Source organism: Colius striatus, chromosome 13, assembly GCF_028858725.1.
Source record: "Colius striatus isolate bColStr4 chromosome 13, bColStr4.1.hap1, whole genome shotgun sequence".
In the NCBI taxonomy this organism is placed as follows: domain Eukaryota; kingdom Metazoa; phylum Chordata; class Aves; order Coliiformes; family Coliidae; genus Colius; species Colius striatus.
Window position 1 is genome coordinate 14,078,601 of NC_084771.1, and position 141,436 is coordinate 14,220,036.

Here is a 141,436-nt window from a genome sequence, read left to right on the forward strand (position 1 = left end):
CCTTTGTATAGGGAGGGAATGTAGGCAGCCCTGAGGACACGGGTACTCAGGACAGGCACCCCAGGGGCCTCTCCTCTAGAAGGCAAAAGTGACATTGGGGTGCTGGCAGTCCCATCCCACAGCTCCCCTCATCACAAAGAAGTGACAGCCCTGGGATGATGAGGGGTTACACGGCTCCAAAGCACCAGCCAGGACCTCAGCCCCAGGCTGTCCTCTGCCCAGCTGCTGAATTACTGCCCATAGAGACCCTGGTGCCATCCCATGCTTGCGATTTGGATGCTATATTTAGCAAGACGATGACATGCCCAGGTCAAACTGTGAGTAGATTGCAGAGATGTTTGTGCTTTGTTACCAGTGTTTGCATTTGCAGCTCACAGCACCCTAACCACACAGGACAAGATGTGAGAGAGTGGGTAGATAGCAGGAGCGAACGCCGGACCCCATCCTGCAACGCTCTGAGCCACACTGACACGGCTCTTGGTACCTTCCTCTGAGGCTCCTGGTGAGCAGTGCCCTACTCAGCACCATGCTGCTTCTCACAGGATCCAACCCTTTATTTGCTGCATGCATATCTGATAAGAGTATCGCCTCGAGTGTGCTACTTTCAAAACAACTTTACATGACAGCTTGACGAGTGCCTTCAAACGAGCACCTCAGCCCTCCTCCTCTGCCCCCAGCAGGAACTCAGATTTATCCTCTTTACATGGAGAAAAAGAGGTTTGTCCCCTGTTGCAAGCAATGAGGGCCTCTTTGTATTTACCCTGATTTGTTTTTTCAGTGGTGCATGGCTGCACAAGTGTCTGATGCTTGGAGAGCCTGGGGGTAGCACATTGCCTCTCTGCTGCTGGCTCAAGAGGTGTGAGGGCATAGAAGGTTGTCCAAAGGGGCATGGAGGTCATGCTGGGAGGTCAGCAGCTGGCAGGAGTGCCCAGCATCTCCACCAGCCCTTTGTATGTCTGGATACCCAGATATAGGTGACAGGAGTGAGCAGGCTCAGGGTCTGAGACAGCTTGTGCCCTTGGGTGCAGGGTGAATGGCTCACCAGGGTACCAAGAAAGCTTCTTAAAACTTGTCTCTCCAAAGTGGTGGCCAAGTACCAAGACCCAAAGTCTTACTGTTTGTTGAGGAGCACGAATGCTGTGCCCACACCAGGACTGCAGTGCCCATAGAGATGAGCCTTTCTCCAGGACCATCTAGCCTACCCAGGCAGAGACTTCACCCATGGGGAGCAGAAGGGAAAGCCAGAAACCAGCACAGCCTGCCTGCTTCAGCTAAGTGTCTTCACTGCAAAGTCAACTTTCTTACCAAAAAAAAACCAGAGCAACAGAGAAACAGATGGCTTGCTTTCAGGGGCTTCCTAGCCCCTGGCACTCCATAGTGCTCTGCAGTAGCTCTGTCTGTGCATTCATAGCCTTCATTTCTTTGAAGACAGCTTGCCATGAAACTTTCATCCACAGCAGCAGAAAACCCACCGGGGCTTAGTCTAGAGTGTTTAGAGGGCAAGTATGAATATATGGAATAAGAATCTCTCTCTACTTCTGGTAGAATGGTAGGAAAAAACATGGAAGTACACCAGAGAAGAAAGTCTAAGGCTTTTTTTTTTGTTGTGGGAGATGGCAATGAACAAACCTACCCACTACGAAAGGTTTTTTCCAGGAAGTGTAGGTTGCTGCAGCCCGTATCCCTTGAGCAGCGGGTGCTCACACAACAGTTCTCATGCTACTTGCAAGCAGCGCATTTGAAGGAGCCCCAGCAACGTGCACAGAGGATGAACGAACCTTACAGCCCTGCAACACCTCGACCCATCAGCAGCCCCTTCTCCAGCACCATGAAGATGTTCATGGGCTTCCTCACTGTATTTATTGTAGCGCAGATGATTGGGACTGTACTCTTCTGTTTGTATCTTCACATGAAGATGGATAAGGTAAGTGGAGAAATAAGGTTGTCTCTGCTGGATTGTTAATGATTTGCCTTCAGCCACAGCAAGACGTGGTCCCCAAAAGGATGAACGCGATGCAGAAGATGATGCTGGCCGCTGGATGAGTTCAGGAGTGGCATTTATTACATACCTTGTTCTTATTTCTGCTTTAATTTGCCACTAATATGTGCACTGAGGAAGAGATCTGTTCCCTTGATTAATGAAACAAGAATGGATCGATCAAGAAGAGCCATTAATAGCAAACCTGGCAGCCAATGGCCAGCCCAGGGAGAGGAAAGTGGGGCTTAAACACACAAGTGGGTATTTTAGGCTTGACATTGGTTTCTCTGGTGCCAGAGTCTGTGACTCTAACTGTGAGGATGGAAGGGGACAGAAATGGTTTTTTTTCAGTATTTGCATGTGTGAATTTTACCAAGATCACACTTCAGATGCTGTCTCTCTGTTTAGGGAAGAAGAGAGTGGATCATAGTACTTTGTCATATTTTGAAGAGACACAGTATCTGTGACCCTGTCTCATGCTTGGGACAACATTTACCAAAGAAATCAGAAGCTGAGACGCTGCTTTTGAGGTTTCCAAGACTGCAGCCACCCTGCACGATGCTTAACATCTCCCATCTAAAGCTACTGTCCTCCAAACTAGAAAAGACTACCAGCTAAAGGAATGAAATGTGCCCAACACCCAGAACGGGTTCCCCTTGCCAGGTGCAATGATGAGATGATCATTACTGATTCTTAAACATCTTGTCACAATTTCAATTGACATTTCAGTGGCTGACTTCTGATCTTCAAGGGTGGAAAGCAAATGTGAGCTAGAGGAGCTAAAAGGTCAGGGGAATGGAAAGAGACTTTGCTGCACAGAGGTTGCAGCCTGGGATGAAAGAGCGAGCAGTGGGGCCCCAGCAGAGCACAGACTGACTGCACGGGGTCGTGGCAGAGGATCAGAGGCAGCCAAAATGCAGTCATGGGTGGTAGGAAGATTTCAGCTGCCTTCAGAGCTTGAGGCTGGGCTCCAAAACCAGCCCTCCAGATCCTAGAGCTGCCTGTCCTCACGTCCATCTGCACTTCTTTTCACTGCTTAGCTGAACATTAAGTTTCTACAAAAATCAGGTGTGACTTCAAAAAGCAGTATTCCCACATATACATAGCTTTTTTCTGCTTTCTGGTTTTTTCTTTAATCTGAAGACCTTCAACCTCAACCTACAAGTTGGTTTGATTTCTTGGCAGTTGAAAGAAAGGAAAAGCCCCTTTGCATGGGCAGGGCAGCAGGGGCTGAGCGAGCATCCTAGCTGCAGGGCCACTGCCGCAGCAGCAGCCAGTCCCGAGCCACTTGCTGAGATTTCCACCTGTGAATGCAGGCAGGTGGATATTTGCCATATGCCTTCTCTAAAAGGCAGAGAAATCAAAATTCATTCTCAAAGGGATAGGAAACAGGAAGGGATCCTCAGTGATCCTTGTCTCAGCCAGTGCTGCCAACTGGGGTCAGCCCATGGGTACAGTTCCTAGGGGATCATAGAATTGTTCTGGTTGGAAAAGACCTTTAAGATCATCAAGCCCAACCCCTCCCCTCACACTGCCAAGCTCACCACTAACCCATGGCCCTCAGCACCTCAGCTCCATGGCTTTGCAGTATCTCCAGGGCTGGGACTACCCCACCTCCCTGGGCAGCCTGGGACAGGGGCTGACAACCCACTCAGGAACACGGTTCTTAGCTTCAATCTAAACCTCCCCTGGTGCAACTTGAGGCCATTTCCTCATGTTCTATCATTACTTGGGAGAACAGACTGACCCTCACCTTGCTACAACCTCCTCTCAGGTAGTTGTAGAGTGATCATATCTCCCCTCAACCTCCTCTTCTCCAGATTAAATGACCCCAGATCCCTCAGCTGCTTCTCATATGCAGGTGCTGTGCCAGGCTGCTGTCAGGAGCACTCAGCCCCACGGGTGTCTGCATGGGTCATGCTGATGCCAAACAGCTGACCCTAAGCTCTCCAGGCTGGCATTTACCTGGCAGAAATATAGCCTGGCTCTGCTCACAGCCATTGCAGGTTTTCCCCTAACGTCCCCTTCGCCCTCTCTTCTCTCCCCTCCGGCAGATGGAAGAGGTGTGGAGCTTAAATGAAGATTACATCTTCCTGAGGAAAGTACAGAAATGTCAGATGGCAGAAGGCCAGAAGTCAACATTATTGGACTGTGAAAAGATTTTAAAAGGCTTCCAGGACCTCCAGTGCAAGGTACACTAGTGTTAGGTGGATAAAGACCTCACCGAAGGTTGAGAGGGTCTCCCACAGCTTCATCCCAAGAGTTTTTTAAACCATGGTAGCTGCAGAGCACTTGCCCTTTTTTAAACTGTCATCAACACTCTATATTGATATAATTGAAAGATTTCATCCATTTTTTTTCTGTAAGAGGTCTTGATCAGGGCACACTGAGCCGTGGCAAGCCGAAGGGTGCTCGGGGCTTGTGATAAGAGGGATGGAGCTGCAGCTACCTTGGCTCTGTGCTCTGACTCTGGTCTGAAAAAGTGCTGATTTTGTGCTGCCTGGCACATCAAATGCCTCAGCTAAACCTTTGGGCTTTCATCAGTAGCAAATTAACAAGAGACATTTGTATCTGAGATCGGTCCTGTGCAGCAATCTTGACAACCCCCTCTTGCAGGGGCAGAGAGGTGCCTGGCTTGCTGGGAACTGTCTACAGCCTGGCCCTCCAACATGGCCTGAAATGACAAGGGGATGGGTCTTTTGTCTCTTTATTGGTTTTTTTTTTCAAATAAACTTTCCCCTTGTATCAATTTAATTGCTTAAAACCCAAAATCATAAACCCTATAAACCCTCTGCTGCAGCCAGCTGGCCAGCCCACAGCTGGGGAAGGTACTAGAAGGGCTCTGGTTTTGGGTACTCTGCCAAAAACTGTCAGGGCCAAACAGCACCAGCCCCAGCAGTGACCAGAGTTTCGAAATCATTACTTTGTACATCTCAAAAAAGAAACAATGTCAACTTTTTTCTGCTGTTGTTGCAGGACGGGGGAGCCACCAAGGAGCAGCCCAAGTTTGAAATGCAAAGAGGTGAGTTTCCAGGTGCTGCCAGTGCACTCAGGGCTTGCTAGGGGCAAAAGTATCTTCCCCTGGGAAAAGGTTTCCTTCACCCTGCCACAGCCTGCTGATGCCCCAGGGCATGGCACAGAGGTAGGGGACAGGGTCAGGAGCATCCCCAGGGGGTTAGGACCATGCATGGTGTGGAGCTGGCAGAGGGGGGCACTGGGCATGGCTATCTCACCAGGGCAGGCAGATCTGGGTGCCACATCAAGGAAAATGAACCCAAAATTAAATCCATGGCCTTCTTGCATTGCAGGCCATGAGCAGCATGAGCAGCCCCATTCAGTGCACAAGAATGAGACGTCCATGGCAGGTAAGAGACGGGCACATCCAGGCCCTATTCCCACAGTGGGCAAGGTGGCACGGCCACCTCTGTGGGCTTTATCCCTCAGAGGCTCCACCTTGAAGGCAACGGAGTGTCTTTGCTAAGCAGAGGCCAGATTTTGCCTCACTCAAAGCTGGAGGAGACTTTGGAGACTGTGTCTGGGCTGGATTCAGCCACAGAGGAATATCAAGGGCAGGAGGTGCTGTGGTGGCTGCAGGGGAGCTGTGCTGCCTGGGGTGGCAGCGGGTGCCAGGGCATCCATAACACCCACCTTTCCCTATTGCAGTGGAGAAGAGGAGGCCGATTGCAGCCCACCTGGCAGGTCAGAAGAGTTTCCAGAAAGTCTCAGGTAAGACAGGTCACAGCAGTGCCTGTCCTGCAATCCTGCCCCGTGGCTCTGTGGGGGACAGCACGACTCCAGTAGGAAAGGGAGCAAAGCACAGCAAACCTCCTCGTGGCCATCACCATGTGCTCCTGTGCCAGCTCCCGCACCAGCCAGCCTCAGTAACCTTACATATTCCTTCCTAGGAAGGCACCACACCACAATAGCTTCATCCTTGCAGTGCTCTTCACGGGCAGAAAACTATTTCTCTTTGTTTTTAAGGAAATCAGCCTCTCATTTTTCCTTCAGGCTCAAAATGTGATGCTTTTGCTCTCCTGGTCATGTCTTTGCTGGGCTGACTGCGGTGGCCTATTGTATCTGCTGGTTTAACACCTCCTCACCTGTACTGGTCCTGGCAGCAATATGGGCTGGCTGACAACTTCACAGCCACAACATGGCCACGTGAAGTTAGAAATGCACGAGTCCATTTGCATTTGTCCCTCCCTCTGCACAAACCATGGCTCCTCTCATGGCTCTGTCCCCCAGCGTGGCCTTAGCTAAGGGACACCCTGCAAGAGCTTGCAAGGTCAGGGTCTCAGTCTGGCAAAGATTTCTCAATCTGAGCACGTTCCATTTAATTCTGGAGTAACTACCAGTAATCAGCAACTGCTCTTTCCATCTCTGACGCAGCATTTCACCCAGAGCTCAATCTACCTGTGGAAAGCTTAGTCTTAGATAAGATCAAAGAAGTGAGAAACTCGCTGCATTTTAAAACTCCCTGCTCAGGCACTTGTTGAGCTATAAGATAGGCTGAAATTGCACAGAGAGCAGCAGCTGCCTGGAACTCGGCTCTGCCCCTTGGCAAAGAGCAGAGGAAATATCCCTGTGGGATGTGTGGGCACCAGCCAGGACTGTGTGGCTTTCCCAGGACAACCCGTGCCACGCTGCTGCAGGGACTGGGACTCTGGATTGGGACACTCCAACCCGTTATTTCCCACGGAGCTATGTTGGTCACCCCTGATGTTCTCCTAGGCACAAAAATCCCTCCCAGAGGTTGTAGCTGAGCTCAGCCCCTATGGCCGTAGCTTTCTGGTCTCTGCATTGACTTGTCTGTACAGAATCCAGCAGGAATGTGTTTCTGGGAGCTGCTCTAATGATGTGATAGTGCCCCATAAGCCATGGCAGTAGCAGGTCTCCATGGGCAGTGGTCACAGCAGTGGAAGAAAGCCCTTCTCATGCAAAACTCTTCCAGCTCTGCACCCTGCCAGGAACTGTGGGATGTTTATTTTCATGCTGCTTTGGCCAAATATTGCCTTCTCCAGAGGCCAAGTGGAGGAGGGACTTTGGAGGAGAGGCAGTACCCAGTTTGGAAAAACACTGTGTCCTGGGATGGATGCCTCTGAGGAGAGGAGCTGCAGTGTGTTTTGTCAGTGCTCTGAGGACTCAGGGGCTGTGCCACCAAAAGCTGTGGAGACAGCAATCTCACATGGCGGGGGGTTGGCATGTGGTGGCAACTGGTTGCAATCCTTTACCCTTGGTTGGACGGAGGAAGCAAAATGCTCTTCTGCTCACATCATTGACTCAAGGGTGTCAAGGCCAATGATCAGAAACATGGGTTGAACACGTCCTGGCCTAAGGGAAGGACACTCTTCTTCCCTGGGAGAGGGTTGGTGTCCTGGGGTTGGCAGGACTCCCCCTTGCACCATGCACAGAGTCTGTGATACCAAATATCTGTGGAGTGTTCCCCCCAAAATCAGCCTGCCAAACTGAATGTCTCCTTCTCTCATCTGCCATGCTTTCCCCCTACAGTGCTAGAGTGGAAGACGACAATGTATGGCCCCATGGACAACTCCTCAATATCCTACCAGGAGGGAAAACTGAAAGTGAAGGAAGCAGGGCTCTACTACATCTACTCCCAAGTCAGCTTCTGCACCAAAGCAGCGACTTCAGCACCCTTCACCCTCTATATTTATTTGTATCTGCCCATGGAAGAGGACAGGCTCTTGCTGAAGGGGCTCGACACACACAGCACCTCCACGGCTCACTGTGACCTCCAGTCCATCCGGGAGGGAGGTGTCTTCAGGCTCCGGGAAGGTGACATGGTCTTTGTCAACGTGACAGACTCAACACGAGTGAACTACAGCCATGGCAGCAACTACTTTGGCATCTTCAAACTGTAGTGAGGAGGCGGCTGCCCCGAGCTGGGAGTCAGCCTGACTTTGTTTGGCAAAGTGGCTTTCCCTGTGTCCCGTATTTATGTTCCTCTGCCTCTTTGGTTTTCTTGTTTCTTCATTTGTATATTTTGTTATTTATTAATGAGGGCCAAGGGGCCCTGAGAACACAAATGGAACAAAGTGTGAAGCTGTTGTTGCTTGCACTCGGCTCGTTTCTTTGGCGCCCAAGGGTTTGGTTGGTGCTGGCGCTGTGTGCCCGCGTGCCTGGCGGGGTGGATGTCCCCGTTGTGTCACAAGAGCTTTATTTAGCAAGCTCTACCATCAACGTTTCTTTCCTAGCAGTGTAGGGTGGCTCAGGGTGCTCCAGCCAAGCTGGGTTCATACATATCTCCATACCAATCTGCTTAAAAGGCATCAACGGAAAAACATTAAAAGGCTTAGGAACGTCTCCTCTAAAGGAATCAATCAGTCAAGTGCTGTCCTGACATGATAGCTGCTGCTGATGCATCATTGCCGACTTAACTGTCTCTTTTCTCTAGAACCCCGTTTTTTCCACCCATGCCTATCTACAAAACCCAGCCAGCCTCCTTGCTCAGCGTGACGCTGCCCTGCCCGGGTTTGTGTTCTGCAGCAGAGGGGCGATAGGTGGCTGGGGGAGGCTGATGATTTCAGGGCAGTGAGGGTAAGGTACCAGCAGTGCTCTGCTCCCAGTGACCCAAGTTCACTTGCCAGATCCTCCTCCACTTCTGCAGGTGGAGGACCCTCTGCCTGTGAACCATTTAAGCCCCTTGTGGAAGGGGCATTGGCCACAGCCATAAAATCGGGACCTGCCTTCTCTCCCGAGACCCCTCCTACCCTTGGAGGAGGAGCAGGAAAGCACAGGGGTGGCAGGACCAACTGTTTCTTCCCAAGCTCTCCACGTTGCATCTGCAGAGCACCTTTTGTTATCCTCAGTGAGGACGTGCCCACAGAGAGTTTTCCTGGAGCAGAACTGTGCAGACAGGTGGGACCCCCTCTCAGGCTGGGGGTACCTGGGTGACACTGCACACTGGGGTGTCTTCAACCCTCTTTTCTAGCTTGATCCACAGGGGAGGTGACTTGAACAACAGCAGGACACAAGGATGTTGATGCAGTATATTTTAAAGGTCAAGAGTGGCAAGCCTGGAGCATTTGGTTATACAGGTCACATTTGCCAGAAGGCAAAAGGTTGGAAATACCCCTGGAAGCCAGCAGGTTTGCAAGTGAAAAGAGCTTTCAGCTTTGGACAGCCCTTAGGGACAGTCCTGGCTCCCTGCAGTGCTGGGTGCCCAGCACAGCCTCTTCCCAAAGGCAGCACAGGACACCTCAGAGACTGTCTGGTTTCACTATAATTTAATCTCTATTTGTTGGCTGTTCTCCAAAACTGCCAAACCTTGTCAGGGAATGAACCACTCACTCTTGTCTGACATCATGTTCAAAAACTATATTTAGCTAAGAGCATCTCATGTTCATAAGCAGAGAGGGACTGTGTGCCCAGGGACTGTGTGCCCAGAGAATGCCTGCCCAGGGACTGGGTGCCCAGGGACTGTGTGCCCAGAGAATGCCTGCCCAGGGACTGCCTGCCCAGGGACTGCCTGCCCAGGGACTGTGTGCCAAGGGACTGCCTGCCCAGGGACTGTGTGCCCAGAGACTGTGTGCCAAGGGACTGCCTGCCCAGGGACTGCCTGGCTCTAGCTGTGTTTTACAGCATGTTTCAGCATTCGTGGTTCCTCCTTCCCAAGTGTGGGGTTTCAGCCACTGTCACCCTACAACTGATTTAGGTATTGAGACAGTGTGCTTTGTATGCTATGAATGCTCTTCTCAGCCCTAGGCTGGGATTTTCTGGGGTCCTGTTTGGGGTTTGGGGACTAAGAGGGCAACGAGGTGGCACTGGGGGGCACAGTGGGGACGGCCAGTGCCAAAAGCCTCAGGGGGCAGCCATCCATCACACCGTGCTCCTTGGGACGTGTTGGAGGGCCAGGGCAAGGCAGTGCTTGGGGCATTTTGGCTGTAAGATGGAGCAGGGAACCCCCTGCCATGGGAAAGCAGCAAAGCATGAGGGCTGGAGACAACAGCACAGGTGTGGGGCAGGGAGGTGGGAGTTAATTTCAGTGGATCTGGGACACCTGGTGAGAAGAGAGCTATTCCTGCTTACCCTGAGGTAATGAAACCTGTGGGGATGGTGTTGCTTTGGAGCAGAGTGAATGGATGCTGCACAAGATTGGATCCTCTGGCCACTGCAGGTAGGGTAGCAGGGGCTGGGTGGCTGTCACCTCCTGTGCTGGCATGGATCCCACTACTAGGGGATGTGTGGCTGGAAAGCTGTCCAGGAGAAGAGGGGCTGGTCAAAAGCGGCTGAGCATGAGCCAGCAGTGTGCCCAGGTGGCCAAGGCGGCCAATGGCATCCTGGTTTGTATCAGCACTGGTGTGGCAGCAGGATCAGGGCAGCGATTGTCCTCCTGTAATGGGCACTGGTGAGGCTACATCTTGAGTACTGTGTTGAGTTTTGGGCTCTTCACTACAAGAAGCACATTGGGGTTCTGAAGTGTATCCAGAGACCAGCACTGAAGCTAGGGAAGGGTCTGGTACACTGTTCTGATGAGGAGCACCTGCAGCTTGCCAGCCCCTGTCCCAGGCTGCCCAGGGAGGTGGGGGAGTGCCCATCCCTGGAGCTATTGCAAAGCTGTGGAGCTGAGGTGCTGAGGGTTAGTAGTGGGCTTGGCAGTGTGAGGGGAGGGCTTGGACTTGATCTTAAAGGTCTTTTCCTACCAAAATGACTCTGTGACACCCCTGCAGCCTGGCCATCCCCCAAGGGCCAGGACAGCTGAGGCAGCCTTGGGCTGCAAACCCCCAGACCGCTGCAGGGCTGGGCAGGTGCCTGGCTGTGGTGTGAGTGTGGGTGGGAGCCCCAGGAGAGACAAAGAGCACACACGCAAACCAGTGTGGATGAGAAAGGGGGAAAGCTGTCTGGGAGGGGGAGAGAGCTGTGAGGAGCACCTGTGGGACCTGAGTGCCCAAACCTTCTAAGAGCAGAAATGGTGTTCATCACGTGTATGGGCTGCGATCCCCAGCCCAGCTCACTGAGAAGATCTAGGAGCTGTGAATTGCATGGAGAAATAGACCTTCCCATGCACAATGGAGGGAAGCAATTACAGAGGGGAGAAAAAGATAGGCATAAAACAACTCAATAAATTCTGCATCTGCAGCATCAGATGCCAACTGCCCCCTCCCTGCCTGCTCAGCCCCGTGCCCCCGCCGCTGCATTTCCCAGGGCTTCTGTTTCTTGCCTCTGTTTCTTCTCTTGCCAAAAATAGCCTGTGGGATTCAGCTGTGAGGTAGTGTGTGGGAGGGGACGAGATGTGATTGCCACCATCCAGCTGCAGCCTTCTCCCGAGTGGCTTTGTTCTCCTCCCCGGCCCCTGCCCGGCACCGCCGCAGGCACAGGTTTCCTCTCCTCGTGGAAAGTTTGAAGGTCATCAATACATTGATTTTTCCCTTGACGTGGGGCCTCTCTGTAACTCCTTGGGCTGTGGATTTTACAGTTTCTGTGATGATTTTTGTTCTCCTTTGTGAGTAAAGGGAGAAGGGGATGAGAGGGTGATGCATACGCGGGGCATGGGGTCATGGAAGTGCAGCGGCAGGAGCAAGCAGCAGCATGGTCATGTGCTGGGAGAGGTGCTCAGACAGACAGCACAGGCTGAGCTCACTGGGAAATGTGTGTTTTTCAGTGTTTCAGTTTTGTGTAAGATGTGACATTTTGTTTCGGGTTTATTTTCCTCAAAAAAGGTTGAGTTGCCAGTTTCCCAGTGGGGCCTCTCCAGCCACTGAGCTGCCAGGCAGCAGGGCTGTAGGATGGATGGCCACGTGCTGCTTGGCTGTGCATGGTGGCCACTTGTGTGACAAGCCTGTCCCAGCACCCCTGTGCACTGCTTTGGGGTCGCTGGGTTTTCTGAATCCCCCTCCCCAGTTAGGCACTAGGTGCCAGCCTTACCTCTGCACCCTTTGCTTGGTGACAGCCACAGGGTCCCTGCTGGCAGGGCCTCCATCTCTTCTAGGAGGCCAAACCTGTTACACACACCCCAGCCTGAGGGCACAGAGACTTCTGCCACTTTGGTTTGGGTTTGGGGGCACTTGTGCCGCTGGAGTTGTGCTGTGCTGGGACGGTCAGTGGGAGCAGCCCACCATGAATGGGCACCTCCAGGGCATCCCCAGCCAGGGGTGGTTTGGGCTGCATAGATTAAGCTGTTGGGTTGGGAGGTTGTTTTCTGGTTTTTTCACTTTGATGGTGATGTGGAGCCAAACTGTTGCTTGGAGGATGCTGGTGCTGCCTGTGTTGGAGCTGGGTCAGGCAAGGGGCCAGATGGGAGCTGGCATAAGAAAGAGGGAGAAAGAGACCCTGTGTTCAGTGGGAGAGCAGGATGGTCTCTGGTTAAGGCCTGGATCTGGCCTCCTGGGGACTCAGGAGTGGAGATGCATTGTCCAAAGCCAGCCTGAGAGCTGTCTCCTCGCTCTTGTGCCTGTGCAGGCTCTGGGGCACTCGGCTCTGGATGCAGCCTTGCTCTGCCTCTGCAATAAATCCCCCAGGTGCCCCTCAGGTTCGTGTTAGGCTTCCTTGCAGACTTTGGTGTTTTTCCACCATGTGCCCAAGGCTACTGTTTCTTTTGTAAATTGTTCTTTTTTTCCTGCTGCTGTAGCTACTCCCTCCCTGTCTGGTGAGGAAGAGCAGGGTCTGGCCCTCCTGCCTCCTTCCTTGGCTGGGGACTAAGAGCAAGGCCTGTCTCTACCAAAGAGTTAAAAATACTAGCATGCAGGAGAGGTCTTGTCCAAGTGGTAGACCAAAGGAAATCCTGTCACCACACCTAATCTCCAGGAAAAAAAAAAACAAACCCAGATGCACTAACAAAAACCAACAAAACCCCCAACAGGCAGGAAGTCACTTATCTACAGCACCCACCAGTGCAGCACAGAGCAGCTCCTTCTCCATAAAGCAGAGTGCAAGTGGGGCTTGTGGGATGGAAATGCACCTCCTTCCCCTGGGACCAGGTGCTGGTCTGGGTGATGGTTGGAGCAACAGCCCAAGTGCCAGCATCACCACTTGCATCAGCATCCAGTAAACTGGAGCAGGGATGATGCAGCCATGGGTACTTTGAGCAAAGCAGGAGTGCCCAGAGCAAGGGCTGGCCTTGCTTTTGCAGAGGAAACCAAGGAAGCAGCAGCAAGAGCTAAGAAGTGATTTTTATCCTTTTTTATTTGTGGAAAATGTCAATTAAAAAACTGTTCAAAATAAAAACATGTTAGAAAAGTTGAACTTGCATAAGTAGTTACAGTAAATAAACCTACATGACAAAGATAAGCTGGAAGGCAGCTGACACAACATCCATCTAAAGACAGACCCACTGGAACCTATTTACAAAGCACTGTAAACAAAGTAAATATGAAACATTGCTGTCCATCCGGCATGGCTTCTGTTCCTTTTATTTTCTTGTCTTTTTTGGCTTCTAGCTCTTGACAAATGCTTGATCCACAATGTCCCAGTGTGCTCTCCATCACATGACATCTTACAGACATGCATATGTACACAGCGTGGCTTCCAACTGAACTGGGGGCAGACAGAAAACATTTCTACCCTCGTGCTGGGGTGAATGGCTCTGGGTTTGCTTCCTGGCACAGGCTGGAGGTCATGGGCCCGGTGCCCAAGGGCCAGTCTGTGCTGGGGTGTCTGGGCACGTGTGCACCCAAGGTCCTGATCCTGGAAAATGATTAACCAGCACTGTAGGACCTGACTGCCGCCTAACCCACCCAGCTGCGTGCCTGGGAGGGTAGGTGGGGGGCTGCCATCCAGCTGGGATGCTCTGGAGCTGGCAAATGCAGCCAGAGCAAAAAAAAAGACCTCTGTTTTGTCCTAGAAACAGCTTAGATTTCAAGAGGGTTTTTTTCTTACACTCCTTGTGATGTTTTGGAGTCTAGCTTTCCCCAAACAGTGTTTGCCATGTTCTGGCTAAACTTTAATTGCAAGAAGGGAGTTGTAATTATTGCCTCTATGATGTCCTTCATGACCAACAATGGTATGACTGTAACGAGCTGCGGTGTGTCTGCACACCCTGGGACCAGGCTGCCCTGGAATGGACGTAAGACACATCATTTAACAGAAGGTTATCTTTATAATGCTGCTAAGGAAGGAAAACAGCAGTTCTAACCTAGGGTGTAACACCAACTAAGATGAAGATAGCTGATACATATGCATGTTGCCTGTGTGCTGTGTTTGAGGAGCTGTGCAGGGATCTGACGGGTGTTGCATGTCCTTGCCCCAGGAGCATTTCAGCTCTGGTCAAAGCATAAACATCAAACATCCTTCTCTCCCAAGAGAAAGTTCCTTTTCCCCTAGCTGAAAGCCCCTTTGGGGAGAAGTGGCCGTTGGCTTCATTCCCAGCTCTTGGGAAGGGGCGACGGAGAGCCCAACGTGAGCAGGAGGGAGAAAGGAACCAGCACACTTGGGGGCTGTTGGTTGTTGTCAAGCAGTGTTTACATTTCATACAGAGAAAAGCGTGTGCTGCGAGGGGAAGCACAGCTAAACTATAAACTCATACGATTCCGGGAGACTCGACGTGAAAACAAAGCCGAGGGCAGGAGTTACAGGTCATGCATAAGAAAAGGGACGTGGGGCAGAACAGCAGTTACCTGTTGTGCTGATGACGAGCTGTCAGGAGGCAGTACTGTGCAACATACCTTCCCATGCGCTCTGACAGGTGCTCCAGAACTGACTTCCCCAAGGAGTTCGAGTGTCCTCATGTTAATTGCACATTTTAATCAGTATCAAGGCCACACGGGAACCACAGTATTGCTGGGCTCTAGTTCGCTACAGTCCACTAACGGGGAACAAGCAGGTGGATGGGAGAAGCTTCCCCAGTTGTGACTATCTGACCAGGGGAGCGTGGTGCTTTTTGGTTTCTGCTCAGTGCCGCCTCAGGAACGTTTTCATTCAATAAATAGGTACCGGTGCTTTTGAAAAGAATGAAAGCATCCCAAAGTGCTTCAGAGCTTCCTCTAGGAAACCGCTGCCCAGCCCTCCGCGAGCGGCCGTCGCCAGCAGCGCCTGTCTTTGCTCCCAGTAGCAGGTACGGTGAGGTATCAGTTGCTGCAGATGAGTTGTGAATGATGGATCGTCCGCTTGTGCTCCAGCCGTGAGCCGTTGCTTCTGCTTTATTTCCTTATTGGATGGAAGGAAAAACATTCTCTTGTTTTTAATCTATGACTTTTTTTTTTGGTAACAAAATTCCCCAAACGAACAAAACAAGGAGCAAGAAGAGGCAAAGGATCCAGTTCTGCTTCCCAAAAAACACCTGAGGTCACACCACCACTGCCAGCAGCTTCTCCCCGAATTCAGGCGATGAGGGACGACTTGCGCCCTGTGTCCTCCCGGCCACACTCGTCTGTCTGCTTCAGCAGCCTTCTAACCAGCTTCTCCAAGTCCTTCCTGGATTTAAGCTCTTCCTCCAAACACTGCTTCATCCTTTTGTTCTCCTGCGAGGGTAAAAACAAAGCAGTAAAGATGCAGTGAATGCCCGTGAGCTGTGTGCAGTGAGGTACTTCCATGTGCCTGGCTGCCTCTGAGGGGATGAAATTCCAGGGATTGTGTGACAAGTCACTGTCACTTGTGAGGATGGACAACACAGGTCACTGGTATCCACTCAAGCAGATACTTAACTGCCTTATAGACCTGCATGGAAGCCCCAGTGACTTTGAGCAGGCAGAAGCAACCTCCTAGAAATCCAGTTTTAGCCTGGGTTAGAGGACTCTGTTCTCCTGGAGTGGTTTCTCCCACCTCCAGGCTTAGAGCTTAGGACAGATTTCCTCTGAGTCTCCAACAACTGGTATCCACCAGACCCCTAGAAAATGAACAGTCAATCTGAAAGAGCTTTAGAGTAAGGGGAAAGTTTCATGTTGCTAACAAAGACCAGCTACTCCTTTCCTGCTGGCTCTAGTACTAAAGCAATTGCATAGTGAGCTGATTCAGGGAGCTAGACCAGAAGAAAACTAACGATTCACGGAGCTGCAGGATGGGACCAGCATCAGCAAGACTCTTCTTGTGCATCAATCAGTCAAAGACGATGACCCAACACAGCCTGGCTGGCTTTTACTCAGCTCCCAGCACTAACAATCCCACTCAAATTACCTGCTTCAGTTCTTTGACTTCATCTTTCAGTGCATAAACTGTGTCAACAAGGCTTCTGGAAAAAAAAAAAAAGCAACAAAGGAATAAAAAGATCTGGAGTGCAACAAAACAGCAGCAGCCTGGGAGGTTTTGTGAGCCAGGAGCTGATGTGTGCTTCAAGCTTCCTCTTGGCAAATTTCAGGCTGCTGCCCATAAGGACTGTGCAAATACAGACCAGGAGCATTTATAGACCACTGGTCCAAATTCAGAGTTCTTTTCTCAAATATCAAGACAAATACATTGTTCTGCTATCTGGAAATCATCAACCAAGGTCTGTGGCTTTGGCTTCCTTGTTTATGCTACTGCAACAAATAACAATGACTTTAAAACTGGAAATGCCTGAGCACCTTTTGTAAAATGGCCTTGATTCCTTGAGGTTGTGCTGCAAAGAAATATGAGCATGAAAGGAATGTGCTTTCTGGGTTGAAAAAAGAGCAGGACAACGCAGATAACCACATGCTGAAGCTACATAAGAGGCTGGGAGCACCCCCAGACAGGGCACCAGCAGCCTCCCCAGGGGCAGCAACAGCCCAGGATGGCTGCAGTGAAAAAAACCCAGAGCCTCTTGCTAATGGGGTCAGGGAGGAAAGACCCAAACTACATCCAGAGAAGCTCTAGGACAAGGAGAACTGGCTCTGGGGACCCAGCTCTGTCTCCTAGAGAGTTAGAGTTGCACCAGAGCAGCTGAGGAGGCAGCTCTGCACTTAAAAAGGGACAAAATAGCAACTGAGGTAGCCCAGCAGCTGGTGACACCAGCCCTGATCCTCTGAGGAGAGGCAGAAGGAGAGGGCATTGGTCTGTAATGCCCTCCCAAGAAGTGACAAGGGGCTCCGCATGGGGAGAGCAGATGTGCTTACTTTTCCTCCGTGACGGTCTGGCCGTTGCTTCGTGTTTCCTCTATGATGATTTTCTCTTCCTCAGGAAGGAGGACTTGGGGGATGGAGTCTTTACGGGAGCCTGTGTAAGAGAATTACTCATCAGGAAGACAAAGGGAGACTCTCCCCAATGCCCATGCCACTCCAGGGACAGCCTGGTCAACTCAGCCCTCCTGCTCCCCCACCAGCCTGGGCCAGAGCGGGGGCTCGAGCAGCCACTGGCTACCTGCCACGGCTAAAGATAGGCTTAAATGTGCTGCCAGCTGGGAGCTAAAGCTGCAAGGGCAGAGTTTTCAAGAGTGCTCTGCATCTAGAGCTACATCACGACTCAGAAATGAAATCACTCGATTCGGGTCAAGAGCTCTCACAAGAAACAAGTTCCTCCCTTCTATAAGCCTATTACAATTTGGTAGTTCAGTGATTTAATGTGACACCTCACCAGCAATGATAAATAGTTATATTTCCAGAGTTGAAGACTTTAGATGGGTTCTTATGAAACAGCTTGTTCTTAAACATGCAGCTGATTGAGAGATAATATTCATGCTTCCTTTCTAAAGCTGTATGCAACCCGAGATTACCATCAGGTTTTCAGTGCTGACAGCCACAGGCACTTGACTAGGTTTGCTTAATTCCTAACAAGTGCTGGTGAAATGGCTGTCTCTCATCTGCCCTCCTACCTGCTTCATTCTCTGTGTTTAGAAGAAAAACAATGGTAACTAAACCACCAGGCAGATGAAGCTCCCTTATCTTCAAGATTGAACACCACACAGTTTCCTAGCATGAGTCTCGTTGCTGTATGATGCAACCATCTGGTTTTTCCCAGAGGGGTTATCAATGCTGCAGGCAGGCGAAGAACTAAATAATCTGGTCGTGTGCCCACCTGAGCTGAGAGCTTGCTGGAAGCCTGCCCCGGTACAGTATGCTTCAATCACTTTCAGGATCTGAGCATCTTCCTCTAGTGCAGCAGTACCTGTAAAACATGGCAGGCAACAGCTACCACAAAAAGCAACGTGCTCTGGCTTCCTCTCCCCTTTGCTTCCAAGTCACTTAAGAGAAGAGAGTGTTGTTTCCTTGATTGACACCGTCTCTTGGACTTTGACTAATTCCCTTTTGAGGTACTTTACATTTTCTGCCCTTTGCAATGTCCTGTGGCACTGAGCACCGTGGCTGAATGATATGAAAACACACATACAACTGCTCATCTGGGCAAAACTCGGGGGAGACGCCTGGGGCTGGATGCAGGGAGCATCAGGAGGTGGGCAGGCAGAAACAGCCCTTCTAGGAGGAGTCTGGCACAGCTGCACCAGAGCAGGACTCAGAAAGGTGAAGGCTTTATTTCCAACCTTAGCTCAACTCTGTCTTCTCAAGGGAGACAGCCAGCCTTCAGACTGTACACCACAGCAGATCACCACTGGGTGACCACAGACCCCCAAGAAGTCTCCCAGGTGGACTTCAGAGAGCTGTCAGGACACCCCTCTTTGCAGGTGAACAGCCCTGCAGGGATAGGGTCTTTTTTATTCCCTGCTCCCCTATGGAAACTGTTCCAAGGCATGGCAAGGTAAGGCTTTGTCCCAGCTCTCGGATGAATTTTGATGATCATTGACACACAGTTTTAATGCAGCTTTTATGTACTTGGAAGTAGCTCTTTGGCTTTGTAACCAGAACAAAACCACTCACGAGGCCAGCACTCACGAGGACAGTGGCATGTCTAGCAGTCAGATGAGAGGGGACCTCTGAGGGGCTGGGCAGCAGTGTGCTCCCAGCAGCCTCCCGTGCTTCCTCACAACAGGAGGCTGCTCTCAGTGTCCCTTGGAGATGACTGAGCACACGCAAACCTCCAAAGAGAAGAGAAAAGCACAGCACTTACTTTTTCGAATAACAAACTCTTCATCGGATGGTTTTCTTTCAGTTTTCCTTTTTGGAAGGAATTTCTTCATTGTTTTGGGACTTTTGCTGGAATCCTACAGAGAAAGAGACTCTTGTGTTGAACCAGAACCAAAGGCAGCTCAAACAGCAGAGCAGTGCAGCTGAATGCAGCTATCCACGTTACGCACACCCCGGTAAGAGAACTGCAAAGCAGACAATGACAACGCTGGGGGAAAATTGTGCTTTTTGCCTTTCCCACGTGCTAGTTGTAGCCCACTGCTCCCTGGAACAGCAGTGGGAATTGCACCTGCAGGGCTGGGGCAGGACAAGCTCCTCTAGCAAATTCAACCCTCAGCTAAGATCTCTTAGCCAAAGAATTCAAACGCATTGATAACACTTTCCATCTGCTGACCAGCTCTGGGGTCTCTGCTTGGAAACCCTACAATGCTATTTATGTCGTTGACTTAATTTGACTTCTAATATAAACCAAATGACATTGTTTCTAAACTGAGAGTAAAAATTCCCCCCACACATACACAGAGAACAAACAAATGCACACAAAGTTAGTGTTTGCTATGACTCTATGAGTAAGAAACATAAGCTTTTATCTCCTTCACTGAGTTACAAGACTTGCTGATTTGGAGAGAATTAGTGTATTAGTAGGTTACATGCACTACAGACTTTAAGCAGGAGACAAGGCATGCCAGGAAGTACCATAATACTAAATCCTTAAGAATTGTCTCAAAATATACCTGCCAGTCACCAATATCTCTCACAATAACTCACTGATACAGCCAGGCAAAATTAGGGTCATGCAAGCACGAGAAGAATGAACAGGAACAAGCATTCCTTGCCACAATAAGCCAAAGAGATGTATCTACCCTTACCTTTAAGATATAAGACATCCTCTACAATGAATATGCAAAGAAAGAGAAGATGAGTGTGAGAGATTGATGATTTTATTGACCAAGTCCATTAAATCCACAATTCTAAAACACATTTAAAGGTTAGTCGTGTGATTAATGCGGTAACACCCTCCGTACTGGTTTTAGAGCACTACTGACATGCAAAGGAGCACAGTGCCATGCAAAACTGAAAACATTACGTGTCAAACGCACCGAGTGGGCATTAATGCACTCTGAACACATCACAAGAGAGAACATGCCTCCTCAGTTAGTAGTTGGTTTCTGTTGATTGTCTAAAACGGTGCCTAAAAATGCAGCAGCCCTTGGTGCCATCACTGCAGCTGCCCCGCGCGCCCGGCTCCCACCGAGCCCTGCACTCATTGTCAGTCCTGTGGCCTCCAACAGACAATGGGCAGCTCTGCCCACCTCCGTGACAAGGTCCCACCTCTGGGAAGGGCCCTGCACTCCTCATTGGAAACCTGAGTGTATCAGGCAGCAGGGCAGGAGCACCGCTGCTGTGAGGAAAGGCTGCAGAACCTGAGGCTGTTCAGCTTACAGAAGACAACGGGGGGATCTCATTAACACTTACTGGTATTTAAAAGGTTTATGTCAAGAGGATAGGGCAGCACTTTTCTGTTGTGTCCACCAACAGGACTAGGGGTAATGAACATAAGCTGGAACACAGGAGGTTCCACTTAAACACAAGAGAACAGTTCTCTGCTGCTGAGGTGAGGGAGCCCTGGCACAGGCTGCCCAGGGAGGGTGTGGAGTCTCCTTCTCTGGAGGTTTCCAAACCTGCCTGGACATGGTTCCTGTGCCAACTGATGGAGGGGAACCTGCTTTAGCAGGGGCTTGGGCTGGCTGAGCTCAGGAGGTCCCTTCCAATCCCACCAATCTGGGATTCTATGATTCTGTGATGCTACCGCCTTGCTCCGTGGCAGTACAGGGAGCTGCCTGCCCACCCCAGCGAGGGTCCCATCCTGGGACGCTCAGCACAGGGAACCACATGGCTCTCCTGAAGGCCTGTCCAGCAAAGAGCTGAATGCCAATGTTACAAGCCCCTGACCTAATGCAAAGCAGGCCACTTCAAAAAAAAAAAAAAAAGCACAAGTAGAAGAAATCATCTGCAAATGGGGTTTTTGCTTTGCTAACCTGAATCCGGACACACCACTTTACCCACAGCACCTGCTCTGTCATTTCAAATGATTACTGGAAACAGAACAGGAAAAATGACCCAATTTCAATGGAAATAACAAGAGTGCTGTACGGTACACACGCAGGTTCTGAGGTTTCCTGAGCACAGCTAGGTATGAGGAAATGCACAAGACTGTGCCATCCCATCCTACACTACTAGAAGCCAATTAAAATAACACTGGATGTCTGAAAATCTCCTATCTTTTAATCAAACTCTCCCACTCCCTTCCCTGCAAATAACCTTTGAAATCTGTATTCCTTCATTACACCTCACGATAGGAAGGTGACCTGCACCGAGCCGTCGGCGTCGCCTGCTTTGTGCCCTACTTTAAAATAAAAACCCGGTGAGACGGGAGTTCTGCTGAGTGACTGAGCACCCCAGAGATTGGGTCGAGGCAGATATAGATCTGTTGGGCCAACAACTGAAGTTAGTCGCCATTTGTCATGTCCATGAGTCCCTCCCTAGGCTAAGGCTGGACCTGCCCAGCTCCAGTGGACCCCTTGGCCTTTGAGTTTCCAGCAGCATGGCCAGCACAGCCCATTCCCATGCAAACTGCATTGCTGGTCCTTTGACAGCTCACACGGTACCATCTGGTCTGCAATAGCATTTGGCCCCTTGGGGCTCTGCCCTGCTCAGCCTCTGTGGCTAAAAACCTCTTGCCCAGTTTCCACACAGAGTGTAACTCCTGCTATGAACAAGGGCACAAGGGAGAAACTGCCAAGCAGTGTGGTATTAATGCCATCGCTCAACCTGTGGGTTTGGCCAACCTTATAAACACATATCAGCTTTGCACTTTCACATGGAAAAAATACTCCTCTGCTTCAAGGCTCTTCCTCTATTTTAACTCACCATGCAGGCGAGAAACAGCTTAGTCTACACTGGGGACTTGGGCCATGCAAAGATTAAGGGTCACTTCCAGTCTGCTTGGTGGCTTTTGAACAATTTCATTCCCAAACTGAAATGCATTGTTTTACGTATTTTAAGAAATCAATGTAACAAGATGCCATGAGGCTACCTGAAATGTGCCTGGAGCAGCAGATCCACAGCCCTCCCAGCTGCCCACATCTCCAGCCCTGAGTGCTGTGCTGGGGGGGGGATCCAAGCCCCCCTCCCCATCCCTGCTGCAGCCCGTGCAGCGATGCTCCCAGCGCTGCTGTACCAAGAACAGCGGCTGACTCAGAACCGGAGTGCTCACTCGGTAACAGGAACGTTGCTTGACTTACTGGTGAGTAATCCCAAAAGTTTAAGGTGAGGTAGGGAAGGACAGCACTGCAGTTGCAGTGGGGGGTGAGAATCGGAGCTGGGTTGTATTTTGGGTTTCCCCACACTGCCTCCTACCTCCCATGCTTGGGGTTTCTGCAGGGGAAGCGATCCTGGGTAAAGCACTCGTGGCTGGCAAAGGAGGGTCAAGACCCACAGCTCCTGCAGGGAGCCCTGCTCCAGTCACCAATACACAGGGTGGAAGACTGTAGAGATATCAAGAGGCCTTTTTCCTTTTGGTGCAGCATTGCTGCTCAATCCTGCAGCACTGAGCTGCTGCTACAGCTGGAGCCGGAACACATCTCAGCAAGGAGCTCAGCTCCCACCCACGGTTCAAACCAAGGCAGGAGGAGGAGAGGAGGCAGCTCCAGGGGACACAAGAAGCTGTGGGACACCTTGCTTTAGGACTGGTGGTATCCAACAGCCAACAGCAAACACCGAGCCTGTGAACACACATGCTCAAGCTCCACTGGCAGCACAAAGCCACTGCAGGACTGGGGCAAACCCTCTCAACATCCTCAGAAACTTAGAGCAGCTGTGCCCTCACTATGGGATAAGGATCTGGGCACGAGCATGAGGGATTGCCATGAAACCAGGGTCCTCTGCAGTTACCTCTTTGTAACTCAGCGCTGCCGATGGTCTGAGTGGAGGGGCAGGACGGAGGCAGCTCAGGCTCCAGGGCTTGAGGATTTTGGGGGGTTCCAGAGGCCCACGGATCTGGCCAGTTGAACTAAAAGTCTGAGAAAACAGACGAGAAAGACCATTAGTCACCAGACAATGTAGAGAAGCAGAGGGGGATGGACAAGAGCCCACTGTGAACTCGTTTGAGACACCTAGACTGCAAGGAGGGGCTGGGCCAATTTACCGAATGAGCGCTCCAGGACTGCGTCTTGGTGATGGTGTTGCACGTGCCTTTGGTCAGCCTCTGCAAGTGCTCAAGCCATTCCTGCAAGTCCTGGCTGGTGCTGCAGGACACGGTGATCTTCTCCGTCATGTTCCCTGTGGTTTCAAGAGGGTTAAACAACTGTCTTTAGCAAGAGACTCTTTAGCAGAGACCCGGGAGGAAGCACAGAACGAGCTCAACTCGGCACAGCTGCAAGCTGAGCTTCAGTTTGCAAAGTCCAATGGCTGCAAAAGGGACAGGGCAAGGATGTGACTGCCCATCCTGCTTTGGGCACCCAGTGCCAGTCAGCATGGGAGCTGCACAGAAACTCTTAGGGAACTGACAAGATGAATGAGTGAGGAATTATTTCATGTTAACGGTGGCAAACATATCATTAACAGGACCCTGACACCAGATATCACCTGCACAAACAGCTGCACTGCAGCCATAGAACCATGGAATTGTTTTGGTTGGAAAAGACCTTTAAGATCATGGAGTCCAACCCCTCACACTGCCAAGCCCATCACTACCCCACGGCCCTCAGCACCTCAGCTCCACGGCTTTGCAATAGCTCCAGGGACAGGGACTCCCCCACCTCCCTGGGCAGCCTGGGACAGGGGCTGACAACCCTCTCAGGGAAAAAGTTCTTCCTCAGCTCCAGTCTAAACTTCCCCTAGAGAAACTCTTGTCCTATCACTTGTTACTTGTGAGAAATGATTGACTCTCAGACAAGGCACTGAGCATGAAATGACTGCGTATAGCTACAAGTAATGAGATAAGCAAAAGCGGAAGATTAGGAGGAAAAGGTTCTCTGATGAGCAGAGCCAATAATTTGTTAATAAATGAGGCTCACCACTGCAAGGATGGATTCTGGGGGCAGACAGGGCACACACAGCAGTGCTACTGGGACAGATTTCTCCCACCTGGAACACCGTGGCCTCCAAAAGCAGCCCAGTGCCAGAGACAGAGCTCAAGGGCACTGGGAGGAGGTGACCTCAGCCAGGAGGGAGATGTTCATGAACTCAGAGCACACATGGTAAAAGAGGAAACAATGCAGTGGCTGGGGGCAGGTGGAGGACCAGTGCAGGATGGCCCCAGGCAGGGGCCTCACTGACCTGCAATTTCAAACACGTGCTCGTTCCCTTCAGCATCCTCCAGCTTTGTCAGCGTCATTCCCGTCAGCGGCAGCTTTCCCTGGGAGGAATGAGGAGGAGTCAGTGTCTCTGCCTGTTTCTGCTGATTCCCTTCTCATTGGGAATCACCATTAAAAACTAACTTGTGAAGGCTTCAGACTGCAGGAAGAGTCTCCTTTAATGTATGGATGTAGATTTCCCTGCACAACTAGGTCAAAGCCCGGAGAAGAGGCTCCCGTGACAACTGACTCATCCCCGGCTCATCTACCGCCCTTTCCCTTCACTGGGTGCAAACCCTTTTTACAGCCCAGTCAGGATCAACTTCCTCTGGTTTTTCTGACAGCCTTCTCCGTCTCTCTGTTTTGCATGCTGAACAGCCTGCTCACCTCACTCCTGCTGGTGGGTAAAATGGAAAAAACCAGCCAAATCCTTCCCCAAAATCCCAGTCATCTCCCTGGCCCATGAGAAAAGAAACGTCAGACATAAGAGCATCCTTTTCCTGGGGGGTATTGATGGTTTCAGGCAACTGGAGAAAAGCCAACTTCCCAACAGCTTGATGGCAGCCATTCAAATGGTAAAACACAAGAAATGAAGAGTTTTGAGGTGTCTCATGGAGTGAAAGTTTTGGGCTCTGTACAGTGGGCTTTAGAGCAGTGGAATATTTTCCAGAGACAGCACAACACCAAGCCCCAACCAGTAGGTCGTGTGGGGCAAAACCCCACAGCTGGGTCAGGACACCTTACACCATCCCCACTCTTGAGGATATTATGTAGGATGATATGCTGTGAGAGGGGTATTTTTCTCTAGTTTCACAGCATTCACATTTATCAAATGCTGTTTAACCCCCTGGCAGGACAAAGGCACCAAGTGTCCTGGTAGGCATGGTCACCCCGAGGCCTGGTTCCCAGCCTGGGGGCATTTGCATCACAAAGGAGAGGTTTAAGGAAGCAGAGAATTTGAATTTGATAAGAGCTATCTGATTTCCTCTTTCACAATTAACGCCTTGCAACTTCACATTAAGCATGCCTACCTGATAGATGAACCCACTCATCCGTGGGCTTGCAGACAGCATCAGCAAAACGTTTGAAAACAACAAGAAATATCGCTCTTCCTTCTCCTGTGGGGATAAGAACTGGGGTGAGGCCAGTTTGCAATGTATTCATCACAAGCACTTTCCTCCAGCAAACTGAACCTGTTGCAGCTGAATCTCAGCCTGACAGAGATCACCCCCAAACCAGTTATTTTGCCCTTTTTTCTCCCTTTGCAGCATCTCATTTCTGTACTGGTTTTTCTTGCATATGTTTTTGTCTGCACCCTGCTAAATCTCTTCCAACCATATCAGACTGCCTCAGAAGACCAAGATCTTCTGTCCCCCAGCATCTCAGATCTCACACAAGTCTGGGACTAGACTCTACAGGGCTTTGTTTTACAGGTATTCCCTCCCCAGGGGAAAGTTGCTACAGTAAGAAAGATAACACTTTCCCACTTGAAAAATAAAGCAGCATGCATGGCTTTAACACCACTGGTGAAGGTCTGTGGCAAGCACTGGTGTGATGCTTTAGGACCAGTAGCACAGGGATCCCTCCAGTTATTTCCAAAGCACAGTCAGCTCTGGAATGGGACGTCACAGAAGCCACCACACTGTGCACAGGACATGGCAAAATGCTTATGCTAATGCACACTTGAAAGTCACTCTTGTTTCTCAAAGTAAGTCAGAGGGGAGAAAGAGGGAAATTAATGTGCTGTATGACACGGAGATACTGCTTTTGCTTGAAAAGTGTCTCACCAAAGGCTTGAGGCTAAGCCCCCAGGGTGCCCAGCTCCAAAGATGTGCACAGCCCCATTGCACAGCTCTTCTCCAGGTAAAATTATTGCTTAGCATTTTTCGTCAGCACTTTGCTGGGCTGGAGTGAGAGTGGCTGCCTCCTTGCGTTGCTGAGCTCATGAGCAAGGGGATACTTGGACACAATTCTTTGGCCAGGAGAAGGACCACGGCACTCACCTCACTTCCCCCACACTGCACCATAACCTGGGACATGTAGATGATGTTCCCCATCGTTTTTATGTCCTCTCCCTCCCAGCGCTGGATGGATTCCGAAAGGATCTGCAGTTCAAGCTGTTTTCTCTTCCTTAGCTCCTGGCACTGCAACTGGGAAGGGCAGCAGGGTGTTCTGTCAGCCCAAGCGCAGGGTCCAACCCCAAACCACACCAAAACACAGAGGGTTTCACCAGCAATGCTCCCACAGCCCCGTGGGCTCAGGGTTGGTCACACTGAGGCACCAGGAAAGCCTCTACAGAGTTTGTTATAAAAAATCCGCCCCCCCCAGCGATTTATGAAGTCATGAAGACATTAAAACGTCAAAGAAATCATAAACTGCACCGAGAAAACTTTTCTTTCCAAACCAGTCCTGTCTCTGAGAGTGCAGGGTCACATTTTCCAAACCAACAGCCACAGAGTTAAACGTCTCCAACTCTGCTGCTGCACAGAGAGATTTTCCCGCTTTGCCCTAACAGCAATGAGAGCTATACTTGCAAAGCCCCCACAAATCAGATGGGTGAATATTTTCTAGCCAAAACTTGCAAAACCAAAAAAAGGATTTGGCATAACACTTTGGTGGTGCAGCACAGTAGCACAGAAAGCTTTTGAAGGTGCCATAATTGAGGCACCGATGCTCAGCAGCTCCAGGGAGCAGCCACTCCTTCAGCAGCTTTCAGCAAGCCAAGGACAACGCTGACTGAACAAAGACAGCCCTGCAAATCCAAGCAAAACTGGCTTTAACTGACCCCTCTGCCAACAGGGAAAATAGCTGCAAAGCCAAACCCAGGCTGTTATCACCAGCTGCTTGGTTTTTTCCAAATCCCTGTTTCTGATCTTTTCCTCCTTCCCAGCTCAGTTTCACATGAATTCTTTAACTACCCAGATCTTCAAAGAGAGAGACTGCATTGGGTCAAGCCTCAAAACTCACAAGGTTGAACCAAACTGCAGGGGCTTTCTCTGGTTTTGCAACTGTTATGTGCTTTGGCAGCTCCCCGAGTGCCTGACTCCAGTGGTCCCCGGATGCAAATCCATACAAAATCCACAGCAATCCACTACAGTCTGTGCAGAGGCATCACAGCAGCTATGAGATGCCTGCCCTCCTATCAGGAGCCTCCCTGGTCCCATCCAAGGGTTGTCTCTGCCCATCTAACCTTTAATCCACACTGAACCTCTTTAGTCATATTATAATTAAATTACTGAGTAATTTTAGTACAACTTCAAGTAAAGCCATCCATCCCTTACAAGCATCTCCAAAGATCAGTGGCACCTAGCAATTTAAGTGAATTACTCCCCTATTATCTGCTAGAACAACTGGACTGGGAGCTAAGTTTCTAAGTAAAGGCAACACGATCACCTTTTCCTGTTTTCTATGAACTTTCTCCTCCCCATCTTTTATCTGCACTGCTAAGCACTGAAAACTCGCATCTGCTGTGCTAAGGAAGGAAGTTGGACCACATCTGGAGTGGTTATAGTGAAAGGTGTTCAGTGGCTACGAAGTGAGAGGGACTAGGGAGCCTCTTCAATAACTGAAAGAAGCTTTGCTGGGTAAAACCTCTGAGCACGTGGAGGGAGGGCTTTTCCCCCTCTTTTTCATCTCAGTGCACCAGGACTTTGAGGGGTGCAGGTAACTCAGCTCACAGAAATAGGTTTGTTGTCTCTGACTCATCCCTTTGCTGCCACTCGCTCCACGGCACCTGGAGCCACAAATTACCTGCAGCGTGGTCAAAGCCTCCCGATGCCCGTGGGGAAAACCTCAACAAAACCAAGAGTGGCTCAATGGGCTCCTTCCTGCTGGCACCAGCACTTGAGTCAGAGACCCTTGTTAACCTTTCACAGCTCATCTCAACGAGCAATGAGTGGTCTAGTTTCAGGTGGCAAATTATTAGGGTATGGAGGCAAAAGGAGCTGAAAGGGACCTCGCTGCCACCAAAACCCACACGGCTTTTTGCAGGCAGAGAAGAAAGTCTGAGATCCTCTGTCTCTGCTGCTGAGACCACAGAGCCAGTGTGCAACTGCTGAAACATGCAGCCAGAGGGGCAGCTCTAGGCTTGAAACTTGAAATTAAGATTCTTTATAACCCATCTATTCCATTCCAAAAGATCTTTTTATTTCTTTCCCCTAATGAGGAGACAAATGTCAGGCTTGACTCACTCTGTGTGAAATGCAGCCCTGAAATGGAGCACTCTATTTTAAGAATTGCCACCTACCACGAGGGACTTGAAGGATGCGATGGCTTTCAAAACCTCTTCATGATCTGCATGCGCCTCCTAGTGAAGGGAGAGAAAAAACCCTCAGCCATCATCACCATAGTCATCATCATCACTAGCAGCAGCACCCAATGCCCTAGCACACCCAGGCCTTTCGAGCTTGCAGGAGGGTACAGGCACCATGGGCCCCAAGTGCCCCAGGACCCTTCCTCACCACCTCACCTCACCAAACCAGTGTGACATGGTTTAGAGCAGCTGTGCGATTCACTGATACCAATTTAATGAGTGTCAAGTGGCCAGAGCAAGACCAGGTAGGATGTCACTCAGAGCATATACACCTTGCAAAGAAAATCAGTCAAAGCAGGTGGAGGTGCAGGGGGGATTTCTGTGTCAGCTTCAGGAAGGAAACTCCCATTGGCATGCAAGGTATTCCAGCCATCCTCTGTCAAAGGTGTCATTTCCATGGGCACCAGGGGTAGCTCCACCTCTGGGCTTAAGCAAGGGGATGTCTGCGGGGAGAGCTCTTGAGCCAGGGACGGGAAGGCAGGATGCTGCCTGTTACCTCTAACTGCAACTGCAGGCTAGTACCCTCCTAGCACCTTCTCCTGGATCCAGGGCCCTACATCATAAGCTCCTCACCATCCAGTTCTCATGCCAAGCAAATCCTAAGGTGTCTATGTTGTGATGGAGCTGTCCCTGACGCTGTCAGAGGCTGCCTGGCACAAAAGCTGCCCTGAGCATATGTGCCCCATCTCCAGCTGCACAGCAGTGCCTGGAATGCTGTGGCACACATCCACCCTGCACAGATCACATTGCATACATCCATATGCTTCCCAAGGCATCACAGCTTAAACCTCAACCCTACTGATTCATGCAACAAAACTCCCACACTCAGCTCAGTTTCTAAGAGAAATGGGTGACGTGTGTGTCCCCAAATCCACTGCTGACCCCCACTCAGCATCCAGGGGTTCTGTGGGACAGCCGAGCCCAGCTCCCTCCCTGCAGCTCAGCTAAGCCAGCTCACAGCAGGGCAGCTCAGGTCTGGAGTGCAGGCTCTTATGCCCTCTCCTATGCAGACAAAAAGCCTGGCTCAGGCACAGAGGTTTTAATCCTCTGTCTGAGATGCGGATTGGAATGATCATGGTGTGCTGAGTAATTAACTGGTAATTAATACCGGAAGAGAGAAAAAGCAAACACAGTTAAAAATAGACTATTACTTCTGTTTTCTTGCCCTCCCTGTACCACCTCTGAGGTTTGCATCCCCATGGCTGGAGTGCACTAGAGGCAAACAGCAGAGCTCCAACACGTCTATGGTCCCTGGGGACAGAAATGTCCTAAAGCTGCTCTGCCACTCTCTGAGGAAGTGTCTGTCCCCTCGCTGCTCTCCCTGCTCCCAGGCACTCGTTCCTCCACCCCCATGTCCACACTGGCTGCCAGATCCACATCTGCCTGTGCGTGGGGATGTGCCTGTGAGCTGCAGAAGCAAGTGGCCAGACGTAGGAATCTCATAAAAAAATGAAAACACTGATTTATTTCCTGCTGTGCAAATAAATACCAGCTGTAGCCTGACCCTGAACTCTGCTTTTACTTGTGCTGAAAACAGTCTGTCTTTGAGGAGAAGCTGAGGAGAGGGGCAGGCAGCGCCTTCCCACAGCATCCCCCAGACTCCTCCATTGCTTTCCTACTTTTAATCCAAAGGGTAGGTAAGATCCCACAGAGGTGACACATCTTTGGTGGGGTGGAAAGTACTTTGAGCAAAGGGGTGCTCAAATATGACAGGGCAGAGGTGCCTCTGGCAGCTCAGGGGGCAGCTCTTGCAGCATCCAGGGGCACAGCCTCACATCCCACCTACCTCCATGTGCCGCTCGAGCTCCTGCAGCAGTGTCACGTACTTATCCAGCCTCAGGAAGGGTTTGCTGAGGCTCGTGGTTAAGATGAGAATGCCCGGGTTGGCCGCACCCTGGCTCTCCATGAACTTCTCCAGCTCATCACTATAAATAGAGACAACAACAACAAAGAGGAGGGCTCGCCACTGCTGAGGGCTGTGCTTTGCTGCCTCCCACGCTCTCCTGACAGCAGGGGCTCTGCTCTGAGCTGTGTGTTTCTAAAGGCAGCTCAGCCTCCCCTCCTAGCACCACACACCCAACCCAGCAGGGCAGGTGGGGAGCTGGGAGCTCCCAGCCAAGCTAGACCCTGGGGATGTGGGGGAGAATGCAGCGTGGTGATGGGTGTGCACAGCCTCTGGGGTGCCTCAGCCCTTTGGCACGGTGAGGTGGCACAGGGACAGGCATTTGGAGGACAGCGTGGGCTGGAGGTGCCACAGCAACGTGCCAGGACTCTAATCACAGCTGCCATGCAGCCCTGTGTACGGCCCTATGGAAAGCACGGCTCCTGCGTGCCAGCACATTCACCAAAGCTCATCCTTTGGCTGTTTGAAGAGAAAGGGTGAGACTGAGGAACCACATGACCATTTACAGGAGCAAAAGGTTTTTGTCAGGCTGAGTTAAGGGTGGATTTCAGCAGGGAAGTAAACGTATTGTGAGTTCCTGTTATAGAATGGGAAGACTTCAACGGTCTGGCTGGGGTCTTGGCTTCCCCATCACTGCAGGGAGGACAGCTAAACTGCTTTAGGGCTGACATAGCTCAGGCCTTTTGGCTTGGCACACTCTTTAGTATTACATTACACAATTTCAAGTGCCTACTTGAGTGGGACATGTTGAAGGAAGATGTTACTACTGCAATCTACCAATGACCCTGCAAATCAGCCATTTGGTTGAACAGCAACTTAACTAATGAACTGAGTAACTGTGGGGGACGTAACAACCACCCTCCTTTTGCCACAGTGTGCCTCAGGGGAACACACTCCCATCTGTGAGTGCATGAGTACTTCAGCAGTGGGTCCAAAGCAGCACCTGGGGTCTTTAGCAAGCAGCAATCATAGGAGATGTGCAAGGGATGTGGTTGCCCCTGTTTTACCCAAGGTAAGAGTCCTGTATGTGCAGACATGAGAGGCTACAGTGAAGGGCCCAATGTCCCAGCAGTTTCCCAGCAGCAGGATCTCATGTCATCCCATTACCCTATTGTCAAAATGCAAGTCAAAAGCCATGCCAGGCCAACTACTACTAACAAAAAGCAATCTTGATAGGGGGGATTTCAGTCTGAACCTGCTGCTCCATCACTCACCTGTGTTGTGTGAGGACATTGACAGCAGACGGGTGGTTGGCACAGTAGGTCAGATACAGGGAGCGGAACTGGGGCATCAGGTTCATGAAACAGCCTCCCACACGCTGCTGGTTCTCAGGGAGCCTATGGACACCAACATACCAGCCACAGCATTAAACCTCTTGATCTGCACCTTACAGCTACAGCCCTCTCAGGTACCTGCCCAAGAACATGCCCAGGTCACCGCACAACCACAGCGCTGAGCAAAATGCCTGCAGCTGCCACTCAGGGAGGAGGAACAAAGAGGTGCTCACATGAGGCTGGCTTTCTCTGGCACAGACAGTGGGTACCACAATCCATCACCAGCCTGGGACAAGGTGTGACCTACCAGTCCTGCCCCACCAGCAGAGCTGCAGTGGCAAGGCTGTAGCCCACTGTGGCTGATGAGGATGTGCTAGGAAGAACTGGGTGCAACAGTGGGTATGAGAGAGGAGATGGAGAGAGAAGCCACAGCCTGAAGATATTTCCAACATTTAGTCTTTTCTCTCCTCATCTCTTTTCAGCCCTTCCAAAGGAGAGGCTTGGGCTAAGCTGAACACGTCTGCCAGACTCCCTGCAGGAAATTATCATCTCTAGTAATTTGCTCTTTGCTCCCTGGCAATCTCCATCTTCGTGCCTGACAGATCTCCCAGTCTGCATGTGTCTGCATCTTGGTCTAGGTACACTTTCATGACACGTCTAGTGCCACTCTCATTCAGCACATGTCTTAACAACAGAAATGTCAGAGCTTCTTCCACCTTCTCTCCCGCCAAAGCACTACCTGCTGCCTCTCTTCAATCCTGTTATTGTCTTCTATATTTAACAAGTCTAAGACAGCAGACAGGAGGAATATGTCTTTCTATTATTTCTAGCCGCAGTTTAATATCTTAACAACTTCAGTGCTATGACACCAGCTTACTTTGCAACTTCTTCCAAGGCTTGGTTCAGTGTTTGCTGAAAGGCAGAGATTTCCTCCACGTTTCCCAGCAATGACGCGATGTCCACGGCGCTGAGCCTACGAGGCAAAGCACCAATTAGCATCAGAGATGTTGCTCTCAGGAGCACCCTCATGGCATTTGTGAGTGACCCTTCCACAAAGACCCATGAATTCCTCTTTCCCCAGATACACCAATGGACATGGGGAAACACGAGATCCATGATCTGTGAGCTATAGACCACAGCCTCTAGGAGAAGATGTCTGCTGTCAAGGATTACCTTAATTGGATTTTAATCACTTAATCACATTAATCTTCTCAGATGATTAGCTGTCTAACAGACACAGACAGATGAGATTTCAGCCAGGGGTGGGGAAGGAGATGCATGTGCAGACAGACAGCTTTGCATTCAGGGATCCCTGCTGTGGGTTTCCCTACAGGAGGGTCCTATGGAGTGGCTCCTCGGGTAGGAGTTGCTTTGTTCCTTGACTGAGGTTGGACCTTTCCCAGCCAAAGCTAACATGTCTGCTTCTGTCACCCTCAGAGTCACTCTCGTATCACCCTCATTTAGGCCATGTACTGCCCACGAGGCTGAGAGCATGAGAAATTTTCACATCTGAAAAGAGCCCACATGAAGATCTGGGGAAAGGAGAGATTTAAATGCAAAGGCCTCTAGACACCACTCTCTCATCTCTCTGGACTGGATGATGTCTAAACATCTGCCTTCCACCTGCAATGCCCCGGGGCTGCCCCATCCCCCCCCCAGAGGATCCTGTTCCCAAACACAGCTGCATGGACAGGGTCACCATTTGGAAGACATGACTGTAAAGCTGAAGCAATAAGCAGGAGGTGAAGTTAACTGCACTGGGTAAAAGCATTGATAGGTATCTGCAGCCAGGCACCAGCACACTGCCTGGGCAAGGACAGGATGGCATGTGCTGCCTCTGCACCACACTGGCCAGCACGGGTGGGAAACACCTGGGTTTATTTCTCCAGGGAAGCCCTGACACAGCCCCTCAGTCACCTTAGTGCTGCTCAGGCTGCGAGGGATGGCAGCACCTTCTTCCCCAGCACGGAGCTTCCTAATGCCACAGCTGCAGGGATGGAGAGACAGGGGAGTGACTTCTTGCTGAGCAGTATTTTGGGTTGAGAGAGGCAATCTAACCACAGAGAGCATGTGTTGGCATGCGTGAAATGAAGAGATGACCAGCAGATGCCACATGGGGCTGAGAAGTCACAGCAAGGCCAGTTGCAAGAAGAGAAGCCATGCAAGGCATACCACCAGGGAACACGCATGCTGGGGCAGCACAGATGAGCCTGCAGATGGGATTGATAGCCAGGCCTCGACCAGCTGGAAATGCCCATCTCTAAAACAGCCCAGTGCCTGCATGACCACTGGGGAATAGGAAAGAGCAGAAACGTTTCTCTCTGGTTCACAGAGAAGCTGTGAAGCTTTACAAGAGGAGCAGTTAAGTCCCTAAACATTCAAAAGCGCGAAAGTAATGAGCTGTGGTTGATTTTACAGGGTTTTCTCCACCTCAGTTGCCCTTATATCTTACTTATCATAAGACTGGAGGGGTCTTAAGTAAGTTCCCAGAAGTGACTGTAGTTCCTTCGCATAATCTCGTTCTGTTTCCAGAATATTTTGCAACACCTAGGGTGAGAGACAGAGCACTGAGTAGATCTTTGAACTAGCAACTAGTCAAAGGAACATGACATCAGCTTCCAAGTGTGGAAAAGCATGGAAGTGTTTTTTAAGTCCACAGATAACATTTCTTAATGCAGAACCCAGAATGCTCGGGAAAGCCCTGGGGAGTGGCCCCAACTTGGGGATTTTACTTTGCAAACTGGGGGAGACCTGGAAAGCAGGTGTTAAGGGCTGCTCCTTCTTCAATGGCAAAACATGGAGACAACGACAGTTTCGACCTGAGTTTAGTGTTTGACCCCTGATAGGCTCATGCCTAACCCTGCATGCATAACTGGCTGCCAAGGGATGCAAACAGACCACGTGTCCATGCATCCTGGGAACTCCATTTGCACCAAGGCAGGCAATGATTCCAGTGCACCAGCGGCCAGACCAAGGCTGGCTCCTGCAGCAGCTCAAGCCAGGGCACAGCTCATTTGCCACTCCAAGGTCGTGTCAAGGGTTTGGTCTGGGTTTGGCAGTGGCACAGGGCAGGCAGCTCAGGTGGAACATCTCCAGCCAAATCCAAGAAAGGGATCACGGATCAGAGCCTTAATTTGGCTTGCTTCACACCGTGACATTATCTTTCCATCTTTTTCAACGGGAACTAGCCTGCAGTCAGTGGCAAGGACTGGACCAGACACATCGTGCCTATCCCCCAACACTGCTCTCAAAGCTCCCACTTCTGCTACTTTAGCTCAGATGCCTACTTCAAGTTTCTCCTTTGACATCTTTGCAGCGACTTCCATTTGTAGTTTATTGTCTCGATGGCTTTGGATCAAGGAAATGACAACAGCTGCATTTAAATACAGAGTCATATCCCCAATCCTTACAAATTGTTTCAGTGATTTCTAAGGAGACAGTTCAGAAGATTTATACATGCTACTCTTAAAATGTATGATCAGCGCTTTAAAACTTACCACAGGGTAATAATTCTTTGTCAGCTGAGCGCTTTCAAGTCCTTTTAATGCTTTGGGAGAGAGTGGTTTATCTGCACACAAAAAATACATCAATAAATTACAGTGCAGGGCTCTCATCATTCCAGCAGGAAAAGTCACTACCGCACCATGTCCAGTAAACGTAACTTCATCCCAGTGAACATGAAACTTCAGCTGCAGAGTTTGCTTGCCTGCTTCAGAAAAACTAGGAGCAGACCCAAGGCATGCATGACACTGGAGGCAGCCGAGCCAGTCACACCAGAATCACTGCACAGCCTCTGCCAACTAACTTAGAGGTCTGCTCTGAAATCCCTGGCAACAACCCAGTGTCTGGAATGGTTTGGAGCTACAGTGTAGCTTCACCCAGCCCACAAAATATGTGTTTTAAAATCGGGTGTCTATCAGAAATGCTCGACGCAGCGTTTTGCTCCAGGTGATTCACAAGGCACCTGAAGCCAACACCAATTGATACGCTGAACCCTGATCCCTGTAGTCATTTGGGATGCAAAACCCTTCTCTGAACAAAGGTAGAATTAAACAAAAAGCTCCCACAAACCTGGAAGCCAATTCCCATCTTCTGCATTTGCTAAACCCCTGCAGATGCCTCCAGCACGGCACACACATGCACACACACACACACAGAAGTTCCTGCTCCATTCTCCTTCCCTGGAGAAGCCCCCTCCCCATCAGCAGCTCTTTGCCAGCTCTTCCAGCACTGTTACCCCTCCAGACTGGGAGGGTGACAGGGACAGGTCAGCAGTACAAGGTTGTGCCACTGCCCAGGCCATGCTCTGCACCTTGTACCCAAAAGCCCTGTGCCGTGGTGAGCAGCCAGGCTCTGCTTTCTCCCTGCAGTCGTTCACAGAAGGCAATTACTTTCACACCAATAGCAGTGGAGAAGCTAGAAATTGATAAATTTAGCCCCTGGAAACGGCAGCTTGACGTATTGTCTAATTATTGCCCTCACAGAGTATCCTGTCACTTCCAGCTGGGAGTTCTGTGTCTCATTTAAAGACTCAGAAGAGCTTTGCTGCACGCAGCTAGTTATTTCCACCCAAAGGGCACACTTAGGAAGCAGTGGAGGTACAGAAACTGCTGAAAAACAAGTGACTTCATTTACAGTGACAAGTCTCACAGTTTGGAGGTGAGGACAGGGCTGCTGCTTGGCTCAAAGCAGAGGCTGCAGCCTCCCTGGGGCAGGAGAGAGTTAGCTGGTGGTCCCTGCATCCATCATTCGCAATATGACCACATGTCCTGAGCAAGCAGAGACATAGGGAATGAATCCTCCTCCTATAGGAAATGGGTGCTGGAGGGAGGATCTGCAGGGAAGAGCTCTGCAGCTAAAAAAAATCTGACATACTCCTGCATCAAGATCAATGGGACACTTGTCCTTCGCTTCAATGAGGTGCTGTTACCTCCTGCAGCTCCCATCTGGTTTTCCCCATAGGACTGAAGCTTGATCTCCTTTTTTTAAAACACTTCTCCCCTCATTGACTTAATTAGTGATTCCTAGGCTGTGCCAGACAAGCCTTCCATCTCTGCTGCAATGTCCTGCTCCAGCTCAGACATGGTTTCCCAGAGGGAAACAGTGGGAGATGAAACATCCTAACAATGATTTTTTCATTTAAAATTAAATAAAAATTGGCCTAATTCTGAGCACTCCCTCATTAATTTTGCTCTTCCCTCCATTGCTTGCAAGTGTGGGACTGAGGGTGTCTAACAGGGGTTGTACATTTTGCAGCCATTTTGCAGCCCACTGCTGGTGTCTCACAATATCTGAAGCCAGGGCTGATCCTGAGCCATAAAATCAGCACCCAGTACTCAACAGGTCTCTAAGGTAAGCCCTCAAGGCATATTAAGGAAATAAAAGTTGGATTTTGCAAGAAAACCCAAGTTTATTGTCATACAAAGGCCTCAGAAGCACAAGGGAGTGAGCTGCCTGACTGGATATGTAATGCTACGGGGCAGTTAGCCAGAGGCATGCTTCATATCATCATCACCCCCTCATCTGGTTAAAACCACATCACACAACATGTTAAGGACACTCGAAACAAAGCTCAGTCAAGGCAGAGGTCATCAGATGGATCATCCCCTCCCTCTTCCTTTCTCGATACCACAGCAGAAGATGTGTCTGGAGGAAAATGTACTTTATGCAATCAGCCATCACTAGGGACAAAACCCAGGGCCCGTTCCCTGGAGCCACACAGTTATTGTTGGTTTCCTCCCTGTGATCAACCATGAGTATCCATTCCACCACTGCCAGAAAGGGCAGCATCAACACGAACACACTGCCTGCCTCAGGTCTCTAGTAGAAAGCTGATTCTGTGCTCAGACACTGGAAGCACCTGGCAGCTCCCCAGGGCAAAGAGGACCTGTGCAGCCATCTCTGGCTTCATCCCTGCTCGGGCTCAGGGAGAAAGAGGAATGCACGATGTGCTGGGGAAGAGGGCAAAGCAGCTCTCAAACCACTCATGCAGAAGACCAAGGTTGATTCTTCTGGCCTCATTCTTGTTTCCATTAGCCCTGCTGCTTTAAGGACATAAATGGTCCTTAATGAACAGCAGCAATTTCCCAAAGGCACATGCATCTACGCTGCATTACACTGCTGCTGTTCAGTCAGCCCCAGAAAGCAATTTGCTTACCAGTGGATTTGATTTCTCTGACGTAGTTGCTTGGGAACCAGCCTGTTTTTCCATTCAAGGTTCCTTCCCACCAGCCCCCTTCTTCAACCCGGGTGACATAAATAATGTCTCCTTTGTTAACGGAGAGTTCATCCTCATTGGTCTGTTTAAAATTGAACCTGGCCTTTACCACCAGCTGGTGACTGCCATTCTCAGTCATCTCCTAAGGAAAGAAACATGGAAAAACATCAGTAAATTGTCCAAGAAAGCAGAAGCTGCTAGGACAAGCTATTGTTGTTCTTTGTTGTGACAGCTGTTTTTGCATCATTGCTCTTTATAACAGCAACAACATCTTGCACTCCTGCCAGAGGACCACAAGGTCCCTCCCAAGCATTAACTTAAGTCTCACAGCACAATGGACAGTACATAAGAATCACTCTTCTCATGTCATAGAGAGGAGCACCACGGTTTGGAGAAGCCAAAAGACCCCCCTCCTCTACCCCCAGAGCCATCCACCCCTCAATGAGACATTAAACAGATCATACCACAGGCTTGGACTGCCTCCGTACCAGCCCCGCTGACTGTGAAGCTGTGCCGTTGGAGTCGGTGTGGGCACCTCCTGCCGCAGAGCTAAGGGACAATGGATGTGCACATGGCCCTTGTGACGGCTGATCTGCTGAGGCAAAAACACCACCTGAGTTCTACCCAACTCTCTGCCATCCCTCTGCATCACAGCAAAGAGTAAAACCCATGAGGAAAACAAGAACAAGGCACAAGAGTTACACAAAGAGTATCACAGCAAGATAGCAAGTGCTCTGCATTTCCAGTACGGGTACTCCTGATGAGGATGTTTTTGTCGGGCTGGATTAACTCTTCCAGGATGGAGGAAGCTGAATTGCAGCCACACACTCCAATGCAAGTTTTGGGGTTTTTTAAATCCCTGTTAAACTGTAGAAAACCAGAACAAGCCTCAGCCCAGTGCTGCCCAGCTGGGAACACTTCTGGGACCTGTGTAAGCCCTGTTGAAGGTGTTTCAAAGTTTAGCTCCCGAGTGAGAGTCCTGAGGTCACCTCTGTAGCTGCAGCATGGGCTTCCCTGCCAAAAGGGGAAGAATACTGAACAGCTGCTCAAAACAATTGCTTCTCTATTTAGATAAGTCCTTCTGGGTTCATTATAGAGCTGAAAGAGGCTAGGCACAATTTTGATTACTGTTCATGGACTGCTGCCACTAGCTATCTGAGAGAGGGATTCAGACTGTGCTGAGGAAGGACAGGAGTGTCACCCCCAGGAGACTGGCAGCCCACAGAAAGGCTCAGACCATCCCCATCACCAAGAGCCATCCCAGCTCCTGCAGAGCCTGGCAGCCCTAGAACCTTCCTTAGATGCTGCAGGGCTGGTAAAAATGGGAGAGTCAACCCACCAAGCAATTCTCAGTACTCCTCTGCTGCTATACCTCATACCATACTGTGGGACAACACTCAGATCACTTCCTTTCTATGTGCCATGGTGCTCCAGTGAAGCAACAGCTGACATTAGCATGCCAGTAAATTGTGAAGTACTTTTGAGATTTGCCTTGTAGCTTCTTGATAGATTTGAGAACATTTCTGTATCCCAGAGCTGCTGTTTTCCACCTGTGGTATGGACCTAGCATGCCCACGGATCACAAAAGGAGGACAGAGAAGAGCAGTTTGCAGCCTGCAGACATCACTTTGCTGGACATGCAAGTTCCCTGGATAACGTTTGGAGATCTTCTTTGAAAATGCTGCAAGAGGAGAGAGTGATCAAGCTGCCAAGCACTCACAGGAATCAGAAGCCACAAACTCCCAGACTGCTGTTCCCCATTCTCCTCCAGTCTGAATGTCAACGTGGAAAAATCATTCCAAAGGGGAAGTTTGCTGGGAGTTACAGGAACTCAGCTGGGCTTTTATTCTCCTCAGAGGATCTTTTTTGTTTCAATAGGAAACCACCTCATCCTTAGATTGGATCTGGAGCAACACAAACCGTGAGCTCCTGGAGAAGAGATTTGCTTTGTTTTTCTCCGAGGCTTTGCACAGCGGGGACCAGGTCTGCAACTAGGACTTCCAGGCACTGCTGCCTTACAAACCATCAGCCACACCATACCCAGCCACCACTGTGCCCAGTCCACACTCCAGTGATGGACAACTATTCACAGTCAATCTCCTGTGCTGTCAGTGAGTCACTTTTCTCTCGTTGACTCAACTCCCCGACTGCATAGTGAATTCCCAGCTCCCTGGGCTACAGCAACAGCAAAACCCCAACGCATGGAAAACCCACTTTGCCAACACAGAGTGGGTTTGCAGCTCTGAAGCATCCTGATATTTGAGCAGGAGCTGTTTCAGCTGCTCACAGGCCAGGAGGGGTGGCTGACTGCCAGCAGGAGATGTTCTTCCCCTGACTCCTTCTAGAAAGGGAGGGCACAAACCGCCAGCCCAGAGCTCTCTGCTTGTTCAAGCCATCAGCAACAGCCCCACGGAAATGACTTGGTTACTGCAGATTTTATGCTTCTCCCTGCCCCTCCCAATCTTCCAAAGCTTTTATAAATATCTGCAGCAACCTAGAAACAAATGTAAAACTGACTTTGACAGTTTGGCAGAGAAGAGTATCATTTACATTGCATCATGACAGCGTCCTATTTTATGCCTGGTCCAGCATGGAACACTGCTGCCATATGTTGCTTAAACTATGGTTAAAAAAGCTGGGTTTTCTGCTCACATTCCTACACTATTTTTGGCAGATGAGCCTCGTCTGATCCAGCACAGCTGGCTTTCCTCCCCTGACCCCTCTTTCAGATAAAAGCATCAAGCTCTGTATTGCTGCTCTTTGATGGACAGCTGCTGAACCCTGAATCTACTGCTACAAATGATGCCTCTAGCAATTTGCATAACGAGATCTATGAAGACACAAGGATTTGGACTTCAAATGGATGCTCAGAAACACATTCCCATAGCCATTTCCTTATCTGTCACCCAATTCCCATTGCTCCAGTAAAGGTGTTGGGATGCAGCAGCTCTGTGGGGGCCAGAACCCAGGCCATAGGAGCTACACAGCTGGTACCAGGCATGTCCTGATGCCCCATCCAGCCTCTGGTGAGACAGACAAACCAGACTATCTGCAGTGGCAGTTCGTAGGACACAGGCTCCTGTTTCTCAGGAACTCGGCCAAGCCACAAAAAAGCAAATATTTTAGACATGTATTTATTTTACCCTGTACTTTTCCCAAGGGCGCTCTCTGCCTGAGCAGCTAATTATATCGCAGGCGCTGTGCTTTTTAACATTTAAGCAGAGAAAGCATATGTTGAAGCAGATGTTTGCCATGAAACCAAGAGGATCCCAACTTCCCCATGGCCCTGTCAGGAGTGTGTGACAGAAACTATTCCCCAGCAAAGCCACATCCCAAGCCTTGCCCTTCCATTGCACAGGTGAGCCGGGACACAGGTGGCTGCAAGAAGAGAGCTGGGGCTGTAAATAAGGGGATTGCTGTGACAACAGCGCTGTGGCCTCGTCACTCCATCATACGCACCCCATCACACCCCTCTGGTCCAGCCACAGACCAGCACAGGCACAGGAAAGTTTGTCACTCATCCTGTTTTCAAAATTAAGCAGCTCACATCAATCATTTGCAAAGGCTGCTCCCAAGCTAGACAACCTGCATTTTATGCCCCTCATCATATCAACCTCCAAGAGCTTTCTACGCGGGGTCACTCTCATTTAATGGGGTGGCAAGAGGCTGTAAGGAGATGTGCTGAGGCTGACTCAACTTTTCCTGAGTTCTAGTGAGTGAGCTGATGGCAAGGCTGAATGCTGGCTGCAGAAAGGCAGTTCAAGAACCTAAGAACCTGCACTTCTTCACAGCAGCGTTACACAGACACACACACGTGCTATTATATGCTACTATTATACATTATCTTTATTTCTGCTCTACACTACTTCATTATTTCTGTGCTGTTTATAAAATACATCCATGATAATTTAGACAACAGTTCACATAATGTTTACATATTGTATATAGATATGTGTGATTTCATAAAGCCTGGCATCAGAATAGAATAGAAAAGAGTGAAAAGGGAGGACAGGATTCAGTCCCAGCAATGAGGCTGTTCAGTGAACTGAGCAGCATTTGTGATAGAACAAGTGAACCCAAAAGCAAAAATTCAGTTGAAAGAGAAGTGAAACAACCAAAAAAAACCCCATTGTAGACCCAATCTAGGCAAAACGCTGGTGATGGACTTTGGTGGGTGTGCAGGACTCTCTGTGCAAATCCACTTGTATGACAGGGGGTCATAAACACTTTCCACCCTGCAAACTCTTCCCAGCTCCATCCAGACCCACTCCTCTTGCCCTCAGAAAAGAGACCCTACTCATTTCACCCCTTCCCTGAGCACCACGGCTGTCATTGTCCTCCCCATTGAACCTCCTTCACTGAACTTCTTTCACAGCCTGTGTGAGCAAGTATCAGTTTAAAGCAGACTGGGGGAAAAAGCTACATTTCTGGGATGGAAACAAGGGCACTGCTTTGCTTTGCTTCAGCAGTCTACTCCTGCACCCCAGGGAGGTTTGACTCCCAAATCCAGGAGCCTATTCCACGGACTCAGGGAAAGGAGAGAAAGAGAGAAACATCAATACAATTGATTGAGCATCTGTCAACAGCGTTTGTTTGGACATCCAGTAAAGATATTATGCAGATGGATCTGTTCTTCTCTTTGGCTTTAAAAATGCACCTGGTATTTGCATTTTGGGAGGTGGATGCTCATTTACATCAAGGCTCCTTTATGGTGACCTAATTTGACATCCCTTATTACTGGCAAAACTGAGCAGAGGTCCTTTAATGTAAGGCAATAATAATCAAGCCCTGCAAAGTGCAGGCAGCAACTCTGGAACACTACATTTAAACCTAGAGTCGGGAAAGGTGTGACATGTTGATCCCACCATCCAGCATTGGTGCTGGCAGTACAATTTGCCAAGCCTCCAGAAATCAGCACAAACTAGGAAAGACCAAAAAAAAACCCCGACCTTGCGAGATAGAATTTGAGAAGATGACAGAAAAAAACCCTCCTTTTTTCTTACCTTCAGTAGCTTTATTTACAGCTGTTAATGTACTCAGGACCTTGGAGAACTGTTCTCCGGTGTACAAATCATGTGGCTCAAACACCTGCGAAGGAGGAACTTGGTCAGTTGAGCCCAAAACATCTCACTCTGGCAGCCTGAGCAGCCCACGCAGAGGGTGACAGTGAGGATTAAGGAGCCCGCATGTCTCTGTAGGGGAAGGGTGTTTGTTCAGGGCTGACAAGTCCTGTTGCCTTTATAGCAAGTGAATTCCTGGGGCAGGCAGTGTGGGAAGGGCAGAGGGACCCGGCAGCAATGGGAGCGAAACCCTGGGGAGAAGGAAGGCAGAAGTCGGTGCTGTCTGCAGAGCAGGGGCTCCTCTGAAATCGTGGAGAAGGTTATTGCTTGCCTTGGGGGAAGGAAAGAATCTGCTGCTATTTTTGTTGTCAAAAGCTGTACATATATATACACACACAAGTATTTCCCACAGCAGAAGCAGCAAACACGGACATTTCTGCTGTTGCAATACGGCACAGATAATACATTTACTTTTTACGGGAAGCCAAAACCGGTTATTTGACATGAAAATATTCCACTCTAAAGAACTGTGTGTTGCTAAGCCTCAGTGGCTAAACAGATACACAGTTAGAAAAGGGCTTACTTTCTGCGACTGATAACCTGGACCTTGTACACACAGCCCTTCAGAAATCACCACTAGCACACTGAGGAGCAATCTGAAATTCCAAACCACTACAATCCCCCTCTAACACTGAGAGATGCCTTCAAGTTCATAGAGACTGTACCAATCCTGCAACTAATGAAGCAAAAATAAGCAATACAAGCAGCCTCCATTACTGGTACCACCGAGGCACTGTCTGCTAATCCCCAAATGCACTGTCTTGCAGATGGACACCACAGACCTGCAAATCCAAAGCTCTCCCGGCAGACACCATCTCCTCACAAACATTTCCAGTGCACTGAAAAGCGTATCCTGCTAAATAAGTACACGAGCCTTAATTACCTTTAGGGTAGTACTGCCCTTTAAAATGGCCCGTCCTTGCTTTCCACATATAGCTCCTCGAGTACACTTGGCATATTTCAGTTAGGAAGGAGACTGGCCTCTTCCGCAGCCCTGGCTGCTCGCGGCATCTCTTCCCCTCGACAGACACATCAGTGCAGCGACAAAGTCCAACACAGGCAGTACAAAGGCTGCTCTTTGATGAGAATATATTTAAAAACTGACTCAGTCACTCAACACTGGGCGAAAGGCTTTACCCTAAAGAAATTCAATCCACGCTCAGAGGGCGCACAGCCTGCCGTCATTGCAAATATTAACATCCGTAGCTCCACAGCTCCCATCGCACGTTTTGGGGCCATTCCCACCTACCTCGGGGCTGTTTCCAAGCTGATCTATCGCCTGCGCTCACTTGGGTCACACGGACTCCACCGATCCCCTCTGCCAGCCGGCGCGTGAACTAGTTTGGCTGCTTTGCAATCGCAGGCAGTGCTATCTGAGCATCGCCTCCAGCCCTGCGCAGCGGCCCCGTGGAAAGGGAGCCGATAACGGAGAGCCCGGGCGTGCGCTGACCCCGTTGGCAGCCGCCGGGGGATGCAGCGATCCAGTAGCGATCCAGCAGCGATCCAGCAGCCTTCCAGCAGCGCCCTCACCCTCCTGACAAGCAGAAGAGCGAGGCTGGGATGGCTGCGTGCATCTCCCTAGTGTGTCATTTTCTCAGTCATACCCTTTCTCTTCCACTTCATTAAGTCCAGAAAAACAAGTCCTGACTTGAAAGAATGGCTTTTTTTTTTTAAAGGACCACAGTAGTAAAATACATCCCTGATCCCTCAATGCACTGAGTAGTGCTGTGAGCTCAGAGTCACCAGACTGACAAAGTGCAGAGGAAGACAGTGGCAGGAAGAATATGCAAAAAAATCGAGCAGAAAAGCAAGTAATAAGTTTTAGGACTTTTTCTCATGGAGAGATTGTCTGGAATAGCTACTGTGGAACAACGGGCCATGTGAAAAACTCTTCTGGATCAGTTACTGTAATGTAAATACACTCTGCAGCTTGTTCCAGAATAAATTCATCATACAGAAACGTCCTTATTTGTGAGCTAAAAATTACTTTTTCCAGCATAATCCATCCATAATTCCATTCTTTGCTAAAAGACAAGCTGCAAAGCTATAAAACGTTGGGGAGCTTTTTTATTCCTAGCTCATGAAGATCTGGTGGATGTACCAAAAAACCAGCTTAAATCTATGGCTGTCATCTGGGGATCCCCATTAAAACGGGTTTTTTTCTGCTTTCAGAATCGCAGGCTGCAGCCCCCTCGCTGAAACGCTCCGGCTGCCCCGCCAGGCATCGCCCGGGGAGAGAAAACCTGCACTGCTGCACTGCCCGTCCTCCTCCGACAGACAGCGAGGGGGGGGAGACGCTCGCAGGGCAGTGATCAGAAGAGCACCCAGCTTTTGGGGAAGAGCAAAAAACCAACCCCAGGTGCATCCAGCAAGTTGTCAGCACCCCAAAATGCCAGTAGCGGGATGGGGGGCGCGCGGGGGGTGCAGAAGTGAAAAGGGAAGTCGCGTTGTGCTTCAAGCCCGAGTTCTATGTGCACGAATGATTTTCACAGTTGGACAAAACCGCAGCTCCAGCTGGGCGCAAAGCGCAAAGCTCGGCGCGGCCGCGACGCTCCATCCAAACCGGAGGATGAAGGCTGGAGCCAGGCTGGAGCCAGACCGTCCCCCGGCCGCGCCCCCGCCCGCGACGCCGCCGCTCCCGCAGACGGGCTCCGGCTCGGCGGAGCGGCCGCGGAGCCGGCGGGACGCAGCGGGGCAGACAGCGGGGAGCGCCCGGCCCCTCCGCAGCCCGGCCCCTCGCAGCAGCATCGCGGCACCGCGGTGCCTCCCCCCTCCCCAGCCCAGGACGGCTCTCTGCGCAGCGGCCAGCCGCGTTCCGCCTCTGGCGAGCTCGGCGGGGACACCCGGGGGTGAGGGGTAACCTGGGCGACAGCTCGGCGGGGACGCCGGCGGGGCTGCCGGAAGACGCGGACGCCGGCGAGGCGAGGCCGGGCGCGGCCTGGCCGGTGCCCGCGGTGGGTCGGTACTCACGGCGGAGGGCAGGCGGGAGCGCAGCCCCGGGGCATGGCGGCAGCAGCGGGCGGTGCTGCGGGGCGGCCGCGGCGGCTCTGACCCGGAGCCGGATCGCGGAGCGGGGAAGGGAAGGGAAGGGGAAGTGACAGGCGGTGCCGCCGCCCCGCTCCGCCCCGCCGCCGGCTGCGGGACGTGGGCCCGGCCGGGACGCGCGGCCGCAGCTCCCTCCGGAGGCCCGAGACGGCAGTAGGGGCAGGCGGACGGGAAAGGAGAAAGGGAAGGAGAGAAAGTGAATCAGGGAAGCGGAGGGAAAAGGGGAGAAGGAAAGGAGGAAAAGTAAATGAGGGGAGGAGAGGAGAGGAGAGGAGAGGAGAGGAGAGGAGAGGAGAGGAGAGGAGAGGAGAGGAGAGGAGAGGAGAGGAGAGGAGAGGAGAGGAAGGAAAGCAAAACGAAGAAAGGGAAAATAATAAAAAAAAAAAAAAACAGGGAAAGGGAAAAAACCAAAGGGGAAAAGGAAAGGGAAAACAAAAAAGGAAAGGGAAGGAAAGGGAAAGGATTAGGAAAGGGAAGAACAGGAAAAATGAGAAGCAAGTGATAGGATAAGAAATGAAAATCCAGGCTATTGGGAAGGTAACTACAGTGGGCTTGCACTGTGGGAAATGCTGCAGGACTTGGAGATGAGGCACAGTGTAGCTGAGGCAGTGAATTCCAGAGACAGCATGTCCTCATGGCAGTGATCACAGTGCCTGTGCTGGCTGTGCCCATCTGCTCAGGGAACACTGCTGCAGGGAGCACGAAAATCCCCAGACACTCCAGCACAGCAGCAGGTTGTAGCGTGGAGAGGAGCAGAATGCTGCACATCCAGAGTGAAGCCTGGCTGTAGGTCCCAGCTCCATGCAGGGACACAGGGCTGTCCGAGACACCCAACACGCCCGTGAACTTGAGGTCTCTGGAGCACGGGGTCCATTCCAGTTTGCACACAGCCTTTCCCTAGTGCTGGTGCTGGGCAGGACCTCCTGCTTTTGCTGTTACCTAGCTAGGAAAGGTAACGTTGCTTTGGAGCAAAACCAAAGCAGAGTATCTTTTGGAGGACAAGGATGGAGAGCCAGCAGGGGTGATGATTCTTCTGCTCTCCCACACCCTCACTCCAGGTACAAACAGCTTCAGTTCTGCCCACGATACAATGGCATGCTGCATGCTCTGCAGTCGTTCTGGACAGTCAGGCTTAAGCCAGCTATTGATTTATCTTGCACATACCATTTGTAGTTCACAAAATTCATCCCCTTGCCAGAAGTTTTGTGGTCATATTAGCAATAAAATGCTACTGCTGAATGAAGGTCTTGTGCTGCTTCAGCAGTAAATGATGCTTAGCTATTGAGCAACTGTTATTATATGCACGGTGGTGTCAAAAGCATAAGCATAGAACTAATATTTCTCGATTGTGCCCTCAAGAACAAGCTAGGCCAGGAGACTTCTTCCTATTTTTTCTTTTTCCTCATGATCTTTTCCATGTATCTTCTACACTAGACTCCACCAGGCTATCAGGGCAGAACCTCATGCCTTTCACTTTCCACCTCAACTCGCATGCATCCAGCTGTCACTGCCAGTATTCGCTCACTAAACTGGATCTTGTGTCTTTACACACTGCTCAGAGGCTGAAGGCACAGTGTAAATGAATCACACAATGAGATTATCTGCACTGTTCCTTAGTCCAAACACCGAAGAATCCTCTAAGGACATTTCAGCCTCATCCTATGTCCTCTGTGTCATCCTCTATCTCAGCAGAGCTCGGCTGACAGATGCTCTTAGGACTGGGATCAAATTCTAGCACTGAAAAGCAGTCGGAAAATTTTAGACGTGGTCTCCTTGTTTCACCTCATTAAGCACTTGTCTAGTTAGAAGGTGTTGATTCCCCTGCTTGCCTCCTTTTTTAGGACTAACACATTTGAAGCAGTAAATGTTTGCAGGCTTCAGTCCTGGGCTGAAGCTAAGGAAGAGTTTGGTGAGTTATCCCCTGCTGTGAGATAGACTCTTACAGCTCTCACACTACCAGCCTGTGGAGCTGCTGCAACCGAATGGAGGAACTTCACCTCAAAGCATGAAGGTCCCAGAGTGTTCTTCTCCCTCCCTTCTACTGTCCAAATGTCTCAGTGTTCCTGCAAAACAGGAGAAGGTGCTGTTTGCTTCACTGTCTTTCTTCCACTTCCTAAGACTGAGTTACCAGGACAACAAAGAAGGGTAGGAGGGAAGTGTGTGTGTGTAGCTCTGCAGGAGTAACCTCTTTGCATGCCCTCCCAGGATTGGCAAGCACTGTCCTTTCAGTGGAAAGTAGGACTTGGAAAGCTGTTGGAAATCCTACCTCCCACACTGATCACCTTCCCTACACACCAGCAATGCCCAGTCAGGTGATGTATTCAGCTCCAAATGGCAGCTTTACAAAAGTCTATGACAGGAAAAAAAATGGAAGGCATAACATGAAAGAAACTTTGACAAAGTACAGCAAAGGGATGCTAGGATGGGATGCTAATGCCACGTATGAAGTGTTTCATGCTTGAGATTGCCCAGAATGAGGCCCTTTTGTACAAGTCAGTGTCCAGGGTAGAAGTCATGAGCTCTGAATTTCCTCTGAACATCCTCTTTTGCTCACATCTGCAGCAGGAACAGAATCTCTGACCTTAACATGCACTTGTGAGTCGAGAGAGAGAAGTGGCTCAGACCCAGTCCCAGGCTACTTGTTCATATCTGTGCCACTTGGAGAAGGGCAGAATTTGACAGAACCGTCGGGGGTTTATTTTCAAATCCAAAGTTTGGCTAAGCAGAAGGATGGCTTCTGGGAAGCCAGAAGTCAGGGAATTCAAACCTACTAAGCCAAGAGCTTTCCTGATGTTACTGTTTTATCAGGCTAGGTTACTGGAGCAGAACATCTCTGTTTTCCTTAGACACAACACCTGATCACAGCACTCAGTCTTGATGGACCTTGGAACCAGAAGGTTCCCTTCCTGTTCTGATGCTCCAAACATAGTTTCAGAGTAAACAGGCTGCAGAGAACCCCCCTGAAGGGCAGTGGCCCTTCCCAAGGCAAACTAATCATCAGGCATGAGGGAGGACCACCTATAGGTTTGCTGCTTAGAGTCTCTTTGCCAAGAGGGTCCAAACAGGGCAGCTTTTAGAAGGAACAGATGGTAGAGGGTTTTCATGTCTCCTCTGGCTTTGCCTTCAGAGCACTTTGAAAAGCTGGCAACATGGGAGGAGAAGAGCCAGAAGAAAGCACAGGCATTCTGCCCTGTGCCATGTCTTGCCCACCATCTCAGCTGTCCTACCTTGAGAGTTCCTCTGCCTGAGCCTACAGAGAGGAGTCAGGAAGACGCAAAATTCCTGTCTTGGCATTCTAACGTGACTTAATATTTTAGGAAAATAAAATAATTTTCACTTCACTACAAAATTTAAACTCAAGCTTGAGAGATTTGAGCTTATATTCAGCTTCTGAGGTCTCCTTTCACTGCAAGCAAGACAGAGGCAGCCAAGTGAGCAGCACTAGGGAAGTTACTGAAGGGTCAGAATATTTAAAGATTAAGGGGCTTATAAATCAGAAGAAAAAAGAAGTCAGAAACTTTTTCTTAAATTAAAACCCAGGAAGAAAAGGCACAGGGAGGATCAGAGCAACACCCAAAACTGGACACACCATGTGTGTATCTGAAAATTGTGGAGTGTGGCTGCAGTATTGCAGAACTGGCTTCCAAACCTATGAGATGCTAAAGCACCACAGCTGAGGACTGTTCCTTGTCCTCTCTTTTTAACTGGTTAAGACTCTAATTTTTAATATTTTCCACCACAACCATTATGATTCGTTTTCAAACAGAAAAAGAAACTGTCTGAAAACCAGAGGAAATCACATGGTCAGTACCAGAAGACTGGCAACAACCGATTTCTGATGCGATAGGCCTTCAGTGATTCTATATATATCTGCTCTTAAAACTCTGCTGCTGCTGCTGCTGCAGCAGCCTCTGAGAAACGCATTACTGGGGAAAAAACAGGCTAGTGAAACAGTTCTGGAATGAGCACATTTTCAAGCTGGTTAGCTAAAAAGCTCTGAAGAGAAGAAAAGCTCTTTGCTTGTTTAGACCTTCAAAGGAAAAGTGCAGGAACAGAGCTACCATGGGTTGGACTTTTCTCATTGTGGTGCACAGATATTCAGTGTAATGCCCAAGGATGCTGTCCCTGCTTCTGGCAGAGTTTGTCTTCAGAATATATATTTTCTTTCCACAATGTTGAGCATATTTCAAAGGAGACAGTGACAGCTCTTAGTTACAGGTTTCTTTTGTACTGTAGGAATTTAAGTGTGATACAAAAGTCTTTACATTTGAAGTCCACATGCAGTTACTAAAAATTCTGATGTCAAAATTAGCTGAATTCTTAAGTGATTCAGACTCTGATCTTGCAAATATGGGCTATGGTGAAGCATAAGAATCAGCACATAGATAGGATGAGGAAATGCCACTGGAAAGGTGTCATTTATCTTCATTAGAATTATTTTTATGTGTAAGCATCAATTTAATGTTATGTGTTTGGCAGAACCCCACGCAGCAGTTGCATGGGGATGAAAAACACTGCAGTATTAAGAATATTTCACCTTCCTATTAAAGTGAGGATGAAGCTTGCAATCCCTTCTAATAATGAAAAAAAGTAAAAAGGTCCACGCTGCTTATTTCTGTTTAGACAGATCTCCTGTTAGCACTGCACAGACTTCTACCTGCCCATTTAGATTTGTCTCAAAGGAATCTGTAAAGCTTACAGTCAATACAGTCTGTTTCCAAATTCTCCAGAGAATTAAATTATCCATGCTCCAATTTATATACATAAGATGAGGAATGACTACTGACTGCATCCCTCTGGTATCTGGCATCCTTTCTGAAGGCTGATAAAACAAGCAAGTTACGACAATAAAAGAAAGGATCCAAGTTGCCTTACCTCCACTTTAAGGAGCACGCAGCCTTTCAAGAACTCTTGAATATTACTGATGCAATCAGCTTCATTCTTAGGCTCCAGGCAATACTAAAGAAAGAAAATCCACTGAGATCATTGTGTTACCTTCTGTATAGCCTCTATTCAGAAGGCCTGCATGAATATTGACATGTGGGTTTTATACTGAATTAGGAAAGCTTCGTCTGGGGGTGGGTGGGGGTGGCAGGCAAGCTGTCAAAGCAGGAAGAAAGAGCCACTGGAGGAAGTGATGCACACACTGAAACGGCCGGCATCTTGTTCTGAATGTCAACAGATGCCAGCGCCCGAAGTGACAGTGGGAAAGCAGTGACCTTTAGGAACACACTGCCCAACCAAGGCACTGAAGCAAAAGATAAGGAGCTAGCAAAACTGATTTTTGCTTAAGAAATAAAGGCTCCTGTTTTACAGGGTAGAGAACCTGGTTTTGGTTTTAAATGAAACAGCTTCTCTTCGCTGTTGCCATTTTGTATCTCTCACTGGACTCCTTCCGTTTTTTTCTCCTGCAGTTACTTGCCCCATTTTTGGACTGTCTGAATATACACCTTGCAAAACTGTTTACAGGAGCTACTCACGTGGCTTAACTGGCTTCAGTACCAATGGATTTGCTGGCCTTGGGATGGTGCAAAACAGCACAGATGTAAGGTCTCTTAATTATTCCTAACCTGATCTGCTTCTCTAGTGTTAGTTCCTGACTAGCAAAGTACTTTACAGTAAGAGTTCTGAAAGAGTGAATATACTTAGAGTTGTAATTGATGGTATTTACGTAAATACAGACAAACTGCATAACCTTCTATTCAAACCCAAGATATTTTAATCTCTGGTAGGCCTGGTATTTCCTGCCGCTGAATGAACATGCAGAACTCAGCCAATTGCAACCTTTTGAGGTCTTTTCTGGACTTTAGAGACAAAAAGCGAAGAACTAAAGCTACTATCATATTTTGCCCTCAATTAGTAACTGAAATGGAAAACATTTTTCTCTCTCTGATGATTCTTGCTCATGTTACCCAAGAAAACCATGCCTCAAAATGCCCAGGGCAGTCTTTTCCTGCTCAGATGTGGGCTAGCAAAACACATCCCAGAGTTACCTTTTCTGCAGATCCTGGAAGAAGGCGATTCATGAGTTTACAAAGCACGGTTCCATCTTTCAGCGAAGCTTTCAGGAACTCCTCTGGATCATCTACGATTTTCTTCGGGGAATTTAAAACCCCTAATGAAATAAGCCACGTTACAATTTGTTCTTCTGGATTCATGACGGAGGGTTCTGCCGCCAGCGCGGTTCTTCTGTGCAGCAGCTTACTGGAACCCACATCCGTGATTACATCTTCCTGCCTCTGCTGCTGCTGCTTGCAGAGCTCAAGTGTGAAACTACTTTTTTTTTTCCCCCTGCTCAGCACAAAAAGTCACCGAATCTTAAGAACCAGAAGTACCAGTAGTCCAATGTGAGGTTATTTCTTCTTTTTTACAAAGTAGTTTCTAGCATCCTACTTTGGTCAGTGAAAGCTGATCTTTAATTACACATTTCCAACATTATCAAAAAGAGTTTTAGGTGGGTTTTTTCCACCAGGATCTTACCTAGTGACTTCCACCTTGTGGCAGCTGGCATCCTATCATCTGGTAAACTCAATCCTAACTGGTGGCTGATGCCCAAAGAAGCGAATGTACAATTGTCTTAAATGAGGTATCTGTAGCATTAAAATTGAACTTCACACTGAAAATGACTTGGGGGAAACACGACCATAACTTGAAGTAAAAACCAAAATAATTAGCCTTCTACGTCAAAGCTAGTTATTAGAACTGCCTTTTTTAAGAGTTTTCTCTTTTCAAGGTCTCATTTTTGAAAAGGAAATATGATGATGCACCTTACATAGAAAAAAATCGTGTTTTAAACAATTTTATATGAGAAGTGCACATATAATCCAAACCAGTCTCTTAGAAGATGACATCTCAAAAGAAACATCTGAGTAACACAAAGTTGGTGAATTTAAGTCAACCAAAGGCCAGAATTCCCAACTCTTGCCTTGCGCTATTAAAACATCCCTTTGCCACCAGCTCTCAGAGATCCACTATACGGAGCAGGATCATTTTTTTCACTCAGGTCTGGGACGTGAACCATCCCTCTTGACTCTGTCAATTTCAGAAAGTCCAGTCACCTTGACATTTTTAAAGCTTTCCTTTTGTCAGAACAGATGGCAAGTGAAGCAATTCTCTGTTCTTGATGCCAAAGAAGTTGGAGCATCATGGATTGAAGCAATGCAACGGGAACAAATTATCCCAGACGAGAACTTCTTGGTGACAACATTCTGTGCCAATTCCTAACCTTGTTAATCGAAGCAACTGTTTGAAGACATCAGCACTCCCAAACTGCCTAGGCTAGTAATTTAGAGAAACAGAACAGCTAAATTATGTTCAAAACATTGGTATCATTGTGTGTCTTCACTTTCCAGGTCTTATGACAGGAAATGGGACATATGTAAAGATCATTTAAGAAATCAGAATTGCCATTTTAGAGTTAGACAGACTTTTGACCTTGCTGAGGAGATGGGAACGAGTTCCAGTTCCCTGTCGTGGGTTAACACTCGTAACACATAGCTGCAGTCAGTGTGAATGACAAAGCTGGCTGAAGCTACGTCACAAAACTTCCTGCCATCTGGTCAAGTACATCTACAACTACCCATATGCATGCTAAAGATTTCAAATTTATGACTAATTACAATAACATGGGTTTTTTTCTTTTTCCAGTTCTCATGAGCACTACTGTTTTGTAGAAGCACTTGCAGTCTCCACTCCTGTAGCTTGTTCTTTTCTCCCATCTGTAGCAGGAAGACAAGTGCTGATGCTCATCCATCTCCTGGGGACAATCATCTGTGTGTGGAAGCCATTCACTGCAGGCATCTATCAGAAAATTCCAGTGTCTGATGTAAAGAGCAAGAGAAGCACTTCAACACAGGGAAAATGCACACCTGCTTTATTAAACTCAGCATTACAAACCTGAATGCAGATGTGTACTTCACCCACTCCTTCCACTACAGCAAACCTTTTTGGGTAGACAGGCAGGTTTGGTCTATTTCACATGCAACTGTTGCACCCAGAGATGGTTGCAACTGCAATTAAATGCAAGTATTTCCTACCTCTTTAACACTTACCAACTGCTTGAAAGACCTGGAAATACATGCATACTCAGAAAACCAGAAACTGTAAGGCCTTTTCTGATTAGCTACCCAAGGCCAACCTAGTATCTTTCAGAAAGGACCCATCTACTAATATTCCAGGTTCTTTGCTCACCTCTCCACTCAAATTAATTGTGTGGCAAACACAGGGTACGGAGGCAGAGCCACCAAACAAGGAGCAGTTCCAGTCTGGTCTGTTAAAAGACTTCAACTTACAGGGACAAATCAAATGAATTGTTAATTATCTCTTGCAGGGTCAACCTCCAACCCTAGTTACAAATACACTTATTGTAGCCTGATTTATAGACTATATAGCACAGTATCATTTAAAAAATAAAAGGGAGAGGGAGGATTATCTGTATCCATTTATCAAAGGGCTCTGATGGAATGTACACCAGTATCAGCATGAGGAGCCAGTCAGAACAATGGAGGTGTTCAGGAAACATTCTACACTGATTTTCCTCAAAGCCACTCCCTTTTATGTAAACCTGTGTATTTTTTTTCCAGCATAGAGAGAAAACACCCAACAGAAAGAACGAACATTGGAGCATTCTTCTGCCTTACACTAGTGGCTTCCTGTGAAGTTTGAGTCAGCATGTGGCCTGTTTACACTGGTGGTACCTTCTCATTATTTAGCAGTTTAGGCAGGTATCCATGTGTTTTTGGCATTACATTTTAGTTAGAATGATCTGATTCAGCCTGAACAGCAGGACCCAGACCACCAGCTGCTGCTGAAAATGGACTCTTCTAATATTATAGCTTATTGTTCTTGCAGAAGACACACCCTCTGAGACTTCAGAACAGTAAGCCTCCATCACTGTGTCATACTTCTCATCTCTTCCACCACACAAGTGTCACTAAGGAACAGGTATTTATTTCATTTTAAAAAAAGAAACCCATCCATAATGCTTTTGTTTAAAGGTACATTTATTAGCGCTGGGAAATACTGCAATTCTACCCATCTGCTACATGCAGGCAGACTTACTCATACAACCTGCAGCCCATAACTGAAGTTTGAAGTGATACTCTTACCCCCAACACCAAAAATAGTTTTAAATCCCTAGTCAAGCATGCTTTTTCTCTCCTTTAGCTACTCATTATAAACTGAATGTTAGTTCTTTAAATGAGATCGGTTTATGTCTACCACAGAAGTCAGGATGAACTTTATTAGCCATGACTGTTTAAGTACTGCAGTCAATCTAAAGTTAGTTTTCTACAAGAAATACTGGTGCCTAAGGATTCCTTTTCATATGGACTGGCACATCAGCATATATGTAGAATAAAAATACATCAAAACCAAGGCAAACTTCTGAGGGAAGCATCGTATTGCTCTTGCAGTGATAGTGATGTCTGGAGTTTTGCAGGAAGCTAACACATACAGAAACACTAATTATTCTGGAGATTTACCCGTAATACCATCTCAGTACACCAACACTTCCTTCTGGACAATTATAAAACTGTTCATGTAAGACTACAGTAAAACTTTATCGTTTCTCGGGGAAGACCCAAGATAAATTTCTAACAATTTAGTGCTCTGTATTTTAGAGGACTAAAACTCACATTTATGTAACTTGCTCCCTTTTTTTCAGCATACAGAAAGTACCTTACATAAAGGGCAGCCCCAGAGTACTTTTCTGCTGCAAAACCTGCTGATGCACGTATACTGACCAAAAAAAAAAGGCTCACTCCTGGAAGACATTTGCTATGATATAGAGTAGTTGACTTCCATCTGAGAATTTTCTTCATATCCAAGAGATTGGTAGTGCTACTTTCAAAGGCAACTCCTGAACAATAACACAACTCTCTAAAACAAATGATGGTAACCCCACACTCAAAAGCCAAGCTCCATCAGTCAGGTTGTTATCCTTCATTTTCCCAACGCATATCCACTGCTGCACTGCTGTCTTGTAGTCACTGTAACTGAAAAGAGGAAACACAAGTTAGTACTCTCTCAGAAATCAAAAGACAAAAAACCTCTAACTCATGTTCCAGTTCATTGGTTTTATAAAGAGAATGCATACATCTGGATTATAGTAATTTGTCTCCAAACTAAAAAACCCATCAACAGGTAAGTACAATACTCAAAGCGATCTGAGGATTATTTGCATTAAAACACACTCCTACAACATTGTTTCTGGAGCAGGTATTAAGTAAGGCCTCTGCAATTCCTCTGCCTACCACTATCTCTTGACGACTCCACCATGATACTCAAGGAGTCCTGTAATAAACTGGTATACAAACACTGATACCAACCTATAAATGATGATGTGTTAGTAAATGAAAATTTGTGATCAAGACAAGGTGGAACAGCTTACTGAACTAGTAGAACTGCAACCTTACTGTTTACAAAGTTAGCAGTACCTTTCCTGCCATGAGTTAACTTCTATATACTGGTCCCTAAACTAACACTGGCACCAAGCCTATTACGAGTTTGGAAATGTTATGAGATGCAGAGAAAACTGAGAAAGCATGCTCTCTTCATCCATTACAACACAGCCCACTACCACCACTAAGTGACAAAACAGATTGAGGAAAAAAATACTTTTTTTTTCCCTAAAGAGAGAAACTTTTTCACATGCCAAGAGTAATTAACCTTCAGCTTCCCAGGTAATACACAGAATCAAAGCAGATACATTTAGAAAGGCTGAAAACATTCTGACACAATGTATACAATGATTTAGCAAAGCCTTTTAAAGTTACCCAAGGTGCTGCATATTAAAGATGGTATTCCATCTCTTTCATCAGAGGACTAATGATCTGGATCAGCCTCAAACTGTACATTTAAAATTGACTCCCGTTGATGTTTTGCAGGTTGGTGGGAAAGCAAGGGAAAAGAACTTAATTCTAGACCTACCTCCCTAATCTACTGTGGTGCCATCGCTACTGCCGTCAGTGATTTTTGAACAAAAAAAGGTTAGGTGATCTAATCTTTACAAAGAGACAGTATCCCCTCTAGTAGGATTTCTGACCCTAAATATTTCAACAGTCATATTTAAGAGGATCACAAAGATAAGCAAAGTAACACTTTTTGTTTGTTGAAATTTTATCAACTGACAGAAACAAAATAAGTTGGTCAGGTAGCAGCCTTTATTTTATTTAACTATATGCTTCCTTTCACTCAGAACAGGATACTCATGATGATTCTGTATTTGATCTGAAATACAATCCAGTACGTGAAATAAAAGCATTCTTTCTTCTTTTTGATCAAGGTAACAGCAACAAATCATCAGGATTATTTACAAAATGTTACTGGCACGTTCTGACAAAGGCACTGCTGTTGCTGACTCTAAACAGAGTAAACTACGTCAAGTAAGACTATGAAAGTCAAGACTATGCAACAAAACCCTTCCTTATACAATGAAGAAATTCCCTTGAAATCCAGCTGAACATCACTGTACCAACTAGCTTTTCTTTTCAGCACTTTAAAGTTGGTTCTCAAAACCAGTATTTGAAACCAAGAGTAAAATATGTTCTTATGCTTAGTCAAGTACTTCAAAGATTAATTGAAAAGTTACATAAAATGTACACATCCTTCTTAGCCTTCACTATAGATTTTAACAGATGTTGTGTGCATTAAAAAGTTACTTTTTGGGTTTTTTTGGTAACAATTTAGTAGAAAGGCTTTCTGAAAAGCTCTATTAGCATCACTACCACTTTCTTTTTCCCTCAGTGAGTTATCAGAGAAACAGAAAAGAAAGTCACTCTTCTGTGTAAAGTCTAAGAGAATTGCTCCTACATCTACTTGAAAAATTATTTCAATAGAGTTGGTTTCAAATTCACAGAATACAGTTGATCTACAAAGTTTTAAACCATTCTGGAATGCGTGGAAGTTTTCAATTTAATCCAAGGGCTCCTGCAGAGATTAATTCATCATCGAAGACTGTCTACAGTATAATCATTAAACTCTATGTTCTGCGTATTTAACAAGACTGATTAGATGTCTGTACTGGCATTTATTACTCCAGTGCAGACTTTTATTGTCGATTCTTAGAGAGTTTCCTTGGGTAAGCACTCTCTGCACCGTAACTTACTGTGTTTGTAATCATATTTTATGTTCAGTTGTACCCCATTTCTGCACATGAGAAATCTCTAACATTCCAAACTTTGTAAGCTTAAGAAGCCCACTTAAACCTCCCCAACAACTAAAACAGGAAGTCGAAAATACTACTTAGGCATAAATGCAGAAACACAAAAAATCTTCCTTCTAGCTGCATTAATGTAATATTCACCTTATGTATAGGTACAGGCACCACTCATCTCAGCCATCAACCCATATGAACCAGCACAACTTCAGTGTTCTAGAAGTTATCACCCTGCAATCAAGAGAAGACACAAAAAATTGAGGAAAATACATTTTACAGCATGAGCCAATCTACAGCACCCCCCCCCCCCCCATTTCGGTAAGTCACAAGCTTGGGTTTGCAGATTATTCTGTCGCAAGTTTTACTACTTCTCTTTAAAGTGGTGGAGGATTCACTGGCTTGGAATGGACTGGAATGGCTTAGTGAAAAGTTGCATGGCTTATGGATTCTCATTCCTTCTCAATGATGCACTGCCATGTTAAATCCATAAGTTGAATGACAAAATTTACTGAGGATTAGAGTAGTACAAAGCTTTTGGTTTTGTGGTTTGGTTTTTTTTAGTTGGAGGTCTTCATGTCTACTATAGTCAAGAGCATCTTTTGAACTTCACGGCTTTAAGTCATAACAACTTGCCACAGGTTCTGCCACATGTACTAGATATCCCTGTAACGCAGTGTCAGACTAAACAGTCAGGCATCCAACTAAACATCAAGTTTGCAATGGCTTGCTTTTAACTCTCCCTAGTCAAGCTGATCAATCTAAAATAAAATCCTAATTTCACAACACTTTAATTTTGCTAAAAAACTAGCATATGCAGCCTCTTTTAAGCATCCTCACTGAAACACACTGGGCACAAAATACCCCCCCAACCCTACTTTGCAATACTTTAAAAGTGAGCTGCATTATGTCATTAAATTGGAGCCATAAGTGCTTTTTATCCAAGAAAAGTTGAATTTGAAGGACTCCTAATGCATTGAAGTTTTCCTCTTTTTTTTTTTTTAAATCTAGACAGCACTTCCATTGCCATGACGTGCAGCTTGTCTTACTGTACTAGAGGAAGACAACTTGGCTCAATTTTGACTTAGACTGAAAAACTAGTTTGCTTTGCTTACCATCTTTGCTGTTTCACAGGCATTTGATGCTTTAAATCAGCTGTGGAATGCTGAAAGATTCACTTGTTTTTATGAAGCCATAAGCCTTTGAGAAGTTGGAGAGAAAGACTTCTTTGCTTATCTTATTTTCTCCTTTGGAATCAAAGATGTTCCTTTAAAAGTGAAACACTACAGAGTTGCAAAAATTTGAAACAGTATGAGTAAGCATCGTTTTGCAGCTTCTTTGATGAAGTGGGTCATTTTTTAATTTTTACAGTATTCTGTAGCTGATTTACATGTACATGAGTTATTTGGAGGGGAGATCTTTTTAAACTCCCCATGAAACAGTAGGAAGGCAGAAAATAGTATTATCCACTTGCTTTTTTGATTAAGTGAATGATATCCTCTATTTCTCTTTACACAAGGTTCTGAAGGCATTTTGTACTGGGAATACTGTGACTTCAAATTCTAGGCACAACTGAACTTTGTGTGGAATATCCCCACCACCCTCCAAATCACAAGTAATACTTTTGCTTAAAAATGAGATGCTGAACATGTAGAACAATCCATCTCCATGTTAGATGGCTGGATGTTGTGTGGAAGATCTTAAGGACTGCTTGCTCCATTCATGAGGAAAATCAGATGGGAAGTGTGGCATTTCAGGGAAACTTTACTTTGAAAATTACAACACTAGTACACAGCTCAAGTTCTATACATTTAACATCTGCTTTTTGAAAGAAATGTTAACAATTTTGAAATGAAATTAAACATTGGTTTAACTTTTCCTCACAAAAGCATGGAGGGGAAAACTTAACAGGCAACAATAAAAAAAGGTAAAAACAACTTTTCCTTTTAGTAGTCCTCTGGTAGTAAAGATAGAACAACTTCCACTTTTTCTTTTGTTTTTTGAGAAGTAATGTGTCTTGGTCCAAAAGTTTAAGAGTTTTTTTAGTATCTGCTTCTGCCTCCACCTCTATCAGATCTGCTTCCGCCACGGCCACCACCTCTGGGTGCTCCACGGCTTGAACTACTGTAAGAATCACGAGGAGGTGGATAGCCCCTTTCCATGGATGGGGGAAGACCCCTGTCTTGTCTTCCAACACGATCACGGCCACTTGAGTAGACATCACTTCTGCTGCTTGAGTAACTTTCTCGGCTTCCATATCCATCTCGTGTGCTGCCGTAATCATCATAGCGACTGCTTCCACCATAAGATGGCGGGGGCCCTCGTGCAGGTGGAGCACTACGTGAGTTACCTGCAGGGTCAATGGTCAGGTAATATGGCAACACCATAAGTTATATATAACAATTTCAATCTGAATTTACAGAATTGCTGTATTTAAATGTTTACTGCTACTCTTTTATATGTATTGAGATGGTCTTAATATAATCTGCCACATTAATGGTATTTAAAGTGGGGATTGCATATCAGGCAGTGAGTGGATTTAAAGACTCTGAAGGAATGAAGACGGTGCTTATTCAGGCAGGCTCTTTACTGGGTATTCCAGAACAGCTTGTTATTTTAGAGAAGGAACTCAGCCACATTTTCCAGTGATAGTTGCAATTCTCAACTGTAGACTTTGCTTCTTTAGCTTATAGCTTATTTAACAAGATGATCAAATGATAACCAACAAATGCACTTTCACTGTAGGGGAAAAAAAAACCCATGTGCCACTTCCCCCTAAAACATGAGCAACCTAGTACAAGTCAGATTTGATGACACCCATACAGATTACTACATGATCCTCAAAATGGATTCTTACCATAACTGTCGTACGAATCTCTGTAGGAGCCTCCACTTGGATGATCTGAGTAGTCTCTGTCACGTCCGCCACCGTATCCATCACGATCACTATAGGAGGAAAGGCTACTAAGGCTTAGTACAAATTTGTGAGGATCACAAAAAGATTAGAAGGACAAGGAGAAAAATCTAACAGTAGGTACCTATATCCCCTGGAGGGGTACTCATCACGTGAGCTGGAATGACCATAGTCACGATACGCGTAGTCTCGTGGAGGTGGCGCATAGTCCCGTGTATCCCTGGAACTGGGATAATCTCTGCTTGAATAGCTACAAAGAGCAAGAATTGAGATGTTAGCCAAAACAAAAGATCAGGGATCAAAATCCTTGACTGAACAAGAAGTCAAACTGAACTAGTAAAAGAACTCACCCATCTTTAGTGCTATAACCATCATCTCTTGGAGACATATAGACATCTCTTCGTGACGGCATTGGTTCTCTGCGGGGAGGACCACCGTAACTGTCTCTTCCACGTGACACAGGAGCTTAAGAGAAATAGTCCAAGTTTAACTTAATCAGCATGTAACTACACGCAAGACTCCAAGGCAAGTATTAGCAGACTGTTCATAGCTATTTAAAAGTATCTCTGCAAATTACATTGATAGTATGTCACAGTTATGCTTGCATAATTTTAAAGCGGCTTCAGAAAGACCAAACTAATCAAATCACACCAAACTGTCCTAAACAGATACAAAATTACATTGGTATGAAGACAACTGACAAATTAGAAAAGCCACACCCTATCCTGCAGTAGATTTCAGTTAGAAGCAATGATTTGCAATGGTTCCTGAATGAAGACTAACATGCTACATAGCTGTCTAATTGAGAAGTCCTTACCTCTTCCTCCCATACTACTGCTACGCACCGGTCCTGAAGGTGCAGATCTTTTAGGTGGAGGACCTCCACTCCGTGGAGGTGGACCTCTCTTCATGGGAAGTGGCCCTCGAGAAGATCCTAGAAGGGTAAGTCAGTCATGAACCAACTTGTTATTTCTGCGATATTCACCTGTATGCCCCTAAAGCCTGAACTACAGTAACTTAGGCATTGTTAATACTACTATGCAATCAACAATAAACCCCTAAAGTTACATCTCAAAGCCTTCTCTTGTATTCTGGCTACTACTAGATGCTACTGGCAGATCTGAGAGCCAACCAAGTAAACTTTCCACAGCTTGAACTCCTGTCAAGAACTTAGCAAAAGCCACAGAGTGTGACACAAGGGAGAAACAGAGCTGATACTTGGTATCAGCCACAGCTTAAATACTCAACAAGTTACTGTTCTCAGAAGACAAGAGTCACTTGGGAAGATGCACTACAGAAGATTCTATATAGAGAACAGATGCACTACAGAGTCTGTAGAACCTACTACACAGACTCTTCAAGGCAGGAGTTGGTGTCACTGTTTCCAGGGACTTTTTTTTCTGCATTACAGCTTCCACTGTAACATCTCAGGTGCTGCTTTTTTTTTTTAAAACCAGTTTTGTTTTGATACTGAAGTCTTTATCTTAAGATGTACTTAAGTTATGCAAAGAATATCCAGTATCAAGTAATGTACTATCCTCACACTTCAGAAAGCTTCAACTCAGCACACTACTATTTTCTAACACAGAACGAGGCTTAGCTTCTCTAACTCCCACTATGATCTGGAAGGAGCAGTCCTAGAATTTACTAAGTTAAAACCTCTTGCTAACAAGAATGAAAGGCAGTTCCCTTTCCCTGGTGGAAGAGAATGGCATTTTCAACTTGAATACCAGAAAGCTTCCTTTCTCACGTGCAGGGTAGGAGTTTTGCTTTTCTTTCAACAGCCAAAAGTCAAGTGGAGTGTTAGTTGTAGAAGGGAATCTTCAGATTTGAAAGCCTTTTCTTAAGGTGCACTTGTCTAATCAAAAATTTGACTAAACTGCTGAGGTCATATTTCACCATTTTAATAAAGAACAAGGAGTGCACTATTCAGCTGTTTTGACTTTTTTTTTCCCAGTAGGATTATTGTCATCTTCCAATGAGATTGTCTTGTATGTTGTCCAAGTATATAATGAGAGGTAAATACATACCCAAGTGACTCCCTCTTGAAGGTGGTCCTCTCGCGCCACTTCCGCCTCTTCCACCTCTGAGGCCCCTGGGAGGACCTCTGCTTCGTGGAGGGGGTGGCGGCCCACGCCTACCACCACTTTCAAAGGATGGCTTGGTTGCTTGTTCCACTTTAATTGCTTTCCCATCTAATGACTAAAGAAGAAGCTGCTTTACTTACTGCTCAGTCATGTTTGTATTTCTTAAATTAAGCCCCTCTTGCTTCACTATTACAGGGCTTCCATTTTACAAAGTTAGAGCAACTCTAGAACTGATTTGAGTCTTCAGTATTAGTCCCCATGTACTCAGCAGCACGTTGGGCCTAATTTTTAAAGTACTTCATTCTTGTGGTATTGATGAAAAAAAAAAAAATACAGAGCAGCATCAGAAAGGACTTTCAGTGAAAACACAAGTGTCCAATGATTACGGCAGCCCCATGTCATTTATTCTGTAAACGAAACACGATTTATGATCTCCAATTTACTTTCAATTGCCACGGGCTTTTGTACCAAACTAGGACTGCGCCAGTAGTTACAGGATTAAGCTGAAGGTATCTTAGCTTCAGTTGGGATTTCTGGCAATGGGGAGGCCGTTTAGTACATTTTCTTGATGTTGTGATAAAACGGTGATCACTGAAGTATTTAGGAGTAATTTCAGCATCTACAAAGCAGACTGAGCACAGTAATTCACCCCTCCTCTTTCCTACTGTTTCAAGTTGGCTTTTCAAAAAGGTGACCGTCACAATTTACTCAATTACTTGCTTTTCCAGACTGGAGGTGCTTTGTTGGTTGGGGTTTTTTGTGGGTTTGGGGTTTTGTGGGTTTGGTTGTTTTTAAACCAAGTGGAAGCCTTTTCTGGAATACAGACGTGCAATAACAGTAACTCTTCACCCAACTGTGTTACCTCAAATGGGACCAGGTGGTAAGACACATTGAATAGGTCAATCTAATTAATCCAGTTTCTGTAGTCTTTCAGACACCATACATTTAGTAATTACAGCAGAGCCAAGATCACAAGCTCTGCTCAAGGTCAGTTACTGCATATTTATCCTGGCAAACATGGTGGTTTATGTGCCTTTTTTGCAGTTACTTAACTCTGCTATGGTAATTAATTATGCAGGCAGGAAGTGTTGTTTATTGCACTTCTTTGCTGCAATAAATTAACAAGATACGAATGATAGCAATGTCTTACTCTGAACTGCTAATAAGTGTTTTATTGAGGTTCTGAATCTTTTTGCTCTCCACTATAATTTATCCCTCTCTGAAGTAATTTACTTTAGAAAATACTTTAGTAGGTCAAGTATTTTGCCACTGTATGTAGTTACAGTTTGAAAAACCTATCTGTATATCCAGAGATTCAACTTGATCCATTGCAAGGAAAAACAATTAAATACTAGCAAAACCGTACTGGTCTTGGCTTTGGCATTTCAATTATGGAAGGTTCCTCAAAAAGATAAGCTGAAACGTTCCAGGAGCAAGCTTTAGTACTGCTGGTCACTGGAATTCTCAAGTTTATATCATATTATTTTGCCATCATCACTAATCTGTCTCAATCATCCTTCCCAAAACAGAACAGTGGGCTTGAAGCCTTAAGCTCTGCAGTCATGACCACTGCTGTCCTTAATTTCATGGTGGATTTCTTTCAGCTTGTTTAAAGTCTGGAAATCAAACACCTGCTGTTAGCATATATTCCAAAAACCTGGACACTAGGTCCAAGTTCTTTCCTTTTCCATGTAGGAGGTACAGTTTTCCTCATTTCTCCTCCTATTTTCTTTGCCTTGTATCTTATCAAGGCAAAAGATAGGTTTCTTTTGAAATTGCTTTATACAAGCATCTTAAAAGCTATGCCTAAGATCCAAAAGGACCTTTCATAGGTCCAAGATTATTTTCCTTTTTTTGCTACCCAGAAGATATTAGTCAAATTTTAAAATTTTAAGGCACAGGGACTTGATTTTATAGGTTCTTAGCTCAAAGAAGAAAGGTCTTACCTCACTGAACAGATAAAGCTTACACAAGCCGTCTCAGAATTTTTTTTCAGTGAGCCCATAGCACCAGTTGGCAACATAAACACTCATTGGTTGGTGTTTATAACCTTGATTTAGAGTGTATAATATGGGCACCATGAATTAGTCACTTTGATATTAAAAAGAAAGAAAGCAATTTCAGATATGAGTAACTTTAGGATAACAGATTGGCAATCATAAAAACTCCCATATGTGAAATGAGTAATCTATACAGCTTTGTAAAGTGAGCCTGGAACTTTAGTCATACACAATGAGAGAACTGTCCTGCAAAAGTGTTCTACGTTCCAACAGAAAAGATCAATGAAATTTGGCAAGTTTTGGCAGCAGGGCAGAAATCAAGTATTCCAAAGAAACTGTTACAGTAGAAACTTGCATGAAACTGCAATTAATGCTGCACAAGCCTTTCCCCTCCAATGGATCATTTTACTGTTAATGCTGTAGTGACTCCACTTCTGCATGTTCCTTGATGGCACATCAAGTGGGCTTCCTTTACCAATATATTCAATAGTCAAAGATCATTTCTTATCAGGCTGAGCTTCTGCATATCGCATCGCTTCTTCACCAAAAGAACTGCAAACGCTTTCCACTGGTTAGAGGAAGACAACCTTCTGTAGCACTCAGTATGGTTTAGACTATTGTTTTCATTAAGTATTTGATTCCAACCTCTTAACACAAGGTGGCTTGGCAGATCTACATTGGAATTCCGACCTTGACTTGTCCTGGATGTTTCCTCTAATGCCATATTCTCCATCTTGTTTGTCTTCAGGACTTAAAATGACAAGATCACGGGAACAGCACACTGCATAGAATGAACATTGCAGACTTGCAGTAGTCACATTTGCGTCCAGATAAGTATGTGCACTTCATGACATCAGGATGGAAACTTGACTAACATGAATTACAGTGCTTCTTAAAGAAGAGCAGCAATTGCTACGTTCTTGTAACATTTCTTCTGTGCTGCTCAGACATGCTAGCACTGATTCAATTCTGCACAGAAAGTCACTTAAGTGAAAAATCTCTCACTCCAAAATCATTATCTCCTGACCTCCTTCTGCAGGGTTTAAGTTATTTTCTGATAAGCAAGCTTAGACTGGTATATACTTGTCCCATTTTAGAATGAAATATAGTTAATCCCCTTTGTTCCCTCCAACCAGAAAGGAGAAAAACACTAGATCCAAGTTCTTCATGGGTATTTGCAAAACAAGAAAATCAAATGTCACTTGCAAAAATCACTTGCAAAACCAAAGTTGGCCTCTTTTACTGTCTGCAACTTTGAGTTCCTTTAGAATGACAGAATAAGCAATACACTGGCAATGCAGAACTTCTTTCTCCTGGACAGACAAGTCAAATAACTCCCTACAGCCTGCTTGAAGTATCATCTGTGCAGCACTTCTGCTCCTTCTTCCTAAGTGCCTGAAATTCTCATGAGCACTCCAGTACATCACCCCCATATGGACAGAAAAGCATCAAGTTCTGACTTCTTAAAATGATCTCTTCCCACAGCACACCTCAACAGCAGTCCTCCTCAGATCTAGAATAGTCTTTTTGAGGTACAAACAGTACTTAGTTGTCCAGAAGGCTTTCTGGAGAGGATGAAAGGCTACCTCATGAACATCCTCCACGTCTTTCATGTCCATGGTTGAACCAAGCTAGACCAGTACAACACTGGAACTATACACAGCAGCACCTGAAGGTTTGTTAAAAAAGTCATTCTAAGCCAAATTCCAAGTGATGATATTCTTTTCATACACTATTTGTTGTTCAAATTTTAAAGCAGATGCATGTAGTTTTGAATTTGCAGTGTTGCAGACAGAAACCTTAAGATGATCCACAAGGCAGTACACTGTAGCACTTCTTGACAGTGATGCGGAGGGTGCATTCCAGAATATGTAGACATTCCTTCAGCCACAATCATTCAGTCTCATTTAGCCACTTGACTAAGCTTTACTTTCTGAAAGTTTCCAGCATGACCCAACAAACACATGCCACAACATTCAAGATTTAGAACACTTGGTGAGTAGTCTCAGAGGGATTGTCACTTGAAAGCTGCACTCCACAAGCACTTAGAATTAGCACCTGACCTTTCAGCCTTGATAATTAGTTGCTGGTGCTTGAATTTACCTTACTTGAAGGTTCAGTCTAATGACTACTTCAGACGAAATCACTGCTTAAGAACTGCAGTGAACAAGTCTTCAGGACTGTAGAAAACTATGTAACAGAGAAATGAACTCAATAAAAAGATAACCTTTGAGGATAATTAGATAACTCTCTGCCTTGATAAAAACTACTAACTTGTTTAAAAAGGAGGCAAGTCTTCAAAGAAAGTAACATCAATTGTCATGGTTGGCCTGAAGCACCCAGACACTAAGTACCAAAAGCTTGCCACAAGCCAAAGCAAGCTTTAAGATTTGTGCTCACCATGAACACTACAGCAAGCTCGTTTTCTTATTCCCAAAGCACAAATATCCATTCTGCTTTACTTACTGACTGCAATGACTGACATTCTCCTTTTACCTCAGTATCTCATGCCACCAAGAGAAACCACTACCTAAATCCCAAGTGTTAACTAACATCGGAATCAGTAGAGATTTCTTCACCTTACATGGATGGCATCTCAAACGCTCCTGAGGAGGCAGTCAATGCAGCATGACCTTAACACCACTGTTCAGATTATGCGTGGAAGGCCAGAGTCTGAAATTCAAGTTAACTGAGTAGATGGCTTTTATTGCCTGAAGAGAGAGAACCTCAATGAAGGTAAGCAGCTGTCAACCACTAGGTTGCAAACTTGCACCTAGCTTTTCAAACACATGCCAGAACAGACAGATCAAGGTAGTCTACAATCCTTTGACCAATCACCCTGGTATTTACCTTACATTTGTTCAAAATGTCTTCTTAAAAGATACTACATATGCATTAGGTATTTATTTCCCCTTAAAGTCATACCCTTGCATTGTTAGGCAAGCAAATCCACTTGTTGGTTAACGGCAAAGCTATCTCACATTAGCTAGCAAGATGCTCCTCGTGCATGATCGATTTACTTGGCATGTTAACGTAGGAGGTTATCTACACATTACCAAATAGGGCATCAATGCTCCAATACAGCAGGGAATGCACATTATCATTATGCACACTATCGTTAATAGTTTTCAGGTAAGCCACTTTCCTAGGGTGTAATTTGCACAGCACTGCATTCAAGTATGATAAAATAAAAATATTATAGGACGCAGACAGGAATAAAGAGCCAAGCTCTCCATCATTCATTAAAAGATGAAAAAGGAAAGTGTAACTGACTGACAGCCAGACTCCACTTTCTACTCGGGAGAAAGTGATTCCAGCTTTAAGGAAACAGATATTTTGCCAAATTTAAAGTTAGGACTTCTCAACAATCTTCTAAACCCATTCTCTTCCCAATTTTTATTACCCCAAAGATCAATACTGCTGGTCAGTAGCAACAGCAGCATCTAATTGCTCTTAATTCCTACCTTTCCATTCATATCTCTGGCAGCATCTTTTGCATCTGCTGGACTCTCAAATGTGACGAACGCAAATCCTCTGGACTTGTTGGTTTCACGGTCTTTCATCAAAAGGACTGCAGAAATAAAGTCAAATTACCCTTTCCTGCAATTAGCAGCAACACTTAACCTTTATTAAATCTTTTAAGCTCAGGACTTCTTAGAGGACATAAAAGAATCATCATTTCAGATGATCAACAAAAAGAAAGTCATCACAGCTTTTTATTTTTTAGTAACTTAAAGCAGATGTTTTTCTTTTTACCTTCCACTATGCGTCCATATTTGCCGAATACAGCCTCGAGGGCTTTTTCATTCGTTTCTGTGTTCAGGCCCCCAATGAACAGTTTCCCAGGACGATCCGCTTCAACCATTTTGACTCTGTGAATGGCCTAGTAAATGCAGATGGCTGTTACTAACAAAACATCAAGACTTCCACAGACTTCTTCCCTGCCTCGTGGAATATAAATTAGTTCTTTCCTCAAAAGTAAAAGCTATTTTTTTTCAGCAAGAGGTCAATCAAAAAGAAGCAAAAGAACATGACAAATTATTTTACATTAAAACCACTACATTAATGACTTCAGTTACTTTTTCACGGTATATATTCTATTTCAATTAGTTAAAGTTAACTTTAAAGAGTGGAACAAAGCACTGATAAGAATTCTTTCAAGATTTGGTATACTGATGAACGTGAAAGTCTTCCAAGGTTACTGTCCCTTGGCTCTCAACGGTAACCCTATATGTCCTTGAAGTTTCAAGAAACATACTTAATATGCCAAATATCAAAACATTAAACTTTTAAGTCATATTGTGCCAATAGTACAAACCAAGCTCGTTCTTTAAGCTATTTAAAGTAATATGACTTTGAGAGACACTGTGCCAAAGTCCTGGCCTGCACAACGTCTGAGGCTGAACAGACACCAGACCACCCATCGCCGCAGTTCTGCACAGGGTGGCCACGGCTTAGACGAGGGGCGGGGGGGGAGCCTTAAAAAAAAAAGTGCCGAAGTAACACCTCAAAGCGCCTGCGGACAAGCGCTGCCCGCTCGCCTCCAGCCCCATGGCGGGAAAGCCCGCGCCAGCACACACGGGGAGCACGGACCAGGCGGCTGCGGGGAGCGGGAGCCGAGCCGCGCGGGAGGCCGCGGAGCCCCCGCTCCACCTCGCTAAGGCGCGCGCCGGGCCGGGCAATGGCGGGAACGAAAAGGGGGAGGGGGCGTCAGACCCTCCGCAGTCTCCAGGCACCTCCACAAAATGGCGGCCGCCTTGGGCAGGGACTCTTCTTCTCAGCAACATTACGGCCTCAGCGACAACCCCACCGAGCAGCCCAAGCCCGCTTTGAGCCATCCGCTCAGCCCTCTAGGCGCGCCTGCCGCTGTTCCTTCGCCCTCCTCGGGGATGCCACAGCCCACGCGGCGGGACCCCTTGAACCTAAAATGGCGGCCACATCGCCTCACGCGGTTGGGACCCCTCTCCCATCTCCCCACAAGCACGCTGCTGCCCGCACTCCCTCGGGCCAGACGGACAGGGAGGCAGGCCTGGCCCCGCCGCGCCTCGGGCCCCCGGCGGCGGCCGTGTAGAACACAGCTCCCTCACCCATAGACCGGGCCCTCTGCCGCGCCGCTCCCCTCTGCGGCCCGCTCCTGCCCCGCTGGGATCCGCTTTCCCCCTCCCCAGCCCTCCTGGGCCTGCTCGGCGCACCCGGCCACACTCACCTCCGCTCGGACCAACCTACAACTGCGCAATGAGGGCGAACAAAGGCGCTCCTGGTCTTTATAGCGCTGACGTCAGCAGCCGACCGGAGCCCCGGATGAGCGCGGCGGCGAGCTCGGCAGGGGGAGGCCGTAACCCACCGCGGCGCCGGGGTTCCTTAGGGCCGGTGCGGCCCGGGCTCCTCAGAGAGTCTGCAACGGCCCGGCCCGCCTGCAGACGGGGCGTGAGGCCACCATCAAGGTACGCGACTCGATGCTGCAGGCTCAGAAAGGCGAGACAGCGCGGGCAGCGCTTCTCTGTCCATCTCGTCCCGCTCCTCACCCGGCTACACAAAGATGCGATTGGGTTACCTCTTCAGAAACAAAACCGCCATACGCTCAGTCAGGTTAACTGTGGGGAAGTGTCTGCGGGAGGTGAGCCCCGTGCAGCTAACACAGTCGTAACGGCGGTTTTAGTCTAATTAATATGTGTGTATATCCCTCCCCAGTCCTCAGAGACCTGCAGTAAATTCAAATAAATGTGTTTTAAAGTGAAATGCGTCGTTGACAGGACAGAGTTTTGGACTGGTTCAACTAACTCCATTTTTTAATTACACCTAGAAGTTCAATTGTGGCCATTTAATTTTTTTTTTCTGTCTAAACTGGATGGCTGAAAAGATGAAGCTTGTACGTTGAAAAAAATGGCAAGATCTCATCATTGGAATTTGTAGTTTATTTAAATTGGTGTTCATTACCTTGCTTAAGAGTCACTCAGAGTCACACTGCCTTAATTTAAAAACAAAAATAGATTTTTCTCTTACCTTCTTGAAAACTATGTGACCAAAAAAAAAAAGGGAAACTGTCTGATCATGTACTCTGTGTGATTTTTTTAAACAGGACAGCTATTTACTACAGACTTGTGCTGCAGCCTCACCAGTGCCCAGTACAGGGGACAATCACTGCTCTGGTCCTGCTGCCACACCAGTGCTGATACAAGCCAGGATGCCATTGGCCTTGGCCATGCAAGCTCATGTTCAGCTGCTGTCAGTCAATAGCGCCAGGGCCTTTCCCTCTGGGCAGCTTTCCTGGCAGCACTGCAACATAACACAGAATGGCACAGCATGGCACATCACAGGGCACTGCTTTCCCCAGTAAGAGTTGCAGGCAGGAGCAAGCAGGCAAGTGGAGAGCAGCCTGCCCTGTCCTATGGCTTCTGTCAGTTGATAGGTATTTATAAAAATTTAGCATTTTTCCTTTTTAAAACTTAAAGTGGGTGAGAGCAGCACAAAATAATTGTTTCCAGCACTGACTTTGTCAGCCATTTATAAACTGGAATTCCCTAATGTGTGTCTCCTAAAACACTTGTTTGGGATCTAATTTGAGCCCTTTCAGTTTAGCAATACAAGGTGGATCACAGGTCCCTAAGACATAACTGCCTTAAATGACAACTCAAATTTTCCAGGCTCAGCTGAGAATACACAAGCCATTATTATGCACCTTTTATTCTTTCTGCTTTTGCCTGGTGCTGTCCTACAGTAAGGGAGACTCACTACTGCTTGATGAGTTCTGTAGAGTTATTGGACATGGAGATTTCCCAGGGATAATGCAAATGTAATGTCACAGGTTGTAAACCAGAGTGGCAACAGCTTGCCTAAATGGGAAATACAGAGAGGAAGATGGAGGTGTTGTCTAGCTGGTATTGACAAGCAATCCCTTTAATGCAATGTCTTAGCCAACAGTAAATACTTGTCTTGCCATGGTATCATTGAGCTCAGCTTGCAGCCATCACTTGTACTCATCCTTCTTAGGTTTTGCAGCTGTCCCTGAATGTTGCTCCTGCCATTGCCAGCAAGGAACCACAGGACACCATGACCTGGCCTGCATCCCATGGTCTGCAAACATTACAAACTGCTGAACCAGACATTAAAAAAATCACCAAATGTAAATCTAAAAAGCTGCAAGATTACAGTTAAAGGTTGAAATACAAAATCTTGGATTTTCATGCCTCCTTTCTGAGCTAATAAAATCCAATATTAGTCTTTTTCTGCTGTGCTGGGGGCTAAAACCTGAAGAGAGGTCTCATAGGTGCCATCACAGGTGACTTTGGGAAAAACGACTGAGGGAAGCCTGAAAGGCAAGAATAAGGGAAATCACCTCACCACCAGGAGAGAGGCAACAGCCCGCCCAAACGTGCCGGAGCCAACGGCAGTCTCCGGGAAGCGAACCGGTGCCGTACCTCAGGGTGCCCTGCCTCAAGATGGCGCCCGGCTCCTCACCGCCGCACCGCGCAGGCGCCGCGCCCCCAGTGCGATTGCGACGCCGCCGCCACCACCGGCCTCCGCCTCGGTCGAGGCCGCCTCCGCAAGGCGCTGGCCGGAGGAGTCGGGGCTGCAGCTTGAGCTCATGGTACCTTCGCCTCTTCAGGCTGGAAGATGAGGCTGCTGGCGGCCGGACTCGTGCTGGTGGCACCTCTCTGCGCCGCCTTCTACCTGCCCGGCTTGGCGCCCGTCAGCTTCTGTGAGGAAGGCGAGGAGAGCGAGGGCTGCAAGGTGAGAGCCCTCACGGACGGGTCCCACACGGGCGGTCCGTCCCTCTCCGCGGCGGGCCCTGCTCGGGGTGTCCGCAGGAGCGGGGGGGGCCGCCGAGTATCCCCCTCCACACTGCGTGCGGGCCCCGGGCGTCTTCCCTCAGGTGGCAACCTTTGCCGGGGAGCCAGCAGCCCGCAGCTCCCTTTTCCTTGGCTCACCTAGTGTTTTTTACGGTGAAAACCTCCCATTTTCCCGCTGAACTTGCTCGTGAGTGCTGGTAGAGCCCTTCGCCGGTGTTTCGTGCCTTGTTGCAGCCTCCCGGGGCGGCGGCGCGACTGAGGGCGCTTGGTTCTGCCGTGGCCCAGCACCGCGGTTGCAGTCGGGGCCTGTCAGAAGTCTGTGGTAACTCCGCCGTGGGATGGCGAGCTCTGAAACTTCTAAGGGTGCTTGCCAGCCAACCTTGTGTTCCGTGTCGGCAGCACGTTTGGGGTTTTCGGGTCTCTGTTTTCATACTGTTTCTCCTTCTGCTCTTCCTTGTTTCAGTCACTAATCGAGCTCTTCGTGAACAGACTGGACTCGGTTGAATCGGTTCTGCCATATGAGTATGATGCGTAAGTACATTGCAACAAACTTCCAGAAGCGTTTGCGAAGCCTGTTTTCACTTCTCAGTGCAGTGATGCATTTCCTGATATAGTATGTATGTTTCTTGTACGCAGTGTTTTGGATATAGGAATGGAGGAGTAAATCCAGTGCCCAGTGGCAGGAATGAAATACAGCGGGTGGAAAGGATGAGTGCCACACCTGTGCCTCCCGCCCATCTTCTGTTATTGTTAAAGATAAAGGTGCATTTTTTTCGAGCTGAGTACTATATTGATGGTATTTTTGAAAGTTCTTCCTGTTACTCAAATCTAGGAAGTGCAGAAGCTTTGTCTTCCCTGTTTATCGCAACTAGAAGACAGTGGAAGAAGCAATATTGTTAGTTTTCCTTTTTCCATCAAAGTTCTGCATCTAATTGTTGTGGGTTTTGATTCTTATCTGTGAAAACTATTACCTGCTTTTGCAGATATTTGTAGGCATGTAAAGCAATAATACACAATATGATTTGCAGTCTTGCTGTTGGGCATACAGAAGTGAGAAACTTACAGGTGTTTAGGTCTTGCCTTCTGCAGTATGACAGTTGCAGTAAGACAAGAGACTAGCTTGAAAAGCCCAGGATGTCTCCATTTGCATTAAACTTTATGAAAGCCAATGAAGTTACAATGACTTCTTGAGGAAAAGTACTTAAGTCACCAAAAATAAGTGACTTTTGGGTTTTATTTCATAACCTAATACTACCCTTGTTTAAATAATGAAGATCCAGAATGGTTACATTAGTAAATAAAAATATAAAGGTAATATTTTCCACTTTTTTTCCAGTTTTGACTTCTGTCAAGATACGGAGGAGAAAAGACCCTCGGAAAATCTTGGACAAGTGCTATTTGGGGAGAGAATAGCATCATCTCCATATAAGGTTATCCCTTGAAGTTGATCCTATTTAAATGTGATAACTGTCATTTTGATGACTGTAACCCATAGACACAGCTGAAGATTTGATGGTTGTGTGATTCTTTTGGTTTTTTTCAATGCAGGCTTTATAGTGTTCATATAATAAAAACCAAAATCTCTCCCACCCCAAAGGCATCATAGGGTGGCTAATTAAAGTTAGGAAGCTGAGCCTGTAATCACTCATCTTTCATGTTTCTCAGTGATATAAATGTCCATAAACTGTATCTTAAGCAGCTCTTTAACAGTTGGGTGTACAACAATCTGAAAATATTAGTTTTTTAATGTAATATTGGAGCCTGTAAACTGGTGGTTCAGGAACTGTTTCATGTACTATTGGGCAACTTCTAGAGTGGGAAGGGAAAGTTATATTGGGATGTACTCACAGCTTTCCCCTGCTTGTACACACTTAGCATCTGTTGCCTAAAACCAGTTTTTTCATTGTTGATACATGTCACTTGCAACCTGCTGTAAAATAAATGTCTGGAAGTATTTTGTAGATGAGGTATGTAATATTTTTCTTTCTTATGCCCTGCATTAGTAATGACCAAGTGTAGTATCTTTATCAAGTTGTATTATCAACTTGGGAAAATTATTAGCAGTAATACAGCTATGGTCAAACACTGGCTCTTAATGCTTGAAAGCTGTATGCTGTTGAAGTACAGTGTCCAGCCTGGGATTTTCTGGTGAAGTTGGTCTGTGTTTATATGTGAGGGTTCCGAGATAATCCAAATCTCCGTCAGAACAGTAAGTGGCAGTTTGAGTCTACTACTGCTCAGTCAGTCGGGACCTTGTCACATCTGTTCATAGGACTGTCAAGGACACAATGTCTCCTCCCTTGTGTAAATTACTCCTGCAAGCCTCATTTTCTTTGATTATGAGCTAATGTAATTTTAAATCTAATGACTGCTGGCCACAAGAAGCTTTTAAATGTGTAGCATGATGGGTCATTTGGATACCCGTTGAAGGGATTAAGTATTGTGCCTGTTACTTGTTTAGATGCACACAACAATAATTAAAAATGCTGTTATTAGTTAGCACTTAGGCCTTGATAATGTTCACATTTTAAGTATGTTAGCTCAGTAACAGGTAAATTCTAACTGAAGTAGAACAGAAGTTTGACATACAAATACGAGCATGTTTGTATTACGCGGTGTCTGCACTCGAAACTTAGATGTTGTGCAACTTATTGCAATTTTGGCAGCCTCGTGTAAAACTTAGTCATCATGGGGAATAGCAGCTAAAATTAACGGGAAACATTCAAAAAGGGTGTAGTTAAAAGTCTAGTTTAGTAGATGATGAAATTACCAAAATAAAACAGGTAAAAAGTAAAGAAGCAGTATGCTTTCTACTAATTTTAAAATTGAAGTCCTTAAGGTTTATCTGGAGGTATTTTGTCTGGGGTATTGAAGAGGTTTTTAGCAGTGTGAAAGGTTGGTTGTGCTGCATATACATAAATTTTGACATTTAAGTTAAAGCTGTTGTATGGGGAATTCTGTCTTTACAAACTTTTATAGCAAGGAAGTGAAGTATCTCAAAAAAAAATCAGCTTTACCTGAAAAAAATATATAGAAGATTTTTGAAGGAAAACAAATTCTTCTTTTTTGTGCTTTTTGAACAGTTCACTTTTAAAAAGCAAGAAACGTGCAAGAAGGTTTGTACAAGATCATATGACCCAGGAAACAGTGCTGATAAAAGCAAACTGGCTTTTTTGAAGAAAGGAATGCAGTTGAATTATCAACATCACTGGTAAGCTGAGATGTGTGCTTGAGCTTAGAGTGTTTTTCTTCTGCTTTTTGTTTTTTACGTTTTTATCTATGTTCTTAGTGGTTGTTTTCTTCCTTCTATGTGATAGTTGTCCTCAACTGTTCATCTTGTGGGTACTACTGAAAACTCTGTGCATTACATGAATGTTGAACGTCGATGTGAAATAAGATGTATCTTTTTCTGAACATATGTTCTTTGCTGTTTTCTGTCTAGGATTATTGATAACATGCCTGTAACGTGGTGCTATGATGTGGAAGATGGCCAAAAGTACTGTAATCCAGGGTTTCCAATAGGATGTTTTGTTACTCCAGATGGCAGAGTTAAAGATGCTTGTGTTATAAATGTAAGTGGTGGAACACTTTTTTCTTAGTACAGCAGATGTAATTTCATTTACAGTTGTATTTTTAAGCTTTCTTTTCCTAAGAAGGAACACATACTTTTGTAAACATGGTTAATGTTCAGAATGTGGGTATTGCCAAAGCTGAATGCTACTTCTACATGCAGTGTTTCACTAATACAACTCTCCAAAAAAAAATTTCCCATAAATCTTTTGGACAGTACAGATAAACAACTCTGTTGATGTCTAAAAGACTTAGAAAATCAAGTTTTTTTCTGAAAGTTTATATCTGTTCATTCTTAAACCTATTGATTCTTTCTTCACTCTGTATCTGTGTACAACATCATCTTTTATTGATCTCAGATAGAAACTTTCTAGTCAAGACCTAGAAATGAGCACTGTGTTCTAGTTGCAAAAGTTACGTCTAGCACAGTTTACAAGTTAAATGTGTCAGGGTTTTCCCAGATGGCTGGAAGATAACAAACACAGCTGTGACAGAGAAAGAGTTATATTGACAGCAATTTTAAATGTGTCAGCCATCCTGGGAGTTCCATGTTGAACTAGTACAGTTACAGATAATAGTGATATGGTTTTCTCTCTCCTGGGATGAGAGACATGCTCATTTTGCTAAGAAGAGAGCTCTCTGCTATGACTGTTCTGCCAGGTCACTTACTGCTTGTATGCAGTGCAGTCAATTTATTTGTATTCAACAGGTCTGATGCTTCTTGCAATGATACATGTGTCATGCACGTTCAGTTTATTGTCTACAGTCACCTTCCAACTCAGTTACTCCTCTGACTTCCTATACTATTGAAAATGGTCTGTGAATTGAATAGCCTGTTTGAGTTAGGTGTTGGACTTTCTTACTTTGTATAGGAGATTGTTTTTGTGCTAAATTGATACTGGTATATGTTGCATTGGAAGCTATGTGGTACGTGGGAAACAGTTGTAGCAAAGTCAGCAACTTCAATGAAAAGTTGTTTTTTATTATAGAGAGGCCTTCACACATAGGCATCCATGCTTGAATTTCCTAGTGAGTGCTTAGGGAGTGTTTACTGTGTATCCATGAAGTGCTGTGCAAACTGTGTGTGCTAGCTGTGGTGTGGATGCTCTGCCAGTGTGCCAGTGTGACTCAGTTTCAGTTTTGATCTGAGAATTCTAATTGTGATGAGATTGTTGTATGGTATAGTGCTAGAAGGATGTACTCCCTACCTGGAGAACTGTGTTCTGCTTTGTGGCCTCTAATGTAAGAAGGACATGGGCCTGTTGGACTGAGTCCAGGGGAGGACCATACAAATGATCAGCACCTCTCCTTTGGAGACAGGCTGAGAGAGTTGGGGTTGTCTATCCTGGAGAAGTCTCTAGGGAGACCTTCCAGTACTGAAAGGGGCCAACAAGAAAGCCAGAGAGGGACTTTTACAAGGGTGTATAGTAACAGTACAAGGGTAACGGCTTGAAACTGAGATTTAGATTACATATTAGGAGGAAGCTCTTACCTGTGAGGTTGGTGAGACACTGATACAAGGTGCCTGGAGAGGTAGTGGCTGCCCTGTTTCTGGAAGTGCTGAAGGTCAGATTGGATGGGACTTTGAACAGCCTGGTGTAGTGGCAGGTGCCCTTGCCCATGGCAGGGGAATTGGCACTAGATGATCTTCTAAGGGCTCTTCCAGCCCAGATGTATGATAGTGACTGTAATCTCTGCACTGAGTTGTGGAATGTCATTGTCTTTTGGAAGTATACCCAAACTCCAGCAGATGTAATTACCTCTTCAAAAATGGGTTCAGGAAAGAATTTGTTACCATACAAAGGCACGGCTACAGGTCATCCTTCCATTTATGCATCTGGTGAGCTATTTTGTCCCTTTAACTGGTGCTTTGGAAATGAAAAAATAAGTACCTAAAGATGAGATTAGTGGTAGAACACAGGCATAATTCTTGTCTTTTCCCAGTGTGAATATTAGTCATAGTGAAAGAAGAGGAATGTAGATAAATTTAGTGCAAGACGTCTTCTTATTTTGCAGGGAGGAGACAAGGGACAGAAACACATAGCAATTGGAAAATGGCTAGTATACACAAAGGAATTTTTGTGCTTGAATGCTCAACTAACAGTCTGTCATGATTACGCCCTAGTTCAAATTAAGGTTTTTTAGACAGTGTCAGTGTTGAGGTAAATCATAGTAAACTTAATTGACTGTGTTACCACCTGAGCTTTGTGTAGTTTTTCATATTTCCAAATTCTGGAAGGATGGAGTTAACAAAGCAGGATAGCTCTGAGGGTGAAAGATTAGTTTTTTGAAGCAGAACCAGGTTTGTGAGCTTTGCTAGCTGGACTATGTACCAGGAAGGTGCGAGAGAGATGGTGAACCTGAATTGCTTGTACCTTGAATAAATGTGTCTTTGAACTTGTTTTGGCAGCTTTTTGTGGTATATACAAAAATGATGTCAAATAAACTTAAATTTTACTAGTAACACAGATGTGATACTTTATGTGGATTTATATAACACAATATAATCTATAGAAAAAACATTTTATATATGTATATAAAAAATAAATCAATGCTGAAGGATTTCCCCCTTCTTTCTTGTACCTTCCTTGGACAGTAGTCTCAATTTAAAGTTCTTGACTGCTTGCGCCCTCTCCTGTTGGAGAAGTTTCTCAATCTCTTTGATGCTATTTTGTGCAGTCAGAGTTTAACAAGAAGAACACTTTCTACCTCTTCAACCACGTTGACATAACAATCATGTACCATAGTGGGAAGGATGAAAACTGGCCTGGTGCAAGACTGGTGATGGCAAGACTGAGACCACAAAGGTAATTGTGCATTAAAGCAGCAAATTCGAGTGCTAGGGAATCCTAACAGTAGTTGCAAGCTTAGAAATGATAAATGTTGTCAGTATGTTCTGAGGAACTGGTTATTCTGACTTCGGATAAAGCTTTCTATATGCTGGTTCATGGCTGGAACTGTATTTACAAAGATCAGTTCCATGACTGTGTCATTTAGCTTTGCTTTTAAGATGTTCCCCAAAGGCCTTCCCGATGTAAAAATGACTTAGCAGACTCTTGCAACCTGAGACAAACAACAGAAGCTTTCTCATGTTTCTATTGATTGCTATCTGGATGTGCATTACTTTCTTTTAAAAGACATGTTTTCAGATACGTTGAGAAACATTCTTTAACTGTGCAGCAGTTTCCTGTGTCATCTCTCTTCTTATTGATGCACTGTCTCCCAAATGGACTTTGTGTGTATGTACACTATTTGTAGAGGTGAATGGACTTTTTCCTATGTTAATTTGAGTGCTGTGGTATAGGTGAAATACCAAGTTAATACTGGTATTCAGAACAGCAGGTGATCAGGACTCATTTCCTAGGAAGACTAAAATTTTCTTAAACAGTAGCTTCCTAGCTTCTGTGTTTACCAGAGAGGAGATGCAACAATTCAGAGGTCAGAAACAATTACTTCAGTCTATTGTCAGTCTGTTCATGCACAGTTCATACTTACATTTAAAAACTGCAATCCACTTATAACATTTCAAAATACGTTGCTTTGTTTTTAGTTAAACTCTTCCCTGTTTTCTGCAAGAGTAAAGTACATTCTTATATCACCATAGCTTCAGGTGTACTTCTTTCCTGTTGCAACAGCATAGTGTGTTTTTAGTGTATTAGACTTGCTATGCAAGTGTATTTCTTCCACTTACATCTGCTCTGAGATGGTGGCAAGAAGATTCTACCAAGTGTCTCCATTTTTGATCTATGCTTTGTCAGTTGCATCCTGAATGGTTAAAAAATGAGACTTTGCCTTTTCCCTAGTAGTGCAGACCACGAGGGGGCATGATTGGGTTGCACATAACCTTTATTTTGTCTTTCTGGCCTGGTGCTTGGCATCAACCTAAAAACTCTCCTGATGGGAAATATATGTGATTAGAGCACCCTAGGCCTTTCATCAGAGTTCTTATCTTGCAGCTTGACTTCCCTGTTGATGTGTAATAATGGATGTAAAGTACAATTGTTTCTCTAAATTAGGTAAATACTACTTGCCCATGAGAGTATGAGAAGGAGGCTATTTTCCAGTGTTAGAGGAGGTTCAGAAGAGCGAAATCAATCAAACCTTAAGGTTTCTTTGATTTCATGCTTTTGTAGCTGCAGTACTAAGGTACTACAGAGACTGATGAGAGGTGAAATTAGACCTTGTATAGGAGTGGAAAATGAAAAGCTTCCCTTAAAATTTCTTTTGCTCCTGTATAAAAAATAATAGTAATAAATAAATAAAACCATACCTAAATCCACCAAAATAAAATCAGCACTCTTCTCCCTAAGAAACTGCAGGTAAAGTGAGAACTTGTGAGAGATTCCTCAGAAATTGTCTTCGTTACTGATGAGCACACACTGAGGTTAAGTCCCTCACCAATAATGCAGTCGTGTTAAAATGTGGAAGAGAAGTCCGATGGCAGAGAAGGGGTGTTTTGTGTTAAAACTTACTGTCTTATAGGGTGAAGATATCCAGATTTTGCAGCTCAGTTGACCAAGTGACATTTTAACTTGGGACTAGGGCTTCATTCTAATCATGGCAGAAAAGTAGGTAGAGTGAAACTGCATCTCCTGACCTTCAGAGCCTGCAATTTTTGTCTCCTACATGCTTAGCAAACAACTTTACCTGTAATGTTCTCAAATGCCTGGAAGTGTGAACAGGTGTTAACTGAATGTAGGATAGTGATCCAAGCTCCAGATCCCTCAAATGCTTTCTGTGGAGTTTTTAGCTCTCGGCACAAGTGCTTTTGAGAACTAATGTTTGTTCTGGTGTGGCTTTAAGGCTGTTACAGAAATTCTGAATAATGATACCTTAGGATTTTATTTTTCTCATCTCTGGCTATTAACATATGTATTAATAAAAATACATAAAGATCTTTGACCTTTGTTGGTAGAAGAAGAGAAAAGTAGGTTATCAAAGATGTTGAAGAGCTGCTACAAAACGATACACACAGCTGTCCTTGTTTGGGTTTTTTTTTTTTACTAAATAGAAACTTGCTTTAATTATTTTAGAAAAGAGTTTGTGAACATTCATCCTGCAGAGCATATGCAACTTTTAACTTTTTTTTTTTTTTTCCTTAGCTACAAACATACGGATGAGAACAACTTAAGTTGTGAAGGTCCACCTATGGAGATTCCTGGAGACTTCAACAGTAAACTGAATTTGATCTACACTTACTCTGTGACATTTGAAGTAAGTATTGAATCTGTTATGTGGATATGTAATTCCCCAAAAGAATGAAATAGAAACAACTGGATAATTTACTAATAGCCATAACTGGATTACAGCAGTCTAAATTCCATAAGGATGGTCTTGTAAAGCAGTTTTCCCAAGACCTGTTACTTTTCTATTACTGTAGTTCAAGTGACACTTGGAATGTATAAATTAAGGCTCTTTTTTGTCCGATTTTATTACTGACAGAAGGGTAGTAGATTGAATAACTGCAAGAATGGTCTTCCTTGAGGTATGCACTGTGCTTTCAGAGTTCAGTCAGGGTTCTGAGGGCTTCATGTTGAATAAATGTTTACATCATATTTGAAGACACTTTTGTGCTAAATGCAGCTTTTTGGCATGTTGTAAGCTGGCTTTTTTTTTTTTTAGTGAAAGTTGCAGTTTTTATCTCCGTTTGTATTGCTTTTATTCACTAGTCTTTTTTTTTAGTAGATGACCATTAATCTCTTAGAGTTTATATGCTAATGTTTACCATACTCTTAATGCTTTATTCAGCCTGTTACGACTTAGGTGGGAAAAAGTTAGGCTTTCTTGCTACTAGGTCTTTACCCCAGCGTGGAAAGTGAGCCTCTTGTGAGAGTGAGAATAATTTGATTCAAGCTGCTTCAGACCACGGTACCTTGGTTCCAGTCTGTCCCAAAAGCATGACTGTTTTTTGCACATAAGACACCAATCTTACAGCATTTGGCTGGAGACCACCAGCTTGTTTTGTACAGGCAGTTGAGCAGCCGTCACACGGTAACAGCTTTCATTCTACCAAATTGAATTTGATTTGAACCAATGACCTTGAGGTGCAAGGCTCTATATCTTGTTACTTTTCCCTCGAGGCATTCAGTCCTCCTTAGATGCTCTAATTTTAGTACATGAACAAGCCTCCAGTCTATTAACATTTGTGTTTAAATCTTTATGATAAATTGCAGTTCAGAATTGCAATGTGAACTCTGCATGACTAACCAGGCAATGTGTTATATGTTTGGGCTACCTACTCCCTTCTTCTAGGCGTAGAGGAGGTGAGGCTTAGCTGCCCTGGATTCAGGCACTTCCTCCAGATGGCACTCAGCATACCTGAGTCACCAGGCGCTTCCAAACTGTGTGTTTTCTCTGTTATCCATTAGCCTTGAAATAATAGCTGATACATTTTACTTTTTAGTTGTGGTTTCAAAATAACTTTAAAGGGGAGTACATGTTAATGAAAAGTATTTTTAAATATAACACTTGTTTCAGTAATCCTGAGTACATAAAGCAGTAAAATACATCACTTGTTTTATGGTCCTTGCTAATATGACAGCTATCTTCTGATGAGAAAGCTATGATGTCTGCTTTAATTCATTGAAATAAGCAAGGTGCTTATTTCTGTGTATGTGAAATGTAGGTGTGATTGTGCCTGTAATGTTTAGTACACAAGTGTACAAGAACATAAGGGTGTGAGCAGTTTGATACAAAGTAACAAACTTGAAAAAAATCACACTTCTGAAAGTCTTTCCTAACTAGCTATGAACTACTAATCAACTGCTGATAGTGCTGGTAAAGTGCAAGTTATGGCAATTTTAGCCACCTTGTTGTGCTGATGCAGTTCTTCATTGTTCTATGCTCTTGATCCAGAAGAGGAATCAGTTCTTAAAAATTCTAGGATGGTGACAGTCTACATTTTGAGAATCAGCTGTACAGACTTAACACCTGGTGCATAAATGAGGAAGTACAGCAGAACTTTGTGCCAGTCAGGAGATGGAATTTGGTAGCAGGGCAACAGGCGTACATTCCATGAGATAAGCTGTAGAGGATAATGTTTGGGGCTCAGGAAGAATCATCACCTGTATGGCTCTCACATGAAGTGTTTAGAGGAGGACATAGAAGAAAATGGAGGCATCTTTCAAAGGTGAAAGTTGCTGAATGATTTATTTTTCTTACATCCTTCACGGCCGTATTAGGAAATGAAAGTTGTCTGCCAGGAGTCAGAGTGGAAAACAGTCTGTATCAGACAACATTATGGCAGGGAACAAGGAAGCCTGTGCTAAATGCATTAAAGATGATGCAACAGAAGAATTCCAAGGGAAACTAGAAACATATTCATTGAGTATGTTTAACAAAGTTGAAGTTTCAAGATGAGTGTGCTATGCTGGGAGTATCTTGTGGTTATGACATGATTGTTTTTCAGCATGCATTTGGGAGCTGCAGGCAGCTACATACCGAATTATGGAAAGATGAGGCTTAGTGAAGCCTCATTTGAAGGTAGAAGATGTGGATAGGAGATTTCAATAAACAAGATACTGTGTGGGAGGCTCAAGAGATGAATTAATGCAAGAGGGAGGTCTAACATCCAGGGTTGATACCAAGCTTGGATATTAATGCCTGAATGGAAGGTTTGTGGAAGAGATTTGGTGTGCTTATTCCTTCTCAGATGCTACAACAAACTTACTTGTTTCTGTTAATTGCCATTTAATTTCTTTATAGGAAAAGAATAATATTAAGTGGGCTTCCAGATGGGACTATATTTTGGAGTCCATGCCACATACAAACATCCAGTGGTTTAGGTAAGATTTGCATTTAGTCGGTGAATGATGTTACAGGGGAGTACAAAGATTTCTTGTTTGTGCTTCTGGAGTATGTATTTCTGCTATGGTAGAACAAAGTCTATTAGTTTTTAGGCAAGAAGACTTTATCATTTCCATATATGAAGTAACTTTTATCAATCTGTTTCTTGGGAGCAACTGTAGTATTGTATTTCAGCAGAGGAATGCACCAGTAGTGTCCAAAAGGAAAGCAGTTTTACTTTATCATCTCTATTCTGTAGAACTTTTGAGACGTTGCTGCTCTGCAATGTGTTGTTCTTATTACCGTCTGGCTTCCTCTAGCTGCCAAGTGAGAGGTACATATGTGTACTGTGTGTTGTACTCAGCAGCTGCTTACAGTAAAAAAATAACTTTTTTATGAGTAAAAGATGTATATGAAAAGCTTATTTCCCCTCTGTACCACACAGTAGATAATTTTAGGTTAAAATGTTAAAGTTTTGCAATATAAAGTGTTTGAAAAGGCTAACCTGATTAAATGCCTCTCCACAAAAGATTAAATGTCGTGCTGTAGATTTCATTGGTTGATAGACAAAGTCTGCTTTAAGAGCTGTAGCCGTTTCTAGGGAAATTACATCTGAGCCACCTAAGGAGGAAAATAAAGAACAGCAAAATGTAACTGTCTTGAGAATGAAAAATATGTCATGAAATACTCACTTCTGTCTCCTAAATCATAAAGGTACACAACTTAAAACAGTTCATCTTCTCTGAATGACTTCAGCAAAGTCTGAACATCTAAGGCTGTTCCTCTGACTTGAATTGTATATATGACATGAATTGTAGTACATCTCCTGAAACATGAAGCAGTGGATTGAAAGCTTAACTTTTTCTTTTTCAACAGCATAATGAATTCCCTCGTAATTGTTCTCTTCTTGTCTGGCATGGTGGCTATGATCATTCTGAGGACTCTTCATAAAGACATTGCGAGATACAACCAGATTGATTCTTCTGTGAGTAAGACTTACACCTTTTACATGAGCATGTTTTTCTGGCAATGATATCTGTCAATTAGTTTTGGATATAACCTTATGATACTCTCTTGATTCTCCTCCCCATCCTGCTAAGGAGGGAGGAATGAGTAACTGTGTGATTTGGTTATTGTTCAGCCAGGACTAAACCACCACCCTTCCAGTATCATTTGATGAACTTGTAGTAAGCAAGGCTTCAGGTTTTAGAAGCGTGTGGAGGGATTCACAGAAGCTTTTTGATGCTGAAGAAATTCATAGTTGAAATGTCTCTTTTGTTGCAAGGTCTAAATCAAGGAAAGCCTCTTTTTAATAAATATTTTCACAGTGTACCAAACAGGCACAAGACACAGTGCAGGCATTTAAGTGTTCTGGCATTGGTTCACCATCATGATGTGGCTGTTGCTTCTGAGTTCTATGGTTGCATTATGGAGTCATTCTGGATGTGTAGCTGCTGATATGACACTGACCTGAGCAGCCAGTGTATTATTTATCCTTAGAGATACTGAAAAGGCATCTGGACATGGTTCTGGATAACCTGCTTTTGGTGCCCCTGTTTGAGAAGGGGGTTGGACAAGATAACCTCCAAGAGGTCCCTTCCAGCATTGAGTGGTTCTGAGACTGGCAACCTGAGATGATACACGGTTTCATAAAGCAACATATTTTAAAAAGAAAGTATACCAGGTGATTATTACAAAAAAGATGAAAAATTAAACTAATGGGCAATATTGGAGCGAAGCTGGTGTGAAGATCAGTAGTTGTCTTGCTAAATGTTACAAGAGAGATTCTGATTAACACAGACTAATACAAATTGATGGTGTCTGTTTTTCTGTAGTTGGAAAGTGTAGAGGAGTCACATAGTTTGTCTCAGCTTCTTATATCTGTGCTTGAACTGCTTGGAGTGTGTAAATGGTAAATTTTTTTAAAAAAATAAAATTCTGGTGGTCACTGTCTCAAACTGAGTCTGGTTTGTCTGACCCAATGTAGTGCCTGAAGCTTATTGCTCTGGGACTGAACCTGTTGTGAGTTCTTCAGGAATTTGTGACCTTAAAATGTGAAAGGGACAGGTCCCTGTCTATGATGGCTTGCTGCCTTGGTGAAAGACAACTGATGTTGAGTTAGAGACTCGACCAGTTGACCAGGTGACTGTCTGAGTCAAAATTCCTCTTCCTCATTGGTAAAAGTGCTATCTGTGAGCCAGAGATGGGCAATAATGTCAGATACTACAAAGGTTTGAATTTTCATTGTTGTTACTGTCTATCTGCATAAAGAAATACTTTAAAATGCACAAAAATGTTTCATATTGAAACTAAAACATCTGAAAGCACTTTTGTTCTTCTTTGTGGTTTTGATATTTATTATCTTTTGGTAGTGCAAAGCCAGACAGTAATTAAAGTGGAAGAATTTTTCCACGTCCTTTAACTGATTGTTCTTGTGAAGCTCCTGTTTGATCTCTCAATTAAATTATGTTCAATATCTTATACTGTGTTATCTTTATTAGTTGGTCATTCCTAATGTGATAAAGAGCAAGACTTGTAGAAGCTTGATTAGTTTTTATGGATAACAGCAGTGATAGGTGTGACTTTCAAAAAAACCCACGCTTTTTTTTTTTTTGCCAGTTTTAAGAGATTTAAAGATCTGTTGCAGTTCAAGGAGATGATTTTAAAAGGTGTGAAATAATTGTGCAAAAGAGAACCTGGGCTGAGGAAGCTGCAGTGAAGCAAATTAGTGTCTCATGCTTAGGGAATGCTGGTGACTAGTTGAAAAGAGATCAATGCACAAACCAGTGATTGTGCTCATAGGGTGTACATTTAACATCCAGCTAAAACCAACTGGCTTCTAGTGTGATGTAGATTTAGTGAGACATACCTTAATGAAGTGTTTAGAAATAATTAGATTACTCTTAGGGTCTTACCACTAAGGAAAGATTCCTGAACCAAACTTAAGAAAATTCATGTCAATATCTTTTCAACAGTGAGAGGTAAAACCCTTGTCATTTTTTAAAGTCTCTTTCATCATGGCTACTTGAGTGGAGACTTAAATCTTTGTTAGACTATTTTGAGAACTACACTAAATTAATGAAGAAGGTGAGAGTTGCTGCAGTTGTTTAAAGTGTAGGTAATTTTTAGTATGTTGGCCAAGATTCAAAAGTATCATTTTAGCCTTTTCCTCATTTTTTTTTTAACTATGAAATGTAGCTGCCTACTTGGATTAGTTGCACAATTCTTACCTTTGAATTGTAAAGGTCAGCAATATAAAATACTGTTGAACTCTTTAACCAAAGCCTGGGAAATCCTGACTTACAGCTAGTTGGCCTGTAATGGAAGAGTTTTATTAAAAATAGAGCTTTAAGATGAACACTCTGGCCCATAGACCCATGCGAGATAAATCAGAGGACTCAATGTGTCATGTTTGGTTTCTCTTAATTTTTCTTAAACCAAGATATTTGCCATGTAGTTATGTTTTAAAGTTTCTATTGGCACCAGAATATATTTGCCAGATGACGTTTAGACGAGAAATCTAACACCAGCCATTCCAAACTTGGACAACATTTTGCTTGTTCTGCCAGGAACTAAGTGTTTCTTTTAGCTTAGTGTACACCATTTTCAAAACAGGTAAAGATTTTCTTCAGGTGGTAATCTTTTAATCCTTTCATTCCTTACTTACAGCTACCTGGGAAAAGTCTTCTGTCTTGCCTCCACAACTTTTTCATTATAATCACAATCAGTTTAAGATCAGACTTAGAGGACAATGTGATCTTTATTCTTTAGCCCAACACACCTTTCTTTACTGGAAGAGAACTGATGTGTTGGAATTATACCTAGATATCTGATACAATTTTCTTTGCAAGCATAGTTTTTGTTGTTTTTTATCAAAGTGTTATCTTGTGTTTAGTAATTTTCAATTTTTGTATTAGTATGCCAGACTTCTGAGAGTAATTTCTAGCAAACAAATGCAAGCAGAGCTATCAATATGGGAACGGGAAAAACAATTCTGTAGCAAAAAAGGAAAAGGCATGATCTGACACAAGTGTCAGTAGCTCTGTGTCAGTTACCTGTTTGGGCTGTAGCCTTACCCTGGGTTTTTTTGTGTACTATTGAACTAAACCCAGTACTCCTAGGGTGAATAAAACCTGTAGCTTTTAACTTTGTGAGGAAGAGAGTGATCTTCCTGAGGAGTTGGGTACTTGTGGTCTTGTGTTTGAGGTGTTTGTTATGAGGGGAGGTGTGTGTTTTGAGCGACTTTATGAAAAAGTTTTATTCTTCAGCAGTGGTTCCTTAGAACTGCTGGACTGAGGATTCCCCCACCTTGTGCCATCCATCCATTCCCCTCTGGCAGTGTGACAGAGGGTGTTGGTACTTGCCCCTGGTGATTCTAGGGAGCAGACTTTCTTCTGGAGTAAACGGGCCATTTCATTCTTTTCTAATATTGTCATTAGACTGACGTGCTTTGTAATGGAAGCAAAAAAAGAGAAATGCTTCAACTAGATTGAAATGCTGTAATCCCAGTTAAATGGAACGCTTTGTTTTAGTTTTAAATCTAGAATGATGTTACATGGTTTGGCTAATTACATTTTTTTCATGGTTGAAGAGATGAGGATTTTCTTGATAAATCCTGGCTTTTTCTTTCCCTGAACCATTAGGGGGTTTTTAAAATCAATGAATGATGAATCACATGCAATTAGTCTGTCTTTGGATCTAAACTGGAAGTTAATCAAACTTTAAATATGTATTTTGCATCTTGGTTGTGTTAATTCACTGCTGCATTATGTATGTTTGCTAAAGACGTTATTGATTTTATACAGGAAGATGCCCAAGAGGAATTTGGCTGGAAGCTGGTTCATGGAGATGTGTTTCGGCCTCCAAGGAAAGGAATGTTACTGTCTGTCTTTTTGGGCCAAGGAACACAGATTTTCATAATGACATTTATTACTTTATGTGAGTAACTCTATTAAGATGATGTATTTGGAGTGTAATAGTGTCAGAAAGATGCAATGTTGTGAAGCAAATAATAGAAGCTTTCTTTTGGAAACTTAAGTCCTTTCTTTAGTAAAATAGTAATGCAGCTTCATAACAATAATCTAGATAGCTTTAGTAATGCTATCTGGGCTAATTCAGATTCTTCCTGATGGTAGAAATGAAGCTTCTTTGTTACAAGTGCCTTTTTAAAAAACAAAAGCAGTTTGTCATGGTGTAAATTATCCAAGGATCCAGTAATGCAAGTTCAAAGACATATCATCAGAGCTTTAATGTTCTCAGAACACTTTCTGTGTAATACGTTTGACACAACAGCCTGCAGCCATGCAGAACTGAGAGCAAGAATGTGTGCCAGTTGAAGAAACAACACTGAGATATGAGCACCTCTATGAATTGCTATATATATGTGTGAGGATGTAATCTGTCACAAGTTGATGTTTTACTAGATGTTACCTATAAAGTATATGACAATTCCTTTTCTTGCTGTACAGCAGAATTGGGAAGTGTAGAGATACTTACTACAACACAATTTATCAAACTGCTTTCCAAATTTTATTCTTTTTTTTTTTGGTCTTTCATCGAGGAGCTGCTTTTTTCCTACTCTTTATATGATTCTGTAAGATTACTAGAATTCTCTTGCTGGGCTTTCAGTGTTGATCATGCCTCCTTGTACCTCAGTGCAGTAGTTTCCTGTGCAACTCGTGTCATATAGAAAGAAATTGGGGTGGGGGAGGAAACTCTTTTTCTGTTTGAAAACAAAACTCCCCTCTGAAAATCACTGACAGACTCCTGTTCTGGGAATGTCTCTGGGCATCTAGATCTTTCTTCTAATCAAGCAGCTTATTTTCGGGATACCACATTCTTGACTCCAGTGTTGTCTATCATGGTGGCCAAGAGCCATTGTGGAATTTCAGGCAAGGTCTTCTATCTTCACACTTAGTTCTACCTTTAAAAACATTCCTCCGCCCCCAACCTTAAAAAGCCCCAACAACTTCCTCTCCCAGCAAAAACCCCCTAAATTCTGTCAAAACCCTGCTTGTTCACAGTTGACCTTTTATGCCACATAAACTTCTCTTGTTACTTAACGTGTGTAAGTGTTGACCATGGGTATTTAAAGGATGACTGTAGGATTTTTCAACGCAGATTTTTTCAAGCTGAAATTTGGTTCAGGTTTATTGTTCACCTTTGTGTGGCATTTTATTGTTCAGTCTTTTGGGTACAAGAAGCTTTTACTATTTAAAAGATGAGGTGGAAATAATGCTTTATTAGGAACGAATTCAAGTCAATTCAATACCTGATCATGAAAGGTATAAGCCTTTACTGTGATATATATTATAGGACAATTTTGACGCGTGTCTCCAGATGACTAAATCTTTTTGTCTCTTAAGTCCTAGCTTGCCTTGGATTTCTTTCTCCTGCAAACCGTGGTGCTCTGATGACCTGTGCAGTTGTATTGTGGGTTTTATTGGGAACTCCAGCTGGTTACGTGTCTGCCAGAATGTACAAGAGTAAGTATGCGTGTGTGTTTGTGACACAGCAGGTTAAGTTCAGTATTTCTCAGCTTAATATAAACCTCAGGCTGGAACAAGTGTCTCAGACAGCAAACTTACTTCTTGCTGCTGTATTTATAAAACCTTTGGAAGAAGTTTTGAACTTGAAATTGTTTTTACTTTTTCCCTCAGCGTTTAGAGGCGAGAAGTGGAAGACAAACGTTTTGCTTACAGCACTGCTTTGCCCTGGGTTAGTATTGTTTCCCCTGATCCTTTCCTTTATTATTAAGTATAAATGAATCTCAGCTGGGAAGAAGGGAGAGGGGGAAGTAAGTTAGGATGCTTATTTGTGTGATTATTTTCCTTCTTGTTCTACAAGTTGCCGTTCTTTTTGTATATTGTCTGTGATATAAAGAAAAGTGAATTCTGAGAAGCTGGAGCCTAGCACTCTAGACCTAATTCTTCACTCTAGTTCTTCAGCTGTGTAAGTACTGTGTTCAGCTGTGGAGGTAGGAGGACTCTCGCAAGGTGGAATCACTGTAGCAGTACAGTATGTATAGCGATGGGTAATTCCAGTTTGATACCACGGCACTAGGTATGTTCCAGGTAATCCTGTCCTTAACTGGTAACAGGTGTGGTCACTTTGAGGCAGTACATGGTTTTGTGGTAACTTTGGAGTGTCTGTAGTGCTCTTCTGTAAATAGGGAGACAGCCCTTTAGGCAGAACCTCTTAATACTGTAGTTATAGTATCAGTGTTTTCTTGTAACCATGTTACTGGAAGAGACATGGGAAATATTCTGTAGGATTTTTAAAAGTAAATAATGAGATACAGCTGTACTACACAGCAGATGTTTACCATGCTTCTGGATCAGAGTGATGCAGGGACTCTCAAGTTGGTTGTAACCTTCTGCTATAAATGTAGATGATGTCCTGTTTTCAGATATGACTTTAGCATGTGTCATACTGTGGCCAACAGCATTGTGCTTGGGAAAGGCAATAGCTCTCCCACTTTTTGTTTTCTCATGCCTCTCGAGATCTTTCATGAGACTTAGGTCAGTGAAGAAAGGTAACAGAAACTAATATCTTTTCCACGTTTCCCTAGTTCTGTGTTGCAATTTTGAGTACAGGAAGCTATCTCTTGACTAAGGTCCTTGACAAAAGTTGAGGAAAAGTTTATAAATAATTTCTTAAGGTATTTTCCCCCCCTCAAAAAACCCCAAAATGAATAAACCATAACTTGCTTTCTAGTAAAGCAGAATTTCATCAAATGAAATGTAATGCATTCGATAACAATTGAGCATAGTAATTCTATGAGAAAATCCTATTTCTAACCAAAATGTGCTTCAGTCTCCCTGCTGTCATTTAGATATTATCTTGAGAGAGAAGAAAATATTTATTGGTGGAAGGAATATCTTGCTGATCATTTAAACTCCCAAATAAATTAAGTTTCACAGAGGAAGTAGAATGATTGGGGATGGTAGAATAGGAACAGATGTCTTGATTATGCTATGCTAGTTCAGTGAATTTGCATAATATCATAAACAGCCTAAGGCCTTTAGAGTCCCAGTAGACTGATGGGAATTCATATTTGCAGTTGTCTTTTTTTTCTAACTTTGGAGAGGGTAAGTAAGGTCTGTGTTATGAGCTTGGGCAGATGATAAAGATTAGAAGGATTTCTAAAATGGATTTGCTTTTCATTTTTTGTTCAACAAGATGCTTACACCAGGGGTCGCTTGGGTGTGCTTATTGAACAAGTCTCTTTCCCCCAGACAGTTTTGGCAAGTGTAAGGCCTCTCTTAGCAAGAAAGGAGCCTGTCTATTGCTCTAATCCTCCCTGCTTCCTTTTTGAATTAAGTACAGTAGAGGATGCGAGTTCACTTCAGGGTGGTTTAAATTCTGCCTCAGGAGCACAAACCCTAGACAGTGCTGCATTTCGCAAGGGCCCTTCCTGAATTTCCTATGTTATATCTAAGTCCATGGATAATAACAATTTGAGCAGGCTTTTAGATGGGGTTCTGTTGCAGTATGTTTTGCTTTGTTTTCACAATGTTATATTTGAAATCTTTATTATACTACTTGAGCTGTTTCCTATTGTGTTCCCAGGGTATTTAGCTGTACTTAACTGAGGAGAGAAGAACAGGTCTGGAGACATGTCATGACTGATGCAGTCTTTAAGTTCTCCAGAGGTGTGATAACACACACTTAACTGTGTAACTCCATGAGGTGTTGATAACAAAGATTCTGTGGTAGGGAAGAGTCCTTTTTAATCCACCCTTCTCCTACCATGTTGCTGTGCCAGATGCTGCAGCAGGCTATATATTTGTTGTGAGAGTGATGTGTGGCTTCCTAAATGTCAAGTTTTGCAGTCAGTGTTTGTTTCAGAGGGAATTTACTGGTCAGAAAGGACCTGATAAAAGGAATTAAATGACTGGCAATAATAAGAAAGCTGATTCAGACAGGACGTTTTAAACTTTAGTTTCTCTTTTAGCATACTTTGGAGTCTTTTCTCTGTTACTTTTTAGTTTTACATGCAGTGTTTATTTAAGTAGTGCCTTTCCCATAGATGCTTGCATTATAGGCATTGGGTGTTGCAGGCTTTTTACATTAACTGCACTATTGCTGGAGGTAATTGGGACTCTTAGTGAATGAGATTGCAAGAAGCTATTTTTTTTCTGATGCAGACATACCTTAATAGATATTTATTCTTTACTGAATATTTAAATACCTTTTCTGATCTTTTTTCCAGGATTGTCTTTGCTGATTTCTTCATTATGAATCTCATTCTATGGGTGAAAGGATCCTCAGCTGCCATCCCTTTTGGCACTTTGGTCGCTATCCTAGCTATGTGGTTTGGAATTTCAGTCCCACTAACCTTTGTTGGTGCCTATTTTGGCTTCAAAGAGAAGGTAGGGCTCTTTGAATACAGTTTTGAAATATACCTCTCTTCTGCAGTTGAGTTGTTGAATCCCTAAGTGTACAGGAACTGCTTAGATTGAAATTCAGACATCTGTGGCCTTTTGAGTGTAAATGATATTTTACTTTTTCATGATTTTGATATTGAGTACATGCTTGTAATGTCACACTATACTTACTCTTTTTTCTGTCTGTTCATTAGAATCAGATTTTAACAGTGATCTTGGAGGTCTCACTTTCTGTACTTGAGTAATACCTCAGCAGCTTCATTTTTTTAAGTAATACTTCAGTTTGTAGCTCTCTAGTTTGAGATATTTTGAGCCAGACAACTTTTTATTAAGGACTGAACAGCTTGCTTTCCTTGTGTTCTGCCTTGCTTACTGACCAGTAGCTGGAATATCTAAAACATACATGTTTTTTTTCCCAATGATGGATGTCAAGTCTGTAGTTTTCTTGATTTGGTAATTTGTGATGGCTTATGCATGAAAATAAAGTTCTATTCATGAAATCTTTAGGTGTTATATTAGGGAAAAGCTGTCTTATTGATGATGTAACAATTTCTTTTCATTTCTTCCCAAGCCAATTGAACATCCAGTTCGTACAAACCAGATTCCTCGTCAAATACCAGAACAGTCCTTTTTCACAAAACCATTGCCTGGTATCATAATGGGTGGCATCTTGCCCTTTGGCTGTATTTTTATTCAACTTTTTTTCATTCTGAATAGCATTTGGTGAGTATTTTTGTTTCTGCTGTTGTAATTATTCTGGTTTGCAAACAGATAGTTGAGTTTGAGTATCTCAAACCAACGAATGTGAGGAATAAAGCGGTTCTTAAATTTTTTGATCTTGCAGAATTTTGTGGCATTTCCAGAATTTGCATGTTTATTCCCATGCTTAGAAATTATAAAACTAATTCTTACTGACAACTGCAAAGTATGAGATTCAAGTCCAGTTTCCTTGTTTTATCTTTCTAGCTCTCAACAGCACAAGCCTCATTTCATGCTGTTGTGGTTAGGTGGAGCCTAACCTCTTCTGTAACTGTATTATGGTTTATGAAACTAGTATGATCCGGTTCCATCTGTTAATTCAGAGGCAGATCAAGAATGTGGGAGTCCATGTTCTGTAAGGCAAAGCCTCCACTGCCTGTGAAACATCCACACAACTCCTAAATCTTTTCAAAAATTAGTCAAGCAAGTGCATGGAAAATTAAACCAGTGGAGTCTTTAATAACTTTCACAATCTAAATATGAAATGTTTAATACATTGTTCAATTGAAAAAAATAACCTGAAGTTGACATGTTTTTGAGGTGTCCTTTGTTTATGCTGATATTTATTATGGAACTGTTTTCTAAATCAGTTCTTTAAATGCAAATCTATTAGATAATTGCTTTACTTACAGAGTACATTTGGGTACAGGAAAAAAACTCCGTGTTTCTTTTTCATTAGCTTAGCATCTGGGCAGGGAACACAGTGAATTAACTCAGAGACCTTCAGCAAAAAATTAGACTCTTGTTTTTATGTATTTTTTATTTTAGGTCTCATCAGATGTACTACATGTTTGGTTTCCTGTTCCTAGTTTTTATAATTCTCCTAATTACGTGTTCTGAGGCTACAGTTTTGCTGTGCTACTTCCATCTGTGTGCAGAGGTAAAAAGTACAGTTTTGATCTAGATACCACTTGTAGCTGGAAGATGTTAATGGTGGATTTGAGGTATTCACATGTACTGGGATGTGCTGAATGCTGTGAATAGATTGTATTGTCAGCCCTTGACATGCTTTTCTTGGCCACTCTTCTGAAATGTGCCTTTTGCTTCAAAATCCATCGTTTGCAGCACATGAGCAGAAGTAAAATGCTTTGATCTTAGAATAACATCCTGTTCATAGTGGAAAACAATACAACCGACTTGGAGAAATTAAAGAGTAGCTACATGCTATGCTGGAATGTTTCTTTTTTTTTTTGAGATAAACTTGGAAGACAATATATCTCATAAAACAGTGCTATTTTTCAGCCACCATACTTATATTCTGTTTTCTGTGTGATGTCTCTCACTGAATGGTTTCTTGTTTCTTGCAGGATTATCATTGGTGGTGGCGATCATTCTTGACGAGCAGCTTTACAGCAGTTTATCTCTTTATCTATGCAGTTCATTACTTCTTCTCAAAACTCCAGATCACAGGAACTGCCAGCACCATTTTATACTTTGGTTACACAATGATCATGGTCTTGATTTTTTTCCTTTTCACAGGTAAGTACATTTAGTTCAAACTAAAATAAAAAATGAATGCAGGCGTTTCAGTTTTTTGAAATGAAAAACATGAAACTTGGACTGTCTGAAACATTAAATACAATTTTTAGCTCTTTTGTCAGTGTTACTTTTGTGGTTTGTGACACCACATCACAGGAAGATATTCTTTAGAAGGTTTGGGTTTTTTCCTAACTTGAAATTACATTTATTTATAGTATAATTAATTTTTCTTTATTGCAGGTTATATTAGCAGTGAATTCAAACCATTATACTTTCAAAGTGCTATTCTTGTTCACTTTGATATCAGGAGTGTCTAACTTGATTCTGGATTTCATATGTGGTTTCAGAAGCTCTATAGCTGGAGATGTTGCATTCCTCATATGGAGAATAAAAGCTGTTTTCAGCTTTTACTATGAGCAAGTGAAGCAGTTTCATGTTGGGAAAGATGTGAATGTTGATGATAGAGAGTTCTAGTGGTGTTAGAGATAGTCTTACTGGCTCATTAAGCACTACACCTTAATGATAGGAGCATACCTCAGCTAGAGGAACCTATTTGAAATAGGGGCCTCCTTTAAGAGTTCAACTTTTCTGATATTATTCATGCAGACTAAATATCATTTATAGAATTACTCTAATAGTCATAGTTACTTGGCTGAAACTGGAATTTCAAGGTTGATCTCATGTGAAATCTGAGCCTGAATTACCATGTGTGAGATGAAATTAGAAGGTCTTTGATAGATATGGATCCTTTCAAAATAGCCAGGGACATTTTGTATTGGTGTTCATCATACTGCTGCTATTGTGTAGTTTTAACACATTAAGTCAAATCTTTTCTATATCACTCTACTTAGCACTACTGCAATGATAGAACTAGAGAAAATGCTGGTTGGCATGGATTGGTCATAAAACAAACCCTAGACAATCTCTCTGTGTAGGACATCATGGTTTGGATTGTTATTGAAACCTGTTGAAATTACTGTGTGATGGCTTTAGGAAATACATCATGTAACTCCCTTGATGCAGTTAACAAAGAGTGGCTAAAATAAGTAATGAAAATAAGTTAGCGTCAGATTTCAAGTTTGTCAGTTCAGCAGTGATAAGGACCTCTTTCATCTTTACTGCTTCTAATAGTGGTTGATATGAGGCAAAAAAGCACTTTTCATAATAAAACATGGAAGAAAATTACCATATGTTTGAACAAACCTATTACTCTTTAAAAATTACATTTAGTAACAATAACTGGCACTTACTGCTAGATTTTTATTGTTGTTTGCTATTTAGACTCGTGTTTCTTCAAAAGAATGTAAAAATAAACATTTTTTAAAAGAAGTGGGGGGAGAAAGCAAAGAGCATTTAATTCTCCTAATTTTTAATTATTAGAAGGCAAACACAGCAGTTGGCATATTGCCAGTAAAGCCCCTGCTTAAATCTTGGCAAAACAGGCAAGCTCCAGATGTCTTTTATAATATGTTACATATCCTTAAAAAAACCCTCCAAACTGTAGTCTAAAATGTTTTAATTACTTTTAAACTGAAGCAATACGTTAATACATGTCTAGCTTTTAGCAGAGGTTAGTTGCTATTCTGCCAAGTTCAATTTCACTTACCAGATGCAAACTGATAGAATTAAAAATATCTCTTTCGTATATAAAATGATAATTGAAACTGTCATGGCAGCTGCTGAAATGGCCTTAAAAGCTTCAGATGTGCTGATCCTTGAGTTCTTGACCTGGAGGCCAGTGAGGCCCCAGAAGTACAATAACAAACTGCTACTGTTACTTCTGCAGTGTCTTTTTTTTTTTTTTGAACAGAACCACAATGATGACTGTTGCATTTATAGTTCATGAGGAAAACTACTACATGATCTTGTGTTTTTTTTCTAAATGTAATAGAAGCGCTAGTCACTAGAAAGGTAGTGGGTATAATAGTCCCATGGAGTGTGTAATAAACCCCTGGTAGTGTAAAATGCTATGATGAATTTTCTATGTTTAGTTTGATTGGGGGGGGTGACTGAAATGTAAGCTTTTCTAGATAGCTGACTAGCAGAAGACACCTAACTTTGCTTTGTTTTGTAAAACGTTCCTTGATAGCACTTGTTTGGAAAATAAGAGTTCAGCCCTTCACAAGTTTGTGGAAGGGAGGGAGTTTGCTGAGGTAACTTTACACCCTGTTTGCATTAATAGCATTCTTCCTCTATGTATATTCCCAAAAAGGAACCTTGATCTGTTCCACTTAAGTTAGCACTTGGTATTTTGGATTTGTCTATTCTTGCCTGTTAGGTCTCAGCAACTCTGACAGAAATATAAAGGGCAGTGTTAATACCTCCTCTGTGGTGGTGTGGTGTGTTACTGTGGACATTGCAAAAGAGATCATAACGAATAAGTAAATACGAGCTGAATGCTTGTAAGGCAACATGGACAATAATGTAATCTGACCAGTAAAATCTAACAATTAATGTGCACATCCAAACAAGCCAATTTTATTGGAATGTACAAAGTGCAGCTAATCTCTCAAGAAATAATAAGTGTGGTTGAATGAGGATAGCTACATGATGACATGTGTTTTATGGTAGGAGACGAAAAAATGCTGAACATAGTCAAAGCGTGTTGCTGTAGAGTGACCTCTATTTTTGAACATCATTTTCACTTGTGAGTTAATGCCATTTTCAAAATTGAGTTTTGATCTTCTGTGTAGATTGTGTTTAGAATCCGAGATTCTGAAGCACCCACCACTGTGCAGTGATTGAAACCAGTATGATACAGAGAGCTTCTAAGGTACATAAGAAGTATCAGCCAAGTGCAGAGTGCTTTTCTATTTGCTTTCTTACAATCTGTTCGTGCTTTGAATTCTTTTTTCTTCATTAAACAGTAAAGCTAGAAGAAATGAATAGAGCAGAATAGTCTGCTTAATGCAGTTTAGCATTGTTCTGTCCAACAATCCTTGGTTTTAATTTTGAATTTAAACCAGTTTACTAATAACTTTCCCTTGCCCAGTTAGATGCTAGCTTTCTGTGTATAAGGTCTTCTTCCTGGGTATAAGAAAACTCTCTTGCAAAGTGGTAGCACTACATTCCAGACCAGAGTATTCAGCAGCATATAAACTGGAGGATGACAAGATCTAAAACAAGTGAGGTGTCAGTGTCTCCCTACTAAGTAGAAATGGATGTATTGGATGCATTTTACCTCTTGGCTAGGGAAATGACTTGAGATATCTTCATAGCTAGACTCTGGAATTTTAAATAGCTCTTGCAAAAATGATCTTTTAGCTGTACCTTCCTAGGATGATCAGTGACATACAGGGGGCTGCAGCACATGGGGATGGCATCAGTTTCCTGGACTAGTAGGGGTCATTCAGAGAGGCAGAATCTTAAAACATGAAGGTCATTCACTTAGGGAGGACTAAAGGTTTACCTCAAAAAAATAGATTCTTAACTGCATGCCATTCAGATGCTTTTTCACTTAATCTAAGAGGATGAATGCTTAGGATTGGTTAAAGTAAAAATTATCCATGAAAGTGGATTGCAATTTTAGATGAAATGTAGTAAACAGATTTTACAGACAGACTGGAGGAATTGGCATCAGACCTTGTATCTTTGTGCTGTGTTGTTTCATAGAGAGGTAGGAATGTTGTAGAAACCTTCATTGGAAAGGAGTTGAGACCAACTGGAAAATAATTTTGCAGGTATTAACTCATTGAACTAGTGGAGGGGTTGTTTGTTTAGGGCTTTTGAGTTTTCTGGGGTTTTCTTGGTTGTTGTTCTTTTCTTCTTAGTACTTACTGTTAGAATTTAATGGCTTTGTAAAAACCACCTTTGGGAGTCTGTTTTCTGTCATGTGTTCATTGATGTCTGTCAGCAAAGCAGGAAGCTGAAGAGCTATGCTTCTTGTTGATAGTGCTTCAAAACTGGTTTCAGTCTGAATGTGTTCCGAAAGAAACAAATAACAAGCTAGATCCTTGGGTGGTCTTATCTACAGCTTTCCTAACTAGTCCTACTGTTCTAATGAGACATACTTTAAGTAAGGGGTGAGTGCAATTTTGGTACAAGATGTGCTTAGGAAAATGCTCAAGATTGAAGAGCTGTGCATGCTCCTCAAGAAAATGTGTTTCAAGCCATGGCAGTTAAGATGGCAGGTTGTAATTTAACTAGAGCAACTAATGATAGCAACTTTCCTGGGTAGAGCTGTAGGAAATTGATCTTACCTACCTGTATTTTAAGATTAGTCGTAGTCAAAATAGTTAAAAGGAGAATCTGAGAGCTTGTTATACTAGTCAGCACTGGCCTAAAGATCCAGTGTGGTCATGCTTTTTTGTATGAAGTGCCAGAATTTGTAACAACTGTCAAACTTGTGAAATGGGCTAAAATGTAGAAAGCATATTCTAGCTAGAATTTTGAAATAATAAGTTTAGAGTTATTCTTCTTCCCCAATCATTATTTATTTGCATGTTCCTTTCTGTTTGGGGTATTTAGTCCTATATAGAAAAGTGATAACTTTTTGACTTGACATGTGGACCTCAACAGTTCATGGAATCACAAACATCCTCAGATCGGAGGTGGAAAACCCTCTGAATTTCAATGAAACCAGGCACTGAGCTGCTTATGATCTTCAAAAGTTAAGCATTTAGCTGCAGTACCATAAGCAATCCTTGTACATAGAGCAGCTGTACAGCTGAAGGACACACTACTTTATTAGCTGCTTTAACTTATATTAATTTCTTATTTCATACTATCAGCACAACTCTGCTGACCTCAGCTTTTAGAAGTTCCCAATCTGAGTGTTTGGCCCATGTTACTTTTCAAAAAAGGAAAAAACAGCACTAAAGCCACGGAGTTAATTTGCTGTGATTAATTCTCACTTACAGATCTGCAGTTTGATTCTTGAGGTAGATTTTCAAAATAGTTGTGATTCTGCCAGCACCTTTAAACCCATCTGATCTTTGAGTGTCAAGTACACTATTTAGGAGAGGTAGTTTTGACAGATGATGGGGTCCTTAGGTTGATGCTCTTTTAAGAAGTTTCTCATCTATACAACTGTCCACATCTAGAATTTGTAGGGTGAATTTGTTTGTGGGAGGGAAGAAGAAGTTACGGTACTGGTAAGCCCTAATTATTAGTGTTGGAATAAAGCACTGTGGAAGTAACAGCAGAGGGAAACTCTACTGCCCAGGGAAAGTACTGACTACATAAGGCTGTATCTTGGTGAATCTCCTGCAAATTTGGTGTCTGACAAACAATACTACTTAGTGCTTGTGTTACAACCTATAGTTCCAGTGCACTGGCAAAATTTCTGATAAAGTTCAGAAAAGGAGTAGGAGGTACTTGGTCTTTGATTTGCTAAACAGACTTTTTTTTAGGAGGGAAGTTAAAAATCAATATTACTGAGATCTGTGAAAATCTGTTTATAGATGAAATACTTGTTCACAGTGTGAGGTCTTCAGATTCTGCTATGATTGAGGCCATGTTTTATAGAAAGCTGGTATATCAGAGAGATCAGAGTGAGAAGGATTGGAGGAAAATACTGTGGATTTGGAGTATATTCCCATATAAAGTAATGGCACAGTCAGAAAAATGTGGAAAAATCTCACCTTTGTGTTGAGGTTATTAATTTTTATTATGGTACCATTTTGTTCTAGAACAGCAGATGAATTTTTAAGATACTTCATTGCTTAAGCATTTGGAAGAAATGTTGCTTTCAAAGCCATAAAAGGCTCAAAAGTTGGCTATATTATGAAAACAACTAGAAAGCAGGTGCTGAGAACCATTGCTAGGAAAAAAACCATGAGAGTAAAGCTTAGAGTAACAATGCTGATATTGGAGTATTGGACACAGTAGGAAAGAGTGAGAATTGACCATAAACTGTAAAGACTTAGTGATGTCAAACCTCCAAAGGAATTAAATTCCTTCTGTGGCTGGTGTCTGATCTCCTATCAACAGCAGCAAATCTGTCATCTCCTACTGTTTCAGAAGATGATAACTGCAAACTTGGAGGAAAAGGGTAATCTGTGGCATATAATACTAGGCTGTCAAAAAGCCTTTAACTGCAAATATACATGGTAGCACAAAGAATACAAGAACTGGCATATAGATAATAAGCATTCAAAGATAAGTTCCTCACTTATCAAGTGCATAGATGTGGTCTGAAAGACAGAAATGTAATGGATGTAGAAAAGATAAGTGCTTACTAAAGAACTTTCTAGTTGGTAAACCAGTCCCAATGAAATAGTGGAAAAAATAATTGGAGCTGATGTTAAACAAGGACTATACAGACAGAAAAGGATGAGTGTAGAACTGGAAGAACTGAGTGCATGATCTTGCAAGTGCCTCTAGTGTAGCTGCTAAGGGCTGGCGTGTAGTTGTGTCTTGAATAATGAATTCAGCTGAAACCAAGACCTTCCCGTTTTTTAGTTGGTGAGGCTTAACATCTGTGTGGCAGTTTGCCCCTAGGTAAAAGCATGAGGAATAATGCATCACTTCCCTTAGAGGCTTAAGACTTAATGAATTGTATGGTACTCAATGTCTCCTTGCATACTAAGTTCTTAAAGTAATTTAAAAATAAATGTGATGGACAATGTCTTTGCAGTTGCCCCATAATAGTCACTGTGGGGTGCAAGTTGCAGTCTTGTTCTTCATCTTAAAAGTAGAAAATTGGTATGGACTGATCTCATTCGGTGTCACCTCCTCTCTCCATCATCTAAGTCTGCACTGTGCTGCCTCAAACCACAGGATTTGACATGCAGCCCAAAGTGCCTCCAGAAGGTAGTTGTGATTTTTCTCTCCTGCTGTTGAGTTGGATGAATAAAGAATGGATTGGTAAGAAATCAAGGCAGGCCTTACCAAACCAGAGCCCAGATCTGCCACCCAGACACCCTCACAGCAGTACTGCCAAGGAGTATGAGAACAGGACAGACATGCACTGGTACTTTCTCCCAGCCTCCCATCAACTGTGACTTTTTTAGAGCTTGAAATGGTGTCTCTGTAATTAATAGCCTTTGGATTCCTTTGTGTTGGAATTTGTTCAGTTGCCCAAACTCGTGTATGTTTTTATTATCTACAGTGACCTGTGACAAGAAAATCAGCAGCTTGACTACACGTTTACACAAAATTATGTGGTTTGGTTTGTGCCACTGCTAATCTCATTTGTTGCTTGCTCCCATTGCTATAGCACTCAGAGCACTGCTTTAGCAAAAGGAGGTAACAGGATATCCAAAGAAAGAAGTTCCCTGTTCTTGAGTGTAAATAAAGCACAATGAACAGAAAACCAGGCCAGGTGACTTTTCCCAAGGCCTTGTTTTGTGTCGTAATTCATAGGTGACTGTGAACTATTGTAGACCTAAAAAACCCAGGTAGATATTGACTTTGTGTGTGTATAAAAGGCAGTTACTTAAAGGATGCTGTGTGCCTGCTAGAGGTGATAGTAGCATCTCCTTCAGTGGTTTAAATGTACGTCAAGCAGCACCGTCCTAAAAGTCATCTTTGATCTAAATCAATAACTTAGCCTAGGGATGAATGTGTGTTGTTAAATTTAACAAGTGCTGTTATTCTGGGTAGTTAGCTGGATCACAATGTTGTATTCTGTCCTGCTGGGAAGTACTTGTTAGATTTTTCTCTCAGAACAAACTGGAAGATAAACTAACCATTTTCCCTTTCTCATTTCAGGGACTATTGGATTTTTTGCCTGCTTCTGGTTTGTAAGTAAGATTTACAGTGTTGTGAAAGTGGACTGAAAAGCTTCAAAGTGTCTTTTGAACATATCTCCCTTGCTGTTTGATCATTTTTACCATGTATTGAAAAACATCCTGTGTAATTATTCCAATTTGAGAACGCTGAAGAGCAGAGTACAGCATAAAATACAGATTTGTATGGAAGGCGATGGCACCACTAGAAAAATGTTTACATTGCTCATTGAATATGTTAATTCTAATAATTCTAAAAATTGTACCCAGAATTGGATTTAGGACAAATAAAAGTTCAGTGAACCTATTTCATTTGGAAAATGAGTGCATTATACAGTTCTCCAGCTGATATTCCATGTGAGTCTTTTTTTTTTTTTACCTCTTGGTTCCCATTTATACACCACAAAAGCATAGGACTCTCAAGTAAATCTATGTAAAATGTGAATTTTTTTTAACTTAACTATGATTGTACATACTATCCTGCACCTTCTTTACAAGTAGGTATCTTCTTACAAATGTACATGCATTTAGTGTAATGTAGACTTTATTAAAACTCTCGACATTGGTTTTTGGTTCAAATAAAACTGCACAACTCTGACTTGTTTGCTTTCTTGTTAATTAGGCCTTGACTACTTGGGCACAGATTACATGAGTGTGACCAGTTGGTAGCTCTTGAGGTTTTTTTGTTGTTTACAAGCAGTTTGGCTGTGACTTTGGCTGCAAATTGATGCCAGCAGAAGGACTGAGAGGTCATTGAATCCACAGCTGCTGCTGCCATTACCTGTGCCTTGGCTGTGAACTTTCTCTGACTTCCCCCAAAATACATTTTGCAGAGCAAACTGTTACTTTCTACCAAAGATTGAAAATCCTTTTCCTTCTTTTAGCCCTCTGAAACACACATCTCGTTCTCCATCCTGTGAAGGCTCTGCAGCCTGTTGGGATGTTAGCTGTGAATCCAGTGGGTGATTCTTAAAGGTGAAGCTGTTCTTCCTGCTCTGCAGACCCTGTGCTTAAATGCTGGCTTATGTAAGATGACTGTCTGAATAGGCTCTTCAGTTATAAGTATTCTCAGGAATGTCAGAGTTGTGAAGAGGCTCCCCAAAATCTTGAATTGCACTTGAAGCTGAGCAGACACTCACCTCAGACACATAATTCCAATGGCCACGTTTCTGACCCCGCTGGAGATGAGTGAGGGGCTGTTCTCTCAGATTAATGGGTGAAATACTCAAAGCTTATTAACTGGCATATGGAAACATTCATCACTGGAAGCTGCTTTTCAATGTCTAAGCCCACAATTTAACGAGACCCAAAATGACTCTCTATCTTTTTCGAGTCGTACAAATACCAGGTAATTGTAGTTTGTGTTTAATGTGCTTTACAAAGTGTAATCTTTGGTATTAGGATTTCAAGTTTCACCTCTAGCTGTAGTTGTCACTTCCAGGTTTCTGAAGAGTGGGACAGATAACCTGGCTAAGGTGGGATGAGTTCCAGGGTATGTCTTTTCAACAGAGCCTGTGACATGAAAACGAGGCTTTGGATGTCTCAGTAAGAAGGCCCAAGCAGTAGTACACCAGAAGGAGCTGGCTACAATAACTTGTTTAAAGCAAGGTTCAGGTATGCTCTTGATGGCAACTTGGCCTCCCAGATGTTTTCCCCCTCTTATTCCTAAACCATTTCTTTTCTGTTCCCTTCCAGAGCTGAAGAACTACTAAGTTGCCATGAGAGAAATACTGAAATTGGTGCTCCTCTGTTTAAAAAGATCCCTCCTATTAAGCTGGATATTTAGAGTTTGGGATGGAGGTTTATTGGCTACTTTAAAAAAACCCCAGAACTCCGCAATTCTTGGCTGAAGCTGCTTTTGGATTTTACGTGTTCAAAGGGAAATGAATTCATGAGAGAATTTGGATCTACAGTTGGCATAAAATCCCAGCAGGAACAATTGCCAGATTAATAAATGTGTTTCGTAAGAGTCAAAGTAAAATGAGTTGTAAAATTGTATTTATGGTGCTTTCTCTGCTTTGACAGTGACTACTGGTGAGCTAAAAGGAAGAAACTGGATTAAGCAAGTTTCTGAAGCTTGCCCCATAATCTAGAGCCAAAGCCATAAAAGTGAAATCAGTTGTTCTCCCACAGTTATCATCAGAGAACTCTGTAATGGGCCCCGTCCATGCAAATCTGGCATAATTCATAACAGTCTTTGGAGACAAAATGCTGTGGAGCAACAGACTGTCTAAAACCATCAGACAAAGTCTTGAGTTTTGGGCTCATTTCTTCAAAATAGATGGATGCTGTAATGGCAGCAGCAGTTGTTCTGCTGTAATGGTCTGTCAGGGGCTGTATGGGTACCATTAAGTTGAATTTTAAGGATGATCTTTATTTACATGCTACATGGATGAACTGGGGCAGGCAGTGTACTGACTCACTAATACCCGAGTGGTTACATGTTTTAAAGTAGTTTGTCCCTCTTAGTTTTCCCATCTGTGCACACCTGTGAGTGAGATTTGCTGCTGTGTTCCCCCTGCCCAAGAGACCACTACCCATCTTGCCCCTTCATTTCCTCTACATCTCAGTATTTTTGCTGTCCCCAGATCTGGGGTTTGTGCTATTTGCAAAGATCTAGATGTAAGCCCTCAGAAAGCATTTTCTCCCATCTTTGTTTTTGGCTAAGGAAAAGCTGCAAGCTGTCATTTGACTTTGCACTTCCAGAGAAAGCCACCAGGTTGTAAGTTAAATACCAATTGCTATGAGCATGGGTCAACTGTTAGCCACAAAGTAGGCAAACTTTGTAGTTTTATTGAATGCAGAATGGGTTGTAATAATGTGGTTTTCCAGTGATTGTAAGCATTCTTTAGGAGTTTTTAAACTGAGTAAAAGGTCTTGTCCACTGTACGTTGAACTGGCCATGGATTTTGAAGATGAAATGGTTAGTATTTGGGTGAGGGAGCCCTGGCACAGCTGGCTAGGTAAAGTGTGGAGGCTCCTTCGTGGGAGGTTTCCAAACCTGCCTGGACACGTTCCTGTGCCTCCTCATCGAGGGGAACCTACCTTAGCAGGGGTTTGGGCTGGATGTGCTCTGGAGGGCCCTGCCCAACCCCACCATTCCATGATTCTGGGACACAGATGTTTAAAGTACTTAGATTACCAGTAACTGGTGTCTGATCTCTAGCTCATTTCAATTTAACTTATGAATCATAGCTGTCATGTGGAGTAACCCTTATTAATCTGCTTTCATTAGAGCAACGGGCTTAGTAAAGCATTGACTGTCCTGCTGCAGATACCAGAGCCTTCCTGCCCTCTTTAAAAATAGAGAAAAAAATCAGGCTAAATTTCAGCTTTCCTGAAGTGTGTGTACAGGCACCTGCATTGTTCTTCTGTGATGCTGGGACTTGCACCAGACAAAGTAAAGCATCTCCCGTGTAAGACTCTTCTTGTAATAACCATCCAAATCCAGCAGACTCTGTAAAATGTCATGTTTGTCATATTTTAAGTAAAGCTTGACAAGCTACAATAGAACCTCAAAGGAAGGAGGGATTTCAGTGCTGATGTTTTACATTTCATTCCCCTTGCTTGAGCAGTGTTGAACAAACCCAGCCTCCTCTTCCTTCCTGAATGTAAATACCAAGAAGGAGGCTGTGCTGCTGTACGGCAAGGGGGGAGGCAGGTGCAGTATGTGGGTGGGATTCATACCCACACCTCCATAAACCTTCCTGAGCATTGTAACTGGTGCTGCTGAGGGGAGCTGGGAGCATGTGGCATAGTCACTAACAACATGGTTAGTTGTGATGGAAAGGTGTTTGATGAACAGCGGTAAACTTGTCTTCAGTGACTTGCTTCATGTGCCTTATGCCTGTTGTGCATCTGGATTTGATAGCACATTCCAAGTTCACATTTAAAGCTTGTCTTGGAATGAAGTCTGCTCTGCTAGCAGCTAGAATGTTTACTGAGATCTGTTTCAAAGGGCTGAGGGAGAAGAAACTTAAACCAAGCTCTGCCTGCAGTTAAATGTGAATATAGACGTGGGATCTCTTCTGGAACCTCTGAGTGAGATGTTTAACAAGTCGCTACAGGAAGAGCCAGCTGTGAAAACCAGGCATAAAAGATTGTTGGGTGTTTTGCATCATGAAGATTGAGGCCCAGGCAAATGGTGGCTGAAGTGGATGGAAAAAGCTTAGGTCATGCTGGTCAGAAACTGTAAGGGGAAGGTGATTCTTAGATGTGATTTCCTGACAGAGATCTGTGCTCCATAGCCTTACACCAGATGTCTAGTCCCATTCCTGTGAGCTGTATCACTAAGTCAGGAGAAATAGTGGAGCCTGGCACAGGCATCAGTGGTCTCTGACCACTCTTACGTGGCATTTCCACTCACACACAGGAAGGAGATCGCTGCCTGTCTACAGAACGGCCGCTGGGACTTCAGGCAGAAGAGCAGAAAGAGGAAGCTGCTGTGCAATTCACCGGCAACTACAACTTGTTTAATACTCATGTCATGCAGCAGAGTGATTTCAACAGTAATTATGAACTGTGTGCACTAACCATTGTTTTGTAGAAGAGGCCAGGTGGGTGGCTTTGGGTTAGGTAGCCTTCATTTTCTCTTTCACTTCTGGGGACATCATTTTGCCCTGAGGAGGAGAACTGCTGCCAGAGGAATGTGAACAAGAGGGTCTGACCCCATTTCCCAGAGCTTTCCAGTGCACTCCTGCAGCAGCTGAGCCCAGGAGGGGGTCCTGGAGAGCAAAGCCCTTGCAGCAAGCACTGGAGTGCCAAAAGACACAAGAAGAGATCAAACTGGTTTAGCCTCTTTGGGATTTGCTTGTGCAGAATGGCCTTTTTAGGGCAAAGCGTGGGTGGGAATGGGCTTAACAGCAGCCTGGGCTTTCCCCATGGATAATAACCAGTGATGCAACTCTCCTGGAGTCATGGTGCTTCCTTCTTAGTATGGTTTCTTCACACTCATGTGGAATGTCTTTGACTTTGCTGGGATAAAAGCAGGGATGGATGTCTTTCATGTTCTGTTGGGGTGCTGCAAGCCTGTATCCAAACCTTCAGCTCAAGTCACTGCCTATTTTGATATCCAAAGTAACCACAGTTGAGGAGTTCACAGTATGGTACTTTATCTTCCTGATTTAAATGCCTCTTCATTACAGGCTACACACACTAACTAGCTTTTCTCCTACGAACTGGGAAGCCCTTAGACTTTCTGTGAAGTTATTAGCGCCAGGATCTTTATAGATAACATTAGCATCTGCAGAGTTTACCCAAGGTCATTTATGTTCTATTTGCAACTCAGGGAAAACTCTTAGATGTTTGACATCATAAAAAAGTAAAACTGGGAGATTTATTAGAGGGGCAGAGAGAACAGGCCCCTTGAGCTGCTTTGTTTATCATAAAGTGTCGGGTTAATCAGATGTGCACATATGCCTCCCATATTTTCTGGTTTGTTTCCCTCCTGTGCTGCTCCTTGACAGACTTTGCTGTAGATGAAACGGCACAGGAACCATGGCAAAAGTTCTTTAGGCTCTACAGGATGAGGATTATATTTGTACACCCAGAGGGTTGTCAGGGGCCAATGTGTAGGTTGCCCTGGGTGTTAGCACGGAGTAGGTACTCTTTCCAACAAATTTCTTACTGATTATATCCCAGGATGATCCCCATCCTGCCTGCTTCAGCTTTTGATCTTCACTGGCTGGCCTTCTCTTTGCCATGGGTGTGTGAAGTGCATCAAGTAGATGTTTTCTGGTGCTCCTGAGCAGCATCAGGAGGGATGCTCTGGGTTCCTCAGTGGTGTTGGTCTGTGAGTGCAAAGTGTTAGCATCAGGTGTGTCTTGTGTTGTTTGAGAAGGGTGAAAGAGCTGACCTTGGTCAGGCATCCCTCTGGGAGTGGTGCAAATGGAGCAGCTGCACAGACCTCCCAGCCAGGCAGCTGCCAGTCCTCATGCTCCACAGAGGCTCAGATGGCTTCCAGCTTTCTCCTGTCTGTCTTCTCCAAACACCTCCTTTTGAGGTTGCACCAGTAGGGAAGCTTTGGTTAAGAATGAGGGGGCAGGGGGGAAAGGCAGATACTTCAGCCAAAGCACCTGCCCATCATCCTTCAAGCATTGCAGGGTGAGCCTGTGCTGCAGGAAAAAGTCCCGTGGGAATTAGGGAAGCCAAAGCAGAGGTAGAAGAAAACCAGGTAAAATCATCTAGCTTGTGTCCCAGGGAGCTGTGTGAACAGCTTCATGCAGGGCAGGCCAGGGCTAGCTGAGCTAGCTATGGCATCAAAGAGGGAAAGGAGTGGACTGGTGTTAATTGTGCAGCTGAGAGTGGTTAAGCAGCAAAGCTGTAAGACCCTGGGGCTTTTTGAAGCTGTTAGGGCTTTCAGGTGTGGAGCAGGAGCTGGAGTTGGGACTGCTGGCTGGAGCTTCTGCTGGTCCTCTATCCCAAGCAGCAGAAAAACGTGAGTTAAGACCTAGTTGTTGAACTTCCCCTCTCTGAAGGGAGTGGTGGGGAGAGGGTGTTTGTGGCAGTAGCTATGGTGATGCCTTTGAGTAGGAGTTTCCTGGGCAGAAGGGGGAGTAGGGAGCTGAGAAGCTGGGGGTGTCTCTGGGCAGGATGGTGTCTGTGCTGTGGCGTGTCCCAGCAGCGTGTTCCCAGGCAGCAATGCCACTGCCACAGCAGTTGTGGGGATGCTCAGGGTGGATACTTCCTCAGGAGGTGGCCAACACATGCTTTCTGGAAAACAGCATAATTGTGGTGCTGCAGGATCTCAAGGTGGGGGAATGGCTTGTCCTGGGATTAACTGAGACCAAATGGCTTCATAGAGAAGCATCCAAAAGGACAAGTTGAAACAGGGAATGAAACCCTCTAGGTTTCCCCTGTTAGCTGGGATGTCTCTGTGCCTTGGGTGTAAAATCAGGAGGATGGTACTTGTCCCCATGATTGTAATGGGAGAAGGTGCTTGACCCTCAGAGATGACAGGACAGGCATATGTCTGCCTTGGGTGGCTAGATGTTGCCAGTGGCACCAGCCTTTGGTTGTCTAGGAGGGGCCCTCAGGGCATGTGTCATGCTTAGCTGCTGTCCTGCCACCCTGTGGTCTCTGCTGTGGCTGAGAGAGACGTATCTGTAGCATGTTTAGAGCGTGCCCTTTGTGAAAGGGCTGGCCAGGGTGGCTGTGGGCATGGAGAACTCCTGCAGCCCTTGTAGGACAGCGTTGTGTTGAGTGATGAAGGGAGGAGGATGACTTTTGCCCTCTACACTTCCAGCTCAACCCCAAACCAGCCTGAAAGAAGGTCCCTTTGAGGGCCCTGGATGGGATGGTGGCCTGTGAATCAAGCAATGGGTGGCTGTCGTCTCCATCTCCCTCTTGGTGTGGCAGATGCTGTGGCATGTGCTCTGTAGGACCAGCCATTCTTTCCTGGCCCAATGCAGGTATCCCTGGGGAAGTGCAGGGTGCCTTCTCATGTACCACATCACTACTAACTTTAAGACACCCTCCTGTATACTAGATATGAATCTCTACACACTGACTAGAGATGTGCAGGCTTCAGAAACATGCAGGCCAGTCATCTAATTAGCTGACTCCTGGGGATCTTGCTATGGGGAGTATGGGACTGGGACTCTTTTATTTCCCTCTCTTCCAGCTCTGAATGGCTCCCAACTTTCCTCCTGCTTTTTCCCTTAATGAGTTGTGCCGTGCTGGGACAGACCTATTGGCTGAAAGAGTCTAATTGCTGGAGTAAGGTTCAAATAGCCATTACAGTGTTTGCAACTGGTTATTGCTTGTCACTGCTCAGAAGTGGAGGAGTACAATTGCAACGTAACGGGTTTACTGGTGTTAAAAGTAACTTCAGTTTAAAGCTACGGGGAGCTGAAGGCTGATGATTACTTGCTGGTTGTAGTGCTGGTCTTCTGGGGACATGGGGAAGGCCGAGGCCTCTGTCTGTGTCTGTGCTTTTTTCTCCCCTCCCCCCCCAAAGTTTTGTGGTTTCTTCCTCATCCTGAGTGGTTTTAGTTGGCTTAAAATGGATGGTGTCTCCCTTTCCAGTCAAACATTGCACTCTAGGAAACATCAAAGAACTAATTAACCTGCCAGGCTGCTGAACAACATTACAAAAAGATTTCTTGTAACTAAATACAGGACATATCTGCTGTCGACTCTTTGCTCATTTTCAATCTGGAAAAGATGGAAAGCTGGTGGGGGGAAGAGGAGAAATCTGCACATCCACCTGAAGGACTGATGGTTGACAACTGAGCGGGGGTGATTTACGGCTGGGTAATTTCCCAGCTGCCATAGTTTGTGTTAGCACAAATGAGAATTGATGGCAGTTTGAGTTAATAGCCGATGCAGCGAGGAGCTGGCACATGGTAGCTTTGATCTGCTCTGCCACAGGAGCAGCGGCTTCTCAAACCATCCAGGCTCATCTGCCAAAACCTGGAGGAGTGGGTGGGTGTCTGGGAGAAAGGGGGGAAGGTGTGAATGAGTCCAGGCTGTGCATGAGGCAGTACTGTGGGAGCAGAGCCCAGGATGGCTGGGAGGAAATTCGAATTTCTGTCTTTGCTCCTCTGCTGTTGAGGGCACCCCAAGCCCTGTCTGCATTGTTCCCTTCCTTAAGCATCTCGTGCTGCTCTTCCAAGCACGGACAAACCAGCCGAGGATGTTACTGGTCTACCAGGGCACAACAGGCTGTGCTATCAAGCACCACATTGATGCCAAGACTGCTAAGCAAGGAGCTGGGCTGTGTGAGGATGACTGAGAAAACCATAAAGCTTCCTCTTCTCTCTACTTGCTAAAGCCCTGGGGATATTTAGAGGCTTTCTAGCCAGCCCTATCTCCATCCTGTCCCACTCTGGAGGGATGTAGAGGCTGGGGCAGGTGCCTTGTGCCTGTGGAGCTGGATTGGGCCTAGGCCCGAGGTGTGGGGAGCAGGAAAAGAGCAGGGTGCCAGTGTCTGGGCAGGGGCAGGATGGTGCTGGCACCATGGCAGTGCCCACCCTGAATGCACAGGGCTCGCCTGGCCTCAGGGAATGCCATTGGAGCAATGGAGAGGTGTTTAGTGGAGAAGCAGCAAAGTGCATGGAGGGAGCGTTCACCAAACGTGAAGGCCCACAGGGTGACCCTGTGAGCATCCCATGGCAGCAGCCTGGCCCTGAGCTGATGTGAACCTGTGTGTGATCCCCAAACCAGGCCTCACACTCTATAAAGTGCTGTCAATTTTTCACTGAGTTATTTTTCTTAGCTTTAGAGTGAAAGACACTTTTATTCCACTGTGGTTGATTTTTCAATAATTAAATGGGATAATAAGACAATTGCTGGCAAAGAACATTGCTTATAGCATAAATAGTCTTTGTTTTAAGGTTTTCCCCAGTGTCAAAGTTCTTCAGTGGCTCTCATTAGGAAATACAACACACGCCAGTCTTTGACAGGTGGCAGTGAGAGGAGCACAGCCTAACGGGAAGAGCCTAAAACATTGAAATATCAATTATTTACCTCAGAAGTTGGCTCTCTGAATGTTTCCTGCCACAGTACCTGGCTAATTAGCATGTTATCAAAGGAGTGTGCAAACCTGTAAGCCCTCGGTGTTGGGAGTGGTTTGACAGATAAGCTTTTCTGACAGAAACGGGTGTAACTTTGCTATTACCACTCTGGTTCACTTTGGAATTTAGAATGACTTCTTTTTTTTCTTTCTTTCTTAAACTAATAGTCTGTTTTATGTAAACCTCTTGGAGATTAGCAGTTGATTTCAAAGATCATCCTCTGTAAAGTCTCTTGATCATATTTTATGGTTCCTGTGACTTGTGAGTGTAATCTTGTATCCCTGGGATATTCATGACATGTTTGCCTAATTCCCCCCGATAGCTAATCTCACTTCTGTACCTTAAAAATATATTAAAATGTCTTTAAAGCAGGACTGGTAAAAAGGCAACTTTTACAGCCAATCTTCAGCTCCAATCGCCCCTGCTGGGGAAGTCATAATGATGAATTTGTGACATAATTTCTGTGGCAACACGCTGGGATTTCATAAATGGGAATGGTGATTATAGAGCAGGATCAGGTGAAGCTGGATTGTGATGGAAAAAGCCCTGATTCAAATGCAAATTGTTCAATAATGGCATAGGGGATACCAGAAATTACTGGCAATTTATTTTATTTGGGTTAAGCTCCTCATTCAGTCTTCTACAGTTGGAAAGTCACTCTTTTAAGGACGTGAGCAAAAGAAGTGGCTGGAAAACATATCTTTCTTCTCTCAGGAGAACAAAATTGTCCTAATTTAATAATAATTAATCACTTAGTGTAATTAATAATGTTCTGTATTTCTATGGTTCCTCCTGTTCAAGACTCTCAAAGTGCTTCACAAACCCTAATTGATTCTACCTTACCGCTCCTTGTAGCAGGACCACATAATTTACCTCATTTTCTGGAGAGGAGAGGTGTGTGAGCCAGGCAGATCATTTTAACCAGGTTAAATAGTTTGCCTCAGACGAAAAGCTGAAGTTAGGACAGATCCACATTTCAAAGATCAGTCTCTTCCCAGTTGGGTTTTGGCCATGGGGCAGCGCGTGTAGCTATTGCCCAGCCACGAGAGTGGTGGTCACCCAGTTGCCACCTCAGAATAAACCTGGCGGATTTCTGGTGCCCTGCAGGTGGAGGTGGGAACAGGAACGAGCCCCGTGGGCATGGACTGATGGTGAAACCAACAGGATTGGCTTTTTTTTGGTAGTTCTTCCCACTGAAATTGGAAGCAGGTTGGTTTGGTTTGGGGTTTTTATTTTCCTTTTTTTCCCCTCCAGATCACTTGGAATTTAAACTGTTTAGCTGAGGATTAAGCTAATTGCTTCTGTAGAATGCTGTTCCCACACCATCTAGTGTACATCTGTTAACTGGGGAGGGATAACTGAACCAGTTGCCAGATGGTCTCTTGGATTTGGGTGGCCAGGAGCCAAGGAGCTGCCAGTTGGTGGTTTGTGGGGTTCTAGCAAAGAAGTCACGCTACGTGCACATTCCCCTCGGTTACTCTTCTCTGCCTTAATGAAGATACTGCCTAATGCAATAAAGCAGCAGTTAGCCCCCTCCTGGCACTCCCCCCTCCCCAAAAGGCATGAGTTTCTAAGTCTGATTTGTCTGACTGAAGCAGGCTTTTCCAGGAGCTCGGGTTCTCCGCACGCTATGTGTGCAAAGGCACTTTCCCAAGTGCATGAGTTACTCAATCCCGTGCCTGCCAGCTGCCTCTTGCCAGGCTGCAGTGGAAAGATGCTGTTGCGATAAAACTGCTCTATGAAAGTGTTTTGGTTTGGTTTTTTTACCTTTATAGTTAGCAAGTCAAACTTCACTGAGTGACATGTCATTAATTCATTTTGGGTCACTTCACACTGTACTGTTTTAAAAACTTCAACCTGGGGGTTAAATGCTGTGTTTTCTATTTAAAAAACATATAACATTTACCTGTGCTTGGAGGAGGGCATGGTTCTGCTCTGCTGGAAAGAAGTGTTGTATCAAGCTCTGAAGAGACTGTCCATAGGTGCCCTTGACCAAAACCCAGAACATCTCTCCCAGTACTGGACCAGAGCTTGGGAATCTCAGAGGTGGTAACTAGTGATGTGTTTTGTATGGGACAGCTGCTGGTGGACAGCTGTGGCATCCACAACTCAACCTTGGTGTGGATGGACCTTGCTCTATTTCTGACCATGCAGTGCTAGACATGGATGGGAATTGCATCTGGTATGTGGTGTAGGACAGCCACAGTCTGGCATGGCTGGGAGTGAGAAGGGCCACGCCATGCTGCAGGTACAGTACAGAGGAGGCTGAGAGCAGTACTTGAGCTGGTGGCCAGCTTGGACTGTGTTCCCACTTAGATTTGTGCTGGTGAGGTTTCCTTTGATGGCTATGAAAAGCCAAAGCTGCCTGCTGGGGTAGGAAAGGACAGAGCTGAGAGCAAATCCAGCTTTACAGCAATGTTTTCTTTTTGGCAGAGAGTGTATTTACTGAGAAATATTAGGCTTATGTGACTTGGAATGCTGCAGGGTAAATACTCAGTTTGATCCCCTGCAGTTTAAGTACTTCCTAAGCCATGATGCCATTGCTCTCTTGCCTGGCCTGGAGCTGGCAAACAGTGATGTGCAATGTGTCTGTCCAGGTGAAGCACTGCTCAGTAAAAATAACTAATAAAGCCAATGTATGCATTTGGAGGTGACCATACAATCAAATCCATTCCTTCTAGCAGGCAGAGCCTCATCCAGAGCCTGCTGCAGTCTGTGGGAAGGTTCCTACTCAAGTAGGGATTTTGTAGGCAGAACTCTTCATCATCTGGGAGGTTCATCTGCATAGGCTGTGGTGCCCATAGCTGTCACGGTGGATTGTGGAGTAGAAAACAGCCACCTAGTGAGGACTTAATTAGACAGCCCTTAAATTAGGGCTGTCTTCTACTTGAGGAGAGGCAATGTGGAACTCTTTCCTCCTCCTCCTGCCTTAAACTAACAAACCCTTTCCTGCCCTGACTTGGTGGCGCCGCTGGCTTGAGTGTTGCAGCTCATGCAGAACTTTCCTTGGAGACAGGTCCCACAACAGCATGAGGGAAATGCAGAGGAGGGGGAAATACATGGCTTCACTGTTAACAAAAGAGCAGAACACTGTAGCAACTGAAAATTCAGTGTTTGGATTACTGTCAGAAAGGTGGTGGACGTGTACAAGTCCCAACCAATCCCGTTTGTCAGGGGGAAGTCAAGTCAGAAATGGTTTCATCTCCACTCTGAAAGTGAGATGGAGTGCCAGCACCTCTGAACCCCTCAATGCTGGGATCAGGCCCTGAGGCTGCACCCCCTACCACACTGGCTGGGCAGCTCCTGCAACCTCAACCAGCAGCAGACCCTTGCTCTCCTGGCTGTGTGAGGGGAAGTTCAGCTCGATGAGGACATTGGAGAGTTAGGCTTTGGGGGATGACTAGTCAGATTGCAGGAGCCTGTGCCTGTAGGCTTTTTGGGCTTTCCCTCTTGGCCTGAGCATCAGTGACACCTTCCCACACTTGTGGCAGGCACCAGAGGCTTTCTCTGATGGCAGAGCAGTGTGGAGGGAGGGGATGGTTGCATTTCTGCATCACTCAAAGGGTAACAGAGCCTTCTTCCATTCATTTCTGGGAGTATTTTTTTAATCTTAATTGTTAGAGTTAACAAGTACTTTCTGTAGTCAATGACTACCAACTTATTGAGTTTTTTTGCTGTGCAATGCAGAGAAAATAACAAAGGCCTCTGCCATATCCTGTGCACTTGTCTGCCCAGGGCAGACTGAACCATTTGGCTCCATTAATGAGGGTGTTAAATGCACTGCCTCGTGACTGCTGTTGCTTTGACAAGTGTGTTGGTTTTTTTCTTAAAAGGAGGAGTTTGGCAAGGGGCAGCAGTGGTGTGTGCCTCCAGTGCTGGTCTCTCGGAGCTTGTAAAGCTCCCCAGGGTGGGTTGTGCTGGTGAGCAAACGTCCTGGCATTGCAAAGCGACAGATGTTTCTAGATGTGATCTGTGCTGAAGGGGAGATCTGAGGCTCTGTCTGCAGGAGCCTGGAGCTGCCCTGGGCATGGAGACGTCAGAGCCCTTTGGTCTGTGCCTGGAAAGATTCTTGGTCAAGTTGGGCCCAACTTTTGATGGGGCAAGGTCCATGTGGGTGCTTGCTACACAGATGGCATCACTTGGTAAATGTTTGCATGGCTCCTGGTGGAAGCAGGGCTGGGATCTGTCAGGCACCCTGCATAGGCACAGGAAACACCCCGTGTGGCTTTCTCTGGGCTCGCCGTGGTGCTCCTGGCTGCGCTTCTCATGCAGCACATGAGCACGGGTCAGGCAGAAGCTCCCCTGGACAGGGGCTGCGTGTGGTGAGAGCAGCACACAGCTATATACGGAGATGTCTGTGCTGCTGCTCAAACCCAAACGTTCCTCTGGAGGAACATCACGTTCTCTGCCAAAGGCCCGTTCCCTGGAGGAATGATACCCTGTGCCAGCAGCAGGCAGCTGCCTGGGCTGTTGTCCTGCCAGGCCCCAGGAGATCTGGGGCACCTATGCCTTTATCTTTTGCTCCAGCTTTAGCGTGAAAAGCCTTTTAGAAAGATATGCCTGAACACTTGGGGTTGAGCAGGGCCTGGGCAGGAGCAGAGTGGTCTCTCATGGATATTTGTTATCACCTGGAGGTGTTCCTGCTCCTTTCAAGTTCCTTCATCTGCCCCAGCCCCAGGAGTGCCATGACGCTGGCTTATAGATGCAACCACCACCATTGTCCATGTGTTGCAAGCTTTCATCTCCAGCAGCCAGTGCTGGATCTGTCCCTGAACCTCTTATCAGGTCATGGTTTATGCAAGCAGGGATATAGCTTGACGGTGAGGAAGTCCAAAAGAGACATTTCTGATCCTGTCAGTGGTTGCTGGTGGTTGGAGCCCTGTTTTGGGTGAACTTTTTAGACTTCACAGTGAGGAAGGGTGTTGGGTGGGTGAGGAATAGTGTGAGGGACAAATGGTTTGAATTGATTTTCTTTCTCCACTGGCTGTGAATCTCTGGCAGCGGATTGGGGCTGGCCTGCAGCAGGAGTTGCCAGATCATACCCATTGCTGCATGATGGCTCTCTCTGGACTATGCTCTGTCAGCCGGATTGCAGCCCTCCTGCTGAGCCCAACATTCAGGTCAAGGTACATGGATGTACAAACTTCACCACACTCCCTGGCTGTCCCCAGGAGGGAGGAAGTGCGCCTCTGTCCTTGGAAGGCACCTCTGAGGAACAGAGGATGAAACGTAAAGCAAGCCTTTTTTGGCTGTTTTTAAGGATGAATCAAACAGATAAAGGTAAACTGAGATGGTGAGAAGATGCACATATGGAAGAAGCTCCTTTATTGAAATTACTGGCACACAAATCCAGCAAAGCCTTGTGGGTTGGGTCTAAGAAGCTTACCAAAATCAGCACCTAATCAGCATCATCCCTCCTTGCCCGGGCTATGGGGAAACTGACCTTCAGAGACCTGGGTCCAGGATGATCATGACAATCCTGAGACTGTGTGGTAGCACGCAAGGGCCCTCGGCTCCATGGGGCTGTGGTATGGGGCAGAAGAGTGAAGGAAATGGTCAAAGGCAGAGGATAAACCTCAGCTCCTCAGAGTCCCAATTTCCAAAGGCAATGCTGAGCTGCAGTGCTTAGTGGGAGTCGTTTGGAAATGACTGACGGTGGAATGTTGGCTTTGCTTTCTGTACCCAGCTGTTGCATTTTGAGGAGGGCTGCTTTTTTTCCGCACCTGGTTTAGAAGCTCAGGTTTATTGTAGGCCTTGAGCAATGAGGATCCTTGGAGGCTGCAAAAGCCATGGGCAGCTTGTAAGCACCAGCCTGGCTCTAGGACAGCGCGTGGCTCTCCAGGGAGCCATCCTGCTGTGCAGAGCTGCGTCACTCCTTCGCACATCCAGGCTGTTAACATGCAAGGAAATCTGGGAGAGCATCATTCAAAACTCGATGTCTTCTATATAACGGCCCTCCTTCCTCTGAGCTCATTGAGAACGTGTCTGGGGGTTGGATGAGAAATGAAGCATGATCAGAGTTAGCCTGAGGGAAGCTCCATTTTCGTGCGTTTCTCTCTGTCCAAAAAAGAGGTCTCCGACGTGTGCATGTGTAGCAGAAAGTGGTCTGGGCAAAGAATGTGCCCTCAAAGCAGTTCCAGCTCTGCCTTGGGGATGTGCCTTGCGTTCAGCTGAACACGGTCCAATGTGCTCTGCATGTTAGATTATGGCTCCGTGAGCACGTTCCAATGTGAGACTAGTATTAGTAGGCACTCGTGCTCCAATTTATGCTAAAAGCCAACAGATGGGGAAAGTAAATGCCAGGAAACCAGGCCCCGATCAGGTGGTTTGAGCTGTGCTCATACTGTATTTAGACAATAGACTGTATTGCATATTTGGAGGCTGATCTTGTGAAAATGAAACCCTGCTGGTGCTAACCCACAGAGGCTTTGCACACTGGGAAAATGGCCAAATTCCTCTGGAAAATGGTGAACCTCCAGCTGGGGGAATTAATGAAAATTCACTTTTGCCAAAAAGCAGAATTTCATCTTTTTGCATGACAAGGATTGGCTCTCGTTGATGGAGATTCCGTCTCTCCTGCCACCCCGTCTCGCGCACACGCGGGATGAAACGTGGCAGTCGGATAACCCAGACTGCTGCAGGGAGCACGAGTGGTTTGTTCCCTGTATCTGCTAAGGCTGAGACCAGAAGTCAGGGCTTTGGGTTGCCCTGGGAATAGGTAGGCTTCATGATCAGAAACCCTTCCCAGATGCAAGGAGTCACCAGGGATGAGGTTGCCCAGGGCATCTGTGGCAGTGGAGGGTTTGAGAACAACCTGGCAGCTATGTTTGCAGACATGTAGGCTTATACAATCTGTCTTGAAGTAGGGGAGCAGCCTAGGACACTAGCTCCATTTGCTGTGAAATGTGAACTGCTCCTCAGGCTAGCTATTGGGCAACTTGGGCTCAGCTGCTGGAGGTGGTGGCTGGCTGCACAGCTCCAGCATGGACCGTATCCTGGAGTTTCCTTGTTCTCTGGGAAGCTTTGGAGTGGTTTGACTGTTTATTGATTGAATCTGGCTTCACTGGGATGTTTCCCTAACTCTTGCTCTCCATCCAAAGTGGGGCTAATCTTTTGCTCTTTGTACCAGCTGCGTAAGTGAGCTGCAAAAAATCCCTTGCTCTGTCCTATCCCCTTGCCCAGGCTGACTCCTGAGGAGAACAAATTCACAAGGATCACCTGTGTTAAGGCAAGGTCTCTAGAGGGCAACAGCTCCTCAGTCCTCTGTGAGTCAAGCTTTGCAGAGAATTTTGACCTCAATAACTTTCCCAGACCAGTTTTATCAAGATTTTCTCTCTAATTTCCAATACCTGGCTTCTGAGGTGACTGTGCAGTTCCATTAGCTGAGCTCCTTCCCTTCCCTTCCCTGGCATGTACTTCAGGATCTCTGGTGGTAGCACAGGTGAGATAACCCAGCATTTCAGATGGACACCAATGCAGACAGTATTTTAAAGTACAGTAAAAAGCATTTCAAGGGTTTTGCTCTTCTGGCAGAGTTGTCTGCCTGCTTCTGAGCACAAACACCTGATCAAGTGCTCTTGTAAGGCCTCATGCTATTTTCTTCAGTAGCTCAGTGGTTAAGTCCCTTGAGTATAACCTGCAGAAGGATTTCTTTCTTTGGGGAAAGGCACATCACAGTGCTGTTGTAGCCAGGGATATATGAATTCATTGCTTCTAGTCGGGGGTATGTATCCAGCACCCACACCTTGCATATCTCCAGCAGGTGAGTTTGTCCAGCTACATGTGTTTTGCTCACTTTCATGGGAATTTGTGTGCTTATCTTAAAAGCCAAAGGCTGGGGACTTATGGCAAGTTATGGAGAGAGAGAAATGGAGGGTGGCTGCAATGCTTTTGGAGGATCAGGGTGGACAGGTAGGATCTCCCTTCATTTTGTCCCTCTGTGTGGAAGAAGCTTCCCTGCTGCTGGCTGGGTGGCCTGAGTGGATGAACAGCACCTTGCCCTGGGGCTCCCTCACAGCTCCCTGCCCACCCAGGGCTTTGGGGCATGAGCCCAGCTGCAACCCTGGCTCCTGCTGCCTGCTCCCTGGGGCCTGGCACCCCTCTTTACAGCTGTGTTTAACAAATATGGGCTGCAGGCAGAGATGAGAACTTATTTAACCACCCCAGAGAGATTTGGGTCGTGCTTATGACTTGAATGTTTACTTGATGAAGAGTGAATTGACACAGTCCCCTGTGTCCCCTCGCAGCTCTTGGGAACCACTTGTGAAATGAATAGCAATTGTTCTCTGCTCAATTAGTCATATAGAAGTGAATGCCTCATGGTGGCCATCCCCAGAACGGTGGGTAATTGAGGCATTTCACTGGTGGTTGCACCAAAGGGATCTCACTTTTTTTTTTTGCATGGCAAAGGATAAGGAAAAGATATAATGACCTGTGGAGTTGTGCTGGGCCTCTGCAGAGGAAGGGGCCAGTTGCTATATGGGATGTTATTGAGCCCAGCACAGTGCTCTGGAGACATATTGAGCTTATTAGAAGGGCGTGTTGACTCTGGGACTTCAGTCTGACTGCGTGGCAAAACAGTTTAGGCCAACGAATATGTGATAATGTTTTTTATAAATGTGATAATTAGATAAAAGAAGGGGGAGTTGGAGTTTAGACTCGAAGACACTAATTAAATTCACATTGACAAATCAACATATTGGTCTCATATGGATTAAAGCAGCCCTGAAATGCTTCCTTTGTTTAGATTATACTAATTAAATTCACACTTTTTGCCAATCCACAACAGTTACCTTGAATTGCAGGAGGCTGAAACTAAACCCTCCAAATGTCCATGCCGAAGCTGGAGCGTTTTTGCCAGGCAAACAACTAGGAATCTTAAGAAATGTTGGGTCTAACATTTGTGCAATGCTTCTGCCCTCGCAACCAAAGGCTGTCAGAATGATGCATGCTTTTACTTAAACGCTGAGTGCTTAACTGCAGCTTTAAATTATGCTCAGTGATGAGGTAATAAAGTATTTCAGTAAATATGTCTCAGAGGAGAACTTGGGAAGGAGAAAAAAAACACATGTATTCCCAGTAGCCAGTGTGTTCAGGTCAGTATTTAAAAACCATAGGTCACGCGTCAGAGAATTATGGCCTGCTCCTGGCAATATTTTTGGAAGTTAGGACTTCATAAATATATCAACTACTCGGCACAGGGCTGCCCCACAGCAGCTGCCACTGAGCAAAAGGCAGCAGCTTCTTTCTTTTTTTAACAATTAAAATTAAGCTAATGTTTGTGTTCAGCAGTGAATTTCTATTGGGTTAAAAAACCCCTCAGCTCATTATATGCCTGTCACTCAGAAATGGGGGAAGTGATGGCAAACTGGGAGCCTTTGGTGACCCTGTACCTGCAAAGCAGGTAGATGCTTTGGGGAAGATGCTTTTTAGGGTTGCAGGCTGCCTTTCTACATTCTCCAGCTGGAGAGGAGCATGGCAGGGCTGTGCTCTGTGCTGTACAGTCCAGACAAAGAGCATTTTTCCTCTTTAAGGACAAAAATCCCAGCTCAAGGCTCCAAAGCCTTAGGTGTGAGGCAATAATTCTGAGTCATCACCAGCTAGTCATTAGTGAATATTCTATTTTCTGTCAGTAAACACAATTTAGGCACTTAGTAGTTAAGCTTCTTAAGATTCATAGCTGATGAGGGAGCAATTAGGACAGGATTTTAATGGATACACACAAACTGGGGGGTTCCTGCTGGGGGAAAGAAGAGGTTCGAGCTTGGTGGAGGAAAGTGTTCAGACACACGGCAGTAAAATGCACTTCAAGGAGAACTTGTTACTTTGGGGCTAATGATGCTAACCTTTGCCACGTTATCTGTTTAAAATCTGGCTGTCAAGCCGGCAGCTGGCCCTGTAGCTGTCTGAGTTGGGGGAGGGAGGTGTGTTTCTACTGCAATCAGTGTTACATTAGCACAATAACTTACTAAATTTACTTGATTAGAGGAACATTTCTTGTCTGTGTTCCTCCTGGGGTTGATAGTTACAGGGTTTAACCACCGGTACAGGGAGAGATTTGGGGCTTTATTTTGATACAGGCTGCACTTTAAAACTGCAGTGTTTGCAGCTGCATGTGGAAGGTGAGGCTGTGTGGGACAGTGGAGTCCAACACACAGCAGCCAGAATTCCTTGTCATTTTCAACCTCCTTTACAGATATTAATTCATAGAATCACAGAATGGTCAGAGTTGGAAGGTACCTCTAGGGATCATCCAGCCCTAAAACAGGCTTCCCTCGCTCAGGGGGCACAGGAACGTGTCCAGGTGGGTTTGGAAACCTCTCGAGAAGGAGCCTCCACACCCTCCCTGTGCAGCCTGGGCCAGGACTCCCTCACCTCAACAGTATATTAGTTTTTTCCTTGTGTTTAAGTGGAACTTTTTGTGTTCTAGCTCATATCCATTACCCCTTGTCCTGTCACTGGACACTACAGAAAAAAGTGTTGCCCCATCCTGCTGGCACCCACCCTTTAGGTACTGATAAGTGTTAATGGGGTCTCCCCTTCGTCTCCTCCAGACTAAACAGCCCCAGTTCCCACAGCCTTTCCTTATAAGAAAGATGGTCCAGGCTCCTGATTATCTTGGTGGCCCCGTGCTGGACTCTCTCTAGAAGTTCCCTGCAATTAATTATTCCTGTTCCTGTAATTAATTAATCTGATCACCAGACATGTTGAGGAGCATTTGGCTGCTGCTGCATGTGCAAGGTGAAGGCCAGCAGCAGCAAGGGCTGGTGGCTGGACAATGTCTGAGAGCAGAACCTCGTTTTAGGGAGAAACAGTGGTTTGTTGCAGTACAGGGCTTCTGTCGCTGCTCCTGCCCTGCACTTGGGATGCCAGGCTGGCAGGGAGCCCGACAGGGATGTGGCACCGAGCGTCAGTCCCCATACGAGGAACTGTGGGGGGTGAAAGTTTCTGTGGGAGCACCTAGAGCTCCTTAAAAGCCTCTGGCTTTGTCTGGACGCCTGGCGGTGGTGGCTGCTGCCGAGGCTGCAGTTCTTGCTCGGCTCTGCTGGTGACAGTGTCGCCTGAGTAAAAAGCCACAGCGGCTGCTGTGCAGGGTGGCAGAGTGCTGAGCGGTCTGTCCCAGCCGCGCTGGGATGCGGGGCTGCAGCTGCGTCCCTGGGACGCTGCCTGTGGACAGGCGGGTGGCAAGGCAAGGCCTGGGTTGTGAGGTGGGAAAGGAGCTTGAGTTGGGATGGGAGGAGGAGGAATAAATTGTATGAGGGTCAGCTAAGTTTTAGCCAATTATCCAGGTGCCAGACTTGCCCAAGCTAGCCAAAGCTTACACTAACACTAGTGCAACTGGTTTAAGAATGCCTATTGCCTTGGTCCTTAGCCCATATCCAGTGAGGTCCCCAGGAAGCTGGATTAGTTCAGACCTCTGACTGCAGGGATTTTTGTGGGGTGCACCAAACAACCACACTCAGATGGTCATATGGGAACTGGAGGTGGCAACTGGCCAAGGCAGCTGCAGACCTGCAGCCATCCAAACTCTGTACAACACAAACACGTTGGGTTTTTCTGTTGTGCTGGGACCAGGGTGATGTGCTGAAACACACTAAAACCCCCTCAGGATTGCTGAAGGGGGAGCATTGCCATGAGCAAGTGCTGCCCTGCTTTATGCAAGCCCCCAGTTTATTGTCAAAGTTGCATAATATCTGTTTTAGCTTTCACATCCTGCTGACCTTCAGGCTTTGTCTGTTTTCCACTCTCAGGCTGCTGCTTCTCACACTCCCAGCCAGGCATTCTCTAACATTACCTCGTTCACCAGCAATCAGTCTCATACTCTGAAGGTTGGTTTATGTGTTTTTGCCAGTTACCAGTTCTTTATTCCCACATTTTGTATCTCAGCAGGTATAGAGCCCTGTACAAAGCAAGGTGCTTGGATGAGGCTTCAGCACCATGCCCACATACCTCAGCTATGTCCTTAAAGCGTTCCAGGCCAGGTTGGATGGGGCTTTGAGCAATCTGGTCTGGTGGAAGATGTCCCTCCTCATGGCAGGGAGAGTGAAACTAGATAATATTTAAGGTCTCTTCTAACCCAAACCATTCCATTTGATGAGGATTCTCTGTGTAATTGCATCTTGCAGAGGTTTTATCAACTGCCATGTTCCCAGCCTGTAGTCAGTCTGCTATGGGAGAAACGAGCTGTGCTTCCAGGTCACTGCTGAGCAGTGTCCTTGGGAGAGGAAATGCTCAGCTGTGTACAAGGTGCATCAGAAAATTGCACAATAAATGAAACCATGTGGAAACTTGAATGGGAAGGGATTAGTTGATGTTAGAAACTAAATAATTGCACACTGCCAGACTCCCTTCATGTGAGTGTAATGAGTGTGTAATTCAGGTAATGAGCAGGGACCAAGGGCCCACCCTGCCTACTGGTGGGCTGCAAGAGCAGAGGGGTCCTCGGGTCTCATCTGACCCTGGTGTAATTCAGATCGTTGATGTCACCTGCTGCTTCCAGTCCTCTGGAAAATGAGCCACTCTGAATTGTAACCTGCCCCATCCCATGGCAAATGCCCCCTCCTGCTGATAACCCTCTCATTTTAAAAATAAAGAGCACCCCCTTTGATGTTTGATGGGAAGACGATGGGCCTTGTTGCACCTCCAACCTCAGCTCGCAGCTTGTGGGGCCGGGCAGCTATGATGTCCCCTGGCTGTGTGGGTGCCAGGGATGCCACTTCCTGCACAAGTTATTGGTGGTGGAGAGGAGCTGACGTGCTTGCTTGCAAAACTCATTTTTTTCTGGGGCTTTTTAGCTGCAATGTGGCTCTAAAGATAAGTTTTCGCTCCCTGAAGGAGCCCGGCAGGTATCTCAGATGTCTTTTGGGGGGCACAGCAACTCTATTTTTTTGGCTTCTTGCAATCTCCCAATCCCAAAGCTGTCCTTTCTTTTTCAGAACAAGCTATTTTCTAGGGGGAAAAAAAAAAGAGACCAACAGAATAATTTGCTTAAGACTCAGATTCACAGCAGCAAGTAAGATATAATTGCACCCTTTGATCTTCAAAGATCTCATCCAGTGTCTGCTGAAGTCAGTGAAAGCCACTCTGTTCGACTTCAATGAACATTTATAATATACAACTTGGAAATATCCTTCCATTTTATCTGTACATGTCTGATGCCTCTCTGGTGAAAATAAACTTCAGTGTGTAAGTTTGGGCGTTTTAACATAATTTTATGTAGCATGAAAGTGTTTCATATTTGAAGATGAAAGGAATAAAATTTGTTTGCCCAAAAAACCCCACAACTGCTATTAAAGAAGCATGTGGCATCAAGCCCAGATCACCTAATAGGAGCTTATGCAACGCTCGTAGCTGCATCAGCATCACTGAAACAAGTGCTCAGTTGCTAATGAGCTGCCAGCCAAGCAGCAAGGCTGCCATCTGAAAACTGTTCTGCTCCTTGGCATCTGCCTGTAAAAGAGATGTGTGATATATAAACCCAGAAAATTATCTTCATTATGTCAGATTAATTCTGCACAGAGTCCAGCATTTCAGCCTCCTGTAAAACTGGAACTATCTCTATGTAAATGCACTAAATAATTATCTGAGATTTGCCGCTGCGGGGGGGCTTGGTGTTTTCCATCCTCATCTCCATCCCTATGTACATCCTCAGCAGCAAATGTTCCAGGCTAGTCTGGAGGGGAAGGTTTTAGCAGCGTGAGGAATTTGTAATAGAAATCAAATATTAGTACAAGCAAGATGATATCTTGCCCAAATGAGATTTGATTACATTATTAATCTTGATAGTTATACATGATTTTGTGTGCGTGTGGTTTGAATATTGGATTAAAGAGCCGGGAGATGAGTCACTGCTATGACTTGGTTTCTTGGGAAATCCGGGCAAAAAGGTGGATCTACCACCCAGCAAAATTTCCGTGGGCTCTGGGATCAGTTTGCAGGTTTTATCCCACTTGGATGCTGGCACAGGCCTTTCCCTGCAGGAATCCCAGGCCAGAGCCATCCATCCTACCGGTCCCATGCAGTGAAGCAGTTCTGTGAGTGCTCAAGCACCCTGACCATCAAGGGCAGATAAGCCCTTTTACACTGAAGCATGTATCATGCTGTTGACAAAGAGGAATGGTTTGGATGATACACTCATGATTACCAGCATCGTGGCCTTGCTACATTTTCTTCAACCATGTCATGGCCTAATGTGGCATCTCTTGCTGTGCACAGCCATTGCTCTGGTACCTCACCCCTCATCTCTTCTTCATCCCAGCCTAGCTTCTGTCTCCTTTTTTTTTTTATCCCCTACCATTATTGCTTTGTACAGCTTTGTACATCTCTCTCCATGACATTTTTGGTCAAGGGGAGCACCAGACCGTGATCCTGCTCCTGGGCTGATGCACCCCCTGGGGTAGCTGTTGTGGGAACATATTCTTATCAACACTAGGCTCTGTAAACTCAGCCAGGCAGTGAAACCAGGAGCATCTCTGATTAGCCTGGAGAAGAGAAGACTGAGGGCAGACCTTATCAACATACTGAAAGTGTCTGTGTTGAGAGGATAGGGCCAGTCTTTTTTCTGTGGTTTCCAGTGACAGGATAAGGGGTAACAAGCATAAGCTGGAACACAAGAATTTCCACTGGAACATAAGAAAAAGTTTGCTGTTCAGGTGAGGGAGCCCTGGCACAGACTGCCCAGGGAGGGTCTGGAGGCTTCTGCTCTGAACATGTTCCTGTGCCCTGAAATCGAATGGAACCTGCTTTAGCAAGAGATTGGACTGGATGATCTCTGGATGTCCTTTCCAATCCAACCCCCCCATCCCAACCCCATTCTGTAATTCTCTGTGATCTCCAGCAGCTGAGAGGGCTGCAAATATGAGTGTATTAATGAGCTGTCAAAACTAGATCCCAGACTTTTCAAAGACCAACTATCTCATGCTGGAAGTGTTCAACGTCTGATATCTTTTCTAAAAAAAAATAAATCCTTTTTATTCCCTGTAATTTTATATGGATCAGCTGTAATCTGTGTGGGGGGAATTCTCAGTGTTTGGTCCTTATATTCACTTTTCAGTGGGATTACTCTAGTACTCCCACCTGCTTTTTGAAGGCTGCTTGTAGGGCATGAGGTTCAGCAAAGCAGAACATTGCAAGAAAAGATAACTTCTGTAAAAATCACTGAAGCCTCATTTTGCAAGCTGATTTTTGTTGTTACTCCTTGAGTCCCTTAGAGTCTCTTAGGAATCTGGTATGAATGGAGAAAAAGTCCCTAGAGAGTCTGAAAAGCTAAATGCAGGCCTGTGTTCAGTGCATACGAGTACAGTGAGATGGAGCAGAATCATAGAAAAATAGAATGATTTGGGCTGGAAGGGACCTTGTGAATGTCATCTAGTTCAACCCCCTGCAATGAGCAGGGACATCTTCCATTACATCAGGTTGCTCAGAGCCTCCTCCAACCTGACCTGGACTAGATGATCTCTAAAGGTCCCTTCCAACCCTACCATTCTATATTTGGGGCATCTCCATCACTCTGGACAACCTGTGCCAGTTTCACCACACTCAATCTGCCATTGAAGTTGGAATGACTTTGGACCATGCAGAGGGAATAAGGAGTCTTAATCATTATCATCACCTTTGAATTTTGCTACTTAGGTACTTGCTAACTGTTGGTTTTGTTGTAGAAATGGTATGTAGAGAACCATTTCCCTGTATGGGATGTGATGGGACCAAAGCATGACTGCAAGCAATTCTTTTGTTTCAAATCCCTGAGAGTTATTCCAATCTTCCCCTACACTTTAAAACCCAAGCCCATCTTGGTGCAGCCCACAGGGATGCTGACTCTCTGACAGCTCTCACCTCAGTGACAGATGCTGGACATGTGATTTCCCCACCAGAAAGATGCAGGCAAGAGAGAGGATGTGGAAGGGTTCAGAATATATAGAAAGCTCGTGAGAAACTGTGAGCACAGGTACTACAGGCAACAATGATGGGTTATGCACGGCTGAGTGGGCTGGATTTGGTACTTACAGATGGTTTTGTGATTGTCATTTCAGTCTTGCTGATTTTGGAGGAATTATTCTGGATGAGAGATAGTTATTGCCTGAGCCGGGGTCAGAGCAAGGGGAGAGAGAAGAGGATCGAACAGCAGGCATGGAAGGGAAAGTGCTTCCCACAGTGTTGGAGATGAATGCAGCAGAGAGAGGAGCCGGTGTGGATGGGGTACCTTGCGAAGTTTAGGTGGCACCACTGTGTAACTTCTGTAAAGCTTGCTGTTGCCACCATGCAAAGGAGATTTTCTTATGAGAAACCTTAGAAACCAGGATGAGAGATGGACACTGTGATGGAGGCTGTGCCCATTGGTGCCTGGTGTTGCATATTAGGATCAGTGTAAGATGCAGAAACCTAATCCAGCATCACAACCAAAGAGTGCAATTGCCACCATGTTCCCAGGATATGTTTTTGAGCTCTAGCCATTAAAGATTACTTTATGTGTAGCCGGGATCAGGTGGCCATAGCTCAATTTTAATGGTGCAACAGTGACAACCAGTGGCCAGCTGGGCTGATCTGGGGTGAGTGCCACCCCTCCAAACTCAGGCTGGGCACCCAGAGGGGGCTGGAGACTGGCAGAGCTCTGCACGCGGGCTAGGAGATACCCCACTGGAGAGGCTCCTGAGAGCAGCAGGCTCTGATGGTTTCCTTCTGAAGGGTCATGATCCCATGCTGCTAAGGAGTGAAATGTAAGTGTAGTGGTTTTGGGCTGGATTTCTGATACCAAATACTCAACTGCTGTAACACAGTTAAAGGACAATGTTTGGTGTAGGTGGTCGTATTGGACAGAGCTTGCCCTCCATACTTCAGGAAGAGGGGCTCTGGTTAAGGCTCTGATGTAGCCAAATTCTTTTTGGAGAGGTGCTTACCTCCAAAGCCTGTATTTCCTTATTGCATCCTCAGATGCTGTGAACAGATGTGGCCTCACAGTGTATGGCTGAACATCTCCTGTAAAAAAGGAGCTCCAGAAGCTCAGTTTTCACTTGAACATCCCCTTTTCTGTTGGTTCTGGAGTGAGGTGTTCTTAGGCAGGGGTGACACAGCTGCCGTCCCTCCCGTGCTGTGGCTTGGAGCAGCTTCTCTGCAGCTTTGGTTTGCTCTTTTATTTTTTGTTTCATTTTGTTTTTCCCTTCCTCCAACCTCAAAGAAGTCATTTAGACCTCAAAGTTCTTGTCTTGTTCTTTGTGTGCAGAGGACCCTGCCGTTGGCCAAACACTTTTATCCCAGGAAAAGCAGAAATCCCACCACCTGCATTCACCTGGGCATTGCTGCATCCTGCTTGCAGCATCCCCAAGAACTCAGTGCTGTGTCAAACACACCCTCTTCCTTCAGGCTTTCCTGACCTGGGACAAGTTCAGGGCTGCAGGGGAGCTGTCGGGGCTTGAGGTCCTCCTGCTCCACGTTTGCCATCTGTTTTGGGCAGGCCTTGGTCCCTTTCCCAAGGAGGTGGCAGCATCGGTCCCCGGGGCCACCGCAGGGGAAGGGCAGCCTTTACTTTTCCCTTGCATGTCTGGCGGTTCAAAGGCTGCTGATCTCCTCGTTGCTGCTCACAAATCAGTAGGTGACACAGATATGCCGATCTGGTTGTGTTGCAAAGGAAACTGCTGTTTCGATAAGCGAGGGTTTGGACAGCTCGAGGTATCCAGCCAAGGCACGGGATTCCCTGTAAGATGCCATTTGCAAGATCTGGATCGGTTTTTGAGCATTTGAGAGCAAGGTAAGCCCCTTGAAAGCTGGCACACGCAGCCCAAGGGTATTGACTCCTCTTGTATGGTGGCTGGTGCCAGACTGAGTTTCTTAGGTGAGCTGCAGCTCCCAGTGAAGCGGTGCCAACTTCCAACCGCAGCACCGGTCAACTTAACTAAGATTAACTCATTTGATTGAAGTTTGCACTTCATAAGATCTTAGATTCTTGTCCCATTAGCTGCTTTGACCTTTGGGGCCATTCAAAACAATTCTGGGGGTGTGGGGATGTGTGTGTGTGGTGGCTTTTTAAAAATGTAATAATTGATGTAAGAGTTTAAGAGATTGAGGTACAAGAGCAGCCAAGCATGAGGCTGAGCTGCTCCTCGGCAGGAGAGGCCAGGCAGAGCCCTGGGGCTGGAGAGCCGGGACGGAGGCAGATTGCAGCCCCTCTGCTTCGGGATGCCCTGGGTTAGGACCCGCTCTCCTCCAGCGCCTTGTTTCCCTGACCAGATTGGGCTAAAAGTAAAAAGTAAAACAGGAGGTGAAACCCTTTACTTCTGTTTGTTAATCTTTCTTCTTCCATCTTTCTTTCTCCTTCCCCCCTCCCCTTTCTTTCTTTCTTTCTTTTTTCTTTTTTTTATTAGCAGGGCTCCTTTTTTCTCTCTCTTTCGCCTCAATAGAAAGAAAAAAAGTTTTGTCAGCACTCCTGTTTCTTTTGTTGTTTTCTTTTTCTCAGAAGTCTTTTCTGCTTTTATCCTAATCCCAGGCATGCATGAGGGAACAGTTGTGCTCTGTTGTTTGTCTGTTCTGCTAGTTTTGAACCAGTAGGGCTCCCGCTTTGTTCTCTTTATTTTCTGAACACAGAAAGGTAAAAGAGTAGGAATAGCGATTGAAACTCTTAAGAAGAGAAACCTTCGATATTTATTTAGATTTAATTCATTTTTTGCCTTGTTGATAATAATTAAGGGATGCTGGCAAATAAAAAAAACCCAAAACCCCAAAAGAGGGGTTGACAAAAAGAGGGAAAAGGAAATAAACCTCTTTTCCCCCCTCCAAGATCAGAGTTTTGCTACCCAGAACATTTTTAACTTGTACCCCTCAAGACGCTGCGTTTTTAAGCACGTTGCCTAATTTACCCACTCTCTCGAAGCAGACAACAATCTAACACGAGCTGAGGTTGAGGTGTTTTTCCCTTGCACATGGAATTGCTGCTTTGTAGAGATAGTTTTATAATCGAAGAGCGTGTATGAAAAGCAATGTTAGGCTGGTGTACCTGATGCGACATCAGCCTGATGTTTCAAGTCAGGTCTGGAGTTTAAACCTTATGTTTATGACTTTAAATCCACTCTGCTGCTTCTCAGGTTTTTGTGGGGGGAAATATTGCAGAACTGATGGAAAAGCTTGTGCAGGCTTTATGATGCCTTTCTTAGGTATTTCTTTAAGAGTTGGGCATACCGACCGATAAAGTGCCTGAAACATTTTAACAAATTAAACCAAAACTAAGCGCGGATCCATCTGTTTCTGTTTCATCCCTGCAAAACAAACCTTTTATGATTTTGGTATCCAACATGTGCTTGTTCTCTGTTGCCATGGAGATGCTGTAGGCCCGAAATTTATTTATTTATTTTCCCCCCAGGCTTTTACAACGAAGTGGGGGTTTTGTTGGGGGGGTTTTGTTGGGGGGGTTTTGTTGGGGGGGTTTTGTTGGGGAGGTTTTGTTGGGGAGGTTTTGTTGGGGAGGTTTTGTTGGGGAGTTTTGTTGGGGGGTTTTGTTTTGAGGTTGGGTTTTTTTCTCTTTTTTTTGGAAACTGTTTTGATTAATTTTTCCTCCACTTCAACTTCTCTCTCACTTAAACTGTTTTCCCCTTTTGTTTCCTGCTTGATTTATGGCAGGTTGCTGTCATTTAAATAGATGCGCGTTTTGAAATTCCTTCTTTCTGTTCGAATGCAAAGGAAAAAGAAGAAGGAGAAAAAAAAATAACCCATGCAAGTCATGCTCAAAGACTTGGTTATTGTTGCTTGTTGGATTTCTGCTCTCTGTGGTTGTCGGGCCTAATTCAAAGTAATTCAGGCTACTCAGTGGGGGCAGTGCATAGCTCCACAGGAAATTATGATAGCAAAAGTCTTCCTGTAGAGCTCTACACTTGGCACTACAAAGTGCCTCGGGCTGCAGTTACCTGAATAGGGTTGAATTAGACCAGACAACCGCATCATCCCACTTCTTAATCTATTAGAGCGATATACAAGTGGCAATTGTTGATTGCAAAAATGGGATTAAGAGGCTCTTCAAGTGAATTGATTTTCTTGTGAGAACAAAAAGAGGAAAGAGAAGGCTCGTTTGAATCACACAGCCAGAAAGTTTCGTGAATGGGTTCCACTCCAAATGTTAGAATTAAAGCAACCAGTGTTTCCCCATGGAGCATGCAGGTGAGAGGAATAAACTGCTGAGAAATAGAAAATTATGTCTCAAACTCTAAAGTTTGTGGTACTCTCGTGAAATTGCGGCTCTCCCCTGCCAGCCCTCCCTCTCTCCCCCGCTCTCTGCTCCTTGCAGCAACAACAAATCCATGTTTCAGCTGAAGACTTTGTTGCTCTTCACCAGCCTCTGCTTATTATTCTTTAATCTTTATTTTTACCGACACGTTTCACTTGTTTATTTTGCTTTAACTCGGAGAAGAAAAGGAGAGAAAAGTTGCTTTGACAACTCCTGGTCTTCCCTGAACCTTTCCTGTTATTCTTTTCCCCACCGAGATCAAAGCAGTGTCGTGTCTCACCCAAGGGACCTCTAAAACATGCTTCTTGCACCAATCTTTTGGGGGTTTCACCCAGCCCTGCCAGTGCTTGCATTTGTTTTTTCCCTCAGGCCTACTATTTTTGCTGCAACCACAAGTTTTGTGTAGTGCAGGGTCATAAATCTCCCATTAACTTCAGTGCATCATCCGTTAGGAAGAGCAAAGCCTGGCATTCGAGCCTTGCTGGGATGGGTCGTGCTGTTTATTTTTTGATGGCTCTTGGTCGTGCTGGAAATCATTTTGCTGAAGACAAAGCACTGAACATACATGAGGTGGATATTGAGCTGCATGGGAAGGTAGTGGTGTCCTGTGCCAGGAATAGCAGAGGATGGTGCTTGGACAGGGCTAGCTGTTGACAGTGTGGAGAATAGAAATGACACCCAATGAGAAAAAGGAGCTGCTGGATCTGATGGAGAGAGCCTGGTGCTAGTGTTGGTGGTGGGACTGGCTGGGAGGAGAGAAGGTCCCCTCTCAGACACAGTAATGAGAAACCTCCCCTCCCACCATAAAAGCACGAGAGCTTGACTCAGGAGCTGGTGCAGGGGCAGGGCTACCAGGGGTGAGCCCCTTTCAAGTAGCTTCAGAGATTCTGAAAAGGGGAAGAAGAAGCTGAACGAGACCCTCCTCTATGTGTTGGAGAAGATGCGTCCGTCTTCATCATGTCATCATCAGTGTGGCTGCTTGGGGCTTTTCCTGGGGTTTGTTTGCCCTTCTGTACATTTGTTGTTGTGAGCTTGTTTTCTCATCTGGCCTCTGCTTGGCAAGCGGCTTGATGAGAAACATCCTGGAGCAGAAGGGGCTGATGGAGCCGTTGCTGTGAACTGAGGAGACACAGCCACCAGTGAGGCTCTCACCCCGCCACTTTGGGAAGGGGCAGAAGCAAACTGGAGCAAAAGCACCATCTTGGTACTTTACTTGACAATTCTTGGTTTTAGAAGACAGGTTCTTGCAAAGCCTTTCCTTTTGGGTAAGTGGTGGTAGGAGAAGGCTGGGTTTCTTACAGCACCAGAGACCCTTCTTTCAGTCACAGCACCCTCTGTGCACATTCACAAAGAGCGAGACAAAATGTGGCTCTGCTTCCCTGAAGCCTTCACCATGAACAGCCACTTTAAGTCCCTTCCCAGGACATTCCAGCCTTCTTGCTCAGCCCTAACACTTTTACAGGGTGTAATTTCCAAAGACACAAGGCTTCCCCTTATCATCTTTTTTTTCCCTCTCGTGGAAGGATTTTTCCCCGTGTCTCAGCTGCAGGCTGCTGGGAGCACCCACCAGGTGCCGGCATCCACAGACAGCAAGACAGGCACAAATCCCCCCTTTGCAACAGCATTACTGTCTCTAATTGCTCCGTATTTAATTACCCAAGATTGCATCAGGTCCGTGCAGCGTATTTGCATGCATGCTATCAATTATGTCATAATAAATGAATTTCCTTTTCAGGATTCCCTGCAGCCGATGGCCGGGCTTCTGTTCCTCCTTGACTGTTCTGACTTTGAACAGGTTTATTCAGCTGTTGTCTGCTAAGCCCTACAGAAAAGAACAATAGCTTCTGATCTGCCTTTTATGGGTTATTGGGAACTGGTGGTCCGCACTACAGCTTTGGTCAGTGATTAACCAGAGTGAAAACAAACTACACAAGGCTAAGTTGATGTTGGAGGAGGAATGAACCCACTTCATTAAGGCTTTAAGAGGAAACCTTTTCTTCTTCAATGCTTGTTCACAACTTTTCAGGTCTCTATTTAATCACGTAATTCTCTCTAAGTAGGAAGAGAAGCTTGCCTCACAGCGAGAGGTCTTTTGCCACATGACAACTTAGAAAGATAAATTATATATAAATATCTTCATGGTTTTGTGGAGAGGGAACCAAACTCAGTTTTACTGCATGCAGCTAATTTACCAGTTTCTTAGGTGCCGTGGGCTTCCCAAACACTCGTTGCAGGAGGGGAAATCTTTGCTGCAATTGCCTTAAGTTTCAGCGTGTGTGTGTGTGTGTGTGTAGGGTGAGCAAATCATGTCTGACCAGTGCCAGACACAGGCAGCCAACGGGGGCTGAGGATGGATGAAGAGGCAGCAATAACAGCAACCCTCCTTTACAACACCACTGAGCCAAAATGCAAGTGCTCCTTAGATGGGGGGTAGAGTGTGTGTTATTCCATTGCCTGGCAAAATCGCACCCTCCTATGTCCCCCAGGTCTCTTTGGCATCCTTGGGAGCTAAAACAAAAGGCAAGAGCTTTGGGGTGGATGAACTTGGTGCCGGTGGACGTGGCGAGTGGATGTGTGTGGCCCGTGAGGTCGGGCCTTCGCGCTGCACTGGGTGCCAGCGCACAGTGTGTCGTGTTGGGGCAGCCCACGTGCTTTTGTGCACAGTAATTTATTAGTACTGTTATTATTTTTGAGCATGGCAGTTATTATCTGGGGAGCATATGGCTTCAGCCCAAAGCACAGCAGTAATAAATCAACCCACTGACTCTTGTGGGGGTATCTGACAGCAGCAACGCTGCTGTTCCCACGGGCCCTGCGCTTCCAGGGGTGCAGGCAGTAGCCTCTCCTAGCTATCAGTGTGGTGGGAAGGAAGAGGGAGCTGCTTGCTGGGCAGCTTTGGCATTTCTGCTGAGCTCTGGACAGCAGAGGCTCTACCCACCTGGGTACAGCAGCCTGCTTTCACTGCAGTTCAATCACCCCCCTGATAGTGCCCGCTCAACACCTCAAATTCAGCATGAGCCCAAGGGACTCTTCCCAAGAGCAGGACACACCTGGTATAGGGTGAGTCCTTGCATGCACTCCAACCCCTGCAGCTTTTCCAGTGCTGCTCCCCTCTTGCCGCTCCTGAGCTGTAGCCCTAAACACCCTTCCCAGCTACCAGGATTGGACACAGCATTCCCTTCTCTACCTGCCCCAAGTGATGCACATTGCTCCTTTGCACCCATCTGTTAACCTTTGTGGGGAAAGCACAGGCCATGAAGGACATTTGAGGAGGAGCACTTTCTAGTCGAAAGACAGAAGTGGAACAAGAAAGTGAGCCTCTCCTGGGGCACCCTTCCCACTGCAGAAGCCATGGATAAAGCATGGCCCTGCTCTTGGTGCAGTGTTGCATCCAGGAGGGATGGATCCACTAGGGGTAGGACCAAAAGAACTCATCAGTCCCCTCTTGGGGAACAGTGGCTGCAGCTAAACAGGTTGGGAGATACAGAGCAAAGAGGGTAAAGCATCTGCAGAGGAGATCTCCCACTTCTCATAAAGGCAAGGAAAGTAATAAGTGGTGTTTTCCTCCTTAAACTGAACAGAAAGGGCACACTCTTCCCTCCAGTGATGCACTGTAAGTGTGACTTTGCATAAAACTACCGTTTTGTTTCCTCCAGGTGTTTTGTAAATTGATTGATTTTGGGTACAAAACTGTTTAAATACTTCATTAGCTGAATTCTTTGAACCTGAATTAGAGGAGCTTGTTGAAATAATTTAATGGAGTGCTTTGGTGGGAGTGGAGGGCAGAGGAGGAGGTGGGCTGGGGTGCTGGGACGGGAGCAGTGTGGGCTTGCAGCAGGCCCAGTGCAGGGTTTGGCTATTAAATGACAGCACTAAGCTGCCTCAATTAATTATTAAAATGTATGTTTAAATAATGCATCAAAGGAAATTGCTTAAACTGCAAACTTGAGATTTTTGGGGTAAGTTCATGTTCAGACTCCGGCTTCAAATGTGGGAGGAATTCAGATTTCTAATGTACCAACATGAAACAGGGATTTCAAAAGCTTTAGCTTTTGTGTTAAAATGATGAAAAGAGGGGTAGGAAAGAGACTGCCGAGCTCCTCAGAGTGTTTGTGAACAAAATAGCACCTTTTGGGGGAAACAAAAGCAACCCTTCAGAGTCTATCAAACAGTTTATGCCCCAACTGCTGCAAAAATTAGGCAGCAAAATGTGTGAGAGATCCTTTAGATGATTCCTCCGGAGGGAAGGCTAAGCTACAGATTGAACAGAGAAAACAAAAGGCAGATGTTCCTTGGAATAAATAATTATCAGAGTAGTGTCCATTTAGGAGTCTGCAGCTGAGTGAGGAGAAGAAACTGAAGTCAAGTGAGACTTCCCACAATGTTTCATATCTGGAGCAGAGTTTTTCTTGAACAGAGCGGTGTGTTATGCTATCAGCTCAGGGTATGCCATGTACATGGAGACGGGGGAGATTTGTACATCCCTTCCCATCATGAGGTGTTCTGTGTCACTATGCCAGGGAAGGGAAGCTGCCATTTGCATTCTGGTGGATGCAGCCACACTCCTAGGTCAGAGTCTTGGGCTGGGAATGATAAACTGCACCACAGGAGGCCAGTGCTTCTACCTTTCTGGACCTTACAGAGTGGAGAGGATTGTACCATCCCAGAGAAAATGGGCTGGTTTGGATCTACCCTAAGAGAAGGTGGCACTGGATCTACATGCTCCTGGGCATTTCTGTCTTGGCATCAGACTATGTCTAGGTTTGGTTTGGGGATCAGAAATTGCGCAGTGCTGGATAGTTTGTGCTATCAGCCATCTCAACTGTGCCATGGCAGTAGCAGAGATGCCTTGAGCAGGCACAGCCTTTGCTTTGGCTGGAGAAGCAGCAAGGATGGGCTTTCCCAGCACCTCTTCCCATTATCGGGGATGGCACAGCCCAGTTTCACCCATCCTGCATGAGTCTGCTTGGACTCCTTTCTCTCTGGATGCTTGCAGAGAGGCAAATCTGCCTTCTGCTGCAAAACCCCAAGTCCTTCTCTCCTCATATCCCCTGGAGATGGGTCTGGGTGGCAGCAGCATGTCCGGGCTGGTTGTCACCATTGTTTCACTCCCATGGCCGTGGGGTTTGGCTACATTGACGTCTGTCTGGTTTGACTCCAAACATAAACCTCTCCCAGGCTGAATAGAGGGGATTCCTTGGTGCAAAAAGCTGGCTTTCCCTTCACACATGAGGGGTTTGCTCCATTATGCTTTGACGTCCTGCAAAGAAGCTGCCTCGGCATCAATGGCCTCTAACACGCTGACACATGTAGGGCCCGAGGGCTCCGGGAGCACATTTAAATAGGACCATTGAATCTGTCTGCCCGTGGGCACGTGACTGTCCATGGCAGGAGCCCAGCTATCGATTGAGCTGTCAATGTGTGCCCATGGACCCAGTTTTGGGCTTTCTGCCCTGTGCAAATGACTAATCTCAGTGCATCAGGTCCGATCCAAGCCTTGGAACAATATTTGGCTGCTCAGGGAGTGACCAGGGGTACAGAATCTGTCCAGTGTGTGTAAATAGTGCACCACGGCTTTCTCAGACTTATTGAAAGGGAATCATTTAAATGGCAAATTGTTTCTCTCCCTAGCTGAGTGCTGCATAAAGGAAAAAGTCTCTGTTCAGGGTTATTATTAAACCCTGAGTCTCTGGAGAAGTTGTACCCAACGGAGAGGGAAGTAGGTGGTGTTTAACCAACAGAGGAAATAGTGTTTAGCCATAAGCATGTCTGTCTAATTTCTGCTTACAGTCCTAATCATGAGTGATTCTGAGCATCAAAGGCAATTTGCTGATTCCAACACCACAGGGATTTCATCCTTTTTACCAGGGGGCAGGAAAAGGACATGATTTCTAAGGATGGGTTCTCCCCCAAATTGCTGCTGCTGCTCCAGACTTTTGCATCTGGAGATGGCTTTGGAGGCTGTGGTCTGGCACTGGAGCTGAGGGCTGTGATCAGGCACCTCTCCCTCCAGCCTGCACCCACCACTGATCTCTCCAGCAGCTGCCCAGTGCCATCATAACCTTTTCATACAGTGAGTATCTGAGGAGGCCTGGCGGGTCCAAAAGTGTCTTCTGCAAACAGGAATGTGAATTTGTGTACAAAACAACAACGATGCTGATGCTTTTTCTTGTGTGTGCTGTTGTTTGCCCATCTATGAGCTCCCCATCAGCACTTTTGGAAGCACACAGATGTGATGTTCAGACAACCAGATGCATGCACTTGACCTGTGGAACGATGCCCAAGTAGAAGCAGGCTCTGCAGGGGATGACGTTATGACCCAGATTTATGAAGGTCATTAGGTGTCTATTGATTTTGGCTGTTCTTTGTGGCCTCGGGGCCTCACTTTTCACCTGGAAATAGCTGGATGAAGCTCAAGTTGGACTAGGATGTTTTGCAGCAAGCAGCAATTCGTATCTCTGTGGAAAGCATATGCTGTGACATGATGCTGGGACATCATGACTCTCTCTGGGATGGAGAGGAAAGTGTGTATGTCATGAACAGTCAATGAGGTAATCTGCAAGCTCTGTTTCCTTGTGCATAGGGGCACTTTTTATTAAAAATCTGCTTTTACAGAACCTTGTTAGCAGATGTATGCAGTTTGGAAAGGGTTTGGGTGATGCTTGTCTGATGGGTGATGCTGGGCTTCCCTCACCCTTTTGGAGAGCCTTGAATCTTGCTGAGATGCTGCTGAGGCGAGACCTGGAGAGTGATGCCAGGATCTGTGGGACCTCCATAGTCCCTGACCATGGGGTCAGCATGCCAGGGAGCCTCAGGACAGAAGAGCAGAGCAGCTCTGGCAGTGCAAGTCCTCCATGTTCACCTAGTTGCAACCCCTGCAGCAAATCAGCTCCCTGCTCAGTGGGTGGCGGCCTCAGGCTGATTCTGTCTCTCTGCATGGCCAAGGAGAGCTGGCTCGGAGTGTCAGCACTCCAAGGATGGCCTTGTCCATGTGGTAGTAGATACCCATCAAAAGCTGCTGCCTGCACAGAGATTCACGGCTCTGATGGCAGGGACACTGCGGGGAGACCCTGCCCAGAGCCAGATTAACTTCAAATCCAAAAAGGGGGGGTGGGGGGAATTCACTTCTCTGGCCATGCAAGGCAAGTCTCTGGCTCTGGTAACTCAGGATTAGTGCTCCACAAAGGGAGGGTGGGAGCATTATAGTGAAATGTAGACTCTCCATAGGAGGCACCCATACATCCCGGCAGTGTGGGCAGGGAAGGGAGGGGGGAGAGGCATCTGTGGCCTGGCCAAGTTTGTGGAGAGAGCCAGATCACCCTCGCCACGGCCCAGACGCACGTGTCAAACCCGACTAGAGAGGGTGGAAAGCGCAGCCTGGGTACCTGCAGGGAACATCCCTCCCAGCTGCATCCCAGGGGTGCCAGCCCTGGTACCCCACGGCACGGAGGAAAGGATTGCAAAGAGAGGACTTGTGAGAGGTGGGAAAGGAAACTGTGTTTGTATGTGTGTCAGTGTATGGGGTAATGTCTACTGGGGACTGTAGTTTGCGAATGCACGGTCAAGTAGGAAACAAGACGTGAGGTTAATGCTGCAGAGAAACTGGCACATGCCGTGTGTATGTGCAGAGTGACATAGGCTGGTCCCATGGGCACAAAGCAGGAACCCACTGCACCCTCCATGTGGGTTAGGGAAGAGGACTTGGGGAAGAGTTTGTCGTGAGAGAGTGTTTTTCCCCTTGTTCTCAGCGTTGAATTTCATCATGAGAGCACTTAAAAAGCAAATGGGGAACTTTCTCCTGCTGGATCGAACTCTGTTGCTCCACTGCTGGCACTCCTTGCAGGTTAAGTTTCCATCAGCCTCTGATATCAACAGGCGATGCACAATGTTCCCTAAAGAGATGCTCTGTGCTGCTAGTGCCTTGCTCTGGGAGCTGGCTCCTAAATAAATTCTCCAGCTTTCTGAAGGATGCTAAGGGGATGAGGGCTCTGGAGTGATGGGGACACGTAGGGTGCACAGCTTTGCAGCTGGGATGGGAGGAAAACGCTTA

General features: G+C 45.3%; 4 protein-coding genes and 1 non-coding gene across 10 annotated transcripts; 2 read left to right on the forward strand and 3 right to left on the reverse strand.

Annotated features, from left to right (window-relative positions):
- Window positions 1-1,722: 1,722 nt before the first annotated feature.
- Window positions 1,723-7,962, forward strand: CD40LG (CD40 ligand). Its single transcript, XM_010207022.2, has 6 exons — window positions 1,723-1,924; window positions 4,033-4,170; window positions 4,955-5,000; window positions 5,287-5,343; window positions 5,642-5,704; window positions 7,487-7,962. The coding sequence occupies exons 1-6, from the start codon at window positions 1,769-1,771 to the stop codon at window positions 7,855-7,857; spliced, it is 831 nt and encodes a 276-aa protein (XP_010205324.2). The 5' UTR covers window positions 1,723-1,768; the 3' UTR covers window positions 7,858-7,962.
- Window positions 7,963-13,099: 5,137 nt separating this feature from the next.
- Window positions 13,100-52,263, reverse strand: ARHGEF6 (Rac/Cdc42 guanine nucleotide exchange factor 6). Of its 4 annotated transcripts, none has more exons than XM_062006533.1 (22): window positions 52,062-52,263; window positions 50,944-51,027; window positions 42,907-42,991; window positions 38,368-38,495; window positions 37,844-38,045; window positions 35,184-35,254; window positions 34,139-34,233; window positions 32,564-32,659; window positions 31,627-31,749; window positions 30,296-30,434; window positions 28,444-28,503; window positions 26,201-26,347; window positions 25,229-25,315; window positions 24,181-24,259; window positions 23,048-23,181; window positions 22,795-22,920; window positions 19,710-19,730; window positions 18,824-18,917; window positions 17,837-17,926; window positions 16,939-17,038; window positions 16,043-16,097; window positions 13,100-15,390 (listed from the first exon to the last, which is right to left on the reverse strand). In XM_062006533.1, the coding sequence occupies exons 1-22, from the start codon at window positions 52,224-52,226 to the stop codon at window positions 15,250-15,252; spliced, it is 2,322 nt and encodes a 773-aa protein (XP_061862517.1). In that variant the 5' UTR covers window positions 52,227-52,263; the 3' UTR covers window positions 13,100-15,249. The 4 variants fall into 4 exon arrangements, with proteins under 4 accessions (XP_061862517.1, XP_061862516.1, XP_061862518.1 ...); XM_062006532.1 differs by having other exon boundaries at window positions 38,368-38,498; XM_062006534.1 differs by lacking the exon at window positions 19,710-19,730 and having other exon boundaries at window positions 38,368-38,498.
- A 2,789-nt stretch (window positions 52,264-55,052) lies between these two features.
- RBMX (RNA binding motif protein X-linked) lies at window positions 55,053-70,532 on the reverse strand. 3 transcript variants are annotated; one of them, XM_062006697.1, is made up of 11 exons: window positions 70,430-70,532; window positions 68,980-69,106; window positions 68,688-68,794; window positions 63,167-63,338; window positions 61,954-62,070; window positions 61,487-61,601; window positions 61,261-61,386; window positions 61,080-61,168; window positions 59,338-60,572; window positions 58,373-58,456; window positions 55,053-56,063 (listed from the first exon to the last, which is right to left on the reverse strand). In XM_062006697.1, exons 2-9 carry the CDS (start codon window positions 69,086-69,088, stop codon window positions 60,265-60,267), a joined length of 1,143 nt encoding a protein of 380 aa, XP_061862681.1. In that variant the 5' UTR covers window positions 69,089-69,106; window positions 70,430-70,532; the 3' UTR covers window positions 55,053-56,063; window positions 58,373-58,456; window positions 59,338-60,264. The 3 variants fall into 3 exon arrangements, with proteins under 3 accessions (XP_061862681.1, XP_061862679.1, XP_061862680.1); XM_062006695.1 differs by having other exon boundaries at window positions 61,080-61,183; XM_062006696.1 differs by lacking the exon at window positions 70,430-70,532 and adding an exon at window positions 70,311-70,332 and having other exon boundaries at window positions 61,080-61,183.
- On the reverse strand, window positions 68,864-68,936 carry LOC133626659 (small nucleolar RNA SNORD61). Its single transcript, XR_009819710.1, has one exon. It is a non-coding gene; the product is annotated as a small nucleolar RNA SNORD61 (small nucleolar RNA).
- A 2,168-nt stretch (window positions 70,533-72,700) lies between the features above and the next one.
- Window positions 72,701-104,263, forward strand: LOC104558373 (transmembrane 9 superfamily member 2). Its single transcript, XM_062006694.1, has 17 exons — window positions 72,701-72,954; window positions 73,477-73,544; window positions 74,350-74,443; window positions 76,097-76,224; window positions 76,456-76,585; window positions 79,263-79,390; window positions 81,686-81,797; window positions 84,288-84,367; window positions 85,245-85,353; window positions 89,174-89,306; window positions 90,734-90,853; window positions 91,028-91,085; window positions 93,583-93,742; window positions 94,329-94,480; window positions 95,285-95,396; window positions 95,824-95,995; window positions 103,649-104,263. Exons 1-17 carry the CDS (start codon window positions 72,838-72,840, stop codon window positions 103,714-103,716), a joined length of 1,941 nt encoding a protein of 646 aa, XP_061862678.1. The 5' UTR covers window positions 72,701-72,837; the 3' UTR covers window positions 103,717-104,263.
- The last annotated feature ends 37,173 nt before the right edge of the window (window positions 104,264-141,436 follow it).

What these genes read in the sequence shown, in the direction of transcription:
- ARHGEF6 (XM_062006532.1), bottom strand. Translation starts at nt 52,226, where the DNA reads ATGAATCCAGAAGAACAAATTGTAACGTGGCTTATTTCATTAGGGGTT. An exon ending in CCCCTCCAGTCTTATGATAA is followed by an intron (nt 32,660 to 34,138) that starts GTAAGATATAAG and finishes TTTGCCTCGTAG; the next exon opens with GCTCAGCGCCGTGGACATCG. An exon ending in TGCAGTGTGGGGGAAGTGAG is followed by an intron (nt 25,316 to 26,200) that starts GTGAGTGCCGTG and finishes TTATCCCCACAG; the next exon opens with GAGAAGGAAGAGCGATATTT.
- RBMX (XM_062006695.1), bottom strand. Translation starts at nt 69,088, where the DNA reads ATGGTTGAAGCGGATCGTCCTGGGAAACTGTTCATTGGGGGCCTGAAC. An exon ending in ATATGGACGCATAGTGGAAG is followed by an intron (nt 68,795 to 68,979) that starts GTAAAAAGAAAA and finishes TTATTTCTGCAG; the next exon opens with TCCTTTTGATGAAAGACCGT. An exon ending in AGATTCGTACGACAGTTATG is followed by an intron (nt 60,573 to 61,079) that starts GTAAGAATCCAT and finishes TTGACCCTGCAG; the next exon opens with GTAACTCACGTAGTGCTCCA.
- CD40LG (XM_010207022.2), top strand. Translation starts at nt 1,769, where the DNA reads ATGAACGAACCTTACAGCCCTGCAACACCTCGACCCATCAGCAGCCCC. An exon ending in TTCACATGAAGATGGATAAG is followed by an intron (nt 1,925 to 4,032) that starts GTAAGTGGAGAA and finishes CCCCTCCGGCAG; the next exon opens with ATGGAAGAGGTGTGGAGCTT. An exon ending in GAATGAGACGTCCATGGCAG is followed by an intron (nt 5,344 to 5,641) that starts GTAAGAGACGGG and finishes TCCCTATTGCAG; the next exon opens with TGGAGAAGAGGAGGCCGATT.
- LOC104558373 (XM_062006694.1), top strand. Translation starts at nt 72,838, where the DNA reads ATGAGGCTGCTGGCGGCCGGACTCGTGCTGGTGGCACCTCTCTGCGCC. An exon ending in AGGAGAGCGAGGGCTGCAAG is followed by an intron (nt 72,955 to 73,476) that starts GTGAGAGCCCTC and finishes TCCTTGTTTCAG; the next exon opens with TCACTAATCGAGCTCTTCGT. An exon ending in ACAAACATCCAGTGGTTTAG is followed by an intron (nt 84,368 to 85,244) that starts GTAAGATTTGCA and finishes CTTTTTCAACAG; the next exon opens with CATAATGAATTCCCTCGTAA.